General features: G+C 36.3%; 1 protein-coding gene across 1 annotated transcript; it reads left to right on the top strand.

The window, feature by feature from the left end:
- Nucleotides 1-31,430: 31,430 nt before the first annotated feature.
- On the top strand, nucleotides 31,431-130,100 carry LOC145995210 (retinal homeobox protein Rx1-like). The gene is made up of 3 exons (XM_083131774.1): nucleotides 31,431-31,742; nucleotides 74,343-74,641; nucleotides 126,452-130,100. Exons 1-3 carry the CDS (start codon nucleotides 31,517-31,519, stop codon nucleotides 126,869-126,871), a joined length of 945 nt encoding a protein of 314 aa, XP_082987900.1. The 5' UTR covers nucleotides 31,431-31,516; the 3' UTR covers nucleotides 126,872-130,100.
- The last annotated feature ends 14,079 nt before the right edge of the window (nucleotides 130,101-144,179 follow it).

The raw sequence follows: 144,179 nt of genomic DNA, 5'->3' as shown, positions 1-144,179 counted from the left end.
TTGCTTCTGAGGCTAATCGCGACGCTAAGGGTAAATGGCGAGGAAATGTAACGGAGGAGAAACAGTCCCAAAAGTTATGGGCTGCATGTAAGTTAATACCACAGAGATATTACAGTAGGTGTAGGTTCTACCACCAGAACTTTTCTATTATAATAATACTGGTTATGCTGTACTGTTAGCTAAAGATGCTGATATTTGAGAAACTTAAAAGCTTATTTGCAAAATTTTAGATAAATAATAATCTGTTAGACTGTAAACATATTTTATATCCATTCTGCACAAGATCCGATGACAAAATTTAAAAATTGTAATCGCCCAGACAGGGACTCGAACCCTGGACAGATAGGTTAAAAGCCTAACGCTATACCAACTAAGCTATCTGGGCACAAGGTATTCTTTTTTTGAAAAGTTAGTTATGTTAAGAAATATATTGAAACATTTGAGAACACTCTTGGTCTGGTTCGACAGAGAAGGAGACAACATTTCCAAATTTTTACAGACTGGGTGTATTTTTCCACTATAGAGGCCTTCACTATATGTAATTCGAAACGCTAAAGTTCAGCTAGCTTCCAAAACTGAGGTAAAGATTTTGTTTGGCGAGATTAACAAGTTACAATTATATCCAGTTACGGACAAATAAAGCTAAAACTCTTAGATTTACTGTACTAGCCAAGTTTTAGTAATATTTTCTTCACTTTAGTACAAATACCAAAGAAATAGGTATATTTTATTTATAATTTGACAAAATGTACTAGTATTTAATTTACAAAGTTAGGTAAAAAGCAGTATTTTTTAAAAATATTGTTACTGCCTTCAAATTTTATGTTATTTAGCCACTAACAACTGATTTACACTGTTTGGCATCCTTTAAATAGGAAAAGAAGGAATTATTTGTTTATTATTTTTACTTTATATTTATATTTATTTAAGAAAACAATTCTACAGTTTAACTTAATTTAACAAATTGTTACTAATTTATATATCAAAGTTATGTTATTTAGAGTGTATCAAGGCGTATAAAGTTAATATTTGTACTTATCAGTTCAACTAACAATTATATTTTACACACAAAAGATGATGTTTACAGTTAAATTACTTGAATCAGAGAATAATATTTTACAGTAATTGATTCATTCAGCACTAGTCAGTACTTTTATGCTTCAGAAAGTTTTCTTAATTTTCTATTACGCATGCTATTTTGGGCTATTTTTAAAATGTATTTCTAAGGCAAACTGGTTTAATTTTCTGCTTATAATGCAAAGTTGACATAGTTTTCGCACAATGCATTGTACATTTGTTATATTCTCTACTTACAATTCAAATATTATGCTTATTTAATGTATAACTAACTAACTCTCTAGCCTTCTTAAACCCGAAGGTTCATGGCTGCAGCAACACATGCCTTTCATCTGTCCCTGTCCTGAGCAAGATCTATATACTCCTTTCCTTCCCTACCAATTTCCTTTTGGTCCATCTCTACATTATCCCTCCATCTTTGTTTTGGTCTTTCTATTGGTCTTTTACCATCAGGTTTCCCAACAAGAATCCTGTATACTCTTCTTTCCTCTCCATTTGTACCACAGGATCTACACACCTAAGTCTTTTTGATTTAATCATTCTAATAATATCTGGACATGAATACAAATTATGTACTTCCAAATTATGTAACCTTCTCCACTCATCTGTCTCCTCATCTGTTTTAGGTCCAAATATTTTCCTAAGGATTTTATTTTCAAATACTCTCAATTTATGTTCCTCTTTTCAATGTAAGGGACCAAGTTTATTTACTGTATTTAACTTTTATTTTTTTGTAATTAACAAAAATTAAAAGCTTATACTGTAGTTATTATATCTTTTTCTATCAGCTTATTTTGAAATTAATATTATTAGGTATAGTCTTTGATTTATAACTATATTGCTTTTTTTATCAATTTATCTAAGAGTACACGCAGACAAACACATGTGTTCACACTTTTATGTAAATAGATATGCCATTTTTCAATATTTTAGTATGAAGATTGCACTTTAGCTATTTAAGCAAGGGTAGGAAAGGTAGGATTTCTGAGAATTTGTTGCAGGATTTTGTTGTCCAAGTATAGATGAGAACTGAGCTGGGAGACTGTTTGAACCTTTTCATGAGAGTTTGCATGTGAACTGTATGCAAATTGAGCACTATTGACTGTGCATGCTTCTAAGTTTTGCTGTTATTTTACATCAAGTCTGTGAGACTGTAGTCAGTTTTCCCATTTCAAGTAGTTTTTATTGATTGTATTTGTATATGTTGTGGGGACTTAGCAGTTTTATGTTATGAGTCAGTTTGTTGTAGAATATTTTTACGATTGTTTTGAGATATTGAGTGTCTGCTGTTTTACTTGTAATTATTTTAATTCTTGTGTTGTGTATTTGACTATATTTTGTCCAAGTTCGTAGTATTTAGAATAATTGTTATTGACTTGTAGATGTAGGGAGTAATAATCCTTTGCAAGATGCCCTATACTTTAGTCTGAATATTATTCTTAGTGTTCACTTTTGAAGCCTTAGTATTCTGGTAGTATTATTAATGTAGAGGTAAATTAGGCTGAAACGTAGGCATTTTTCTGATAAATTATACTCACTTAGTTGTTTCAGCAGGTAGAAGTTGCATGATGGTTTACTGCCGATGATGTTCATTTGCTCTTCTTATGTACTACGTATGATGTAGCTTATTTGAGTAATTGGAATTTTGTACTGAAAATAAGATTGCTTGTCTATCTTATTCCTATGTTTTTACTCTATCCTATGACTTGGAAGAATCTAGATATATATTGTGCTTGCAGTTTTATGTTTCTCTAAGGTTTCAGCTATGTAGTTTCTTAAACTGTGCTATGGGTGTGACTATTGATTTCTCTTTCTGGATGCCATGTTGGTTTCTGTGTATTCCTCTTGCTGCTTGAATTTGACTTAGGTTGTTTGCTTTTTTCTTAGATCTTTATTTGTTTATTTGTTCAGTATTTTTTATTTTTTAAATATTCTTTTACATAAAAAAATTCAAAGTACATTGTTAAAGTCCAAATGTGTTAAAATTCAATTTTTCAAAGTTAATGTTTTAAAAATACAATTTTATAAAATTAATAGTTATAATAGTATATTTTTGTTAGTAGAAGTTTTTATACTAGGGCAAATTATTTTGTTGTTAATGTAAAATTTGTTAGTTAATGTAAATTAAAGTAATTAAAAATCAATTTTTCAAAGTTAAAGTTTTAAAAATACAATTTTCTAAAATTAAAAGTTATAATAGTACATTTTTGTTAGTAGAAGTTTTTATACTAGATTAAATTCTTTTGTTGTTAAAGTAAAATATGTTAGTTAATGTAAAATTAAAGTAATTAAAATGCAAAAAAATAAAAAATACTGAACAAATAAACAAATAAAGATCTAAGAAAAAAGCAAACAACCTAAGTCAAATTCAAGCAGCAAGAGGAATACACAGAAACCAACATGGCATCCAGAAAGAGAAATCAATAGTCACACCCATAGCACAGTTTAAGAAACTACATAGCTGAAACCTTAGAGAAACATAAAACTGCAAGCACAATATATATCTAGATTCTTCCAAGTCATAGGATAGAGTAAAAACATAGGAATAAGATAGACAAGCAATCTTATTTTCAGTACAAAATTCCAATTACTCAAATAAGCTACATCATACGTAGTACATAAGAAGAGCAAATGAACATCATCGGCAGTAAACCATCATGCAACTTCTACCTGCTGAAACAACTAAGTGAGTATAATTTATCAGAAAAATGCCTACGTTTCAGCCTAATTTACCTCTACATTAATAATACTACCAGAATACTAAGGCTTCAAAAGTGAACACTAAGAATAATATTCAGACTAAAGTATAGGGCATCTTGCAAAGGATTATTACTCCCTACATCTACAAGTCAATAACAATTATTCTAAATACTACGAACTTGGACAAAATATAGTCAAATACACAACACAAGAAGGAAAATAATTACAAGTAAAACAGCAGACGCTCAATATCTCAAAACAATCATGTAAAAATATTCTACAACAAACTGACTCATAACATAAAACTGCTAAGTCCCCACAACATATACAAATACAATCAATAAAAACTACTTGAAATGGGAAAACTGACTACAGTCTCACAGACTTGATGTAAAATAACAGCAAAACTTAGAAGCATGCACAGTCAATAGTGCTCAATTTGCATACAGTTCACATGCAAACTCTCATGAAAAGGTTCAAAACAGTCTCCCAGCTCAGTTCTCATCTATACTTGGACAACAAAATCCTGCAACAAATTCTCAGAAATCCTACCTTTCCTACCCTTGCTTAAATAGCTAAAGTGCAATCTTCATACTAAAATATTGAAAAATGGCATATCTATTTACATAAAAGTGTGAACACATGTGTTTGTCTGCGTGTACTCTTAGATAAATTGATAAAAAAAGCAATATAGTTATAAATCAAAGACTATACCTAATAATATTAATTTCAAAATAAGCTGATAGAAAAAGATATAATAACTACAGTATAAGCTTTTAATTTTTGTTAATTACAAAAAATAAAAGTTAAATACAGTAAATAAACTTGGTCCCTTACATTGAAAAGAGGAACATAAATTGAGAGTATTTGAAAATAAAATCCTTAGGAAAATATTTGGACCTAAAACAGATGAGGAGACAGATGAGTGGAGAAGGTTACATAATTTGGAAGTACATAATTTGTATTCATGTCCAGATATTATTAGAATGATTAAATCAAAAAGACTTAGGTGTGTAGATCCTGTGGTACAAATGGGAGAGGAAAGAAGAGTATACAGGATTCTTGTTGGGAAACCTGATGGTAAAAGACCAATAGAAAGACCAAAACAAAGATGGAGGGATAATGTAGAGATGGACCAAAAGGAAATTGGTAGGGAAGGAAAGGAGTATATAGATCTTGCTCAGGACAGGGACAGATGAAAAGCATGTGTTGCTGCAGCCATGAACCTTCGGGTTTAAGAAGGCTAGAGAGTTAGTTAGTTATACATTAAATAAGCATAATATTTGAATTGTAAGTAGAGAATATAACAAATGTACAATGCATTGTGCGAAAACTATGTCAACTTTGCATTATAAGCAGAAAATTAAACCAGTTTGCCTTAGAAATACATTTTAAAAATAGCCCAAAATAGCATGCGTAATAGAAAATTAAGAAAACTTTCTGAAGCATAAAAGTACTGACTAGTGCTGAATGAATCAATTACTGTAAAATATTATTCTCTGATTCAAGTAATTTAACTGTAAACATCATCTTTTGTGTGTAAAATATAATTGTTAGTTGAACTGATAAGTACAAATATTAACTTTATACGCCTTGATACACTCTAAATAACATAACTTTGATATATAAATTAGTAACAATTTGTTAAATTAAGTTAAACTGTAGAATTGTTTTCTTAAATAAATATAAATATAAAGTAAAAATAATAAACAAATAATTCCTTCTTTTCCTATTTAAAGGATGCCAAACAGTGTAAATCAGTTGTTAGTGGCTAAATAACATAAAATTTGAAGGCAGTAACAATATTTTTAAAAAATACTGCTTTTTACCTAACTTTGTAAATTAAATACTAGTACATTTTGTCAAATTATAAATAAAATATACCTATTTCTTTGGTATTTGTACTAAAGTGAAGAAAATATTACTAAAACTTGGCTAGTACAGTAAATCTAAGAGTTTTAGCTTTATTTGTCCGTAACTGGATATAATTGTAACTTGTTAATCTCGCCAAACAAAATCTTTACCTCAGTTTTGGAAGCTAGCTGAACTTTAGCGTTTCGAATTACATATAGTGAAGGCCTCTATAGTGGAAAAATACACCCAGTCTGTAAAAATTTGGAAATGTTGTCTCCTTCTCTGTCGAACCAGACCAAGAGTGTTCTCAAATGTTTCAATATATTTCTTAACATAACTAACTTTTCAAAAAAAGAATACCTTGTGCCCAGATAGCTTAGTTGGTATAGCGTTAGGCTTTTAACCTATCTGTCCAGGGTTCGAGTCCCTGTCTGGGCGATTACAATTTTTAAATTTTGTCATCGGATCTTGTGCAGAATGGATATAAAATATGTTTACAGTCTAACAGATTATTATTTATCTAAAATTTTGCAAATAAGCTTTTAAGTTTCTCAAATATCAGCATCTTTAGCTAACAGTACAGCATAACCAGTATTATTATAATAGAAAAGTTCTGGTGGTAGAACCTACACCTACTGTAATATCTCTGTGGTATTAACTTACATGCAGCCCATAACTTTTGGGACTGTTTCTCCTCCGTTACATTTCCTCGCCATTTACCCTTAGCGTCGCGATTAGCCTCAGAAGCAAAAACAGCAAAATCTTATATTTGTTCTTTTTATATCTCTGAAACCACCTATACTATAGAAATACATTTAATAAATTTTGCAGTCTTCCTGTTTGATCTGTTAAATAATCCAGTCAATAAAAATATACTTGCATAGAAAAATCTGTTTTTCAGATACTTTAATCGGGTAATCTGCTTTTGCGTACTTCCTCAGAAATATAGTTCTTGCCACATTTATATAAATCGAAGTGTAGTTAGAGTTGACCTGTGTGCTTCTGGTACAAATAGTTACTTGAAAAAGCAAATATTGGGTGTATAAAAGATAGCATTCTTGTGAAACAGTAAAAATCAACCTCATTTCCTCATAGCATTAGTTGCAACTGCTTCTTACAGATTAACAAAGCTCTGGCGTGTGGTCCTACGTCACCTATAATCCTTTGTAAGGTTCATGTTGTCCTATAAATTGTCGCTATACATACTAAGTCCCTAGTTACACCCTAAGCTTTTAGTTTCAATCAGAGGATTTCAGTGTTCAGATAGTGATTGTAGCCTCGTATAATAAACCAAATGGAAATAACCCAAGTGTTGATGCACCCAAAAATCCAGTAATACTTCTAAAATACCTTGAAAAAGGTTATAAGGCTAAATTATTCTTCTAGCATAGAAACAACATTTAGCAAGTGAACCTATGGTCCATATAGTCAGTCGTCTGTGAACTTCGTCTTGTCCTGTGAATTGTCAATATATTGATAAATGGTTATATTTTTTTTAAAAAAAAGGAACAATGTTCGTAAGCGTCCAGTTATGGACCCTTCGGTAAAGGCATTTCAGTCTTTATAGACACACAATAATTTTCGTTACACTAAAAATTAGGCAAATAATCGAAATGTTAAACATTTCGTGTACTTTATCCAGTAAGCCTTAGCTAGAAATACAATAACAGCGTTACAGACATAAAAATTAAGCAAGCTTTGATATTCTAGTAGCACATAATAAGTATAAAATATCCTTTAAAATACTCTGACAAATAGTTGTGGGTTGTCTGAGATCAAAATTTTCAAGTCCTCTCTCCTCTCTCCTGCATAAATAGGCTCTAGAATTCACTAAGCCTCAAAATAATATTGGGTACATAAAATAAAAAGCAGATGGAGAGTGGTGCTGATCGCATCATCTCCAAAATAGCAAAAACAAAAGTATATAGAGCTCTATCTGGTATATTTAGAAAACTTTTACCTAGTATAGCAGTAACAAAATACTCAGCAAACTCTAAAATAAACAAACTTTCCTACGTGGCAGGCGTAACCTGCCCTAAATAAATACATATAGAAATACAGAACCAAAAATAGCATAGTGGAAATCAGTAAACCCTAATAATAATAATAATAATAATATATTCTGTGGCTTACATTTTAGCTAAAAGTACTTTTTTTAGTGTTTTTGAAAAAAATTAAATAAATACTAAACTAAGTTAAAAATTTGTAAATGTATATATGATACAAAACAAAATAAATAAAAATTAATACATACCCTGCAAAAAATCAATAAAAAAGTTGAAAACCTCTCTTTGTGCATCCAAAATATAATAACAAATCCTTCCTGACTGGATTAAATTGTGTTATTTGAGTAATAATAAGCCTAAACTTGTAAAATAAAAGGGTAGAACTTGTCAAAACATACTTTTGCATCCAAAATATAATTCAAAACACATCTAAATTGTGTTATTTGAGTAAACTAGAGAATAATCCTGTAAACTTGGAAAAAATCTCTCTCTCTCTCTCTCTCTCTCTCTCTCTCTGTCTCTCTCTCTCTCTCTCTCTCTCTCGCTCTGTGTGTGTGTGTCTTTGAGAGTCCAAAATGTAATAAAAATGGTGCCTGAATAATATAAATAGTGTCATTTGAGAAAATATTAGGCTAAACTTGTAAAATAAATAAATAAAAGTTGAGAACACACACGTTGTGTGCCGAAAATGTAACTAAAAGTCTTTCCTGAATAGTGTAAATAGTGTTATTTAGGTTAAAAATAGGTATAAACTTGTAAAATAATAAGTTAAAAAGTTGTAAAAATATCTTTCTGAGTCCAAAACTTAATAAAAAAATTATGCCTGAATAGTATAAATAATGTTATTTGAGTAATAATAAGCCTAATAAACAGATAGAAGTTGAGAACACACACTTAGTGTGTCGAAAATATAACTAAAAGTCTTTCCTGAACAGATAGAATTGTGTTATTTGAGTAATAATAAGCCTAAACTTGTGAAATAAACAGATAGAAGTTGAGAACACACACTTTGTGTGCCGAAAATGTAACTAAAAGTCTTTCCTGAATAGTGTAAATAGTGTTATTTAGGTTAAAAATAGGTACAAAATTGTAAATAATAAGTTAAAAAGTTGTAAAAAATGTCTTTGTGAGTCCAAAATTTAATAAAAAATGTTGCCTGAATAGTACAAATAGTGTTATTTTGGTAAAAAAATTAACATAAAATTGTAAAATAATAAGTTAAAAATTGAAAAAATGTTTTTTGTGAGTGCAAAATTTAATAAAAAATGTTGCTTGAATAGTACAAATAGTGTTATTTTGGTAAAAAATTAATATAAAGTTGTAAAATAATAAGTTAAACGTTGAAAAAAATGTATTTGTGAGTCCAAAATTTAATAAAAAATGTTGCCTGATTAGTACAAATAGTGTTATTTTGGTAAAAAATTAATATAAAGTTGTAAAATAATAAGTTAAACGTAGAAAAAAATGTCTTTGTGAGTCGAAAATTTAATAAAAAATGTTGCCTGAATAGTACAAATAGCGTTATTTTGGTAAAAAATAGGCATAAACTTGTAAATAATAAGTTAAAAGTTGAAAAAATGTCTTTGTAAATACAAAATTTAATAAAAAATGTTGGCTGAATAGTACAAATAGTGTTATTTTGGTAAAAAATTAACATAAAATTGTAAAATAATAAGTTAAAAGTTGTAAAAATATCTTTGCGAGTCCAAAATTTAATAAAAAATGTTGCCTGAATAGATAAAATTGTGTTATTTGAATAAAAATAAGGATAAGCTGTGAAAATGTTTGACATAAAGTCAAAGTTTGGTAAAAAATGTTGCCTGAATAGTACAAATAGCGTTATTTTGGTAAAAAATAGGCATAAACTTGTAAATAATAAGTTAAAAGTTGAAAAAATGTCTTTGTAAATACAAAATTTAATAAAAAATGTTGGCTGAATAGTACAAATAGTGTTATTTTGGTAAAAAATTAACATAAAATTGTAAAATAATAAGTTAAAAGTTGTAAAAATATCTTTGCGAGTCCAAAATTTAATAAAAAATGTTGCCTGAATAGATAAAATTGTGTTATTTGAATAAAAATAAGGATAAGCTGTGAAAATGTTTGACATAAAGTCAAAGTTTGGTAAAAAATAAACTCAAAATTAAGTTAAATAGCACACAGTAACATACATTTACTCCCTAAATCAATAATCAAAAGGTCCTAGGTTCGTTACCCCGTAATAAAAGCAAATGGTGAAAACTGTAGGCCCCGTCCCTAATAGCTCTCCCTTCTTCATAGTACAGATAAAAAAAACCTGCGCTAAAGCGTCCTGTGCCTTGAAGGCAAACCTGAACGGAATATTAATTGGCGGCGGAAACCGATTCTACAAGCGACGAATAGCTTCAGAGATTTGACCCTTGCTGCGCATTCTCAGACATCCTTTGTTGTCTGGTTGAATCCCTCCCCTGCCCTACGGCATTGCATACCTTTCTCCTGTTCTTGCGTACTGGTTGACCTTGAAAAAACCGGTTCTGAAAATCTACCGACGCGTTCTCTGATTGGTCAATCGGGTTCCTTCTTTGTTCTGACGTTGTGACGTCATTTGACCTTGACCGCTCTTCCCCAAAATTCCTTTCTCGTCTACCCTCAGCGCGGAGCGTGGAGTTCACCGTCTTCTGTCTAGCGTGTTGCACCACCGTGTTTCATACAATAATAACATACATTATTACATAGTACTAATTAATAACATTACATATCGCGGGTTCAAATACCGGGACCGTCCCAAATCGTAATTGGACCTGTACCTACACCCATTACCACCGTTCATAGCGGTTCATAAACCATAGAAAACTTATTTTCAATATTATAAACATTAATATTAACATTTTATACATTACATACTTTGCAGTAATGAATATAAAAACATATGCATAGCGTTTAGTACCTCTAATTACCTTCTATATACATATTTTTCATAAAATAAATAAATATATATTCATAAAAAGTTATAAACATGCAAATACATAAATGTAAAGTACTCTAAGTACATGCAAATGAATTCTAAGTACATGCGAATTAATTAAAACCAGTGCAAATTAATTAACACCCGTGCAAATAAAGGACCACCCACGAAGAAAAACTGCCACTGGCGCACATCAATACTACTTGCGGGACTTTTCGGACACCCTGTACATTTATGTTCAGTGTTATTGTGCCGTCAGAATTTCATTTGATTTTTGTTATTTAGTGTCGCTTTTCTGCCACTTTTAACCAGGGTGGATAAAAATCATGATTTTTATTTTAAAAATTATTTTTGATGATTTTTTAATTTAAATCGATTTTTTTAAAAAAAAAACACGCTTAAAATTGCTGGTATGGTTTTTCGCATCATACATATAGAAATGTTTTATTTTTTTTTTACAAAAAGGCTTTTTCTAGTAAACGGCTCTGTAAAATATTTGAATTTACATGTGAATATTTTTCTGTTTATGATACTATACGTATATACGTATATGAACCCCCTATGGCAATGTTTCTCGAGTGTGTTGATGACACTATAATACATAATTTCTCACTAACTAACTTTTCTTCCAGTGAAAATAAAACATTCTGGATGTACTCTATAATTGTAATTTAAAATACTTTCTAAAGTCGTTGCCTGAATTCTGGCAATGTTTTAATGAGAGTTTGCAAAATATCAGTGTACCATTTTTAATAACAGGTTAATGATAATTACACTATTTATTGTTTAACATGATTAGTATTTTGTATATTACTCTACACAAAATGTTTGCTATTTTTGTCCATAAAAATTATTGAATTTTAAATCAAGAGAATTTAAGTGTGTTTACAGCTTACATATTACATTTCTTTTCATATGAGCTGCACCTCATCAGTACATATATTTTGTTTCTTTTCCTATCTTAGAGCCTAAAAAACACTATTAAATAATTACGAGATTATTGTACTTTCACCAAAAGTGATTTTGATATCTACAAAATCTTTGTGTATTATTCTGTAAATTATTTATTTAAAGTGATTTAAATCAATCCACCTTGCTTTTAACTAATCGTGATGATAAGGATGAGTGATGATATGATGAAAATAATGAAAGGGTGCTCACAAAGATCACGCATGCCTAGGGCCTGTATTCGAATCCGGGACCCTTGTCGTCGTAGAGCGCTGTGCTAACCACTCCACCACGGAGGTCGGCTGTGTCGTGAGAACGCGGCTTCGTAGCGACTGGAAGAACGCCGCCTGCGTAGAGACTGGAAGAACGCCGCTTGCCTACGGAATTGTATGTACGTAACTCCTAAACTCAAGGGCATAGATTTATTTTAATTAAAATGTTTCACCATTACAAGTAATCACGTACTTTTGTCACAGATGTAAATGTTGTACTCCAACACAATTATCCCTACCTTTTCAGAAAGTTTCCTTAAAAATCGCTTCCTCACATTTCTGTGTGAATTTGTTTTCACATAAGAATCGAACATAAAAATTCTCTGTTCTAAATGTACTTATGACTGGCGGCATTACAACTACATTAATAGCCCTTATCAACATTCTACACTTATGGGTTTACCATTTACGACCATAGCAAACTATGAATATAAATCTTTCTACAGGAGGACTCACCCGTCCGTATAAAAGTAAATGCTCACTTTCACGGCAGACAGAGAGGTACCACGTTCCGACGACATGGATCTGTTCTTGATAACATGTTGTTGATGAAAGTTAACTCGACTACAGTGATCCTCAGCGTGCTTATCGAAGAGAAACTTGACGAAACCTTGGCTTGTAAAGCTACGAAAGCTGTGGGCTTGATGCATGCATATATTCAATTTCGCTGGCAAGCGACGTTAATTTGTCCGCTCTGCGGGCCGTGTTCTGGCGGCACAATAACCAAATGAAGAATGTGTTTCTTTCTTTAGTAGTATGGGAACTTCAGATTGTCGTAGATGTTACACATTATGAGATTAAATTATAAGTTACACATGTAGGGTTCATGTCAAGCATTGAAATTCCAGAAATAACACGTTTCCTTCTATTACTTAAGTTTTTTTTTTTTTTTTTTGCTTTTTTTTGGGGGGGGCTGTTAACATTGGTAGAAATAATAGAGCGTGCAGTGTGTCATAGATATTGCGACGTAACACCTAACATTCAGGACGTCCAATATAGTAAGGTACACTTTCAAGTGAAGCGGGTATTAACATTGCTGCTCTGTCGGGGAGAAATGGGGGTAGGGATGGTTGAAATCTGCAACGACCAAAGATCACTTCTTTCTGCAGATGTAAAAATAATTTCCGTTCCTTTCTCCTTTGTTAATGCAGTCTTTGGTCTGCAAATATATCATATTTGTAATTTTGACAGCTTATAATTTGTCAACTGACATGGGCTAAAGTCGATTGGAGCTTTAAATTTCTGGTGAAATTCTAGTGTCCTTTGATAAGTCACAATGCCTCCTTGTAATTTGATAGCTTACATGGAGGACGTCATGTCTAAGTTGCACTACCTATACCTAGAAGAAACGCCACTCTCTCCTGACTATGATCGTGAGCCAAGATAATCCATAACCACTCAAATTTCGAAAATACAAGACTGTCAGGAAACGTATGATTCATAGCATTATATATATATATATATATCCTATATATATTACACACACACACACAGGCATGCACACAATTTTCATGTATGCACAATGCACGAAATAAAGAGCTAATCATGGAAATAAACTTGCATTCATCTTATCATTCATCCACGGAGTGCTTGAAAGCAATCAATGTTTTAACCTCCTCCTGGTTAATGACAGATAAAATGGTTAGGAGGAATAATATCTTAATACCTTAAATAGCTAATGGTCATATTGGATTAGCATGATAAAAAATGAATGCCGTAATCAGGTAATGGTCATTATTTGGTCATTTCCAAATTACACTGTTGAGAATACAACAACAGCAGACACGAAAATGTAAGATCAAAGGACGAATTGAACACGAGAGCCTCGTAATCAAATCTAATGGGATTAAATACCTCTTGGCATATTGATATTTTCGTACAAATGATTTCACCAACAATGCTGTTGTAGAATCAGACATTTACCTATTGGTAGAGTTCTTCAAAGGTGAAAGAGCATTTTAAAATGCCCGTAAAGAGCAAGCTGAAATTGGAGATCAAAATACATGAAACTAAATTAAATATGGTAAAGGAATGCCTGTTTCAGGTTGTAGCTCATTATACCCCACAGAACATTGTTGAATATACTGTTCGACATTGTCTTTCTAATCACGGTATGTTTCATGGTTACTAATCAATGACTTCTTTCAATGACCAGCCAACCTCCGTGGCGGAGTGGTTAGCAGCACAGCGCGCTACGACGCCAAGAGTCCCGGGTTCGAATCCTGAAATGGGCATGGGTGTTCTTTGTGAGTGTCCGTTTATCAATTTCATAATTACTCATCCTCATCTTCGCGATTAAACAAAAGTGGCAGAAAAGCGAAGTAAAATAAACCGAATCAGACTGTCAAAACACAAAAAACAACTTCTTTCTATCATGTTTTCGGACCTAATTCTTATGTAGGTCTACATGTTATTTCTCCTTTGTTTATATTACCTGACTTTTCTACCGCTCTCATCGTGACGAAGGGGATGAATGGTAAATCAACCTTCCAGGGGAGCGAGGGGGCTATGCAAATGCTATTTTTACCTAGAACAGTAACTTACAGTATGCTGACACTTACTTCGTGGTAGCATTTATCATTATCCTATACGGCAAGGGAACCCAGGTTCCATACCCATAGACACACAGTGGTTCGGATTACACTTTTTCAAACTGTAGGTCCAGTCCCGATTAACCTTCCTGTGAATAAAAGTGTACTGAAAAACAAAGTACGTTGTTCTTACGATGGTCTCAATTTCATAAAAAGAGTTTCAGAATGTAAAAAAAAAATATGTTACGAAAAAAATATTTTCTCTTGTGGCCTCTATAGAAGACCAGACCACTCCTTGGTAGTATTAGAGGTATATTTTCTGATGCTTCTCTGTAAGAAGTTTGTGGTAACATAATTAGAATATCATGTTAAGCTATGGAAAGTATTAAAATTTAATAAAATTTTGCATTATTTTCAGTGCCTATGTTCATGATCTTTCATTTTGAACATTAAAAAGAAAATACAAAATACACTTGTCAACATAAAAAAAAACACTAACCTATGCTTAAACAAGCTAACAATAAAGGTGAAATAATGGTGTAAGCACGTAAGTCACACACGTATGTGAATGCTATGGTTAATGAAATAGAGTTAGACATAATGGAACTTTCTGGATTCCTGACTATGCCAAACAGGGTGGAGTGTGAAAGTTATTGACAATAGTTGACATCACCATGGCATTTTGCTTCCACATTATATACGTTTTTTTTATTGTTCTCTACACGATATAGTATTGTAGTCTCAAAATTTTCACAAGGTATACGCTAAGTTTTATGAAAAGTTAAGTGTGCCCATTGACTTTGAATTATGTCTCCATTAAATATATGGATGAAATCAGTTAACTTAAAATAAAATATATGATGGTAGAATATACTGGTGCTATTGATATGCCCATAATTGGCATAAAAGAGGTATATTCCAATAGAAAAGGCATTTTTAAAATAAGAAAAATTTTGATATTAATTTTGTGTATTATCCATTAGTAGTAGAGAAGTCCTAAATCGTAATTGGACATTTACCTACACCCATTACCACAATTCATACTAGTTGAAAAACCGTAAACTCTTATTTTCAATATTATAAACATGAATTATTATCGGTTTATGCATTACATACTTTACTATAATTAACATAAAACCATATGCATAACATTTAGTAAGTAGTATTGATCCCAGCCAGTGGCAATTAGTGCACGTACTTATAACTAATTTGCATGTAATTATAACTAATTTGCACGTACTTAGAATTTATTTGCAAGTACTTAGAATATTTTACATTTATGTATTTGCATGTTTATAACTTTTTATGAATATATATTTATTTATTTTATGAAAAATATGTATATAGAAGGTAATTAGAGGTACTAAATGCTATGCATATGGTTTTATATTCATTACTGCAAAGTATGTAATGTATGAAACTATAATAATTAATGTTTATAATATTGAAAATAAGAGTTTATGGTTTATGAACCGCTATGAAAGGTGTTAATGATACGAAAGAAGACGGTCCCGGTACTCGAACCCGCGATATGTAACGGTAATAAATATAGTGCACTATGTAATACTGTTATATGGCATATAATATATTGAGCGGAGAAGAACTATGTATAACGTGTGAGCTGAGTCTGATGCCAGACAGACAAGGGTGAACTCCGCGCAGGTAGAGGAGAAAGGAATTTGGGGAGTGTGCGTTCAAGGTCAAATGACGTCACAACGTCAGAACAAAGAAAGAACCCGATTGACCAATCAGAATCGGTTTTTCCAAGGTTAACCAGTACGCAATAACAGGGGAAAGGTATGCAATACTGTAGGGCAGGGGAGGGATTCAACCAGACAACAAAGGATGTCTGGAAATGCACAGCAAGGGTCAAATTTTTTGAAGCTATGCGTCGCTTGTAGAACCGGTTTCCGCCGCCAATTAATATTCCGCTCAGGGTTGCCCCAAGGCACAGGACGCTTTAGCGCGGGTTTGGGGCTAGAACGCTTGCATGTCAGAACAGGTTTTTGTCTAAGTAAGCCAAGTTTGCCCAGAACACAAGAAAAAAGAATTTTTGGATACCGAATTAGATTGGAGCGAGAACTTTAATTTGAACAAGGAGAACGAAGCGTAAGGGTTTATTATCTGTACTAGGAAGAAGGGAGAGCTATCAGGGACTGGGCCTACAGTTTTCACTATTTGCTTTTATCACGGGGTAACAAACCTAGGACCCTTTGATTATTGATTTAGGTAGTAAATTTATGTTACTGTGTGCTATTTAACATAACATTGAGTTTATTTTTTTACCAAACTTTGACTTAATGTCAAATCTTTTACAAGTTTTTATGTATTTTTACCAAAATAACACTATTTATACTATTCAGGCAACATTTTTTATTAAATGTTGGACTCGCAAAGACATTTTTTCAACTTTTAACTTATTATTTTACAATTTTATGTTAATTTTTACCAAAATAACACTATTTATACTATTCAGGCAACATTTTTTCATTAAATTTTGGATTCACAAAGACATTTTTTTCAACTTTTAACTTATTATTTTACAACTTTATGTTAATTTTTTACCAAAATAACACTATTCAATCTGTTCAGGAAACACTTTTAGTTATATTTTCGACACACAAAGTGTGTGTTCTCAACTTCTATCTGTTTATTTTACAATTTTATGTTAATTTTTTACCAAAATAACACTATTTATACTATTCAGGAAAGATTTTTAGTTACATTTTCGACACACAAAGACATTTTTTTACAACTTTTATCTGTTTATTTCACAAATTTATACCTATTTTTACCAAAATAACACTATTTATACTGTTAAGGAAAGACTTTTAGTTATATTTTCGACACACAAAGTGTGTGTTCTCAATTTTTATTTGTTTATTTCACAAGTTTAGCCTAATATTTACTCAAATAACACAATTCAATCTGTTCAGGAAAGACTTTGTTACATTTTCGGCACAGAAAGTTTGTGTTCTCAACTTTTATTTGTTTATTTCTCAAGTTTAGCCTAATATTTACTCAAATAGCACGATTTGATCGTGTCTTTTATTACATTTTGAACATACATACACACACACACACACACACACACACACACACAGAGAGAGAGAGAGAGAGAGAGAGATTTTTTCCAAGTTTACAGGATTATTCTCCACGTTTACTCAAATAACACAATTTAGATGTGTTTTGAATTAAATTTTGTACACATGAAGTGTGTTTTGTCAAGTTTTACCCTTTTATTTTACAAGTTTAGGCTTAATATTACTCAAATAACACAATTTAATCCAGTCAGGAAGGATTTGTTATTATATTTTGGATGCACAAAGAGATGTTTTCAACTTTTTTACTGATTTTTTGCAGGGTATGTATTAATTTTTATTTATTTTGTTTTGTATTATATATACATTTACAAATTTTTAACTTAGAGTTTAGTATTTATTTAAATCTTTTCAAAAACACTAAAGAAAAAGTACTTTTAGCTAAAATGTAAGCCACAGAATATATTATTATTATTATTATTATTATTATTATTATTAGGGTTTACTGATTTCCACTATGCTATTTTTGGTTCTGTATTTCTATATGTATTTATTTAGGTCAGGTTACGATACGCCTGCTACGTAGGAAAGTTTGTTTATTTTAGAGTTTGCTGAGTATTTTGTTACTCTTATACTAGGTAATGTTTTCTAAATATATCAGGTAGGGCTCCATCCATATACTTTTGTTTTTGCTGTTTGGAGATGATGCGATCAGCATCACTCTCCATCTGCTTTTTATTTTATGTACCCAATATTATTTTGAGGCTTAGTGAATTCTAGAGCCTATTTATGCAGGAGAGAGGGCTTGAAAATTTTGATCTCAGATAACCCACAACTATTTGTCAGAGTATTTTAAAGGATATTTTATATTTATTATGTGCCACTAGAATATCAAACCTTGCTTAATTTTTATGTCTGTAACGCTGTTATTGTATTTCTAGCTAAGGCTTACTGGATAAAGTACACGAAATGTTTATCATTTCGACTATTTACCTTTATACGAGGCCAAATTTTTAGTGTAACGAAAATTATTGTGTGTCTATAAAGACTGAAATTCCTTTATCGATGGGTCCATAACTGGACGCTTACCAACATTGTTCCTTTTTTTTTTTTTTTTAAATATAACCATTTATCAATGTATTGACAATTCACAGGACAAGACGAAGTTCAAAGACAACTGACTACTATATAGACCATAGGTCCACTTGCTAAACTTTTTTCTATGCTAGAAGAATAATTTAGCCTTATAGCCTTTTTCAAAGTATTTTTGAAGTATTACTGGTGTTTGAGTGCATCAACACTTGGGTTATTTCCATTTGGTTTATTATACGAGGCTACAATCACTATTTGAACACTGAAATTCTCTGATTGAAACTAAAAGCTTAGGGTGTAACTACGGATTTAGTATGTATAGCGACAATTTATAGGACAACATGAACTTTACAAAGGATTATAGGTGACGTAGGACCACACGCCAGAGCTTTGTTAATCTTCAAGAAGCACTTACAGCTAATGCTGCGAGGAAATGAGCTTGATTTTTACTGTTTCTCAAGAATGCTATCTTTTATACACCCAATATTTGCTTTTTCAAGTAACTACATGTACCAGAAATACTTACAGGTCAACTCTAACTACACTTCGATTTATATAAATGTGGCAAGAACTATATTTCTGAGGAAATACGCAAAAGCAGATTACCCGATTAAAGTATCTGAAAAACAGATTATTCTATGTAAGTATATTTTCATTGACTGGATTATTTAACAGATCAAACAGGAGGACTGCAAAATTCGTTAAATGTAGTTCTATAGTATAGGTGGTTTCAGAGATATAAAAAGAACAAATATAAGATTTTGCTGTTTTTGCTTCTGAGGCTAATCGCGACGCTAAGAGTAAATGGCGAGGAAATGTAACGGAGGAGAAACAGTCCCAAAAGTTATGGGCTGCATGTAAGTTAATACCACAGAGATATTACAGTAGGTGTAGTTTCTACCACCAGAATTTTTCTATCATAATAATACTGGTTATGCTGTACTGTTAGCTAAAGATGCTGATATTTGAGAAACTCAAAAGCTTATTTGCAAAATTTTAAGATAAATAATAATCTGTTAGACTGTAAACATATTTTATATCCATTCTGCACAAGATCCGATGACAAAATTTAAAAATTGTAATCGCCCAGACAGGGACTCGAACCCTGGACAGATAGGTTAAAAGCCTAACGCTATACCAACTAAGCTATCTGGGCACAAGGTATTGTTTTCTTGAAAAGTTAGTTATGTTAAGAAATATATTGAAACATTTGAGAACACTCTTGGTCTGGTTCGACAGAGAAGGAGACAACATTTCCAAATTTTTATTTTTTTATTTTTCCACTATAGAGGCCTTCACTATATGTAATTCGAAACGCTAAAGTTCAGCTAGCTTCCAAAATTGAGGTAAAGATTTTGTTTGGCGAGATTAACAAGTTACAATTATATCCAGTTACGGACAAATAAAGCTAAAACTCTCAGATTTACTGTACTAGCCAAGTTTTAGTAACATTTTCTTCACTTTAGTACAAATACCAAAGAAATAGGTATATTTTATTTATAATTTGACAAAATGTACTAGTATTTAATTCACAAAGTTAGGTAAAAAACAGTATTTTTTAAAAATATTGTTACTGCCTTCAAATGTTATGTTATTTAGCCACTAACAACTGGTTTACACTGTTTGGCATCCTTTAAATAGGAAAAGAAGGAATTATTTGTTTAGTATTTTTATATTTATTTAAGAAAACAATTCTACAGTTTAACTTAATTTTAACAAATTGTTACTAATTTATATATCAAAGTTATGTTATTTAGAGTGTATGAAGGCGTATAAAGTTAATATTTGTACTTATCAGTTCAACTAACAATTATATTTTACACACAAAAGATAATGTTTACAGTTAAATTACTTGAATCAGAGAATAATATTTTACAGTAATTGATTCATTCAGCACTAGTCAGTACTTTTATGCATCAGAAAGTTTTCTTAATTTTCTATTACGCATGCTATTTTGGGCTATTCTTAAAATGTATTTCTAGGGCAAACTGGATTAATTTTCTGCTTATAATGCACAATGCTTTGTACATTTGTTATATTCTCTACTTACAATCCAAATATTATGCTTATTTAATGTATAACTAACTAACTCTCTAGCCTTCTTATACCCGAATGTCCATGGCTGCAGCAACACATGCCTTTCATCTGTCCCTGTCCTGAGCAAGATCTATATACTCCTTTCCTTCCCTACCAATTTCCTTTAGGTCCATCTCTATATTATCCCTCCATCTTTGTTTTGGTCTTCCTATTGGTCTTTTACCGTCAGGTTTCCCAACAAGAATCCTGTATACTCTTCTTTCCTCTCCCATTCGTACCACATGATCTACACACTTAAGTCTTCTTGATTTAATCATTCTAATAATATCTGGGTATGAATACAAATTATGTACTTCCAAATTATGTAACCTTCTCCACTTATCTGTCTCCTCATCTGTTTTAGGCCCAAATATTTTCCTAAGGATTTTATTTTCAAATACTCTCAATTTATGTTCTTTTTTTCAATGTAAGGGACCAAGTTCATTTACTGTATTTAACTTTTATTTTTTGTAATTAACAAAAATTAAAAGCTTATACTGTAGTTATTATATCTTTTTCTATCAGCTTATTTTGAAATTAATATTATTAGGTATAGTCTTTGATTTATAACTATATTGCTTTTTTATCAATTTATCTAAGAGTACACGCAGACAAACACATGTGTACACACTTTTATGTAAATAGATATGCCTTTTTTCAATATTTTAGTATGAAGATTGCACTTTAGCTATTTAAGCAAGGGTAGGAAAGGTAGGATTTCTGAGAATTTGTTGCAGGATTTTGTTGTCCAAGTATAGATGAGAACTGAGCTGGGAGACTGTTTTGAACCTTTTCATGAGAGTTTGCATGTGAACTGTATGCAAATTGAGCACTATTGACTGTGCATGCTTCTAAGTTTTGCTGTTATTTTACATTAAGTCTGTGAGACTGTAGTCAGTTTTCCCATTTCAAGTAGTTTTATTGATTGTATTTGTATCTGTTGTGGGGACTTAGCAGTTTTATGTTATGAGGCAGTTTGTTGAAGAATATTTTTACATGATTGTTTTGAGATATTGAGTGTCTGCTGTTTTACTTGTAATTATTTTCCTTCTTGTGTTGTGTATTTGACTATATTTTGCCCAAGTTCGTAGTATTTAGAATAATTGTTATTGACTTGTAGATGTAGGGAGTAATAATCCTTTGCAAGATGCCCTATACTTTAGTCTGAACATTATTCTTAGTGTTCACTTTTGAAGCCTTAGTATTCTGGTAGTATTATTAATGTAGAAGTAAATTAGGCTGAAACGTAGGCATTTTTTCTGATAAATTATACTCACTTAGTTGTTTCAGCAGGTAGAAGTTGCATGATGGTTTACTGCTGATGATGTTAATTTGCTCTTCTTATGTACTACGTATGATGTAGCTTACTTGAGTAACTGGAAATTTCTACTGAAAAAAGGATTGCTTGTCTATTTTATTCTTCGGTATTTTTTATTTTTTAATATACTTTTTCATAAAAAATTCAAAGTACATTGTTAAAGTCAAAGTGTGTTAAAATTCAATTTTTCAAAGTTATAGTTTTAAAAATACAATTTTCTAAAATTAAAAGTTATAATAGTATATTTTTGTTAGTAGAAGTTTTTATACTAGGGCAAATTATTTTGTTGTTAATGTAAAATTTGTTAGTTAATGTAAAATTAAAGTAATTAAAAATCAATTTTTCAAAGTTAAAGTTAAAAAAATACAATTTTCTAAAATTAAATGTTATAATAGTACATTTTTGTTAAAAGAAGTTTTTATACTAGACTAAATTCTTTTGTTGTTAAAGTAAAATATGTTAGTTAATGTAAAATTAAAGTAATTAAAATTAAAAAAATACCGAAGAAATAAACAAATAAAGATGTAAGAAAAAAGCAAACAACCTAAGTCAAATTCAAGCAGCAAGAGGAATACACAGAAACCAACATGGCATCCAGAAAGAGAAATTAATAGTCACACCCATAGCACAGTTTAAAACTACATAGCTGAAACCTTAGAGAAACATAAACTGCAAACACAATATATCTAGATTCTTCCAAGGCATAGGATAGTGTAAAATCATGGCTTGCTTATGGACAAACTCAACAACATAGGAATAAAATAGACAAGCAATCCTTTTTTCAGTAGAAATTTCCAGTTACTCAAGTAAGCTACATCATACGTAGTACATAAGAAGAGCAAATTAACATCATCAGCAGTAAACCATCATGCAACTTCTACCTGCTGAAACAACTAAGTGAGTATAATTTATCAGAAAAAATGCCTACGTTTCAGCCTAATTTACTTCTACATTAATAATACTACCAGAATACTAAGGCTTCAAAAGTGAACACTAAGAATAGTGTTCAGACTAAAGTATAGGGCATCTTGCAAAGGATTATTACTCCCTACATCTACAAGTCAATAACAATTATTCTAAATACTACGAACTTGGACAAAATATAGTCAAATACACAACACAAGAAGGAAAATAATTACAAGTAAAACAGCAGACACTCAATATCTCAAAACAATCATGTAAAAATATTCTACAACAAACTGCCTCATAACATAAAACTGCTAAGTCCCCACAACAGATACAAATACAATCAATAAAACTACTTGAAATGGGAAAACTGACTACAGTCTCACAGACTTAATGTAAAATAACAGCAAAACTTAGAAGCATGCACAGTCAATAGTGCTCAATTTGCATACAGTTCACATGCAAACTCTCATGAAAAGGTTCAAAACAGTCTCCCAGCTCAGTTCTCATCTATACTTGGACAACAAAATCCTGCAACAAATTCTCAGAAATCCTACCTTTCCTACCCTTGCTTAAATAGCTAAAGTGCAATCTTCATACTAAAATATTGAAAAAAGGCATATCTATTTACATAAAAGTGTGTACACATGTGTTTGTCTGCGTGTACTCTTAGATAAATTGATAAAAAAGCAATATAGTTATAAATCAAAGACTATACCTAATAATATTAATTTCAAAATAAGCTGATAGAAAAAGATATAATAACTACAGTATAAGCTTTTAATTTTTGTTAATTACAAAAAATAAAAGTTAAATACAGTAAATGAACTTGGTCCCTTACATTGAAAAAAAGAACATAAATTGAGAGTATTTGAAAATAAAATCCTTAGGAAAATATTTGGGCCTAAAACAGATGAGGAGACAGATAAGTGGAGAAGGTTACATAATTTGGAAGTACATAATTTGTATTCATACCCAGATATTATTAGAATGATTAAATCAAGAAGACTTAAGTGTGTAGATCATGTGGTACGAATGGGAGAGGAAAGAAGAGTATACAGGATTCTTGTTGGGAAACCTGACGGTAAAAGACCAATAGGAAGACCAAAACAAAGATGGAGGGATAATATAGAGATGGACCTAAAGGAAATTGGTAGGGAAGGAAAGGAGTATATAGATCTTGCTCAGGACAGGGACAGATGAAAGGCATGTGTTGCTGCAGCCATGGACATTCGGGTATAAGAAGGCTAGAGAGTTAGTTAGTTATACATTAAATAAGCATAATATTTGGATTGTAAGTAGAGAATATAACAAATGTACAAAGCATTGTGCATTATAAGCAGAAAATTAATCCAGTTTGCCCTAGAAATACATTTTAAGAATAGCCCAAAATAGCATGCGTAATAGAAAATTAAGAAAACTTTCTGATGCATAAAAGTACTGACTAGTGCTGAATGAATCAATTACTGTAAAATATTATTCTCTGATTCAAGTAATTTAACTGTAAACATTATCTTTTGTGTGTAAAATATAATTGTTAGTTGAACTGATAAGTACAAATATTAACTTTATACGCCTTCATACACTCTAAATAACATAACTTTGATATATAAATTAGTAACAATTTGTTAAAATTAAGTTAAACTGTAGAATTGTTTTCTTAAATAAATATAAAAATACTAAACAAATAATTCCTTCTTTTCCTATTTAAAGGATGCCAAACAGTGTAAACCAGTTGTTAGTGGCTAAATAACATAACATTTGAAGACAGTAACAATATTTTTAAAAAATACTGTTTTTTACCTAACTTTGTGAATTAAATACTAGTACATTTTGTCAAATTATAAATAAAATATACCTATTTCTTTGGTATTTGTACTAAAGTGAAGAAAATGTTACTAAAACTTGGCTAGTACAGTAAATCTGAGAGTTTTAGCTTTATTTGTCCGTAACTGGATATAATTGTAACTTGTTAATCTCGCCAAACAAAATCTTTACCTCAATTTTGGAAGCTAGCTGAACTTTAGCGTTTCGAATTACATATAGTGAAGGCCTCTATAGTGGAAAAATAAAAAAATAAAAATTTGGAAATGTTGTCTCCTTCTCTGTCGAACCAGACCAAGAGTGTTCTCAAATGTTTCAATATATTTCTTAACATAACTAACTTTTCAAGAAAACAATACCTTGTGCCCAGATAGCTTAGTTGGTATAGCGTTAGGCTTTTAACCTATCTGTCCAGGGTTCGAGTCCCTGTCTGGGCGATTACAATTTTTAAATTTTGTCATCGGATCTTGTGCAGAATGGATATAAAATATGTTTACAGTCTAACAGATTATTATTTATCTTAAAATTTTGCAAATAAGCTTTTGAGTTTCTCAAATATCAGCATCTTTAGCTAACAGTACAGCATAACCAGTATTATTATGATAGAAAAATTCTGGTGGTAGAAACTACACCTACTGTAATATCTCTGTGGTATTAACTTACATGCAGCCCATAACTTTTGGGACTGTTTCTCCTCCGTTACATTTCCTCGCCATTTACTCTTAGCGTCGCGATTAGCCTCAGAAGCAAAAACAGCAAAATCTTATATTTGTTCTTTTTATATCTCTGAAACCACCTATACTATAGAACTACATTTAACGAATTTTGCAGTCCTCCTGTTTGATCTGTTAAATAATCCAGTCAATGAAAATATACTTACATAGAATAATCTGTTTTTCAGATACTTTAATCGGGTAATCTGCTTTTGCGTATTTCCTCAGAAATATAGTTCTTGCCACATTTATATAAATCGAAGTGTAGTTAGAGTTGACCTGTAAGTACTTCTGGTACATGTAGTTACTTGAAAAAGCAAATATTGGGTGTATAAAAGATAGCATTCTTGAGAAACAGTAAAAATCAAGCTCATTTCCTCGCAGCATTAGCTGTAAGTGCTTCTTGAAGATTAACAAAGCTCTGGCGTGTGGTCCTACGTCACCTATAATCCTTTGTAAAGTTCATGTTGTCCTATAAATTGTCGCTATACATACTAAATCCGTAGTTACACCCTAAGCTTTTAGTTTCAATCAGAGAATTTCAGTGTTCAAATAGTGATTGTAGCCTCGTATAATAAACCAAATGGAAATAACCCAAGTGTTGATGCACTCAAACACCAGTAATACTTCAAAAATACTTTGAAAAAGGCTATAAGGCTAAATTATTCTTCTAGCATAGAAAAAAGTTTAGCAAGTGGACCTATGGTCTATATAGTAGTCAGTTGTCTTTGAACTTCGTCTTGTCCTGTGAATTGTCAATACATTGATAAATGGTTATATTTAAAAAAAAAAAAAAAAAAGGAACAATGTTGGTAAGCGTCCAGTTATGGACCCATCGATAAAGGAATTTCAGTCTTTATAGACACACAATAATTTTCGTTACACTAAAAATTTGGCCTCGTATAAAGGTAAATAGTCGAAATGATAAACATTTCGTGTACTTTATCCAGTAAGCCTTAGCTAGAAATACAATAACAGCGTTACAGACATAAAAATTAAGCAAGGTTTGATATTCTAGTGGCACATAATAAATATAAAATATCCTTTAAAATACTCTGACAAATAGTTGTGGGTTATCTGAGATCAAAATTTTCAAGCCCTCTCTCCTGCATAAATAGGCTCTAGAATTCACTAAGCCTCAAAATAATATTGGGTACATAAAATAAAAAGCAGATGGAGAGTGATGCTGATCGCATCATCTCCAAACAGCAAAAACAAAAGTATATGGATGGAGCCCTACCTGATATATTTAGAAAACATTACCTAGTATAAGAGTAACAAAATACTCAGCAAACTCTAAAATAAACAAACTTTCCTACGTAGCAGGCGTATCGTAACCTGACCTAAATAAATACATATAGAAATACAGAACCAAAAATAGCATAGTGGAAATCAGTAAACCCTAATAATAATAATAATAATAATAATAATAATAATATATTCTGTGGCTTACATTTTAGCTAAAAGTACTTTTTCTTTAGTGTTTTTGAAAAGATTTAAATAAATACTAAACTCTAAGTTAAAAATTTGTAAATGTATATATAATACAAAACAAAATAAATAAAAATTAATACATACCCTGCAAAAAATCAGTAAAAAAGTTGAAAACATCTCTTTGTGCATCCAAAATATAATAACAAATCCTTCCTGACTGGATTAAATTGTGTTATTTGAGTAATATTAAGCCTAAACTTGTAAAATAAAAGGGTAAAACTTGACAAAACACACTTCATGTGTACAAAATTTAATTCAAAACACATCTAAATTGTGTTATTTGAGTAAACGTGGAGAATAATCCTGTAAACTTGGAAAAAATCTCTCTCTCTCTCTCTCTCTCTCTCTCTCTGTGTGTGTGTGTGTGTGTGTGTGTGTGTGTGTATGTATGTTCAAAATGTAATAAAAGACACGATCAAATCGTGCTATTTGAGTAAATATTAGGCTAAACTTGAGAAATAAACAAATAAAAGTTGAGAACACAAACTTTCTGTGCCGAAAATGTAACAAAGTCTTTCCTGAACAGATTGAATTGTGTTATTTGAGTAAATATTAGGCTAAACTTGTGAAATAAACAAATAAAAATTGAGAACACACACTTTGTGTGTCGAAAATATAACTAAAAGTCTTTCCTTAACAGTATAAATAGTGTTATTTTGGTAAAAATAGGTATAAATTTGTGAAATAAACAGATAAAAGTTGTAAAAAAATGTCTTTGTGTGTCGAAAATGTAACTAAAAATCTTTCCTGAATAGTATAAATAGTGTCATTTTGGTAAAAAATTAACATAAAATTGTAAAATAAACAGATAGAAGTTGAGAACACACACTTTGTGTGTCGAAAATATAACTAAAAGTGTTTCCTGAACAGATTGAATAGTGTTATTTTGGTAAAAAATTAACATAAAGTTGTAAAATAATAAGTTAAAAGTTGAAAAAAATGTCTTTGTGAATCCAAAATTTAATGAAAAAATGTTGCCTGAATAGTATAAATAGTGTTATTTTGGTAAAAATTAACATAAAATTGTAAAATAATAAGTTAAAAGTTGAAAAAATGTCTTTGCGAGTCCAACATTTAATAAAAAATGTTGCCTGAATAGTATAAATAGTGTTATTTTGGTAAAAATACATAAAAACTTGTAAAAGATTTGACATAAAGTCAAAGTTTGGTAAAAAAAATAAACTCAATGTTATGTTAAATAGCACACAGTAACATAAATTTACTACCTAAATCAATAATCAAAGGGTCCTAGGTTTGTTACCCCGTGATAAAAGCAAATAGTGAAAACTGTAGGCCCAGTCCCTGATAGCTCTCCCTTCTTCCTAGTACAGATAATAAACCCTTACGCTTCGTTCTCCTTGTTCAAATTAAAGTTCTCGCTCCAATCTAATTCGGTATCCAAAAATTCTTTTTTCTTGTGTTCTGGGCAAACTTGGCTTACTTAGACAAAAACCTGTTCTGACATGCAAGCGTTCTAGCCCCAAACCCGCGCTAAAGCGTCCTGTGCCTTGGGGCAACCCTGAGCGGAATATTAATTGGCGGCGGAAACCGGTTCTACAAGCGACGCATAGCTTCAAAAAATTTGACCCTTGCTGTGCATTTCCAGACATCCTTTGTTGTCTGGTTGAATCCCTCCCCTGCCCTACAGTATTGCATACCTTTCCCCTGTTATTGCGTACTGGTTAACCTTGGAAAAACCGATTCTGATTGGTCAATCGGGTTCTTTCTTTGTTCTGACGTTGTGACGTCATTTGACCTTGAACGCACACTCCCCAAATTCCTTTCTCCTCTACCTGCGCGGAGTTCACCCTTGTCTGTCTGGCATCAGACTCAGCTCACACGTTATACATAGTTCTTCTCCGCTCAATATATTATATGCCATATAACAGTATTACATAGTGCACTATATTTATTACCGTTACATATCGCGGGTTCGAGTACCGGGACCGTCTTCTTTCGTATCATTAACACCTTTCATAGCGGTTCATAAACCATAAACTCTTATTTTCAATATTATAAACATTAATTATTATAGTTTCATACATTACATACTTTGCAGTAATGAATATAAAACCATATGCATAGCATTTAGTACCTCTAATTACCTTCTATATACATATTTTTCATAAAATAAATAAATATATATTCATAAAAAGTTATAAACATGCAAATACATAAATGTAAAATATTCTAAGTACTTGCAAATAAATTCTAAGTACGTGCAAATTAGTTATAAGTACATGCAAATTAGTTATAAGTACGTGCACTAATTGCCACTGGCTGGGATCAATACTACTTTAGTACAGCTAATTATCTTCTATTTAAATATTTCTCATAAAATTAATATTAATATTTTCATAAAAGTTATAAATATGCAGATACATAGCTAAATGTAAAGTATTCTAATGATATGCAAATTTATTCAAATTATGCAAATTAGTTATTATATGCAAATTAATTAACACCCGTGCACTAATTGCCACTATCGTATTTTGTACAACAATGTTATTAATTTCTTAAAGCAAGAATTATATTTTCTTTTGTTCTTGGAGTGTTAAAAACTGAAATACAACAGACCTCAATTGTCGTATTTAACGAAAAGAGTCTCTATAGTCCGCTACCAATTGTTTCGGAGGAGAAAAAAGAACATTCTTTAAGGAGATTTCACAACGAAGTGGATTATAACCAAACTGGAGTAATTTCCACATTACATAAGTAAGAAAAACTCAAAAGAAGAAAAACTGCCTTGGTCAGCATATTGAGTTTTTCATATCATGGAAACAAGGCTTAATGGTGTTATACATAAATAAATATAAGCGAGACGAGAGTAGAAGGAATACACATAGCAGAAGGTAGGCTACCTAGGTATACCTTAGCGAGTAAGGCTAAGCAGAGGGTATAGGGAGTTCTGACACGATATGCACAAAAACTATACACCATTCGATGGCCATAAACAATTAAACAAGCAGTGCACACAAGCACAACTACAGCTGTCAAAAAAGATAAGTAGAGATGGCAGGAGCTAATACAAGACAACAAAAACTGCGTATGCAACATGCAATGTGATTGTGGATGAACTCACGTTCCGGACACACTCCAAAAAAGAGGATGGATGAACAGAAGAGACACGATAAAAGAGGATAAAGATAATCACAGCATGAAATGGAATCCACAGAATATGGTGCAGGAATGTGACTTTACAATTCAAAGATTCAAACTGGATTCAATGGATAATGAAGGCAGCAGCCTTCATAATATAATCCTTTATTGTGTATACACAACTCAGTAGAGTTCAAGCAAATAGCAATGTAAGAGATGAATGGAGCAAAACTCAGATAATAAGCCGGGAAGGAGACGGGATAGGTACAGTATAGTTAGGTTAGGTTCAAAGTTAGATTTTTCAAGGCAAGTAGCAAGGTATAAACAGTTCACGTAAATAGTGTAAAAGAATTAAAGTATAAAGAGAAGCAATCGATGACGAAATCCAACTTAAAGTGTCAGCATATTTGCGTGATAAAAGTAGTAAAATAAACTTTATAATAATATAGTTTAGGAAGTTGAGAGAAAAGCTTAAATTAATTTAATTCAGCTGGATATTTAAAATCCATTTTTCGTAAACTTGCTAAAGTAATGTTTGGCTAAAGGACAGCAAAGCTTGTTATGAAAACTTGCGGTCATTTCTAGTATCGACAATATTCACGAGCAAAATATTCAGGGAGGAAACGGCAGAATTCAATTATTTATTGAACATTTCACATTTTTCCTAAAGTTTTTATATTTATTAGATTTGTTCGGATGGGCGAAGTAACTTTTGGGACCTTCGCCCACTCCTATCCCGGCATCGTCGCCTTGTAATCAAGGGGTCCCGGGTTCGGATCCCACTTTAAATTATAGATCAAATCCCGATTACCATATCTGTACATAAAGGGGACTTCAAAAAACTGAAAAAAAAGAACCTCTGCTACATAATCTATCCACGTTTAATCTTCATCGCCGCGATGTACCTACAGATGGGGAAAATGCGACGGAAAGTATTATGAAAACAACAGAAGAATGTGTGTTCGAGGTTCGAAATTCCGGCCTAGACATGGGTGTTCTGGAGTGTCCCTTCATCACTCATCTTCATCGTCGCGATTAGCCAAAAAAGGCAGAAAAACAACGCTAAATAACAAGAATCTAATCAAATCTAATCAAAGAATTTGTGTATCTGACTTTCTGGCGACGTTCGTTAATGTGATATAAATGGAAATTGAAAAGGCTACGAGCAACAAACTATCTTGGCTTCCATCTTTCACCCTCTCCCCTCCCTCTCCCTCTTGCTAAGCGATTGTTACCGTGTTGTTGAAAGTTGCTACCGAACTGAACAGTAGCTGCAGAGGGGACTGGAAACGAGGGGGAACGCCGCATGGCTGGAGTATCTGGAGCAGTCGCGCTCGCTTCTAAGGCCGGCTCCGATTGGCTGCCCGAGCTATGACATCACGCCCTCATCAAAGATTTTTCCCGCCCCGCTCCTTAATAAACCATGAGTAGACCAATCGACGGAATAATAGGAATTCTGCAGCGAGCAAACAGCGTGTTTGAAAAGAGCTAATCTTGAGGGTAACTTTGTGGTGTTTTCAGAGGGGCTCGTGCAGCGAGGCAGAGGGTGGGGGCTGTCAGCGGACCCCCCGATAGGGTCGAGAACCTGTTTGTTAGTGTTAGTGGTCTCGGCGGCTCAGACATGGAAGTAGAGTCCCGCTCGACGGCAGATAGCGACACGGAGCTGACATTTCCGGAACAAGCTTCGTTGATGCAGCCGTTGAAACCTTCTCTCGGGCCGCGGCACACGATTGATGCGATTCTGGGACTGAACAGGGCCAGGGAATCTTCAGTGCAGGCGGCGTCCACCGGTAGCGACCCCTACAGTCCGGCGGGAAGCCTCAAAAAGGATTCCGTGGATTCCAGCGGTAAGTCCACTCAATCTTTTCATATTTCTTGACGCGCGACAACCGCAGTAATCCGACAAATTGACAATTACGTAGTCATGTAATCAAGGGATCCGTACCCGACAGAGCCACAACTTAGCTTGGTTCAGATCGCACGGAAAACTGTTTTCAAACCATAAAATTCAAGTAAATGGAACAATAAACAGCGACAAAAGCTTCCCCTGTGAGAGTACCAAATTTCCCACCTCCTGAACCCTACGCACAATACTTGATTCAGCCTCGAAAAAGTCCATAAACATGAGCAATGACAATAACTGAGAGCTGCTATATCTTTCAATCAAAAGTGGGCGGTGTAGATCCCATGTAAAACTTTAAAATGACCTTTATGCACAAACGTGGACTAAAAATCAAATTATAAAATAATATTAATGGCTTGTGAATAAGATTCCGTGATGTAGTCCTAATATAATTTACTGTGAAACCAAGTTTTCCGATTTAGAACCTTCTGTAAGGCGTGTGTGTTTATTTACGTTCCTATTATTCGTATTTGTCGTTCTTATTAACCCGAACGGAGGGGGCAGAAGTAATGTGAAGTTCGAATACTGATCCATGTTTAGTTCGAATACTGATCCATGATCCATCAGTTCATTCGGTTTAACAGTTAGAAGGAGATACAAGAATATGCGCAATTATTTATTCGTTTAGTGTCAGTTTTACAGGACACATCCATACCTTTATGTTATGCTAAAATTGTAAATATCATCACTGCTTTCTCTATGTCGGTTTGTTATATTTTAACCATCGAGTCGATGATTCTAAAACTATTGTATTTAATAATATATTTATGAATGTGCATTGAAAATTGATGTTGTGTGTTCAAAATCTTCATCAATTAATTATATTTCATTACAAATAAAACACCATTTTAAAATTCAGAGGCATGTACGGATTGAACACAAAGTAACAGATTCCCACATTTGCTTTTTTATCACAAGATTCTATGGTGAATCCATAGTGAAGAGGAAGATGAGAAAGAGAAAATACAAACAACAATGCTTTAGTGTGATTTAGACTCAACAGTACTGATTTTCCAGAGCAGTACGTAAATGCTGATTTCCTAGTTTCAACTCTCATGATAAATAAAAATTATCGCCAAATTATGCGTAATCATAATGAGTATTAATTGAGTAACAGTTCTAAAAATGAGGTGTTCCACTTTGTGCACAGATGATAATCGGGAAGAACACTTGTGTAATACTACAACCGGGAATACGTATACAAATGTTTTTAATGCAATGCATTTGCCCCACCTTAAAAATCCTAAAACTTGGACTTTTTTTTTAATTAAACGGTTAAAATTGTGCGTGTAATATTGGAGATGTGTTGGAAAATTTTATGACACAAATTGTACCTTATGTTGTCCGAGAATGAAGGGCATTATTGCCAATGAAAAAATGTTATGTTTCTTTTGCGCTATCTAAGTATTTACGAATACGGGAATGCGAACTCTTCGTTAATTCACATCCCGAGTAATCCATTAACCATTCATTCAAGCTTTTTCGGCACGTTACGATAACTCACTATTTTCTTCGCATTTGTTGTTTTCATGTATTTGAAATCTCTGCTCACTAATTTAAATTATGATGTTTAATGTAGACTAAAGTCTATCAAATTTATAAAATATTCATCATCAACAATTAATAATAATATTGCTAAAAATTAGCCAGAAATTAACAAACAATAAAAACAAAAGAAATATTTATTTACATATTTAATATAAATTACTATGAAATATACCTGAAAAATGAAACGTACAAAAATAATATAAATAATTAAAAATAACATAGATCTAATTGTGAAATTTTCGATATGCTGACTTTTTTGCCAAAATTGCATATCAACTTCTAAAGCATTAAGAATTCTGAAGTGTATGTCAATTTCACCGGAATTTTATTCTTATTCTCTCTGAAATATTCAAGCAATGCGAAGTCACAAGAAAATTCATGCATTTTTGATCTTACGTGAAATACATGTTAGAAACATGGTATGTGATTGTAGGGCATATCACAGTTTCAATCCTGTACGGTTTTATTCGTATACTTTTTGCAATCATTTGTTTGGCCTAAGACAATTACTCATTCAGTCATGAAAATAACCTGCGACAATTTGAATGACAGATTTATGAAAGTTGCCAAGTTAAAATGAAATACAAGGGAAAGTATCTTCTTATTTTAACGGAATATCATAAGGTGCTCCTGCTACCTTCGTTCTTACAAAAGTGTTCCAGGTTCGATTCCTTGCTGTACATGTTCTCCTTGGTGATTATCACGTTATCAACTTCGTCCAGTTAATCGTCATGTTCGAGATTTGTCTAAAATGACAGAAAAAAATAAGGATAAGAAAAATACAAATCACCATAGGATGACAACATTTCCAGTAATGTTGAAATATTCTCTTAAAATTCTATAGCTAGTATGTAATTGGATTTATCAATTTACATGGAACACTGTAAACCAAGAATGTTCCAGTTCTTTCATACATTTTATTTATTATTGTTAGTAGTAATAATTGATGATTAATTTAATCCTTTGTTCGCATTACTTGCACGAGGAAATTTATTGTTAAAATATTGATTGATTTGGTTTATTTTTCTTCGCTTTTGTGCCACTTTTGGCTAATTGCGAAGATGAGAGATGATATGATGAACTTGATGAAACACAAATATCCATGCCCAGGTCGGGATTCTAACTCGAGACCTCTTGTGTCGTAGCGCACTGTGACACCACTCCACTACGAGGGCCCACAAAAATGTTAGTAAGAAAATTGACTTCCAATACAAGAAACAATTAGATTGAATATAACGGAATTGGAAAAGAAACCTTCCTAAAAAATACACAAGAAATCTTCCTAAATAATACACAAGTTACATTGAATATTTTGAGAACTATATCTGTCTAGAATGTCTCAAGTATGAAAACTGTAATATATGTTGCGTTGGCATTGTAAAGACATGGGCAGAATTTTAGTACTTTTATTAGAGAGGAGGTAAAAATGTTTTACAATTTATTTCTGGATTACCATATAAGGAAATATACAGCAATTTCTTATCAATTAGTTTTAATCATTACATCATAAATTTGAAACAACGACAGTTGTTGTACTTGTCCTTCCAAATCAATCCACAGGAGGCAAGTCCTGTAGATTATCAGTGGCCTACAGTAAAGGCTTGTTTAACTACAAAAAGTAACAACAAAAAAGAGTGCTTATTCTTCAAATATATTTATTCTTCGATTTAAAACTAAATCCATATAAACAATGTTCCGAAGAGAAGAAAATAGCTGTATTCTGTTGCAATTTGTTTTAAGTTTACTTTGTGCTCAGATAGGCTAATTGGGACTGGACTTACAGTTGAATGTGGTATCAGAACCACTGTGGCAATGTGCCTGTGCCAGGATCGAACTTGTAGCTCGTTGATAACAAGGCAACAGCATTACCATTACAAATCGGGGAGGCTATGCAATATTTTGTATATCGACACTGCAAAACATGACACACAGACAGAGAGAGAGAGAGAGAGAGAGAGAGAGAGAGAGAGAGAGAGAGAGAGAGAGAGAGAGAGAGAGAGAGAGAGAGAGAGACGACAGAAGAAGAGAAAGTAGAAGAAAGGAAAAGGGTAAGTAGCATATATTTTGCCAGTACTAAAAACTTCAACTCAGGAATGGTTGTTGCAAGAATGAAAACTAGAAAATAGAAAGACGGTGAAAGATATTGGGAAAATTTAATAGAAACAGTTTTGGGAAAGGATAAGTGAAACAAATTTTGAGCACTAAAAGATAGAGAGAGAGAGAGAGAGAGAGAGAGAGAGAGAGAAGAATTATAAACATAGAACAGGAAAATTAATTACGATGAGTGAAAAATGTGAGAGAGAGATAATTTTCAATTAGCACAAAAACATGCTCCTTGTGTTATTTTGTGACATAATTACAGCATTTTAGACAAGAAAGTAATGACAGTTTATTTTTTCCTCGAGGGAAGTACGTATAATCATACCGAGAAGGTTTATGTGCTAAAAAAGATAATTCGCAAAAGAGGGAGCTGAATTTGTTCCACGATGAGCATGAGTGATGATGGGATAAAATTGATGAAGGAACACTCAGATTTAAAAAGCAGAGCTTACATTTAGAACTCTTGAAATTAGCACTGGCAGAAATCGGTTTCTAAATGTATCTTGGCAATCTTATCTATTTATGGGGTTACTAAAGTTTATCGTGTTTCTGTAAGTTATTTGTGCCATTGTTTACTGGCTTTGTAATCATTGTCATCCAATTTGATTATACCTGAATTCCCTTTACAAGTTAGTAGTATGTGTAGAAAATATAAAATTTAAATTTTTTACAATTTTGAAGTAAATTGTATTAATTCGATTAATCTGAAAAAAGTGAAAACTCTTCTAATGAGACACATTCCTCGTCTGGTCTCTTTTAGAAGCGAAGTTTTGTGTCTACATTCTTTCAAATTTTCATGCTGGTAATTTTAGTCCAGAAAGTTACATCTAAATAAGCAAATTATAAAGACGGCACTGCAACATTCCAATATTAAAAAAAATGAGTATTCTGATAGCAATATAAATCATTTTCCGCCTATAACATCAATTTTTTTTGTCAATTTACATTAGTACAAAAATTATTAACCGATAGACATAATTTTCTTCTCAAATCAACAAAGAACCTAAATATAAATGGGGCATTTCATTGTCACGGGTAGGACACCCAGACTACATTTTTGGCATTAAAGTAACTATTCTACCTATAGTTAAGCAACATTTTTCTAACAGTTTCTGTGCAATGAAATATAAAACCTTAAGATACTCCGAGATTTATAGCTATAAGTGAACAATTTTGTTTCACGGATGGGCAGATAAAACACTACCTTAATATACGAAATTATTTAGTTTCTCTAATTTTCAAATTATGAAATATAAATTATTTAAGACGATGAGATAAAGTAATTGACCTTTTAATATTCTAGTGAAGTTGAAGGGGAAATATAAGAGTTAAAGGAGGAATTAATTGTCTTTTGGGTGGGGCACAATACTAAACAAAAGTAAATTAAAAAGTTAAAATAGACGAACAATATGTAAAATACCTTCTAACTTGCATTTTTATCCAAATAACAAGTCTAGATTTTTGACTCACAAGGTAGAATGAAGTTACAGCATTTAATTTAATTTTTTAAAAAAATGAGATTCAGGGGCGCTTTGACATGGAATGCCCCAAATATATATATAAAGGTATAAAATATGTTTTTATTAAGATAACAACCTCATTTATATTGGTTAAAGTGTTTGAAAATATTAAATTACTGGTCATACTTTCCGTCTGTAAAAGTGAGACTTTATCCTGATACGGCATTTAAGTTTGATCAACATTATATTCCCCCTACATCGCTAAAATATGCCATCAATGACATGACCTTAATTAAAATATGAATTTCAGAAAAGCTACAAGTGTCAATGTCGACGCAATGTGATAAGTTTTCTACTTGATTTCCTCTTCTTTCCCCTCCTGTCTCTAATATTTCCTTCTCCTTTGGGATGAAACTTTAGATACTACCACGGAGAATCCAAAAATGTAATACATTTCACATGCAAGAACACTATACCCTTGTTAGTTTACTGGATTCGACTGTTTTCTCTCATTTAACATTCTTTCATTTTTTTACAATATAAAGTACATAACGAGTTTTACGATTAAATATGTTTTCATAGTTTAAGTGAATTTTATAGGCACAAATTGCAGAAATACTTGAGAACATTGTTTTGAATTTTGAGCATTCTGTGTTCTTTTGTCTTTTCCTTTGACTATCTGTTAAGGTTGAAGTATTCTGCAAATAACTGAGGCGTCAGGATCAAAGTAGAGTGTAAGGCATTCAGCACAAATAAAGACAACACACTATTTATAAATACTAAAACAATAGTAACAACCTGCACAAGAATTAAAATATACATATTAAATTTACTATACCTGTAGCATGTTTGTAAAAGCAAAATTATAATATAAGCGAGAGAGGGAGGAAGATATAGATTAGATTAGATACATAGAGATTAGAGAGAGAGAGAGAGAGAGAATTTATATTTGCAGTTTTCTCGTCGATTATAGCCTATTTAATCATCTGTGTTTCAAACACTTCCATTTCTAAGTGATACCTATTTGTGTTAGTTACAACACAACTTTCATCGTTACATAATTCCGGTTTATTACACAGTTCATTACATAGTGTACCACAACAGCTACTTACAATGGAAAGACAATGTTGACCAGTTTTGATGGATTTTTTCTGGAATATACAGCATCGTAGTTTGAAAAATAAGCCACGTCTTTGCCACCACAATACTGGAATCTTAGCAGTCATCTTACTGGAACATCATTGTGCAGAAATAATCTGCATTAGCCTCCATAGTTTGAATTACTTAAACGCCAATCACATTACAATACATCAAACGTCCTGTTGACAGTCGGTGCAAAAAGTAATTTCAGTTCAACAACAGAAAAATACGACTCATATTTGCAGTTTCAATCATTGTTATAAGGTCACAAGATGATATATCATTACATAATATACGCTGTGGTATGTTAGCAGTATTGTTTGTGTCTTCTACCTGTAAAAGTGTGATTCACAAATACTTTTTATGCCAATAATTTAAAAACCCAATTTTACATTAGCATCAGGGCCACGTAACTACTATTTTTGAAGATTAAAAATCGCATTCATCACTGCCAGAAAAGAGGAACAAGTTTTCCAAAGTTTGCGAGAAAAAAATGCATGTAAATCTCTGTATTTCCAGTAAGTTCTAATCTGACAACAATGTGCATCGAACAAATCATTAATATGTTAAGCGTATAATGACTATATCACAAGCCATAAATAAATATAATGTATTCCATACAATGTTTATTCGTTTTAATTACGATTTCTACGATAAGATTTTAACAATCGTTGGTACAGAGTGAACGAATTAAGTAATACGATGTGTTCTATACAGTGTACATTAGTACACATATTTTTCACTCTGTACACAAGTTTTTTCATCTTCATTAATAAGAGTGAATAATATATTGCCGAAAGTGTTGAAATTTTAACTTTAAACGCAATTCAATCACGTAGGTTGACTTGTCTCCTTTTGCAAATAAAGAAACATATTGTCAGAGTACTAATTGGGGCGAGTGTACTCAAATATGTTCTGTAATACTAAAAATAATTTGCATTTTCGTGATAAGGCTTTGACAGTAACATCTTTATATTGTTACAGCTTTTTGTTTCCTTCAATTTTTACTTCATCTAGTTGTTTTATTCACCTCATTTTTATGGTACCTTACATATTGAGAATTAAAGTAAACTAAAAGTGATCAATACATTGAGTTTCATAGTAATTGATAGGGTAAATATGATTGTGCACGAGCACAGTGTGGTATAAATGTTAATGTACATGTACTAACAATTTAAAACGGAAAGATTTGGGGATAATTAGTAATGTGCTCAAGTCACACCCTCAAGATTTTTCACAACGATTGAGAGAAAAATGTTAATTTCATCTGTAATTTTGACCTTGCCTAGTTCTTTTACTATCGTATAGTTTCTTAACTGAATTGCCAAAATTACTGTTGTGATATGGTGCTGGCTTCTTTTAGAGGATTGGATAGTTGATTTTATGGCGGTGCCGTCTGAATGCCAATATATTCTTGTGGATTCCAACAACAGATCTTGAGTTCGCTCAAGAAAATATACTCAAAATCAAAGATTTTTTTTTGTGCCAGGTCTATTTTACGAGGCTAGTCGATTTCATATTAGTGGGATCTCAATCACTACGCAATATAACTATACAGGAAATCGTACCCGGACCCCTTCGTTTATCCGAGATGAATTTAAGTTATGCACTGAACATACGCTGTATTTAACACACACTGTATTTAAATTTATGTTAATATTGTTATATTTAATCTGGTAGTATGAGATAAATGGATCTATACGACAGTGAATAAACAAGTTTATAGCAACGTTTCACACACATTGATATTGTTACAGCACAAATATGTGATCATGTGTGTCATCAAGTTACAGTAAATTCTGTGCTGCTCCCATAATATTTAGTGAAACAACATAAAGTTTGTCAACATAAAATCGTCCTGATACATTTTCTAGCACAATATTTGAGTTCAGTGCTTGAATCAAGCACGACAGTCCTAGAAATCATAAATAGAGTAAATATTACAACATAAAAATTTTACACAATGGCAATGGCTTTCATGAAGAAAAAGAAGACACAATACGGTGGAATTTGAGCTCTGTTCCACGTTTTATATATGGAACCAGAGGTGGAGAAAACGAATGTACAGTCACGAACACTTCTGGGTTGAAACATTCCCATGACTCCTAGTTACAGATTGGATCCGCCGATGCTCAAATGCAATGTCAGATCGGTCATTCAACATATCTCAATGTTATGCGAGTGTCATATAAAAAAAACTCTTAGCTGCAGTTTATATGCATATCGTGGTCACAATATTGGTGCCATGTTTCTATTTTGACCCCTGTCAATCCTATAATACGCACCACATTACAATTTTTTTTTAATAAAACAAATTAAAATGGAAATGCAGTAAAAGAGTACCATTCTCGACCACCACTCCCATTCTGTGTGTTATATTTTAAAAGTGTTATTGCACAATCATAGCAGAATATTCTTTTTTAAATTACTGTGAATTTAAGTCCATACTCCGAAAATATATTCGAGACAGAGTTGTAGAAGAAAATTGTAGAGCACGGTATATCATACATAACTTATTTGTTTCTCGTCCGCCATCTTTAAACGGATCGTCTAACTTTGCTCAAATGCATAGGTGTTTCCTTCTTCCTTTGTTTCCACAACCTTCAATGTATTTAGTTGCAGAAGCAATTTTATACAAATTACTCCAAATTCTTGTCAACTTTCGTGATCACAAAATTGATGACTTGTTAATTTCTACCTCTCCCCTAAATCACGTACTAAATTTCCAAGATTTTGTTGCCGATTTGTAGCCCAAGTTATGACGCAACATTCCTGAGAATTCCGTTACATGTGCTAACGAATGTAAAATGTAACGTACACAGAGTTCTAAAAGTGTCAAAAATGGCTACAATATATATATCATTGCTGAGACCATTTTGAACGGCATGTACAGTCACGGACGCTTCTGTGTTATAACGATTTCATGAGGAGTCATTGAATGTTTCAACCCAGAAGTGTCCGTGACTGTACATTCGTTTTCTCCACCTCGAGTTCCATATATAAAACGTGGCACAGAGCTCAAATTCCACCATATCGTGTCTTTCCTTTTCATGACTACATTGAAAGCCATTGTGTAATATTTTTTGTTGTAATATTTACTTCTATTTATGGTTTCTAGGACTGTCAAGCTTGCACTTCAAGCATTGAACTCAAATGCTTATGGCTTAATTTTAGTTTTCTATCCTCACATTTAAGTAGACTTGACTAATATTAATATTTCAAGCTCTGGATCAACGATAGAACATATTCTGAAGTAATGAAGTTAGTTTCCTTCTTAGTTTTGAACATTGAACCTAAGTAAAAAGTACAAAAAGAAGAACGTATAGCCTGAAACCCATTGCATTTTAGTAGAACTCTAGGGCCTTTTGGAAAAAGCACTTAACACAAACTGCGATTTTCTATTGCTTTCATTTGTCACACTGAATAAATTAAAGTAAATATTTTAAGCATAATTTGATATTGGGCATGTGTAAACATTCTGAACAGTGATGATCCAACATGTATATTATGTCTGTAGTGCTTGCTATTAAAATAATAAACATAGTTATATAACTGCCCGCCTTAAAATTAGCATTTTTTTGACTTACGTGCTTTTCCCCGAAGAGCCTAGAACTATATCCAGGAAGCAAACAAATTCCTATTCCCGCATTTTACATATCTGTCATATTGGATGATGGAAACAAATTAGTGAATACGAAATATATCCCTTTGTCACATCTTAGAGATGGTAAGCTATTGATTTCCTCAATTTAGCGTACTTGTTACAAGCAATTTCATATGCATTTCTAAGTATTGTGTTATGACGTTACTTAATCAATTGAATTACATTCCCATTTCTTCCTTTCATCGCTAATTACACCATGAAATTGTTTATAGAGCATTTTCATTTTCCCCTTTTCATGATAGCTTGGCATCAAAAGACTTTCAGGGTGATGCGAAGGGTTTTATCAGGCATCGCGAACATATAATGCCATACAATTTCCTACGAACAGTTCTCGTCTCACTGCTTATTAATGCTGTTATTCACAGGTGATAAAGATCCATAGATGTCTTCGTACTTTGCTTGTAATTCGTCCCTAAGAACGTGCCAGGAGCATATGAATTAATGAAAGATCGATATTTCCCAATTAATATGTAATGAATGTGGATGGAATTATTGTTCATTTTATGGACGCATTATATGGGCTTTTGTTAAGATAAGCAGCCTGTAATCAGTGCAACAGAATAGGCATTACATGATGTTTGTCAGCCACAAATGTGCTCTGGGCCGTCGGTAATTGACCCATTCATTCTCGGAGATGTTGTTTGGAGATACCGCCAAACGATAAAAGCAATTCTGGAGAAGCCTAATAATGCAAATTGAAGAGCATTAATCGACTGCTTTGAGATATTTGGTAGTCAACATGTACTAGTATATGAAGTGAAGGACTTATTCCGTTATTGAAGTCACGCTGCAATTTGCTAATGCTGTTTTTTAATATCTCAGGAACGAAAATTGAGAATTGTTGTTTCTAGTACTGAACAAATACATTGTATTACTTTACTTCCTTAATTTATAACATTTTGTTATCTAGTGTCCGTGTTTACGCAAAGCTTCAATCCAGTGTACAAACTTGTTTCTATACTTCAACTGGAATTTCTTCTCTGTGCCATAGAGTTGTTCCAATACATTCACGGAGTGACCCTTTCTCAAGACACCCGAATGTCAACCTCACGTCCACGTATACCCTGGACTGCCTTTGTCAGATTAACAAGACACTGGCGTATGGACCAATGGCCAGTATTATCTTCTATTGGACTTGTGTGCTGTACATTTGTGTTTGTGATTGTCCATTCATCTATTTCATCTTATCATCATTCATTCTCATCATAGCAATTAGCGAAAATTGGTGAGATGCGACGTAAAATAAATAAAATCAATCAATTAATCAAACCAATCGGTTAAAACCACTTTCCTTGTTTCCTTTTAAACAACTTACTATTTTTACTAAGGTTCTATAGATTAATATTCTTTCCTTCAGTGCATTTACTTTAATTGTATAAGTATTGATTGATTGCTGTGACAAACATCGTCCGCCTCTCCTTCAGTGTACTGCATTTGATTCACTGCATCAATAAAAGCTAAAATTGCTCTACAGTGTACATCGCGCTACGACACCAGGGGTTGAATCCTGGCTTGGGCATGGATGTTTGTGTCCATTCATCAATTTCATCATATCATCACTCATCCCCATCTTCGCAAATTAGCCAAAGTGGCACAAATAGCCAAAGTGGCACAAAAGGCGAAGTAGAATAAAGCAAATCAATCAATGCTCTACAGTGTGTCTATTTCTTATCACTTCTGGAAAATGGGAGGGTAAGTTATCGATCTTGAGGCCACAGTCCGATATGTTCTCAACCAAAGAAAATATTAAAGGTGTTAATTGAAACTCATTTCGTACGGACAATTGAAATTTCGTTGTGGAGTTTGTAGAGACACTGCTAATGCATGGAATTTTGTTATATCATTACGTCATTATACCTTTTTGTCAACATATTTAGAATATTTTAGAGCTACCAGCTAATACTACCAGGGAACAAGACATAGTAATGCTAAAATATTATTGTTGCTCTAGAAATATATCAAAACGGAACAAACTTTTCAAAATCTAACACAGCAAGGCAATTCTTATGTTCATGTTATTAAGTAGTACGCAATACATTGCAAATAATACGTACTTATTAAATGCAATTTGTGTATTATCTTATTATTTCGTACCATATTTGTGTGAACGTATCGAATGGTTGTATAGGACAGCTGAATAATCATAGTAGAAATTACATTCAGTACAATATCTGAGAAAAAATGTACATAAGATATGGAATTTAGATTTAGTATGTACATGATTTCCACGACCTAGTGGCATGTGAGAAAGTTTTAAAAGCAGCTTTAAAAAATTGTGAGTCAAATAGGAGGTTGAAGAACGTTTTTTTTTATATTAATTGAATATTTCTTGAAAGTTTTGGGCATCAAGGGAAAGTGGACACTTCTGTAATCTGAATTGTTTTAAGTTTAACCCCAAGCTTATCTTGCGTACTAAATATCTTTCTGACTCCTCAATACGGATGTTTTTATTGAATTTTAGGCTATGAGTGAATGTGATATCTGCGAGTTAAGTGCATGGAGTAATGGTTACAAATGTCTAGGAAACTGAATTGGATGTATGTTTCGAATTAAACTTTTTTCATAATTGTTCGAAAAAGTTGTACAAGTTCAGGCAATTCCAGTTAGCACTTTTGAGAAATAACTCGGCAACAGATACTTTCTAAGAGTAACTAAAGATAGTTAACAGGTTGTGTTTGTGTTTTAACATTTATTAGAAGATTTGCACACATCTTATAATGATAATAATAAGTAGGTCTATGTCGCACAAATACCATACATGAGGTTTGCTTCAAGGACAAACACACAAGAGTAAATGCTGCGCGAGCTGAATTTAGTTACGTAGCCGCGATATGCCTCATGGATACAACACATCACCTGCTTTAATGGTTGTAGATTTGTAACAAATTGGTAATGAGGATGATTTATATCACAATTAATCTTATCGGCATACCATCATAATCTTATGGGCATTTTACCAACAAAATACGTATAGTACCATTTTTATTAGTTACGAATAGGTCTATTTTTGTCAATTGTGACTCCCATTGTTGGACAGACGGACAGATCGATGGAGATAATAAATATCCTATTATAGCAGCACCTATGTATTAATTCAGTTCACGAAATGATACCTTTTGTATCAGTTTCCCAGCATTCAACAGATATCAAATGGTTCGATTGTTGACAAGAACAGACAAATCTGTTAACAATCTTGAAAATCTACTAGAAATAAGTTGATACTTTATCTATTTATCTACAAATACTATATGTATATACATATATATTGGTGCACTAAATTACATATTTATCAGGTTTTAGTGCTGAGATATCGATTGTTGACATTCAATTGTTTTACAATGAAAAACAGATCGAAATTACTTATTCCACGTTAGGTTAGTATTAGGTAGATTCTATCCACTGAATTTGATACTTTATCTTTAGTATTCTCTGAGAAATTGAAAATACTGAAGATATAAACATTGCATTTACTGGAGAAACTGTTTGGATTATTGACCAGAACCTCCATGGCGGAGTGGTTAGCACGTCGGGGGTCCTGGGTTCGAATCCCGTCCTGGGTATGGGTGTTCTTTGTTAATGTTCCTCCATCATATCATCACTCATCCTCATCTTCGCAAATTATCCAAAAGTGGTAGATAAGAGAAGTAAAATAAAGCAAATAAACCAATATAAGCATTAAAAGTGTATCGATAACTGACTCAATTGTTTCATCCCATGCTGATAGACAGACGTAAAAATGAAACTAATTTATGTCACGATCAGCTAAAATGTATGTAGAAATGTATGTACAAATGAACTCCCAGCAGTTACTATATCTTAGATCACAAAATTTTGATTTTCTAGATCTTGTAGGATCTGCGATATAGTTAGTTGTCACGAATCAACAGACGGACAGGATCGAAATTACTTGAGAACATGTAACAGATTACCTGTGCTAAGACTGAATACTTAAAAAAAATATATTTTTTTTCGATAGTTTTCTTCACTTCGTGGAAATGCTGCGACGGCAAGTTTCCTCTCTTTACATAATTCTTCCCCATTGTGATTGCAATGAGGATGATAAGTCGATAAAAAAAGCAATTGTTTATTACTGCACAAGCCAACTTGCTGTATTGTTCTGACAAGCGTCCCCTGCCCTCTAAAAAGTATGACTATAGTTATCACCACAATTGGTATAACAGAACACCTACAATCTGTCTCGGTAATACGATTAGCAACGCATAACGGCAGAGAAAGGGTGAAAGCAAGTGGGTGGAGCATGCGCGCTGCTGTAAACTGCTGGTAGCTGCATCCGCGTTTTCCCCTCCATGCACGCACTTCCCCCTCACGCGTTCGGTGATCAAGCCCTCTTGAGTCCCTACTTGTGCAGAGGACTTGATTTCATTCTCTTTCTCCAGGCATGCCCGGTACAGGGTGCTATAGAATGTTGAAGACACCAGTACTTGGTGCTGTTCCACATCAGTGGTGTGAGAAATCACCAAAAAGCTGCCCACTGAAAATAATGTTTTATTACACCAAGTGTGAATATTTGTAAGATCACAATTGCTGTAAATATGCAATACTTCGTGTACGAATAAACAGCAACTTAAGTCGATTTGTGGCGAGGCACTGCGATAGGTGCCCAGTATTTCAAAATACTGCTTCCACCCCATCAGACAGAGCTTTGTTGGAATGATGAGTTGTTTTGCGATACGCAGATTTCATTGGTCCAACCAGACCGTGACATGCTCAGTTGAATTAATGACTGTTTGCTAAGGTACTCGGCTAATACTAATTAATGGCATGTGACTGCAGGTTCGATTGCCTGATTGCGTGCACCCGTTGCCATGTGCGTCGATGCGTGTCTGTTATGGCGTGGTGTTCCTGTTGTCAGATACATAAGTGTTGCAGGTGGTCCGAGCAGGGGAGATTAGACGACTGAATTAAAAATGTTTGCGGGAAAGGCAGGGAGGGCTACGCCGCATAATGCTTCGTGACAAAATTTATTTACGCCTTTATGTTTCACATTTTGAGAAGTGTTACGCTCATTATCCTCTTAAGGGAGCGGAATTTAAAAGTATAATTCGCGGCGATAAACACGAAAACGGCTTCTTTTTTGCTCTCTGAATCGATGTGGGCTTTCAACTTAACATCCGTTTTTCTACGCGTCGACTAATGGAATTATTAACCACATGTTTAAGTGGGCAGGCCCAAAAGCACTTCGCAACAAGAACAAAAAAGGCTGTTTTTATTTGTTCAGTGAAGTTTTTCCATGAAAGATTACCAAGTTATAACTTAAAGAGTCCTTACGAAGGAAATGTATTACCTGTTACTTAGCCAGTAATATTACAATACATTTTAAATGTAACATTCGATTATGTGTATCCCCACTTGAGGTTAGTTGAAAGGTGATTATGTTACAACAATTTGGTATTGTGCAACCTTAACATCGCTTAACACGACAAGAAGTGTTTAGTTGTGACACAGAACTCTGTACACTTCCGTTTCACTCCGTGTAAAAATGCATTTAAAATATATTCCTTATCCCAGCGTCCAGTAGGATTGGATTTTGATGTGAACATACTAGTGTAGGAATGCTGCCAGAATGTGATTTAGGTTATTAGTGACGTTGAGGATGGCAATTAGATAAAATCACTGGCGTACGCAGGGTGGGGGGGGGGGTAATGAGGCTACGACCCCTCAAAAAATGTTGAAAAAAATAAAAATTTTCAAATGAAAGCAGTAAAGAACTCGGGGGATATCCAAAGCGTATAGTTTATGTAAAGCCCTTTTAAAACGAGTCCCGATTACTATTTTTGCCTTTGAAAATAAATCATGCGTGCGCTAGCGGATGAAATGACAGAAGAAACCCAATAAAAACCTAAACTTCAGGCGGGAATTGAACCTAACATCTTTAGTCTCGAGCTTGTACATAGAGAGGACACCAAACACAATTGCAGCGTTCCAATAGTGAGAATTAGTGACTACCCAGGTGCTGAGGACCAGATGATTTTGTTAAACCCGTACGATTGATAAAGTTTTTGTAACTCTGTACCCTTCCCCATCTGGCACTGTAGATATCTCTGATCCCTACTATTCCGGGGCGAACGACAATGGCTTTCTACAATCCCCGAACACTACATCAAATTAATAGTGGTCTCAGCCGCCCTAACAAGCCTGATCGCTGGAAACCCTACAAAAAGGATTACGCTCTCCGACAATCAGCTTACGCGGAAAGAATATGAAGGAGGATTTAAGTGTTCGGAGCAGTCCCCTGCCATTTCGCTGGCCTCCTGTCAATTAATCATGTCACTCAACTCCTCTGAATTACATGCTCGAATACGCAGGTTTATGAATAGACCGTCTCATCTAAAATAACGGATTGATTCGTGTTTGAATTGGTAAAACTTTAGCATCACGTTTTTCTTTCACTTCGTAGGATTGCGTAATTCCATGTCTTTGACAGTGAAAATGTGGTGATGGCGAGCATGACAGATGAAAAAGGAACACAAATTTTATCAGTAAATTAAACTAGAAGCGTGTGGTTTCTCATGATTATTAAATGTCAATCAAATTTAAATATTCAAAACTCCTGATGGTTTACCAAAACCTGGAATGGAACTCATTCTCCATGTACTCTGTGCAAGCTCTTGTACCTAATACCTATCAGCCACTGGCAAGAGACAATAAAGTTTACATAAACAATTTTGCTCTCCCAGAATGACCAATTATAGTTCCTTTCATTTAAAATTTGTAATGGTTTTAACTAAGCACTGGAAACGTAAATGTTGATGAATGTATATATTTAAGCCCAGTGGAATCAATGTTCTAACTAAAGCGAACAGTTCTTAGTTTCATATAAAGGATAATTACTTACAAACTAACAGGTCGTTAATATAATAGATTCAATACATAATTTTATTATTGGGGGATATAATGCTCTTTCATAAAATAACTGGTCGGGCATCAACCAAATCAGGTTAATAAAATAACGTCGCTAGGATAACTAAGAATAATATTGCAATTAACATATTTGAAATAATATAATAATAATGTAGTATTTTAGATTACTTCTCTCCGTAAATAAACAAAACTTCCTCCTTTCAAATTATCCATACTTTAAAATCTATAACCCTCCTTCCTTCTTCCATCCCACTCATTTAATATTTCCGTGTTTGTTTCCAAACTTTCATTTCTTTATCATACCTCATAACATCGGTGGTTCAGATTGGTGACAAATCACAAAAATCTCATGTTAACTCAAATTTATTATTTGATTATATTAACATACTAAATTATTCTGCTATCCAGTATATCCAAAAGCTTAATTATGCACTTGTTATCTTATCTATGGTGTATGAATGTTAAACCTGGTATCAACAATAGAAAAAAAAGTTTTTCAAAAGAAAGTGCTTGAAGAATATTTTGGGGTACTTCTATACAAGTTAATATTATGGTGTTAAAAATTTAATACAAGTGTGGACCTGCAACAAACAAATAAAGAAACACTATTCTGTCAGTTTTACATGAAAGTTAATCGTAAATAAACTCGCAATTGCATTCCAGATCCCAAGTATTGAAAGACCTGAACAAAGGAGGAACTCTTGTTTCCTTAATTTCAAAGAAGAAACTTAACTTCAAGCTATGTTGGCGAGGATCTTCTGGATTATTTGTTCATTAGAATATGTAATATATATATATTTGTACTAACCTATGTTGAGCAGTCGTGAATAATCGAAGATTTTCACATGAATTAACTGAAAAGTTCATGACGTACCGAGAATTTGAACTGAGACTCCACTGTTTAGCTCCACCCTTGTGGCAGTGGTGAGTGTTGACTCACGATTTTCCCACCAAAGGTTCAGGGCTAAGTCCCAGTATGTATTTGAGCGTTCCTGTGTGTGGGTGTCACGTTCTCATTTACATCTTCAACGTTGAGATTAACTTCGAGAGACATAAAAGTGACGTCAGATAACAAAACTATCAACAAAAATACATATCCTACAAAATAAATCCGTCGCGTTGCAACTTGCCACTCATTGGCTAGACCATGTTGTTACCTGACAACAGTAATTAATGTAACACATTAATCTTCAAGATTTGCAACGTTCGTTAACTCAGATTCATTCGTATCGTACGCATTCAGCTTTAGTGATTTTAATGTCATGGCCAGGACTTTTTGTTAAAGCAATATGGTTTCACAACAATTAATGGAGCTTCAGAAGATTTACAGAGGAAGCAGCGTTGCATGACGGGGCAGCAATGAAGGAACAAAACATGAAAAACGGCAATTAGTGGCCGCTATTACTCACATACCTGTCAGCAGACAATGATCCATGAATGCACTCCCAGATCGTCTCTTTGACACATAAAGATCCTAATCCAACTAATGTTGCTGGGTATGACTAGTTGTTTTACACGCACGAGAGGGGAGACCTGTAACGAAAAGTTATGAAGTGATAGCAAGTGTACTTTTAATGGATATTAATATCCTATTGTTGCTTAAATTCTATTGTAAGTGAACTGCGAATAGTCTGTTTTATATTGTGTCTGGCATCTTCAATTGAAATTGAAACATCTTGAAAAATAAAATTTACAGAGCTGATTAATAACAACAGCAAATGAAAGTGTACTCATTTTCAATTTCTTATTTATGGAACACCACAACATCCTCTGGCTCTAAGTCCGCAGCTAATATTGTCGGCCTGAAGATTTTCTGATTCAAATTTGCTGCCAAACATGTAGGGGAAGACCTTCCTTTCTGTTCTACTAGGAATACCTTCAGTAGATTGTTCGTTTGGTTTCATTTGAATATAATTGGATACAGAAGAAAATATCATTAATTTGGTCATCTAACATGACCTTAACCTTCCAGAATCATCCTGTCTGTGTCACCTGTCAAGTCTTTATAAAAAACTTTCTTTTCATTTGATATCATTGTTGTTGTTATTTATTAACAGCATGTACAGAATATCAATTCCTCATGTATTTTAAGAACATGCTGACGTGCTACAATCCACATATACGTATATTTAGAAAGAAACAATACCTATTCCTAAATTACTTTGAATTTAAGGTTAAGTTCAGGCGCGTCGCGTGATAATGTTCGCATGAGCACGTGAACACTCATGTATATGTTCTAAATTACGTACATATTAAATGCACACAACTATATTTCTTCGAAATAATACTTTTTTGATGTTCGAGTATACACACACAATTTAGTCTGATACGACGTCTTTCAAGTCTGATAACTTTTTTAGATAGTTGGTAACACTGACTCCCATTGTTTGTGTTCCACGGTTGCGATGAACACAATGGCTGTGTTGTGTTTTGTGAACTGGCAGCTAAGGGGCTGTTGGCCACTATACCCCGAAAGTGTTCACTGCCCTGTGCGAACATTGTGGTGCGAACCCTGATCCAAGCGGCAATACTTCTTACATTCGGCACCAGGGCGCAGCATATATAGGCACGTCTAGGAGGACTCGAAAAGATCGGCGCTACATAGTTGCAATCTTTAGTGAGAAATCTCTAAACCTGGCGGATTTTAAATTCCAGTGGGCGCTAAAATTCACGGAATAGTGACGAGCGACTTTTCTTTAGAAACTAGTCTGCAGGAGTTATAAACTTTGAAAGATATTATGTATGATTTGCGCATGTGCGTCTAAGGGCAATTCAGACTGTGCAACTTCCTTTAGTAATCGACGTTTTTCATGCCAAGGAAATAACTCTCACCAACTTAAATTGCAAATGAAAGTGCCGACTACATTTACATCAATTCAACGCGCATTTTTCTGGTAACTATACTCAGAATAGTATGGGGTCGTATGGCCTAAATAGTTGTTACCGAAAAAAGTTATCAATTGATATTAGTAAATCATTTTTACTATTCTCTACGTTATTAGAATATGCTTATTGTAAAGAACAAAATATAACTTTCAGAAAACTAGAGCTGTATTTTTGCTACACATACATTTTCTTTTTTGAAGTTAGAAAGTTGAAATAATATATGCATTTAAATTATCACAATTGAAATTAAATGCATTTTTAATGTTTATATAAACGCACATACATTCAATAAACCTGGTGTAGGTTGATCCGCACAGCATCTTTTAAAAATACATTTTGTATTTTTCACCAGCAAATTTGATTCAGCGATTTTTAATTAGCGCGTGTTGAAGATTTAGAAACTTCTGCGTTTCAATTGTTGGCAACACTGCTGCTGTGGAAGAACTTCAAGGGGGAACGTTTGTTTTGGAAAGATCAAGTACCGTTAGTTTTCCGGGGCAACAAAAAAGCCTATGCTCTTTGGCGGCAACGGGTAAAGGGCGGTTAGTGTCGATGTCGAGAGCAAGATGTCTATTGACAAGCGGTTGGGTGAATTTATTTGCACTGGCTTTCAGACGTGCGTGTGTGTTGTGCCGTGTGTGTGTAGTGTAGTGTAGTGTTGTGTTGTGTTTTGTTTTGTACACTATGAATACTGTTAGGAGTTTGAAAGAAAAGTAATTTTCGCGATTGAGCGAAGCAGAACGAACTCAAGTAAAAAGGATGGGCCCTCACCAGCCGACCTCTACATTGTACCGTGCGTCCATTTCGATCTGCAGCCGAGAGATCAGGAGAAGCGTGGCGGGCGGCACTGACGGAGATGCCGACATTTGCGGCCTGAAATGCCCGCTTATTTTTATGGACATATGCAGACATTTATATAAATATTGCAAAACGAGCACTAACCTGTGTTATAAGAGTATGGTTTTAATTTTAGTAGCTTAGTGACTGTGTGTGCCGATGATTTTGACACGCCCACCTCTTGTGAAACACGGCGTAGAGGTTTGTTTGGAGAACGTTCTAACGCTGCACCAATACCATCGAGTTTTGCTCCGGTTAGAATCCGTCGTTTTTGCTTAGGTGTTTTAAAATTTAACGATACAGTTTCTCGTAATTTAAGGACAAGATGTCTAACCGTATCTCTGTGTGGAGTTGAAACGCATGGGAATTTCTGTACAAATTACCTACACACGTCTCGACACGAGTTTGTTTTCACGTAGGTACGTGTCATACATAAAAAAATCTTTGTTCTAACGTGAATCTTGCGGCTGGCATTCCAATCGTCTCACTGACACGTCACACATACACACTACAATAACACAAACAAGTAACTGCAAGTAACCAAGAATAACACTCTTGCGCACAGTACGAAATTAACACGCTCTTGGTTTACATTGCTCGCCACTATATTTACAACTCTGTCTTCATCTAGTCGCGAAGGAACAAAAAACTCGAGCTCGGAGATTTCGGATTGCAAGGAAACTCACGAACACTATTGACTTTTAACGGTTTCTTCTACAGCGTAATCTTGATACAGTGTTGCACATTCAAAACCTCCAAACGATCCCCATCGGCACAAAACTCTTTCAAGGATATAAACTTAAGCAGGACGTTACTGGTCAAAACTATGATTAAAATGTTTTATTATCTGTGGCTCTTAACATCGTTTCTAAAGCGTATTTTTTGTGTATATAAGAGCAGAACTTGGATGAATTACAGAAGAACTTTTGCGTGTTATAACACAGGTTAGTGATCGTTTTGCAATATTTATATAAATGTCTGCATATGTCTATAAAAATAAGCGGGCATTACAGGCCGCAAATGTCGGCATCTCCGTCAGCGCCGCCCGCCACGCTTCTCCCGATCTCTCGGCTGCAGATCGAAATGAACGCACGGTACAAGAGGTAAGTACTCCCAAATGCGTTATTAAAAGAACATTAAAAAAGTACTGGTACACGAAGTACAATTGGTTATGTGGGTGCAACGTTGTAAACGCGCAATTTTGTTTTCCTTGTTTATTGTTTGGAGGCGGCAATTCATGGACAAACACAGGACACTTCCTGAGCGTTTGTTACCATTTGCACATGCGACTCGCTTAAAAAGAGACTGCATCTGGATTGGAACGATTCGTTTCGTGCAATGTATAAGATCAAAGATGGTAAATATGTTTGATTGATTGATTTGGTGCTTTAAGTCCACTTTATGCACAGTAAGGCTAATCGGAACTGGACCTACAGTTTTAAGTGGGATCCGAACCACTGTGTGTCTCCACCGGGTTTCGAACCGGAACCCCTCGCTTACAAGGCGACGACGAGTAAATATGTTAATGACAACGACGAACAGATGTTACTATACGCTTTAAATCGGTGGTTCCCAATGTGTGTGCCGCGGCGCCCTGGGGCACCGTGATTAGCTTACAGGGGCGCAATGAAATGTTCCGATATTTTCACTGAATCGTTAGTCAATGCTATGAATGTTTCAAATATCTGCTTATTTAGTACTTTTTTTTTACATATAAAATGTTTCTGAATTTGAAATACGTGTTTAATTTTTAACTTAAGACAAGCAATCTTACAAGTAACTGAGCGTTGCAAGTGTTAGAGAGGGATACATTCTGGGCGCCGCGGTAAAGTCTTGAAAAAACTAAGGGAGCCGTGAAGCAAAGAAGTTTGGGAATCCTTTCTTTAAATGGTCGAAAATCAATCTCTCTCTGAACCATGGCTAGGAGGAAAAATACGAAACACTAGGAAAGAAGGAATACAAGCAATGTCACATTGATTGATACTTCAATCACAAGCATCACAATCGAGTTATTGTGGGCGGGGCGAGGGGACATTCTGTACAATACCCAAATATCTTATACTATATACAAATTTATTTTTCTGGACTGGACGCGTCCTCCTCTCTGTCCCGCTAACGATGCACATGCTTTCAATGATGAATAAATGTCGTTGGTTAACATATGGTCGCTGTAATAGAAAGTAGATTGCGAAGTATGATAATCTGTGTTGTACATACCTGAGATTGCATGTTATACTAATTAGTTTGCACTAGCCATCACTAATTGTAAATAACGTAATTAAAGGGTGTTAATTGAATAAAATAGTGTTGTATTACTTCAGATATAGCGTGATTTTGGGGGGAAATTGTTGAAAATAAGTTGAACTGTTATTCTTACTTGTTCAATATTGAAGATAAAGTTACAAGGGAGAGTAGTAAATCTCCAATCAGTATAAAAATTTTATTGTGAACACCCGTATGTGAACAGCACGCGACGCCACTGGTTAAGTTACAATCAAATTTCTCACCGTTTTAGACTCGTTCTCCGTTTAATAAATCCCCAATGCAGCAACATTTCAATCTCGGGTATTGCTTGCAAATCCTAAAATTCCCATTCTCTTGATGAAGGGATGTAAGCGGTAGATAGTAAAAATGCTACTAAAATGCCATCTCCACAAAGCATGACAGGTGGCATGCATAGACATAGGAAAGCTTTCTTCTACGGAGAGGCAAACAAGCAAGACACCTTTTTTTAAAAAAGGAAAAAGTGTTACCTTTAAAATAACTACTTCAATTTGAAAGCCGGCGTTTCTGAGACACCTTGAACCAGTTTCACTTAAAAATTTAAATAGCTTATAGTAACTAACGCATATTACTGTTAATAAAATGAAATGACATGTGTGAAATATAAAATTTTAGGATTACATTGATTTTCCTCATGTCCCCCCCCCCTCCCGCCCGCGCCCATGTATGATTGAATCACAACATGTACTGATCAGAAATTGCAATCGAGTGCGATGGAAGAAACCAATAATTACACTCAAAGTTGTATCAATTCGATATGTTAAAATGCATGATGCATTTACTTTATCCGACAATATGCGAAGAAATATACAATGATTTCCGTGTTTCGATAGTCTATAACATTCAGCTGTTATTGTTTAATTCACAAAGACAGGGGACAACTAAATACTAATTTAAACTTGCTTTTGCATTCCAATCAAAGTTCCTTATTTTTCCATTTCCCCGTTCCTTGAAGGGCAATTTCTATGGTAATTGTTACAATTTTTTCAATCAAACAATCGCGTCATGCGTATCTCCACTTTCCTAATTACTGTTAGTTGAATAAAAGATGAAAATCCCCTTTTAATTTGAACTCTCTCGCACCTCCAAAAGGTACGTTTCAAATTATGTATTCAAGCCGTTCATTGTCTGGATGCTTTGAATAAAATCGATTTGCGGAGCACGCCGCCAAATCACCCTCCCCACGCGCTTTGTAGAGATCAGCTCAAACACATGTACCATATGCCGAACACTTCATGCAAGATATCAGAGTGAATCAACCCCTCGAGAAGGGGTGTTTGCGGGCAACAACGCGTGGGAAGAGAGCAAGTGAGTGATACGACGGCATAATCCTCCATAAGCGCAGGTGCACTGGGGGGAGGAGGAGGGAGGCCGTTAGAAGTGGCAGGAGTCGAATCCACGACGCAGGGTGTAATTTTCGAGCTGGGCTTTTGGGATTGCGACAGGCACAATAAAACCATTTTCCAGCCTATTAAACACTTTCAAGAAAACGGAAGCCTGCGTATTCTGAAAACTAAGTGAATCAGAAGAGGAAGAAGAAGCCCTAGTCACAACGCACTGTATATACTGCACGCACACACATACCCTTACACACAGAGTTAGTATGTATGTGTGTCTACTATATGTGCCTCTTATAGCTATATAAAATTGCTAAAACCAGCTGAGAATCCAAATTAAAGCCCCATGTTCATTTCAATCAAGCATAATAAGAGAAAAAGTGGTTTTTGTCTGCAGAACATCACAACGACTTAAACCACAAAATTACTAATACACTTATTTAAAATGAAACGAAAGTGCCAATTTATTATTGATTGACATACAGGGTGGCCAGAAAGTGTTCCCAACATTACGAAAATGTTATTACAAAGAAACTATTGCAGTTAAAGCTGCATGTCTTGTGGTAAAAGAAAGAGAAACTCACAATGTTTTCCCCCTTTTTTTCTAGGTAGAGGCTGAGTTGGTATAGGAGTTCAGTTTCAGCGATTGCAGCGCCTCCTATACCAACTCAGCTTCTACATAGAACAAAGGGAAGAAATCATCAAAGTCACTACAAAGTTTCTTCTAAGATCCACAGCCAGACTCAAAACTTTTCTAGAAATTCAAGAAATACAAGGATTATAATTAATATTATTAAAATAACAGTTTCATTATTGTATAAAGATAGCAAAGACCAAAGGCACTTGTTTAATACGAATGAAACTTTTTTTTAAAAAAAAAAAATTCGGTGTATATAGATTGCAGACAGTGTCACATCACAACATACGAGTACATTTATCTGTGCTGTGGCCTCGCATCTCATTCATTTATCTGTGCTGTGAACTCACCTCTCATCCATTATCTGTGCTGTGAACTCACCTCTCATCCATTATCTGTGCTGTTAATTCGCCTCTCATCCATTATCTGTGCTGTAACTTTGCCTCTCATACATCCTGTGCTGTGAAGACGCCACTCATCCATTTATCTGCACTGTAACCTCGCCTCTCATCCATTATCTGTGCTGTAAACACGCCACTCATCCATTTATCTGTAATGAGAACTCACCTCTTATCAATTAATCTTGACTGTGAACTCACCTCCAATCCATTTATATGTACTGAACTCACCCATCATCCATTAATGAAATATTCTCACAACTTGTGATGAAGAGCTGTGTTTTCCCCATGCTGCTCTCTCTTCTGAACACATCATACGAACAAACAATTCCAAGTCTTCTGTTAACCTGTTTACGGGTACATAGGAGAACACGCACTTCATATGGGTTATGAAAGTATTCTGCACCTACCTTTCCCTGGTAGTGCCCTTGGTCATCCTTCGTCTGGATTGTCACCTTCTCTTGCTTTCTTCGTCATCCATTTTCAAACGACCAACAATGTCGTGAGATTGTCCTCACCAATTTACGCGTTGCTGGCTTCTGATGCCAAGTGAGGCAGAGCAGATCTGACACCAGCCACTCCCGAATGAACTTACAAAAACGGTCCTTTCTAGGACAATTATCACACTACGGTTTTCGGTGTTTATATATGGATGAAACGTGGCAAAGAGAAGACGTGATAGCTGTAAGGAGAACACAAAACATTCACAGTGCAACTTATCTTCTTACTTACCTAATCCTGGCTATGGGAAAACTGGACCGTTGTGATTTCTTTTACGATGTAAAATTTGCCTCTGCGAGAGCACCAGCAGCAATGCAGGGTAGTCCAGGGTGACACAGATGTCTAATGCAGGCATGTTCATCATCAGGAGGTGTGGGACCTGTGGAATATAATAGACAGTTTAAAATATCACAAATGATACACTGGTAGTTAGTTTGTTTTTAGGATACAACACGAGCAAGATATGTTGGCTATTGTGACAGTCGCACCGGTTTGTAGAAGTTTCATACTGAGCCCGGTAAACTTGGAGCAACACGTACACAAATATTAGGCTATCTTCAATTTTGTTAGCCTTTTATCAGACTGGCTAATGCAGAATATCTCTGCGGCGGAGACAGATAAGAACTGCTCGTTTAATGAACAATAAGAATTTGAATTTAACCTGAAATTTGTAATCAAATTAATTTAAGTATTTTGTGTTCTACCCTATCTTATGGTATTCCCAAGTCGCAGAACTCCTCACTCATCAAGTACAGATATAAACTATGACAGTAAGAAATACAGGGTTGGGCATGAAAAACCTGCCTGCCTCATCTTTTCAGACATTCTCAAAACTATTATTTCTTCTACATTCGCAAATGTCTCTACTCACCTCATCTGGCCACGTCACGTTACCCCTCTTGCCATATCTGCGCTTGTTTTTGAAGCATATTAATTTAGGAGAAAGTTTCGTTTCAGACCAAGTGTCCAACCCTGCACAATCTACCTCTATCCATCTGGCTGCCTCAATTACGAATCCTTTGGTAATAGAATGCAGTCGTAATTTTTACGTTTATAACTGAGTTTATTTTCCTTAGCCAGACAAATGGATTGAATAGTTGTTTGTACTTTCAGAAGTTATATAGAAAATTCGGATATGTTCGAATTAACAAAACACATCTCATTAAGATTTTTGATAACTATAAACAAAACGTTTGATGGCCTTAAAACAAATTTGGTAAATTTAACATTTTTTTGTAACTATAAGGAAATGTGCATGTTTACTAAAAGAATTTGGATCCAGTGAACGAACTTTTGTACGTCGCCTATTTAAAAAATATTTGGTTACGCGAAACAATTTTTTGGTTATTCGAAACATATCAACAGAAACGAATCGAATGTGAGTCAGGCCCGTAGCCAGGCAGGGGCCAGGGGGGCTCAGTCCCCATGGCATCATAGTCGGCCCCCCGGCATCGTAGTCAGACTCCTTGCATTGTCGTTAGCAGCCGGTAAAACTATTGTATAATTTGTTTATAGTGACAAGTGAAAATGTAGACAGCGGATATTATGTGCTCATAACTTGATGAAAGGACAAATTCACAGAACGAAGATCAGCTATGATATTCCTTCATCTTGTTTATGAACTGAAGTCTAAGTAGCGGAAAGTACAGGGTGTCTAGAAATGATTGAAAGCTGTTTGATGATGTTACTGTACATGTAATATTGAACGTATCACGAAGTAACTTTGCAGTTTTGTAGAGAAACTCAATAAGTTTTATGACACGTTACAAGTTATGGGAGTTTTCTGTTCGCCGTGGCGCCGTTGAGCATATTCGTGACTTTCCGGAACTCAATGCTTTTTGTTCCGTCTCAAAAGTTAGAATTTACGGCCCCTTCTTCTCCAGCAAACAACCATTACAGAATACGGGTATCTTGACATGTTAGAAAATTAGGTCATGCCACAGTTCGAGACAGACAGTGAGAACTTTATCCACCAGTTGGATGGTGCTCCGCCCCAGTTTCATCATAATGTCCCCAAAATCTTAACCACCAGAGTATCAAACCGATGGGTTGGTCGTTGTGGAAATGATGATCAACAACTGCTGCCATTGCCTCACGGTGACTTTTTTGTATGTGTGGTTATGTGAAGGATCTAGTGTTTGTGCCTCCATTACCGAGTGATCTAGCTGAACTGCGGGCTCGTATCGTCAGTGCTTTTGATCGAATTAATAGGTACATGATTCATCGCGTTTGGGAATAACTTGATTATAAAGTTTATGTCTGCAGAATCACGAAGAGGGGGCATATCGAACACTTGTAATGTGTCACAGAATGTGTTGAATTTCTCTACAAAACTGTAAAGTTACTTCACAATATGTTCAAAAATACACGTGCAGTAACTCGTGAAACTGCTTTAATCATTTGTGGACACCCTGTATTTAATAGGTTGTATAAAGTTTAGAAAGTTCTTGCATAGCAGGACCGTAGTCAGGCTGAGCTCCCCCTTGACATTAGGTAAAACTATTTTGTATAATTTGTTTGCAGTGAAGAGTGAAAATGTAGACTGCAGATATTATTTTGCTCACAGCTTGGTGAAGGATAAATTCACAGAACATAAATTTCATCTTGTTTGTGAGCTGAAGTCGAAGTAGCGGCAAGTATTTAGAAGATTCTCTAAACTGTAAAATGTCCTTTCACAGAGGAGCTTCTATATCCGTAACTTTGCTGCCCTTGTTGCGGTCTCCCATTTAGACAGAAATCTGTGACTTTGACGTCATCATCCACATTCCTTCTATGTCTGCATCAAAGGTCAACAGTTCCTAAGTTTTGGGAACGAAGGAAAGTTTTATTCCTTCAGCTGGGGGTACGGTAGGCACCATAAGCGTAGCTAGAACTTTATATTTGGGTGTGCACAAAGAAAAAAAATGAGGTCTTGTACCTTTTTAATAGCATATTTTTCAACACAATCACTTGGCTCTTTAACTGCACTGATGTTTGTAAAGGAATATAAATTCACTAAATGACAGTGTTGAAAATTTCTGAATATATGTAGTAAAAAAAAAATTAAATTGCATAGAAATTACACACACACAAAATATTCATAAATGTTACAAACAAATACATCAAAATACCCGTCATCTATAACAAGAGACGTCTGTCAAAAGATACAATGTACTTAAACTCATCAATAACTTCATTTACATCAATAAATAAGCTTTTTCCTGTTCCACAAATAACAAGAGCAGGGCTTCTAATCTATCCTACATCTGAGTTGCTCTTAATTTAGTTTTAACTTGTGTAAGCTTGGAGAAAGCTCTCTCACACGTGCAGCTTGTGACAGGTATAGAAGAAAAGCGCTGCAGTACAGAGTAGAATGCAGTAAATATCTTCTTTCTCCAATGACATAAAGAAATCGAAAATCTATAGACACCCGTTTCATCAGCGATAATGCACACGTTTGTACCAAGTAATGACATTTTCAACTTCTTACAAACTGCCGCATATTTTCTCTCGTATTGAAATATCTGTCTTTAATTCTCTTTGATAAAGCAGCCCTTTAGGGTGTGCTTAGGCACACCCGGCACACCCCGTAGCTACGCCTATGGTAGGCACTATGATTGAATATTGTGCATTTCTTTGTATGATATAAATATCTGTATCATCAAAAGTAGTGTGTAGTTTGTAATAAGGGATGATGTCAATAGCTATTTACACTTCAAGAGATGTTTTAGAAGATACCTATAGAAAAATGTACTATTTGTGTAATATTTCTAAATTTTATATTAGTTTAATGCCCCCCCCCCCCACACACACAAATAATTTACCTTCATTTAACACTGTTAAACGTGTGAAAATGGACTTGGTTTACAAAGCCCCCCCTGATAATCCGTGAGCCCCCCCCCCTGGAAATCAATTCTAGCTACGGGCCTGATGGGAGTGTAAGAGGCAAGTTCTCATTAAATGACGTAAAGCATATGCTGGAAATTTTGAATTTGACAAAATGCGAACAGTATACTTTTGTTAGAAAATAACGTGTATAATCATATAAGAAACCGTCGTTCAGCGACAAAAGTTAACAAGTAATCAAGCTATCAACAATCATATTTCAGCAATTCAACTGCATTCAATGACATGCATTACAAAATTGCCAATTGAGCAGCAAATATGTAACAAATCTTGCTCATATGATTCTAAAGGAAGACACTGATATTCAGCCAACTTTTGCCAAGATTTGTTTCTAACCTCTGTTCATGTTGCAAGCTTTAAACTACAATTAATTTAAGAGATTTCTCACCTCCAATTTCACAATGGATACATGAAAACTCCCTTACTTTTTTTTTAAATTTATATTTGAAATTACTGTTTGTTTTGCAATTATTAATGCAATGAAGCTTTCTGTAGACATGTGTCAAGACAAAAGAACAAACTGATCCCAAAGTTATAGCATTGTTTTTAACTAATGTTGTAAATACAGAATAAAGGTTAGTTCGACAATCAATAAATGCTCATACTTGAATTTCAACATATATATCTCTCCTCCACGGTGGAATGTTAAAACAAGATAAAACGTTTAAAGCAATTTTTGGTATGTAAACCCAATTCCAAATAACCAAATGTACCTTACATAAGCTGCAAAGGTTTGTCGATTCTAATGCCTGATTTAGTGTTAAATTAAACTAAACCAAGTTTGTATGTTAATTGGGGCCGTTGACCCACTGTATCCCCTCGATAATTATGTTGATTTTTTTAATCGACAGATTTAATGTTTTAAGTAATATAAAATTGGTTCCAGCATGCGGAAATCACAAATAACGGTCCAAAAGTATGACCCTCGTAAGTAAAAATCTGCCATCTAGGAGTACTTTCGCCATTTTTTATTTGTAAAAACCGGTTGTATGCACACTCAACTAGCTAAAGAATACGTACGCGCAAAAGATCACATCATCAAACTTATCACTTCTAAGTGAACAAGAACGTCCAAAATTGCTACCAAACCTAACAATTCTAACCTAACGATGTAAAATTATAAACACCAATAACACCATCTCGTAACAATAATAAACCATATGTTTGATCCGAAAATATCGCCCGCGTAAAGAAAAGAAACCCCTATTTCGGACTACTTTCACTTCTTTTTTCCGTAAAAATTCCCAAGCAACAGGAAACCTACCACTTCTAGCGTAACAACAACGGCAAATTACTATCGCCAACGAACCTAACCCAGCAACTATTTCAAATACGAACAAAAATATTGAGAAAGTGCTTGCCCTATAAAGTGTATTTTCTCCTACGTGCACAAGCACAGAACCCACTACAGGCGCACGACCTGCGAGCACCGTCCAAACACAAATCAAGTACCACGTGACACGCACTGAAACATCTGCAGTAAATCTCGCGCCCCCCTGACGTTGCACCAGGATTGTCAACTTTTAATCTCCGATACTTCTAATACCGTACAAGATATAAACCAAAATATAACGTAACAACATGTCAACTTCCTTTCATATCCATTTGCCATGACTTTCAGAACAAATACATTTTAATACAAAAATCACAGAAGCAAGGTATAATACATAATTCCACAGATTTAGTTCATACAACAGAGAGTTGGTGACGATGAAAATGACGTAAAAATAGTACAACCAAAGAACTCTCATTACTCCACCATAATAAATCTCTGCGAGCTAAAAACATGAGAAATCGTTCGCATAAAACATAATCTTCATAAATGACCCAACAATATTCACTTTCTTTCTGGGTTACGGAGGGTTAAAGGTACTTCAGTAGGTTACAAAGCACTAATAGGTTGACCTTGTACATACGAAAGAATCGTCTTTGAACGTAATTATGTAATAACAAGCGAGTTAGATAATAGTTCGACCGATAGCGTTTTCAAAATTATGAGAAAGTTGATGATTGCACGGCAGCTAGTAAAATCCCCCTTTCACTGTTCTCAAATGTTTATCAACGTGATTTTTCACACACAAAAATACAATTTATTCAATCTGCTCGATACGTTGGACACTGCCGAACACAATTGAATCTGCTACTATATTACTAAGTTCAGAACTATATTCGCCAACCACAATTCGGCCATAAACTCCAAGCGTTTCTGTAAAGTTCAGAATAACTATGGTATCAACATACCTGTGGTCCATCGAGATGCTCCCCGTCTGGTTGAATCGGGTCTCAAACAAGGTTGTGCAGCTCGGTGCTGTTTGTCTGAACTGCAACGGAAGATGACGTAAGTGAGTAGGTCGGCTGCAAAGAGCAGGAAGATTTTCGGTTGCGAATGTCGAGGCCAAGCTGTAGTACACATCGAGTGCAGGCAGAATGACGACAATACAGAACGAAATCGGTGAACTGAAAGTGTTGTGGCAGACGGTCGAGGTTGGGAACTGGCTGCCTGTCGGAAATATAGAGCAAGACCAGTAGCGCCAACTTTTGAGAAACATTGGCTGGGCTTAACTCGGAGATCTGTTTACAATTTTATGCAATAGTATATCTAGGGTGTTCTGGAAAAGTGACATTTTCTGTGATTTGATCTTGCTTTCATCTAAGTCCCACTCAATCAATTAAAGAAAATGTTATCAGTATAATTTTAGATTTGGCATAAGTAATGATTCTTAACACTGATGAATGATCCAACATTAATGTTTGCGATTAGAAGAATATAAACAAAAATAAACCTCTGTTAAACTGCCTTTTTGACTTGAGTGATTTTTCTCGAATAGTCTAGATATGTCATAAGTATGAGCCTTCCCGATGACGTAACAGTAGTTCGGATTGCACTTTAAATTGTAGGTCTAATCCCAATTAGCATTTCTGTGTATAAAGTAGACTTAAAATAAACTGAAAGAAACATTGTCATAAAGAGGCTGAGGGTTGGGCCTGAAATGCCTTTTTCGTTCCTTGGCCAGAAAATATAGGCCTTTATTGTGAGAGGAATACATGAATTAGTGAATGTTTTGCCTGTTTTAGTCAAGTGCCTATTTCGAAGACAACTGCATTTCAGTACCTAATCCGGGAAAATGATTACAAGTCTGTCGATTTTCGCCACATTTAATGCTCTTTTTTTGTCTCCCTCTTTTGAGACGTTTTAGTGCCTATCGATTCTCATCCTGGTTGAAATCTCTTAAGCTTCCTTATTTCCTAATATCCATGTGATCATGGATAATGCAAATATAGGAAAACTGAAGAGTATCATATTGGAGATGAAACAAATTATTATGAATTATTTTTGTAACACTCAGTCAGTAATTAAGATGTGAGAATTCCGTAAATGAATTATGAAGAAATATTTTCTTTTGATAAGCGCGGGGACTTGTAACAACAAGCAAATAATTGGGTGGCTCGAGCTCCACAGGCCCACATAAGTTGACGCCATTGAACAAGATAAATCTTAAAAAAGATATAGATAAATTAAGACATGTTTGTTTATTTGGAACCATTCCCTTCTTTAACTTCTCTTAGCATAAAGTTCACATTTGTCTTTGTGCTACGACTTATTGTTTTTCTAAAACGTTGATTGACTCACAAGACCACATGAGCGATATAACTATGCAGTCGTGATATGTGGATTTTGGGTATGATAAACCTTTGTCATACATTGAGAACATGTTCAGTTTAGTACAGAAACTTCATGTGGAGGGCACATAGGTTGTATTTCCGTGCAATATTAACACTAAATTCTTATCTGGAATCAAAGCCAATACGACTTATTAACAATGGAATTCATGTAACTTTTCATGGAAAAGATGCACCCTGTATAGGTACAGTCACCGGCAATAAAAATGGGACACCTAGATCCTGAAATACTCGCTTCCCTGAAAGGCGTTATGTGTGTTGCCTAACTCTACGGCGAGGGTAGAAGCTGTCATTGAAAATTTGCTATTAAAATCCACTTATCACCTTAGACTTAGGCGCGCTTTAGACGAAAGCATTTTCCTTAGCACTTTTCTTAACATTTGTGCCATGACTAAAAAGTTACCGTGTAAAGAGAAATGTTATGGCATTTCAGATGCCATGGCATATTTCATGGCGTTTCTCAAGGATAGGCTCGGTCAGTATCATTTTTCGTAGCGTAACCAATCAGAAGCGACCTCTAGGTCACGAGCGCAGTTTTAATGGCGGCCGCGTGAGATGTAAACAACGTATCACTTCACATTTTTAAAAAACGATAATTATTCAACCGAGAGGAATTACGCTTCGTATTAAATGGTTTTAGGTAGAGAAGCATGGCACTGATTAAATATATATTTTACAACGTTTACTGTACACGTATGGAAGAATATTTTAGTTTTTTCAATTGTAAACACCGTGCACTTGCCTTTTACGGTGGAACTCGATGTGCCTATCGTGCTGTATGTATCATACAATGTAATCTCAACAGCTAACCGAAATGTTCCATGAAATGCTTTCGTCTAAATCCGGCTTTAAGCAACACACATACCGTCGTGCAGGGAAGCGAGTATTTCAGGATCCCGAGTGTCCCATTTTTATTACTGGTGACTGTACATAAAAGTGTGTGTCGTTTGAGCAACCGCTTATAACAACATGAGGGACCTTCTTCTTCATTCTTTTCAAAATTTTCACATGCAAAATGAATGATACGCAGCTGTGAATTTCCGACTTTTCTTTCTACCTTTGCATTTGCTTTGTGACACTTGACAAAGAAATTGCGTCACGTGTTTTGTATTGTGTTGGCAGTGAAGGTAGCGTTGCATCTCTCACCCCCTCCCTAACCCTCGGCAATCACGAGGCTTTCACGCTTCGGTTATTTTCAAATGAAAAGAAATATTGATGCTATCAAATCCCCTATTTTGGCCCCCAGACGAAAATCGATTTCACGCACGCAGTGTACCAAAAGTGTTTTTGCATTAACACGCGTGAGCGTATGTGTTGGTAGCTTCAAACCCTTACCTTCCAACGAAGTAGTCTCGATTAACCTTTCTGTGCATAAAGTGGATTTAAATAAAACAACGAACCTTTTTTGAGATGAACTACTTCTTCATCGATTTTGTTTTTATGTCAACCTAATTCAAAACATCTGACAAGCCACCTTGCTGGCCGATCTTATCGCCAAATATTCCAGGTTCGATTCCCGGCCTGTCCATAGATACCTATTTCAAGTGTATTGATCTATGAAAATAATATACTTTGTTTATACAGTGATGACATAACCAAGTGCAATATGCTTTAGGATGTAAAATGTGTATATTGCATTAAATTGCATTTGTATAGGGTAAACTGTCCAGATTACTTATACATACTTAGTTTACAGCTTACCAACCTATATTTGTAGTTTTTTAAATAAACGTTTCTCCAGTGAGTTTTGCATATTGAGAATCCCTAAGAAATAGACCAAAAAACTTCTTCTATTAAAACGAAAATGTTCCGTAGTGTTTTAAACCTTATTACTAGGGCTCGGAAGTTGAGGAAAAACCCTTTTTTTTCCTAGTGTCCGAAGACGAGGCCCAACATAATATATGTTCATTTTGGGTCATTGTAGGCCAGAAAAAGGTGGGTTTTATTTGTCCTTTTTTTTTGCCTTTTTGGGCTTTTTTTGGCTTATGGGTCCTTTTTTTTAGCCTTTTTTAGGTCTTACCGGCTTTTTTTGGCAACTTCACCTTCTTTCGACTACGTTTTTACTGCCCATTCTCAATTCGAATCATCATCAGTTCGTCACCTCTTAAACATCCTTTCTGTAGCAAAGAAATAAAAAAAAGGAATAAATAAATAAATATATTTGAACCATACCTGAAACGAGAGAAAAACATTTTTGGACGATTCAAGCAGATACGGTACAAGGTCCTTTAACCGTAACTTGTCTGGAAGGTCGCGCTGTAAGTGGCAACTTTCTTTTGTTTTGAAGCTTTCGGTTTTTTAGCACTGTGTGTTCCATACCACCAGAATTTTGTATTTTTTTATTCATTAAATATGTAATTAAAACTGAAGTTATTAATTAATTTGGATCACACTTATACGTCTTTTTTCCGTTTTTAGGTTCTTTTTTTGACATTTTTAGGTCTTTTTATAGGTCTTTTTGTTGGCAATTTATAGGTCTTCAACTTCCGAGCCCTCAATCAAAAGCTTCAAGTCACTATATCGCCAGTGATGGAATAAGAATCATGCTTCATTTAAGATTGCTCTTTCATCAATTTAATCTAACCAGCATTCATTCAGATTGTCGCAATTAGACTCAAGGAACATAAAAGCGACGCAAAATGGGAATAATGCAGATCCAGATTAATTGAAAGTTCATGGTTGCACAGTTCGTGGGGCTGTTTACTGCAGCTTCAACAGTAAAGGAAAAAACAACTTCTATTAATTCTGTTTCTACCACATTGGTGGCAAGTCGTTTTGTCCCAAGTATTAAAACATTACATTAAGATCTGATAATGTCTTGTTTTAAAACGTATTGTAGTTTATCAAAATAAAGACAATACCTTTCTATCTTCAAACTACTCAAATTATAATGAAAGTATACGATTCTAAAAATATAAGTTCCTCAGACGAAATAGTGATTGGATAGATAATAGCGAATTTTGTTTCTTTTGTTAACCTGCAGAACATTATTAATACATGAAACAGTTTTCTATGAAGTTATCCATGAAGTTATGTTAGCTTTGGTTTGGTTTGATTTGGTGTTTTAAGTCCACTTTATGCACAGTAAGGCTAATCGGGACTGGACCTACAGTTTAAAGTGGGATCCGAACCACTTGTGCCTCCACCGGGTATCGAACCCGGGAAGTTATGTTAGCGTTGAAAGGTTTACCATCATAGAGATTGGTGTTGGGACCCTGTTAATGAATTGGAGAGTTTGCAGTGGTGAATGGAGAAGTAATTGAAAGGAGTTTCTGGTAGACATATGATCTATTTCTATGTATTTTCCCTGTCTTAACGACTTGGTTAATGCTTGTCACTCGCAATTGATTTTCCCTTTCGCAGATGATACAGTTGTTCGCTGGTGAAAGGGTTGCGATCTTTGCTATTCTCCGAAGCGCCAACAGCCACAGATTGATGGCCGTGACCATTAAGCGAGTTTGAGTAGCGAGGGTGTTGTTGACTGCATCGCCCTCCAAGCCTACCCGCGTCGTCGCCGACTGCTCTCTCTACCTGACCGTGCTCAACCATCAGAGAAGAAATAAATTGCCCCCGTCAACCCCTGCGCGAGGTTGCGTGAGAAGCCTCAGTGAGTCAGCAAGGGTTAGGGGAGGTAAGCAAACACTTTGCTCTCACAGAAGGTAATAACAGGCAGTCTTCAAAGGAGATACAACTTATAGCCAGGCGCTTATCTTCCAAGGGGGAGGAAGATTCCTTTTATTGCAGCGAGCACTTGAAAAATACACCTGAGAGACATAACATCTTAATTGCATTAATTATAATTCCGTATTGTTTTTTTGTTCCTCACAAAAGATACGTCATTCTTTTCAGTATCCTTCCTTTTATCTAGCTGTTATTAGCTCGTGACATGACACACAATGACGCCCATTCTCCCCGTTCGATAAAGGGAAGGGGCCTTCGGAGTGGATAGACCCGCTATTAGACACCTCGTTAGGAACTGTACAGACTAAATTAATCATTTCCTCTCTTAATTACCGATTGTTAGGACTAATTGCCCCTGGTGTCGCTCTGGTCCTGCTCGGTTGTAGCATCCAGTGAGCCAGAAGCAAGAGAATTCCCACTCACTCCAAAGTCACTTGCCATTTAATCATCTATCAACCATCTTGAGTGTTGCTTCTTAATTCTTCTTGTCTCGTCTCTCGCTTTTTGCTGCTCCTTGGACGAAACTCTTATCCCTTCCTCATCCTGCCCACTCACTCGGACGCCAATCTTCTTATCAGCCTTAATTTCTACGCGTGCCTTAAGGCTGACTTCAATCACGTCCATTCTCCACCTTGATGTTATCTGGTCGCAGCCAGCCTGGTGCTCTTTCTGTCTGTACTAACAAGTAATTAGCCGACAGAACTACCTACTGCGAAACACTCTCTCTCTCTCTCTCTCTGTCCCTTCAAACTCCCCGACAGAGAGCGCCACGGGCGAATCCCCTGTCTATAGCGGACCATTGTTGCAGCACTTCGGGGAGAACGGCAACTGACAAGCGAAGGTAAAATATTATGATTCGTGACGGCTATGATGTGTTTAACTCCGGACCGTCTAAAAGCCTTTGTCGCTCTGCACCCATTTCAAGAGATCTTAAAAGCTGCTGTCCCTCCATCGGACAATCTGTACCAGTCGAGAATGACATGCCTCAATTAGCTTTAACGAGAGAGGCGGGAAGGATGCGCCGGGGGAAGAGGGGGTTGGGGGACAACACGATTTTCTCCGACGCTGGCAACTTTTAGTGACAGTCAGTCATTTATTTGTGTGTGATGTTCTCACTTTTAGCCACTGCCTAAAACAGCACAATCTTGGTAGCAGAATGTAATTGTAAAGTCACACATCTTAGTTGCAATGACTTCACTGAAAGTGAATGGGTTTGTTACAGCCCAGAAGTGTCCTTGACTGTACGTACAAAACAGCCACTTTCAAATTATCCAGCATTATGTTCGTTCAGTTGATTTACACAGTGTAAAGTAAATATAAAGCTCCACGGTGTTGTAAGTTTTCTGCTGTGTAGAGACACAAATATTTAAAGGGGATAAATATATTCTACTAAAATTGTAGTGTACATGGAAATTCTCAATCTCTCTTCCACGTAGTACACCCTGGTCCGCATTTTGCATACTAACGAGTCTCTGGCGTCTTGACTCATAGCCAAAACTTCCTTCCAAAAGGGATGGGAGCTACAAACACCCACTCAGTCCTTCATAATTCAAGCATATAATTATTTGTGTATGTGTTTGATTAATTAATTGATTAGATTTATTTTACTTTGCTTCTTGTGCCACTTTTGGCTAATTTGCGAAGATGCGGATGAGTGATGATATGGTGAATGGACACTCACAAACATCCATACCCAGGCCATATGTATGTATGTATGTATGCATATACGTATGTGGAAGCACATAGTGGTTCGGATTCCACTTTAAACTGTAGGTCCAGTCTCGATTAGCCTTTCTGTGCATAAAGTGGACTTAAAACACCAAATCAATCAATCAATATACGTATGTACAATGACAGCTGACCATTCACCCCCTAGGTATAGTGGTAGCGCTAAGCACCCCGAGATATGTAGTGTTCGCCACTGCCTCTGTGGAACTTGCGTCTTGTCCACGTGTGTTTGAGACGGTTCCTTCAATCAATGTCATCGTACCACCATTCGTTCTTATTGTCGCGATTAGCCAAAAGTGGCAGAATAGCGACATAAAATAAACTAATCAAATCAAACGTGAAACTTCTCACTAGTACTAGAACATATTATGGAATGCTTCACCAATTTGTGGTTTCTTAGTATTACTCTTGTTTTCGTAAGCTAAAGATATACTATCTGACCTCGAATGTATTCATTGTGCTCCAACTATTCACATAATAGCAGACCGTCCTTTTAGACACATAAAAGATTAATCAACCATTTTATCCGCAAGTAACTCAGACAAAATCAGTAAAAAACATCTACATTACCTGCTACACTCACGGTTTCATGTTTGGGAAAATCCTAGATGTGTGTGATTTTTATCAATATTCTGGCAGAAAGAGCACAGTTAAATCAAATGTATAATATTAAGCTCTTATGTATATCCACAAACGCAATTTATGGAAGCAATTTGAGTATTAGTTAAAGATATTGACATCCATTAACGTAAAATCATGGAACGTTGCGTATTGCCATATAGTTGCAATGTCACGTAGATCACCGTGCCTTTCTGAAGTTATGCAGTAACCAATTAATTACCTCCGTATTTTTGGAACACAACGGCTCATTATACCCTACACAGAATTAGATTCATCCATTACCAAATCGAATGTAATTAGCAATTACACAAACCAATTTCCTTATTCGACGCAGCATGCACCACAAAGCTTTCGCCTGCAGTGGCGGTCCCCATTGGTTGCTGCCTTCCTGCCCAGATATGCGTATGATGCTCGTTTGTGTACAGAGTCAGCTGTCAGAACCAAAATGTAAGCTGCTTGTACGTGTTCAATGTGATATTCCTTGCACATTAAAATTTTATTTACAATAATAATTTCCAGGTTAATGCGTACAAAATAAATAGGCCTTCGTAGCGAAGTGGTTAGCACAGAGCGCTACTACCCCAGGGGTCCCGGTTCGAATCCCGGCCTAGGCATGGGTGCTCTTTGTTTATTTATTGATTCGCCTTATTTTTCTTCGCTTTTTTGTACCACTTTTGGCTAATTTGCGAAGATGAAATTGATGAATGGACATTGACAAACATCCATGCCCACGCTAGGATTCGGACCCGAGACCCCTAGTGTCTTAGCGCGATGTGCTAACTCTTCTGCCCCGGGGCCCAGCTAGGGTGTTCTTTATGAGTGTCCCTTCATCAATTGCATCATATCATCACTCATCCTCATCGTCGCGATTAGCCAAAAGTGCCTGAAAAGCGACGCTAAATAACAAAAATCGGTCCAAGCAAAGAAAAAAATCAGCAAAACCTTTGTATTATTACATGATACTAGTAAATTATGTTTTACAAAAAAAAAGTATTCTATTTGCGCTGTGAAGATATTCTGTGTAAATTAATATTATTGAAGGGTGTTCCATCACATCTTTTATTAACTAGATGAAAGGATTCGAATGAAAATTAGGATGGCCACAAAGGCTGCTTGCTGTGTTTGGCATGTTCACTTACCTCGAACGTCGCTAAATTTATACTTTTTTGCCATTATTTTCTACACACGGTCTCGGGAATCTGTGGATCAAGATCGCGCAAAACGATAGAGAAGGGGAGAAAGCGAGTGCATGAAACAAAGTAGTGCGCACTGCTGCTGCTGCAAACGTCTGTTAGCCGCGTTTGCCCCTCCATGCACTCACTTCCCCTCTCACTACTTGCGCAGAGAATTGCTCCAGAGATTCCCGAGAGAGGTAGAGTATCTAAGTGGGCATGCACCCGATACTCTATTCGTACACGCTTGCGTTCCTTGGTCAGTTACTGTTGACTGAGCAATTGACAGATGTGATATAACTACGTAACCACTCCGATGAATTGGAAGCTTTTCGATAGTATTCTTGTTGGTTGTCATACTGTGGCTTCTCTTATCACAACCCTATTTCATCATGATCTCTTGTCTCCGAGTGTAGCTATCATGTTGACAAATCTCATCCTGTGAACTTTCTTCTGCTTGGATCGGTGGAAACAGTATGTTAGTTTTAGACATGAAACAGCTCGAACTGGTAAAGTTCAAAAATGCAATATACTTTTTAGAGGAAAGAGTATTGTTATATAATGCGTATGAGAAATAACTATATTTCTGCCTAACCAGCACTTGCATGTACACTTGCCATGAAGAAGGAATTGCATTTGTCAATTTCAACCGGAACATTCCAAAGTGTGAAAGAAGTCCTCCATGGGTACTAACCTAGCTTTTTCATATCAGCCGGTTATTAACTTTAGTTGTCTTATGATCTTATCGACATTTTAGCCAGGTCATGTATTTCTACTTTCATTTGTTCTACAAGTACCTGGTATTTCTTTCAATCCAAGAAATGATATCCTTGTATCTCTAGTTATCACTGAGAAATTAACGGATTTAGAATGGATCTATTGTCACATTGAGAGCAAAGAGACGAACCAATCTGGAATATTCTTTCAAAATTAAGTTTGTATTTTACATGTCTTTCGAAACACTTCATTTACTTCTGAGATTTCGAAGATTATACATGATTGGTTGTTCACTTATGACTCACATTAAGATCTCTGATATCATGGTATTAAATTGAAGTTTCATAAATCGAATTTCAGTAGCTTCTGATGAATCAATATGTATCGATTGTTTTCGATTGTCGATTACAACAGATTAGTACCATAAAAACTGGTTTCACGAACTTTACGAAATCAGTCAAGGACGTATTTAAGAGGGTCAACGAGGTCCAAACGCTCCCCCCGAAAGATTTACCTGTACTATTAGATTGGGATCACACGGCTTTGAATGGCAGTATCAAATAAAGATTTGTACATACTGTTAATTAATATGCATAAAATATTTTAACATGCTTTTTTGTTTTTTAATAAATATTCAATTCCTTATCTTTTTTGTCAATAATTTTCTTGACAAACAGTTGTTTGTATACAAATGTTAACGATACTAACTACACATAAGATAGATAATGAATACATGCTATTATATCTCTATTTTATAACATTCCTTTACTTATTCATGCAATAATAGCAATGCTTCATTAATTAATTTGCATATTATATTATTATAGACCTGTAAATTATATTAGCGTATTAATTTAAACAATATATTATTATTATATCTGAGACATTTGGTTCGGACACCTCCGGAATATTTCCTTAGATACCTGCCTGGGTATAGGCGTAAATTGGGGATGGCAAGAGTAGTACTTGCCCCTCCAAAATTTTCAGTTTTTTTCTTCTTTCTTGAAATACAAGTAGGCTATATCAATAAAAAGTGAATTCGCAAATGTAACAATTACTTTGCAAATAATTGTGAACGCTTTTTTACAAGATGGAAGACCTTTCGATTCTGTTCCCCTTCCCCATGTCAAGTTCTGCCCCTCTCCAACTTAGATCCAAGGTAATGCACATGTGCCCGAGGCCAGTTAATTCTATAGAAGCATGGGCTACAACGCTACCATAACAGCATGGTTACTGAAGCAGACTTGTTGCATACTCCTCTACGTACGTCAATTCTGAAACGAGCATCGATCGATTACTATCAGTATTGATAAAGAAGTCAGTGATACTCAACAGATGCTTTTCTGTGAGTGTACACGCAGTCTAACACCCAACCTTGTCTTCCAGGGGAGAACAGCAACTCGAACGATGGGATGTCTGACGTCAGATGCCTGGACAAGAGCAGCGAGGACGAGCGGAGTCAGACGGCGAGCCCCAGCGCCAGCCCCACGGCCACAGGGGGGCCCGGGGGCAACCCTGGCGTCGACAGCGGGGAACCCAAGAAGAAGCACCGGCGGAATCGAACGACGTTCACGACCTACCAGCTCCACGAACTAGAAAGAGCTTTCGAGAAATCCCATTACCCCGACGTGTATAGCCGCGAAGAACTAGCCATGAAAGTTAATCTACCGGAGGTTCGAGTGCAGGTAAGGCATTTCTAATATCTGCATGTTAAAGTGGGCTGTTGATAAGCTAATCAATCATTTCAATTTTTTTATGGTTACATCGTGTCCCTACAGTCACAATGTATTTCAGTCTAAACGTTGTCATCTAACTAAGAAGTCCATTTTTGGCATGTACTACTACCTGCTTTTTACTCAAGCTTTGGCCAAATTGTGTGGCTTCTTTAGGAGTTAAGACAAGAATAGTCAAAGTTTAAAACATGGGAAGGTAAGTTGAGTTAAAAAGGTAAAACTTGAAGGTAAACGATAATGCAGAGCGCCCTGCCACTGCTTCCTACTCCACCTCAGGCTGGCAACTGACTGTCTTTTTCAATATGGCTGCCTGGCTGACAGGAAGTAAAGATGGCAGCACTTCCTGTTGGCCATTTGTTTATTGTGAAATGACTTTCATTTGTTTTTTTCTGGATTTGACACAGAAATACTGCATTTTTTGTTAGTAGTTCATTCCGATAATTATTACCATCCTGCATCTAATGGTCTTGCACGTTCATTTAATTTTTATGATTTTTTAAAGATTGGCTTCTAATATTATATTAGTGAATATAATATTTTCCCCGAACAATGAATTGGTAAGAGTCCCTAAGAATGACAAGCCTCAATCACCCGACCTAAACAAACCCCTTTCAACTTCCTTTCAAGAGGATTAATCAAACCCAACGTTTACAAACGTAAGAGAATGACTTCATGGAGTTCCGTAATCGTATCAGGTCAACCGCAACGATGGGCTGTGTTTTGACGCGAAGGTAATTTGGATTTACATTTGGGAGGTTGGAACGAGTACAAGCGAGGGAAAGTGGTCGCGTGCAGAACTCTAATACGCATAATTATTTAGTCTTACTCACACATACACAAGCAAATAAAATATATAAATATTCATATCTTTCTGTTGCACGGTACCATGTCTGGTTAGTAAAACTTGTATATCTAACTATTTAATAAGTGTCATTTTACCTCTTTTTAACATGACTACAAAGAAGTGAAAATTTGTTGTAAGAAACAGCAAACAAAATAGTACTTTGACAAGCTGATCGACTAATTGTAAAAAGGGAAAATTGAGAAATAGTGTAACTTAACACTAGTTGTTATTAGTGGCGAATTGACGAATTTCTATGATGGGATTTCTTTTAGCTCTCACCAATTATGTTCACAGAAGATTTACTTAGTTTCAGACATATCTGGGGGTAAACATTGGTAATTTAAATTTGATACCGTAAGTTACATCCTACCAGACTTTTTCACTGGATTAGAGCTTTTGTGTTGTTTAATTCTGAAGAAATTGCTTTCCATTAATTTTCTTTCGAGATCATTATAACTTACTGTATTTCTACATATTATTTTATTGTATGCACTAAAGAGTGCCGTTAAAGTAACTATGTTTTACCACATCATGCTATTTATATCATTTTCTATTTTTAACTTCAATCCTTGGTAATTTGTTGAATCGCGCATTAGCTATTTACTCTTATTAGATTTATTATTTGTTTTAGGTTTCACATTAACAAATAGTTCCTCTTCCTCCTTATATTTGGCCTTGAATGTATAGTAGGATTCATAAATATTACATGCAAAATTGTCTGTGCTCGTGATTATTATTTTTGTTTTACAAAAGACGAAGTTCATACATTGAAACGAAACATCAAGAGAGAAGTTTATAGTTTATGCATAAGCATTGGTACAATTTCATTTCTAAAAATTTGTTAGATGTAAGGGAGTAATGAAAGAAAATGGCGACAGACAATTGACAACACTATTGACGTTCAACCAATCACAAGTATGAAAAGCCTGCCACACAGTAGCTTGCTCTGGGTATTTGAAAGACTATGATATTTTTTGTTGGTCATAGCTATGTTTTGCGCCTTTTCGCGTAACCAATCCTGTTTTCTCTTTCGATAATAACATAACACGACCCCAACCAACTTTCTCCTGAGCACGCCACTACTCCTACGTATAATTAGGTGAAGTGCTACACTATCTAGAATTACATATGAGATCGATAACTTGTTTTCACAGGGTACATTTATGATAAATATAGCCACAGACATAACGAAGCTATACTGATGCAGGCCATGTATAGGTAATGCAAAACCACGTTTAATTTGCAGCACTCAGTTCTCCGCATATTTGCTGATAAAAGGACGTTCTTGTGTAGCATGAAAACACGGAGCGTTCGATATGTGGGGCGAGGGCCGACGGTTTACGTGGTCGCACTGATTTGAATGTGACAGTCACACGAAAGGACACGTGCGCTATCAGATGCAAGGGGGAAACATCTGTAATTTAAATTTGATGCTGTAACTTCCACTCCACATCCAAACAGAGACTTTTGCACAGGATTACAACTTCCGTGTTGTTTAATTTTGCAGAAATTCATTTCCATTCATTTTCTTTCGAGCTTTAGTGTATGTTTGTACATAATGTTATTTATATCTTTTTCTATTTTTAACTTCACATCATACTAATTTGTTGAATTGGAGGTTTTGTGAAGTTTTGTCATATTTATAAAACAAAAAATGGTGCAAAATATGTTCACATGTAAAGAAGACTTATCAACGCGTAAGGAAATTATCCTACATGAGAATGTGGAAAAAATATAACTCATAAAATATTACTTTCCTTCAATTAGATTACCCTAATGTACTAAATGTATATAGCCTTATTGAAAAATGCTTAGTGTCAACTGTGTTATTATGATAAATCCTGGGTTGTATTGTTAATTCTTGAATACACTTATTGGTTTATCAATTTTTTTTAATGCGTGTTGATTGTCGCGGCCAATCTACATCAATATACAAGTGACATAAAATAACAAAAGCAGATTAAAAATAAAATCAAATACGAAAGTTTAAAAATCGGAAATTTTCTGCGGGAATAAAAAATTATTGAGATCGCTGAGGTAGAACATAATCATATTCAGGGTTTGTAAATCTCTGCAAATTTTGGTAAAGTATCTTAAAATAGAAACTAATATTGAAAAAGTATTTGGAAAAGTTAATAAAAATGCTATGCTCGCAATTGTTGAACCAAGACAATTCACTGTCGAAAGAGGAAAACACAGAAATGCTATCGATTTTCATGTAGCTTGTATGAAAATTAACAATGTATAAAGCAATTTCAGAGATGAATCCATGCATTTACACCATTTAAACGAAATATTATTGTATATTTTTCATACTTTGTTCACTTTTCTACGCCTCTAGTCTTTAGTCTCAATTAATTGCCTTCTGTGCTGTAATCCTGAGTGTAGTACTAAAATAATTTGGTCACTGCGGCAGCGAAATTATATCATATTGTGTAGTAACGTAATAGTAACTGTTAATCTCGTTGAAAGTTACTGTGAGAATGCAACAGTTAGTCACAGTTTCTCGTCACAAAAAGTCATTGCATTGCAATTGGTAGAAACAAAAAGTGCTACCTATTAGTAGTACCTACTACTACAAGTAAAGTGTATTTCCATTTCCTTTTTAAAACATATTATTGCAAGTTATGTGATCTATTGTTATACTAACAAACACTGGGAAAAGTAAATTAATAAGAGGATTATAAGAAAACATTATTCACCCTCCATCACACCCAATACAAAACTCCTTTCCTTGAAGTCAAGAAAAACATTAGGCCTATCTTCTTCCTTGAGAGAGGAACATGCCATCACTATTCCGTTTCTGTGGTTGTCCCCTGGAATGGATCAATGTCTGGTGATCGTCTTTTGTTTCCTCACTCCCGGCATTGACATGGAGGAAATAGAACTCTGAAGAGATTAAACTGCACTTCTGACGGTTTCCGGACCCACCAACTCTCTTCCACAGAGAAAATCAAGTTTTCCTGGATCTCTATATGGAAGTAAACGATTTCCAGAGGGAGGATGGAGGGTGAATTTGGAAAAAAGATAGAATCATTCGTGTAACTAAACAAAATGAAAGGGAAAACTTTTCTTTCCTCTTGCGTTTTTCGACAGTGCGGGTGGAAACTCGCTTCTTTCTAACTGTGGCTCTTGGATAATTGTGGTGGTTTATGAATTTGCCTTCATACAGAAATGGTAGATTATTCCTTCATCGTTATCAAAGTTAGGTACTCATTGATTAAATAAGTTTATATTTGCAAAGTAACGAAAATGGACAATGATTGACTTAAGACATTTTATTTACTGATAAATCAGAGTAAATTTACTTTAACATATTTATAACCAGATCATTTATCTTATTATACTTAATCTAATTTCAAAATTAAAGATGTAGCGGTTAGCTTTGCTGCATCAAGAGTATGATTTCCTGTGGCTATTTAAAATCTGACTTTAAACTCTCGATTCAACTCCTATTAACCTATCTCTGAATATAGTAAATTTCAAAGAATCATTGTCAAACTTCTTATTTTCTGAAAAATGATCGAAAGGTATATTAAATTAAAAATGGAAACAAATGGATTCGTAAGTATATGACCTGAAGTCTAATAGAGTGCGTTCATTTTAAAATTGTACCCATCGATTCCGTTAGGTATTCGTATTCTAATACACATAAGTAGCAGTAGCGGATATTGGGTTCCGAAACTAGGGGGCAAGGTGCCAAAACTGGGGGGAGGGGGGCAAGGACAGTTTACTTTCCCTTGGTAGATAAGGTTTAGCATAGGGCGGGGGCAAAAGTGGCAAAATGTGGTGGGGGCAACTGCCCCAGTAATCGTCCCCACTGATAAGTAGTGTACTCTTTCTCGTGTTAGAGCGTCGTTGAGGTCGTACAGTCGGCGTAAAATAAACTTTTATGGTTCATGAATAGAAAATGAGCACAATCTCTTTCTGCACACCTTTTACGGTTACACAAATTGCGTAGGATTTCATATTATCTGAATACGTAATGACAACTATAGCTGAAACAATGGTTGGAAAGACAATTGTGAGTTCCAGTTGCTGCAACAACGTTTTGCGTCGATTGTACAACAGAAATATTCGTTCCTTGTTTTGTAAAACGATGGTGCTGAGACAAATACGAAGCATGAAGGTCTGCCAGACTATAGTCAGCGTACTGACGCAATGTTAGTGGCTAAGTAAGCAATTTAGGGATGCAATTCTCAGAGCTCGTGCATGATTTCACATTCATTTTTAATTGATTTAATATCATATTTACGATTTAGCAAACTTTAGTATTCATGTTTTGATTTTCAAAATTTTATCTCCATCTTCATAATAAATGCTTAGTAGATGTGTGGGAATAGAAAATGAAAGACGAGAGAACATTACGGAAGGAGATACAAGAAAGTACCAATTACTAGGATACAGTTAAATGAAATGCTGCAACTTCACTCTATCTTGTGAATCAACAATCCAAAATTGTATCCGGCTCCCGTGGCGAAGGGGGTTAGCACATTGCGCTATGACGTCAGGGGTCCCGGGTTCGAATCCTGGCCTGGGCATGGATGTTTGCGAGTGTCCATTCATTAATTTCAGCACTCATCCCCATCTTCGCAAATTAGCCAAAAGTGGCAAAAAAAGCGAGGTAAAATAATGCAAATCAATCAATCAATCAAAAACAAAATTGCAATTTGGATAAAAATTCAAGTATTATACATAATTAAGTTAGAAGGTAAATGATATTTTACATATTGTTCGTCAATTTTAACTTTTTGGTTTACTTTTGTTTTGCGTTCTGTCCCACCCATCACAAAAAACAACATTAATTTATCCTATAACTAGTTTATTTAAAGTAGAGTCTTAAATAATTTATTTTTCATAATTTGAAAATTCACGGAACTAAAATACATTTATTATTACATATATTTACATATATTTTATGACATAAAATTGTTCATTTGTAGCTAAAAATATAGGAAAGTATTTTAAGGGTAGTGATGTTTAATCAACAGTCTTTAGTTTCATAATTCATTGAAGGAAAAATGTAAGAATAATGTTGCTTAACTGTCAGTAGTAATGCCAAAATTGTAGTCTATGTGCTCCTCCCGTACAATGAAATGCCCCTCATCAATATTTTGAACATATAATTGTTATAATTTTCAAGCATCGGTATCCGTGGGAATTGGTAAGAGAATGGGTATCGTGAAATTGGCTCATCTCTGTAGTTAATTTCTATTTGTCACTGTAACAATAGATTTTTGAATATTCTATCACCTTTTCTTACATGATTGGGTCGGGTACCCTATTCTACACCCTAGAATTTTCAAATATTTTTTTCTTTATGAAGATTATGTGATCCTAATTGTGAATTTTAAAAAAAATGGAGCTCGGAAAGAAGTATTTACGACTGTACAGCCGTTTAAAGTTGAGATTTTGTCGTTTGAAATTGTTGAGTCCAAATTTCCCACAGATTCCGGGCTCCGCCCCTGGGCTAATTGACTTACCGCCCCCTACCGCTACCGCGGCCTCGCTTCCGCTTCGGCTACCCGCCTTTATCTATAGAGTCCCTTTTAAAGGCATATTAGAAATTGGCCGGAGTCACCTGCCCCAACACTATTTCTCACTGTTTCCCGCATTGACACATGAAGATACCTAAAACGAAGGCTAAAATTAAACCTAAGAAGGTAACTTACCTCTTTTTACCAAGGCCAGGCACTGAATTGCGGGTCGAAGTTAAATTTGTAAGTCCAAAAATGAAACAAATCCTACGTTGAAAGTCCTTGTTGTCCTTTTCCACAGAATACCACCCTCCACTCCATTCCCATCATAAAAATAAGAAGTCGCAAATTATCCCATCCCACAAGTCATTTAGAAAAAGCAACCCTCTCCTTTACGGCCTGCAGTTGCCAAAAAGAAATAATTAATTCCAATTTCTGAAGTCGCATAAATGAAATCCAATGTCTGAAATGTCCAATCCGCCAATATATCACACAAATAACATATCGCAATCGCAAATGTTTCAATTGCACAAGTCAATCGTAAGAAGAAAAATAAAAAAATCAGACGTGCGCCTGTGACATGAATCCATGATCCGAAATCTTCAGACTTGCGCCTGTGACATGAATTCATCATCCGCCATCATAGAAGTTCTGAAAAACCTTTTTGACGTTACGCAAGGAATTTTAATTTTATAAAAAACGTAAGTTTCGTAGAACGTAGATCTAAAAAATTAACTTTCGCACTATTTGCAAAGACTGTTTGTTGAACTAAATATTTTCACGAAAATATTTGAAATGTGCCTGAAATCGAGGGTGTACATAGAAAGGGGTACCGGAGCCATATGATTTTTAAAAAGAAAATCATATTTTGTTACCAATGCAGAAATTCTGAAGTGATTTCAAAGTATAGAAAATGTTTCCAAATGCAACTTTGTAGCATTGTCATTTCATACGTGTTTGCGTGTCTCTGAGAACTGAAGAGAGCAATCTTAAAAAAGAAATATTGTACCAAACACGATCTTGAATGAAAGAACTGCAAATCAGCCGTGCAAAATGGAGCAAATTCGGTGGAAACGCGAAATGCTTCTCGAAAATGGTGGTTCACCAGAGAGAGAGAGAGAGAGAGATCTGGGCATTTCCCTCTTCTCCTCTCCCGTTGGCATTCCAGCATCCCTCCTCATCTCTTCCCCCTCCGTCTCTTCACTCCATCGCATCAGCGACAGTTACGACAGACAGGCTACGGGAAGAGCAGATCCTTGGGGAATAGGCCTAATCGGATTTTCTCATTAGTTGTTCGAGGATTTGTTATCCACGTTACTTAGTTAGACCAAACTTTGTCACACACGAATTTTGCCGAAAGGAAAATTTTCTACCGCTTCCTCGCTGCTCAAACGTCTACTTTTTTCTCTCTTAAGCCATGTCATTCATTCTTTTATTCCAAAGTTTAAAGGAACAAAGACGGAAAACAAATTTCATATTAAAAAAAAATGGTCGAAGTGAAAAAATCGTACATATTGTAACTGTCACGTGACGCGTCCCTTCATTCGTAAATTTCGAGCTGCTGTCAGAGAAATATACATAAACAGATTTCAACTCTGGTTGGAGTTGGAGGCGTTCAATTCTCTGCAGGTTGAAAGGACCGGATTACAAAATCGCATATATCACGGCGAGTCAGCATGCGTGCGTCAAACGTTTTTCCTCCTAATACGTCAATGGCATGGCGAAGCAGGAAGGGGAGTCGAAAGTGTTTGGATAAAATAGCACTTGGTTTGAGCTTGTTAAAGTCGATTCAAAAGTTAAAATTAAATTTGTAAACGAATTTCCATCGTAGAGGCGCGGGACTCGCCCAGGGGATCACGGGATAAGTTGTCGAAAACAACATGGCGAATCTCGAAGTCAATTTCTATCCTGGACGCGGAGCCAAGGGAAGAAACGATTTTGTACTCACCCCTCTCTCTCTCTCTCTTTATCGTTCTTCACATTTTCCTCACCCGTGACAAGGTTTGTTTTGAATACAGAATCAAATTTCTTTCGTTTTCTGAAAGGAAACGGAAATATAAATTTCATGCGCAACGGAAAAATCTATTACAAAACAAATGAATGTGCACATATATTTCTTTATAAATTCGCCTCTTGGAACAGCTTTGAAATAACAGTATAGGACCATAGAATCAGTTATGAGATTACTCGTTATTTCATTGCATTTAATATAAATGTAAATTTAATAAAAGTAACATGAATTGGACTTCATTTTCGTCAGAAAATTCTAAACTTTTATTATTATCTATTCCTATGTGTATAAATGTGACACTATATGAATCAAAAAATATGCATGTAATGTACAATTTACAATAATATTACCATAAAGCTATTATATGCAACTCCGATTGCAGCGAGAGTATTAATCAGAACATTATCATATCCTCGGTTAACGGGTCATTTGTTTTTATCGAACAGCTAATTAGAATAAGTTATATCAGAATTAATTAAAGTTCCAATCTAACTTCGTTCCACAAATTAAAATCATCTTTAAATGTGATGACATAAAATATTATATCTATTAATGTTGGTAAACAATTTGTAATGCAGATGATCAGCCAGGGCAGATATGGGTTTTTTGTACAACGTTTTGAGATCTGTTCTTCATCTCATCTTCAGTGAATATCATACACACCAACATGCATACAGGGTGTTCGGGAAAATAGTGTACATTTTTCAAAACATTTATTCTCAGCCCCATTATATGTTATGAGCATGCTTTTTACAACAAAAATAAGATAATCTCTCCAGCCGACCTACGTGGCAGAGCGGTTATTTTTGCATGTTCGCACTGAAGACCGAGCAAAGTGCTTTGAAACCAATGATAGCAAACTCCAGTCATGAAAGCCAGAAAACAGTGGCAACGCGATGCACTGGGCTGACGCTTGTCAGCTTTTAAAAACGTCTTGGCACACTTGACACACACACACACACGCACGCACCGTCATCCAAACACACACACATTAAGGAACGCATGATAAAGAGACAAAAACCCGCAATATGAATAAAACTTGCAGGCAAGGACAGCCTAAAATCGAGGGTCTGGCTTTAGCGACAAGTGAATAATGAGCAAAGAAATCCTTCATACGATTTACATTTTAGTCCGAGCAGTTTCCCCAAAAGAAAGAAGGACGTGACGTCATAACTTGAGGCTCATTTCCGGTTCCCCTGTATCGCAGAATGCTTTAATGCTTGCGAGCGAAGGGGGGAAGCGAGCGCTGGCCAATAAGCGCTATAAAACGAGAAAGTTGATAAAATAATACGCTGTGTAATCTGTTCTGCACGCAAGCTCGGCGCTGACTGTTGCTATCGGCCGGCTAGATATCGGATTTAAATCCCCCCACCCCAGTCCCAGAAACCCCCGCCGGGGGGTCTCATATGATTCGTGCCCAGGAACGGCGCGTCTATTTATCTTGCCATAAAATTAATTTATCATTCCCCTCTACCAGCTCACGGGGGCGCTGCGTGCGACTGCACACTATTAATTTAATTATCTTCCATATAATTGGACAGATATGTCACCGCGATAGCATACTCGAAGCGAGCTGCGATCATGCAACGCGCTGGCCGAAGGAGCATAAGACAGAGGAGGCGTTGCTAAGGAATATTTACCGAGGCACAGGTTGCCTTTGTAACGCTCACGTTTCCCGCACGGGTTACATAAAGCAAGGGGCTGGAGGAATGGAAAATGTGGGTTCTTTAATCGACATTAACTGCGTTCTTTTTTAATACAGATTTTGCATGTCGAGTTGCCCGTCGGTCTCATTTAAAAGAGTGATTGATTGGAGGGAAAAAATGTTCGTGCCTGAAGTAAGGGCCAGATTGAAATGCGACGTGTTTTACCCTTTGTCGTGTACCGAACGAACGCTCTTTCGAAGTCTCAATACATGGAAAGGTTATGAAGTAGATAGAGCCTGGAGGATAGCGTAGTGGCTAATGATGTCGCCTTGTAATCCAGGTTTCCGATTCCCGGTGCAAATTGCTCGGTAGTTCGTACCGAACTTAGTACTTCTTGTCAGCCTATCTGATCATAAAGTGGAGTTGTAGAACTTTTGACGGTGTTTTTAAACATACTGGTATTCTAATTTTAATTTAAAATATGAGGTGGGTTTTGTTGTCATCTTGTGACCGTTACATTTCCATTGACTGCAAAATGCAGGGTTTGTGTAAATATGTCAACTCAGAAGTTACTTCAACCCTTGAATTGAATTTTTCAAATGACGGGGTCGCTTATTTACACCGTTTGTTTGTTTGAATTTTTGTTTTTAGTCCACTTTATGCGCCAATAGGTTGCTTGCTTGATTGATTTGATGATTTAAAAAATCCATTTTATGCACAGATAGGCTAATCGGGACTGGACCTGCAGTTTAAAGTGGGAATTGAACTACTGTGTAATGAACCTCCACCGGGTAAATCCGGGACCTCTTGATTACAAGGGGAGAACGTTACCGTTTATTTTCACCGTTTTCTAGGATGATCATGAAGAGGAAGTGGACAATTGAAGAAAATTATCAAAATGGTAAAATAAGCGTCATCAGTGATCTACGTTGTCTGGAGTGAATGAGAAAAGACCAAATAAAATCTGTATAGTCGACAGGAATAACTAATACCTCATTTATGGACAATGATGTTTCTTCATCACATACATGCTATTAGACTTATTTTTAAAATGTTGTAGCAGTATTTACTATATTATCGGGAAATACTCCATTTCATTTATTTCAAGAAATTTATCAGTGTGAAGTAAATTATAATTTATTATAATAATTATAAAAATATATATTATATACATGTATTATATAATATTATATATTATAAATTATAAAGTATAATTTATTACACATACGAAATATGCTATAACTAATATTCATAATATATTTATTTTTATATTTATAGTTATTTCTGGGATCACAATACTGGAAATTATGTTTTTGTCAATTGATTAAACCTCATGGGCACAGAAAGAGATGGAACGAGGTAATAAAGGTTTTATTATACAAGAACTTTGTACTCTGTGCCTTATGTTCACGATTTTTTTCTCTTTTATTGGCTACCGAATACTCAACATTAATCGATAGGTCGAACAAACAAACATACAGGTCCATCGACAACATTTTGATGAATGATATTAGTATTTTGTGTGTCTTTCATAACATTTTATGTTTTCAGCTTTATATAATTCCCAGATATATTAATTATATTCACTAAATTTTGCCGCCGACATCCATGAAGGAGTGGTTAAAAAAGAACGCTACGATGTCAGAGCATGGGCGTTCTTTATGTGTTCCTTGCTCATGTCATCACTCAACCTCATCTTCGCGATTAGCCACAAGTGGCAGAAAAGCGAAGTAAAATAAACAAAATCAATGAACGAAATTTTGCCTTTCAAGCCTGTAGTAATTATTGAAATTCATATTGTTGACACAGACGGATGGACATGGCTTGCACTTTTGTTAAAAAAAAGACCGAACTTTTTTAATAACCCGCCAACGGTTGCAGATGGCGTGATCCGACTACCGTGCGAACCTAGCGGCATATCTTGGTAAGAGATAGCCTTTTACTGGGTTCCAATCTATGCATTAGTTGTCGAGTAGCAGCCGATTGAGTGAGGTCGTGCACAAGCGGCTCGTCGGATTAGTGACAAAGCAACAATGAAAGAGTTGGAGGAACAACGCGTGTGTGTGAAATTTTGCGTAAAACTTGGGAAAACTTTTACGGAAACATTCCAAATGCTTAACCAAGCATACTGGGATGACTGCATGAGCCGAACGAAGTGCTATGATTGGTTTAAGCGCTTTAAGGAGGGCAGGAGTTCGATTCCCAAGATCCAAGGGCTGGACGACCTTACTCGTCAACAGACGACCAAAATGTTGAGATTGTTCGCGCTGTGATTCGTGAAAATCGTCGTTGAACTGTCCGTGAGGTTCCTGAAGAAGTTGACATAAGTGTAGGATCCTGCCATAAAATCCTGACTGATTATTACCTTCAAAGGGATTTGAAGTGGCTTTGAAATTTGTGACTTTACTCAGATAAAATGTCAATTCTCGGTTAAACCCTAACTTCAAGGAGATATATGTAGCATATTTGTTACATGTCTCACATTGCTCGTTACTCTCTTTTCCCCTTTAATTTGTTTATTGAGAAATATAACCCATCAGAAATTGAATTGTGATATAACCTCTCTAGACCATATATGTATATTTTTAGTGAAACCATGTGTCGTAAACGTAGCTCCAACATGCTTGAAGATTGCAGTAGCCCTAGTTCTTGAGTGAACAATTTATTCTCTAATATTTCTTACGAGCAATAATTGTCTTTATGCATTTGATTTTTCTTTCTCCGGGCGATTTTTTAATTTAAAAATTAGTGCCTTATTCTGGATAAAGCTCGGAAATCCTCCACCGCGTTACGGAGTTTAAACAACAGCGTTTCATTGGTTGGATTTTATCGCTCGGAAAAACAAATCCCATTTCTCTTTCCGTGTGTTTTCGCGCGTTGTCAAATGGCGCTATAACCTCGTCCTCTTCCCATTAGATGCCATTAGTCGATGTCATGGGGCTGTCGGCCGGGGATCAGGGTCTTAGCAGGGGTGGGCGAGGATCCCGGTTTTTCGGACGAGCGTCTGGCGCGTTCCCACAGTTATTGTGGCGGCCCTGTCTTTTCTATTACATGGTTATGCCTGACGGAGCCCCGGAAACACCGCTAACCGCTTAGTCCAGCGGCGAAATTATCTCCTCGGATCCAAAGCTTTCCGTTACAAATTGAGCAACCGTCAGTGTTGCCAGGTTTCCTCCATTTCATTAAAAACTTGATTTTAGTGTAGAGAAACTGTTCGAAATTATTCAAGAACGATGTGCTAAAAGAAGAAAAGTCCGCATGAATTTTAGTAATCGCGTGAACATGTTAAACGCTTGTGCAAGTCATCAAATTTCCATTGCTGGCCTTGAACCAGTTCGCTATTTCAGTTATCTTGCAGACCTATGCCATCTGGTGAGAGCTTTTCGAAACTGCTCTTGTTGGGTTAGTTTGCCCCATATACAAGGAACGTAGACAAACATAGGAATAGTACGTACGGAGTTAAGTGTAGCTATACTTCCACAGAAGTTTGGTGCCAGCCACCAGTCGAGCCCTTCAATCTTCTTTCCAGGGACACAAGCCGAAGAGGAAAAGATTAATAAGATGGGGAAAAATTATATATATTTCAAAGGAAATCCTATATAAAGTACGAAATTATAATATACAGGGTGATTCATATTTCCCAAATCGAACGCAGTTTTCTTCAGAGTGTCATGCCGCTACGATGTGAAATGTTGCTGTTGATTGACTTGTTCTCAAGCGACATAGATCGCATGTCGCTTGCTGCATCGGTCTGAAATCTCCCTTACGGTCACTTTCGTATGGATGTGCGAAGTGAAGATGTTCATCCTTGAACTAACCATGACAACGTTGAAGTAGTTTTCTCCAAAACGTCAGTTCTTTCCGCCATCCTTGTAGACATAACCGTACCATACCACTCATTCAGTGATCTAGTCTTCCAATGTAAAGCATATGGTGAAAAGTGACTAAAAAAAGCAATACGAAGTAACACTTAGAAATGCTGACTTGGTCTCACTTACAGCACCATGACGACACACATTATATCATTAATTAGACGTCTGCGAGGAGGAAGATGAGTTATCACCATTTATCTTCAACATTATCCAAATAGTCTGCACAAACATAGGCCAGAAGAAAGATTCCGTTCCCAATCTTTATTAACACTGGTGATGATTTCAATATGCTGGCAAATATGACCTGATGGAGCTTGCAAATTTTACAAAGGATTTGCAACATTAACGCAACAAAAATACAAAAACAGATTTGAGAGACTTTTTAGCTTCAATTGTCTGAGGGAAAAATCTAATTCGAAAACAAATTAGAAGTTGATTCCAAATATGTTATGCTAGACTCACCATTTTTTTTCCTAAATTAGGAGGTTCTTCTTCCTAAGCACAAAGATATTTACAAGATAATTATGAAAACATTTTGATTAATAATCGAATTATACTTCCATCGTTGCGTTTTTTAATTTTGAAATTTTCATCCTAATGACAAAAATATTTGGAATCAGATTTTGGTATCCTTTCTTTTCTTTGTATCTCTCTTGTTTATGCCTTCTCCCTCCCCCCTCTCTCTCTCTCATTTCTTGTGCCCAAACTACTTTTCCTTTTCCCTTTCCCTGTGTTATTAGGTACATTCGATTTTAGGTCTTCAACTTAATGAAAAAAAAGGTAAAGTGCTCCCCTGTGCATAGCACCACGCCATGAAGGCGTATAGGGGGTGTGGGGGTAACGCCCCACACTTTCTTGATCCGGTCGCGAGTGGGGGTGATGTGATCAGCATGACGCCCCTGACAGCCTTTACCCCCCAGGGTTTCCCCCCAGGTACCCATGTTATTCGACGCTGGGTGGGCGCCGGGGCCGCTTCCATCGTTAGAAAAGTTCCCGGATTTGAACCGGCCGGGGATCGAACCCGGGACCTATAGCATGGTAGTCAGACGCATTACCACCGCGGCCACTTCAACTTAATGACAGAATACAATCCAACGATCGCTACATTTAAAATCAAGGAAAATGTTTAAATTCAACATTATTTGAGTACCTTTCTTGATTGATTGATTGATTTGCTTTATTTTACTTCGCCTCTTGTGCCACTTTTGGCTAATTTGCGAACATGGGGATGAGTGATGATATGATGAAATTGATGAATTGACACGCACAAACATCCATGCCCAAGCCGGCATTCCAAAACGAGATCCCTGGTGTCGTAAGGCGATGTGCTAACCACTCCGCCACGGGGGCCGGCTTGAGCACCCTTCGTTATCAATATTACATAAAGTGCACTAAAAATTAACTTTATTAACCTATTATATCTGTAAACAGTTGAGATATACCGTGGAATTGTTTGCTTGAACGAGTTGACTTTCCGATGAGAATGCGTGTGTGTACTGATCTGTAAATATGACATCAGCTAAACTTAAATATATCTTTCTGTTGATGATACTTCGATCTTTCCCACCCCCCGGAAAATTGTCCGTCAACGTCCATACTTTAACAGTATGTATCATTTACTTAGACATATAAATACATGGCCTATGTTTGCTTTCTTAAAATATAATGGAAGGAGCTTGAACCTCATTCTTCTGAGATCAGAAGTAGCTGCTTGTCATCATGAAAGCTTTTCGCAGTGACTGGCAACCCTGCTTCCCATTCTTCCACTTTTTCTTCCCGTGCTCTTTTTTGCCTCTCGCAAGACCGCTCTCGTGGAAACGCATCATCTGGTCTAAATGGGCGAGTTTTGTTGTCGGTAACGTTCATTGGTTGTTTTTCGTCTCACCCCCCCCCTCCCCCCAAGTAACGCTTCGGAATGAGCATTTAGCGTTAAATTTCATTTAGCGCGTTGAGTCGTTTATCGACGTTCACTCTGGAGGGAGAGGGGTCAGCGGAGAAGGAGGGGCAGAGAAGAAACGGCAATCAGCCCGTGGTCGATCGTTACAAACAGTTCGGGAAATGGCTCGTTAAGTGAAGAAAGGGTTACGGGAAGACGCTGCGCAAATCTCATCACGGCCGAATCCACGATTTTCTCCCCTGCGTTTCGCTGCCTCCGTCCGCTGGGCGGAAGGAACATATTTCACTGCCAGTGACACTTTTCACGCCCAGCTCCAAACTTCTTACGTTCTGACGCTTTCCGACTCCACCAGATGTTATCTTATTAACACGTTTGTTGTGGCTGGTTTACAATGACGCACTGCATTAAAGTTAGGAAGTCATCGTCAAAAATGTAGGGTGTTCGGGACGGATAGTTTTTCGTCCGGTTGAGAAATTTTACCAATTTCGACTTTCAGGACGTGAAATTTTCGCAATTTTCCCAAAAAGATTTGGCTCATTTCACTTCGCCTCTTTGCCACTTTTGGCTAATCGCGAAGATGAGGATGAGTGAAATTCATGTTGGGGAAACTCACATGCATGCCCAGGTCATGATTCGAACCCTTGACCGCTGCCGTCGTAGCGCGCTGTGATAACCTCTTCGCCACGGAAGTCGGCACAGATTCCCAAGGAAGTTTTTGTTTTCGGGACAAGAACGCTCAAAATGTCTCGATAGTGTAAAATCTCGAATTCTACACACTATCTATTTCTTGTTAAATTGATTATTTTTGCGTTTCTAGAATGAGGTCAGCCATTTCAAATAAATTTCGGACACTTAAAGTGCAGAAAATTTCGCGAATTAAAAACTTATAATATTACAACTAGTCAAAATTCGGCGATCTTAAAATCGAAAAGGCATGTCCAGAAATCGGGATCGGGGATGGAAATATTTTCCCGATCGGAGTAGGCTACTGATATTTCGGGATACCGAATCTCCCTTCCACTCAAATTCAAAAATTCAAAATGATCTGTACGCGTTTCAATTTATGTAACATTCACTTCACTCCCATAAATCATAGCTTCATTTGACGTATGGGGGTGTGCGCTATTTGAATAAAAATCGCACTGCTTTATATGTGAGGAACTGATGGTCCTTTTTATCTGTGCGAGGAAGAATCTTTCAGCAGTAACACGCTCAACGCTTGGTTTACATTTTGAAAAAAAAAAAACACAAACAATATCAAATGGCACTTATCTTTACTTACATAGTTATATGATCCCCCATAAAATTAAAAAAACGTTCAGTAGACTGTCCAATTGGGTCATTACCTTAGTGCAGATGCTATTATAAGGATAAGATCTACATCTTACATCTCTTTCAATGAGAACGTTGGCACTATATTCTTTGTTCGTGACTACATGAACAACATCTAGAAATACATTCTGTCACTTGAATATCTGGAGCAGAATGAAAGAAAACAAGTATCTGCGCAAGTAGTGACTCAAGAGGGCTCGACCTATGAACGCGTGAGAGGGGGAAAAAATGCGGCTGCAGCTACCAGCAGTTTGCAGCTGCGCGCGCTGCTTTGCTCCGCCCACTCTCTTCCTAACCTTCTCTACCGACACGCACGGTCTTGATCCACATATTCAGATAGAGTGTACGTATACTTTGTTTTTAAGATACCCTGTATATGAACGGCAAAATGATACCGGTTTAATTCTTTTCACTGAGGTTATGTCCGACCAAGTCACTGGCGTACGCAGAGGGGGCTGACTAGGCAACAGCCCCTCCAGAAATTTTGAGAAAACCATTTTTTTTTCAAATGAAAGCAGTAAAGAACTCGGATAAAAACAAGCTAGTAACTAAACCCGAATACAATTCTTTTGTCTTTGAACAACCTTTAAGACAAAGGTTAAAAATGGTAACTATGATATATTGCATAGTGTATCCCTTCACCCCTCCCTCCGAAAAAAAATCCTGCGTACGCCAGTGGACCAAATAGTGACTGTACAGTAGAATCTTTAAATATATTGGAGATTTAATACGATTGACAATTGAATGGTCACATCATATCGTATAGAACCCCAACGGGTTGTTAGGGATCTTAATCTAGGCTGTGCCAGCCTTAAGCAACTCGCCTCTACGAGAGGTACCTATTATATGTAAGGGGACTCACCCCTGTGAAATAAGAAGAACACGAACGACATTCAATATGTAACACTTCTATTTACTGGACACGGGGGTCATGATAACAATAGAAAGAATGTTCGTTTACCTGTAGATTTCTGTAGAGATGATCGTCCTCTGCGGATTTGGTAGATAAGACCCAGTCATGAAATGACACTTCATTAGGGAGAGCAACTCCCCGCTTATAACTCTAGCGTAGCACCGATATTCAATCTATCACTTGGAGATAACCATTGTTTACTGTAAAACATTCGGACTACAACTGGGGGTGATATCTGTTATCGCGATCTATTTAAAGGGGATTCAAATTTCCGATCGTTAAAACCGTTGAGCCAGTTCCATCCTGTCGTTAACCGTGTTTTTTTTGGCCAAAGGCTGACGGTACGTTATTTCAAATGATTTCCTGTCGATTCCCGTGTTAGCGGAGTTTAAAACTTCACTGAAGGTCTCCGGCGCTTCAGCCGGACCCCTTGGCGAATTGATTAGTCTATCGAGCTATAACGCCAGGAGTCCCGGGTTCGAATCACGTCTTTGGCATGATACGATATTTATCGTATACCTGTATCAGGTGGCACACAAAATTGATTGCAGCAACCGCACAATACTGAACTCAACCGGCGCTTCAACCAGAGAACTCCATTACCTTAAATACTAAGCTATTGGCAAGGCCCTCGGACAAATGTATTGCATGAAATTTTAAAACATTTCCCCATTTTCTGGTCAAGCATCAATATTTCATTGGACGCAATTAGTCCTTTCGCTGTTTATTGGTGCACACCTAATAATTTGCATCTAGAGTAATTAATCCTTTCCCGCGCGAAGTAAACCTACGAGGAGAAACGTCCAATCTACTTCGGCGACCGCTATCTGCGCCAGAGGCTTTCAATTAGGCCCATTATTGACACCAGCTTCATTATACGGCACAGGACCTGGGGGAAATCAACAAACAATTACTGAGGCAAATGAATACCCTTGATTCTGTCGTGCCACGCAGAAATTAAAAACAGGTAGGTACAATCCGAATCAGTGAAAGGACAAACAACTTGCATTGGAAGTCCCTCCTCGGAAAATTGGTGCTTTTAACATTCATGATACCATTACATGCACATATCCATGGCCTATTGCAATTTATCGTGATCGTATGCAGAACGGGTTTCTTTGAATGGAAATTACAATCAAAATGAGAAGGAAAACAGGTGTCGTTTTTTCTTCACCGATGGAAATATGACACCTGCAGGATACAGAAATAAAGTACATGGTGTTCTGAACTAATTGCCCCCCAGGGACGCCGTGTTATTATCGCTCTTTACTAGTTTGTTTGTAAATAATTATGCCTTCTCGCATATCGCACATGTAGGGAGCTTGAGTTTTCGGTGTTTTTTCTTTCTAACATTGGTGTTATTTTTCTTACTATTCGGTGTTATTTTCCCCAAAATTCGCGTTTCGATTTATCACATTTTGCTGCCAAATATACCTAAAATTGTATATTCATCGTGCTTTAAAATGAGTATTTTTAGTTGTGACAGTTTTGAGGAAGTTTTTTCCATTCTTTCTTGCGTCATAATTACCTGTCTGATGGTAGTACACACTAGATCTTCGCCAAAACCGCACCACTTCACTCAGTAAGCACAAAACGTTTCTCGCGCGACAAACACCGATGTTACGGATATATTATGACGGTAGATGCGCACTCGGTCTCCGCCAAAACTGCTCCACTTTGCTCGGTGAGGCAAAAAATGACGATAGAGGGGTAAAAAATCGTGTAAAATATCCATTCACACGTGGTTCATGTAGCTACCGGAATTATTCCATGTATAACAAGTACCACAGTTATCTTTAGAATAAAAGTTCGGAAAAGTTACACGTTATACATTAGTAAATATGGTACATATAATTTGTTGAGCCTAAAACACAAGAAGGTTGGGTTTTATCGGCGTTTCTTGTTTTCTAAACACATGTTTAATTTACCCAGAAAGAGAACTCCAAATTCGGCTTATTTCACTAATATATTTTGCAGCAATTTAACATTTGTCAGTGTTATCGCGGTTGCGGATCTCTAGGAATATGGAATGGTTAGAAGGGGAATTCAGAAACCTGTATTTTTCTTTTGAATCATTTCAATTCTTAATGTGCATGATAAACAAATTGATATGACCTTTCCACAACGAAAATGTCTAACACTGTACTCTTATACGTAAGAAATTATTTAGCTGCAATTAGATATTTCGGGGTAAGGGGGGGGGGCAGAAAATGATTTAAAACACTGGGTTAGTTGGGTTTATTATGTCCTATGACTTAATAGATATCAATAAATACGATTGAATCCAATTTTAGGAAATGCGAGTTTCAGAACAGTGCCAATTTCTATAAGAGGTCGGCTATATTAGTAATAAAACATGACTTTATATCAGCAGCAAAATTGTTCTTTGCTGGGCAATACTATCACGTCTTAACAACCGAGGTTGAATTAGCGCATATCATCACTAAATTATATGGAACACATCAAAGATTCACCTTGTTATATCTCTATATTACATTATCTGATTTGGTAGTTACGTGTGTAAGAAATGTGACTTTTTCAAAATTGAACTTTTAATATTTTCCAAACACAATTTGTTTTGTCGTGTCCAAGGTAGAACATTTCCTGAGAATAACTGGTGCGATTGAATCGTATTTTTTTAAATGGTGAATGCTCTGTAATGCTATGGAATGTCATGCAAGTAATACCTTAAAAAGCTAACTATGAACTTCATACTGGACATTTTTTCTGAATATTAGTTTATAGATGGCCACCGCAACACTTTTATTTTATCTACTTGATCGTAAAACTTTTATATTTTCTTGTTTTCTACAAATCAGTTCAATATGATACACGACTTTTTAAAAATATGCGAATTCAATTATGGTGCACATACCATAGATATTATATCAACTGCCAGAAAATCCAGTGAAACTAACTATCTAGATCTACATGCTTCTTCAACATTGTCTATCTGAGGACGGATAGAATACATTGGCCCAAATACGAGAGTGTAAGAAGACTGCAAACTTGAAGAGTAGTTTTTTTTTTAACTGTTCGTAATTTTAAAATACCGTATTTGTAGCTGAATTAAACGAACTTCAGTTTTTCTTATTTTATGCTTTTACCGTAGGTAATTATACAATAATATTGATTTGTTACACTTTTATATTTGAAGCGACACGTGTCTAGGAGTAGGAAATTTAGTTTTAGACACGTCTTTCTTGTACTTCACAATAAAAGAAGCTTTTTTCTTTGCATACCTGCATGCGTTTCTTACTGATCCTTTCTGAGATGTTAACATTTTCTGTTTAATGAAGTTAACATGTGCAATATACGTAGTTTGTTGAAAGGGGATTTACAGGCACTTTAAAATAAAAGAGGCAGCTAAACAGGCACTTAAAGGCTCTATAAAATAAAATAGGCACAAAACAGGCAGTGAACACTAAATTGTTATTAATCTTCTTTGTAAATTGCACACTTATAAATTTGATTTTTTATATTTATTATGTGGGACTTTTTTTGCGTCACTTTTCTGTTGCTTTTGGTTAATCGCAACGTTGACGATGGAAGGCGATTAGACTAATTTATGAAGGGTTACTCACAAGGAAATTTCCGGACAAAGGCTTGAATCCGGTTCCTTCCGTAGAGAGATCAGGGTCTTCCACTAAACATACTCTGTCTGCGAGAAATATTATAGGTTTCAAGAATCACAATCAATCACTAGGAATTTTTCTAAAATTTGTAATAAACGGAGTTGTAGTGTCCATCAGAATATTCTTGTATTGTGAAGAATTTTCTTCTACTTCATAGGAAGTTCATAGACAAAGCCATAGGCATAAATATTATTACTAGAGAACGGATTTTTATGAAATTTCATATTCTCTATTTTTTACCGGACAGCAAAAAAACATGAGATCTATACGTTCCGATAGACATACACTCCATTGCTCATGAAAAAAAAAATCGTATTTCATAATATTTTGACAAAAGCTTCATATTTTACCAAATTCTTCATATTTTCTTTATATTTTAACGTTTTATGCCGAAGTTGTCTTAATTATATTAAAAAAATCTTCATGGAAACGCCAACAATATGTTTACGGTATATAATGTTACGGTATATTTTAAAAAAGTTCCACAAACTCTGGAGAAACTGGAAGGAAGTCGTCTACCGCTGCAGCCATCTTTGCAGTATGTGGAAGAATTGAAACATCACCTCGATACAGTTCCTGGAAATGTGGGAAGAAGGGCTTTAGATAAAATGGAAAAGGTTCTTCAAAATAACACATCATATTCGATCTTACTCCAAGTAAGGGATGTACTAGAAGGTAAGCGCACACCTATTCCAGCAGATATTAATGTAGAGAATGTAGTACGATACAAGTATGCTCCTATCACTTCATCTGATGTGGAGCGAAGCATCTCATGACGCAAAACTATCTTGACAGACAGAAGATTTAAACTGCTTCCGGACAGCATGGAGAAACTTGTCGTTATTTACTGCAATAAATTGGAGTTCTGCGTATGGTGTGCAGTATATACTGAGGAAGTAATTTTGTGACCAAAGTCGTTTATTCCATTTATATTTGAAACATGTCGAAATGCTTCGAAATACATTTTCATAATTCTTCATATTTTGGTATTTTCAATTTCATATTTTCCTAAAATTTTCTTTATAAAAATCCGTTCTTTATTTATTAGTAACTGGTTCAAGTTAACTGATTCTTATGTGCAAATAAGAAAAATATATAGGTAGCAAGGATAAAAGTCTAATCCGGGACGCTTGGTGTCGTAGCGCGCTGTGATAACCACTCTGTCCCGGAGGTCAGCGCCAAGGATTACACATTAGGCATTTATAGTTATTTGGCAATCGGTTGTCCCGCACCGTGGTCGTGCAGTTTAGTGTCATGCTTTTAGTTCCGGCTACGGAACGCGCGCACGTTCAAGTCTCCGTGGAAAGCGTAAAAACTATTCTCCTGAGATTTCGGCTCGTGTATGGGACGTAGGGAATTTCGTGAGGAAATTGGGGAGCTACGAATGAGTAGCGTAACCCGGTCATGGAAACCTACAACGACGACTGGGGGTTCGTCGTGCTGACCACACGTCATCCGTAACTGGTTGGATGTGTGTGAATGAGGCCGTCAGTCGGTAGGCAGCAGTGGCGTATGCTGGTTCTAACGAGTGGGTAATCTCCGACCCTTGATCCTCAAACTCCAAAAGTTTCCGTGCAATTTATGTCAGGATCCATATTGGATTTAGGAATATTGTGTCGGAATGTTTGTCTTATTGCTATGACCACAATCAATTAATTCTCGTTATTGCAGTTTAATATACGTGTAGAATTTCAAATAATAAAAAAAGACAGTATTATAAAGCTATAAAAAACAACCTGTAAAATATAAAATGAAAGACGTGCACTAGTGAATTAAAAACCCGCAATATTAATTTAAGTGAAAAATTCAACTTACTCCAGGACCCGATTACTTGTGCTGTACCACATCCAAAGCACGCTGTTTGTCCAGTTGCACGTCAATACGTGTCTGTGCGAAAGATTGCAGCTTAACAAAGGAAGTTATGTGACTTTTGGATTTTTCATGTTTGGCACAAGCGGTGCAAAGATTACACTATACGCCACGCGTCCATACATTCTTTTCATCCCCGAAAAGTAAGCACGGCCAACAAAAAAGCAAAGCTTATTAACACTTATACTTCCTGTCAACCATGGTGTTTTGTCATAATTTGCTTGCGAAAATGCCTCACATATTCCCGATTTTTGTCTTTGGTGTAGAAATAAGTTCAAGCAATGACACTGGCCTACCTGTATTTACAATTTGCAACTTCTCCTGAAAAGATCTTGTTCCAAAAGGTTTCACCAGCAAATCTTGTATCACATCCATTACCCTTTAATACAGCACTATCACGACAAACACTAACACCTAAATAAATAATAAACACGAAGCACAGCACGAAGCGAACGACTACACGCATTCAGTTTCACGCGCCAAACTTCTGTTGTGTTCCTGGCTCAGAATGAAATTCCCTATGAATGATAAAAAAAATCCCTTTCCGAGCTCGAAATCACAGGTTTTCAAACTTCGAATCATTGCAGACCAAAGCCAGAATTTTATTTCGGGATGGGGATCATCCCTTATTAGCAGCCGCCATATAAAGTTGAAACAGTGGGGTTAGAAGTCCTGAAGATGAATCTCAGATTATTACAACGTATTATGCAAGGTGTTTAATCCTGCTAATGAAGTAAAATTAATTACCACTATACACTTTTTAAATGAGATATTTGTAGGATTTCGGGGAGGGGGAATTCAGCCCCCCCCCCGAGTCCTCCACCTGGCTACGTGCCTGATGTGTTTTTTTCGTTTTATGTTTAATTCATTCATCTTCATCACTATTAATCTAAAGAGGCGTAATATAGCAACTTAAATTAACTAATATATATATAATTTATTTATTTATTTTTGATATCTTTCCCTTTAAAAAATATTCAGTTCCGTGAAAGAAGTATTATCGCTGCTTTTGAAGATTAGAGAGGAGAAACAATCACTATTTTTGTAAATACAAGGATGGGGGGAGTCAGCATATAGGTGCTTTAATTGTTTAAGCTTTGAATTTTAATTTAGTTTGCTTCATCTTCAATATTTAAGCTTTTTCCTTTTGATAAATTTATGTTCAAGTAACAGAAATCAGCAAGACAGAAGCAAATGTAAAGTGTAAATTAGCGTAGAATTGGGTTTGCCCATGTTATTCAATTTTCCTGTTCTTCGCACTCTACCAGGTATGTTTTCCCTATTCAGCGGAGGGAACGGTAAAGGCTCTGAAGGTTGGGAGTGCGACCGGTGGACTCTCACAAGAAGGAGCTTACCCTGGGCACGGAATCACCGCGCCTGAAAAGCAGTGTTTCCTCCCCCTCTTTCCTCTCTCCTCCCTCCTCGCCAAGGGTTGCAAGGGAAACGGGAGGAATGACGTCAGGGTGAGATTCCCTGACGTCATTCCACCGGCTGGAGAAAGGTTCCCGGACATTCAGCGGCAAACGGTTGGAAGCATTCGCGCGCTGGAAGCAAAGAAATGCATGCATCGAAATTGGTTTGGAAGAATATTGCGAAGAAATGTATGTATATATATATATATATATATACACATTAATATATATATATATTAAAAAAAGAAATACAGCCGGGTCATCTGCGATTACCTAGATGACCCAGAGTATACGCCGCTGGTAGGCAGGCCCTGACCCTTACGGGCTGTTCCGTCATGGGTTATTTGTTTATTTTATATGTTTACAATCGGTTATGGTACATCTGTAACTAAGAAAAAGTGTGCTTATCTGGGATGGGACCGATTAATCGGTACTCTATCTGTATCGGCCGATATAGGCATATCGGTGTATTGGTTTATCGGTAAAATTGCCGATTATTTTACCGATCCGATATGTCGATAAATATCTGATAATTTAGTGGAAAATTCTGCCATTTTGTTGTAATTTTTATGGATAATCTCTATGTCCTACTTTCTAAAAAAGTAAATGTCTAAATATGCAACTTTTTTGCATTGCAGTCACCTTGAAACACACATTTATTAAGGAGGTCAATGAACCTTCCAAGTTCTTCAAAGACCATTTCTAATTTTACATCGGATCGGTAGAATATCGGTTACCGGTATCGGTAAATTTTATATCGGTACTTTATCTGTATCGGCCAAAATTTTATATCGGCCCATCCCTACTATTTATAAGTGTAATGTTGGAATTATTAAACAAGACATTCTTCCTGGCATGACATGAATGCATCGTTAAGCAATCCCAACGAAAGTGAGACATCTTCCTGATCATTTTGAAGGAAAAGGTGCCACAATAGGAACTGAAGGAAAGGTACAATCGAGTTTTCACTCGCTGCAGCTTTCCCTTCATCCACGAAGCATATACTTCCCGCACAACATAGAATTCCTTACGCGAGATGAATGGCTGGTGATGTCGGAAGGCTGCTTGCCCTCTGCGCAACAACAGCTCGATTGCTAGTTTTCCACTTCGAGCCACTAATCGACCCCCTCCCTCCCAGCCCCTCAACCTATCCACTATCCTTCCCACCCCCGACGACCCCTCATTTACCGCGTATTTAGCTCCCAAACGAAGAACATTCCTCTAGCATTAATTGAATTTGCCAGGGACCTGAACTGCTTTTCCGCTCTTAAATGCAAATTTTAACTTTGTTAGCCTCGGCGCACGAGTTCAGATTATCAATGGTTAATTAAGCTGCAATTTATTCACTTTGTGTAATGAATTTAACACTCAATTTAGCGGTTATTAATCAAACTTTTAATTAAGGTTATTATGAGGCACTAATCACGGTTAAAGTTGTTTCGTCTGAAATTAAATGGTAAGGCGAGGGAACCATTAGCGGGGTAGATGAAAGCTTACGTGCTGCCTACAGCTACAGACTTGCCCATATTTGCGCATGAGGGGCGTGTAAGGGGCTTTTGCCGAACGACGTGAAAGGATTTTTGGTATAAGTGTCCTTTCTGAGCCGCCACAAAAGCCATGCAGCTTTATGGACCTACCCCCTCCTCCGCACAAAGACATAACTCACTTTAAACTTTCCTTACCTGTGACCAGATGGCATTGTCAAAATGTACGCAGACGATTCAAATTAATTTCTGGCCCTTCTGTTCTCTTTGAAAGCTCGTGTAATAGAATATTACCTTTTGGCTTTATTCTGGTGCCTAACTTTAATAATGCAGTGGGAGCTCTCTAAAGCTTCTTATACCTCATAGTGTAAGCGAACTTATCGTCAACTAAACAATTACCTTTCGTACTCGTTGAAGAAGGTTAGTTTTCTTTTGGAAATTGTCAAAACAGAATCTAGGACAACTGAGATGGAGGACGATGAAGCAAAAATCACGGACAATTGCGATGATTTCGACGGTGATGGTCATTTTACAAAGGTAGGACAGAATCAGGATGACTAAACCACAGGTGGAACTAACCTAACCTAACCTAACCTGCCTCCCCGATGGCGTAGTGGTAGCTTTGTCGCCTTGTAATCAAGGGATCCCGGGTTCGATACCCGGCGGAGGCGCGTATTGGTTCGGATCCCACTCTAAACTGTAGGTCCAGTCCCGATTAGCCTTACTGTGCATGGACTTAAAACACCAACTCAACAACTGAACCAAACCTAACTTAACTTAAAAGTGGTTGTAATGCAAGTACGTTTACCCCAGTCTCAAGTCTGTAGGAATCCGTGTTCTATTCAAAAATATCAATAATTCACATAATTCTCTTGTAAGAGGTATTGTGTTAAGTTACCCTTCAATTTGATAGGAGATTTAAAATGTCATCGTAATTGTCCACCCGCCCTTTCACTTCAAATGTGTTCATCACAATTGACCTTCATCGCAATTGTCGGGCTACCGTCAAAACAATTAGGCAATATATTTTGTACATTTTGTTTGGGGTGACGCTAGAATATTTTTATGGCATAATGGCAGATGGGGAGTACATGAGATGAACTTGTGAGATTTATCCAATAACATGTCTATGTAGATATACATACATACATACATACATATATATAACTTTCTCGTTTTCACTCTCTTGCTGAATATACGGCTGAGTCGATACCACTTTGAGCAGATACCGATACCAATGCCGATACTCTTACCGATTCCAACCGATAACGATGTCAATCCTTGAAATTTGTAACAATTGAAAGTCGTTCAGAGTATTTATAAATTTTAATATGTGTTTTCCATTTACACTTCCAATTCCTCGCTGTATTTTGTACAAGTTCTCATTGTTGATTAAAGGCTACTGCAACAGCTCCGTAACCACAATGAGAAATTAAAAGAAAACGAACCCTCACCATTGCAGGAGAGTGAAGAAGAGAAAGTTCTATGGACACAATTGAAAATTTTCCATGTATATTTGTGAGAAGATAAAGTAGGTTGTAATTTATGGCGTAGGCCTATCCTATAGGATATAGGATGCCATAAATATTTTTATTTCTATTCTCACTCGGGAATAACTTAAAATAGATTTTGCTCAGTGAATATGCCCTTCTGTCATTACTTTGCGCTCAAGTTATTCCCAAACAACTCTGGGAGTAACTTAAAGCTCAATAATATTAGTATGAAAACTTTGATACTCAAACAAACATTTCCTTTAAGTGATATTACACATAGGCCTAACATTTTTATAAAAAAGAACTTTTTATCTGCAATTACTTGAAAGGTTTTCCCGTTATCCTGTTTTCATTGTTGCCTGAAACACTAAAAAAGCATACCAATATGTGAATGTAAAGCATATTTACAGAACGCATAAATATATCTGCTTATTATTCATGTCCATTCACCAATTTAATAAAGCTATGTGTGCTTTGCTGTACTTCATCTCCCACCCTTGCGATCGATAATGTTTTCAAACATCTCCGTGAGCAATTTTGAGCCTTTAGTGATATCTAAACAGAACTTTTGATATTCATGTAATTAAGTCATTTATATCATATATCATATGATTCATTTTTGCTACAGAAAGTAATGATTTTTTCGCCCCGTCCGTCCAAATATGATTTGGAATTTTCTATCTCAATAGAAACATTCTTTGTTAAGAATGTTATGTCACGTTTTGCCGATAACTCGTGTACAAGAAAGAACAGATAAGGAAATAATATCTTACGTCAAATCTAATAATTTAACTTTCGACATTTTGATGATATCAAAGCAATCAAAAACTTCAAAATAGTATTATGCTTTAGATTTTATCCCGCTAATGTAGAATTTGCCAGAATGTAAAGTTTTTTTTTTTTTTTTTTTTGCCACTTTCTTACTTCGACTCATGGCACTGGCTATGTCACAATCCCGGTGTCCGAAGCTATCAAATTGTTCGATTCTTTTGCCCGGAAGTATTACCTCAATTTTTCCGGCAAACCATTATCTTCATCTTCTTCACATTTTCCTACATCTTTCACTACTACACACAAACCCACACATAAATATGTATGCTCACATATTAGATATGTATGTTTGCGTGTGTGTGTCCCGACCTCAATGAAAGAAAACATGTATATGCACATACATATGGACTATCCTCAAATTTAGAAATTTCCAGTTTCACGTTTTCATTTTTTCCAGATTTATAACAGTGAAATGTGGTTAGTCTGAATAACGAATAAAGGTAAAAAAGGTAAAGTGCTCCCCTGTGCTTAGCACCACGCCATGAAGGCGTATAGGGGGTGTGGGGGTAACGCCCCACACTTTCTTGATCCGGTCATGAGTGGGGGGTGATGTGATCATCATCACGCCACTGACCGCCTTTACCCCCCAGGGTTTCCCCCAGGTACCCATGTTATTCGACGCTGGGTGGGCGCCGGGACCGCTTCCAACGTTAGAAAAGTTCCCGGATTTGAACCGGCCGGGGATCGAACCCGGGACCTTGAGCATGGTAGTCAGACACAGTCAGACACGTTACCGACTGAGCCACCGCGGCCACTGAATAACGAATAAGAAATTAAATAAATTTCTTCTTCGTATTGGCACAGCAAAATATTTTAATATCTATTTTATTTGAATTTATTCTATGCTTGTCAAATAAATTGGTTCAGAGAAAATAATGTGCAAGTGGAATAAAACTTAAATATAAATACTCTTCATATTACACATTTGCCCCTGTTTTGCATATTTACAAAATATTTCGTCATACGTATATATTTTGCTAAAAAAAATATTGAATTCACACATTATTACTGGCGAAAATGTTCATATTTTTTCATCAGCAACTTCCTGCTATTACCATGGGCATTTTCAACGTAAACCAAGATCGCCAAGCTCCGTGGCGGAGTGGTTAGCACAGCGCGCTTTGGCGCCAGGAATCCCGTGGCATGGGTGTCCCTTCATCAATTTCTTCGTATCATCACTCATCCTCATCTTCGCGATTAGTCAAATGTGGCAGAAAAGTGAAGAAAAATAAACGAAGTCATTTGATCAATAAAGAATGATGCTTGAACAAGTACACAGAAACAGGCGACAGAAATGTACTCTGGGATCGAAAACATCAGTTCAGCATACACGTTAACCCCCACCAAAAACCAAAACTACTGCATAAAAGCACAAACACTGACATTTTGAATCAGTGTCTGAGCACATAATTAGACATACTATTTGGAGGCGAAAATAACAGAACGTGCATTTGTCGCCTTGCTACCCTCCGACGCTTGTGAATGAGCCGCATATATCAAGGAGAAAATTGCACCTACTCTTCCACCGTTACCGACAAACCCTATTATCAAAGATTGTATTACGGGTCGAAGTTTGGAACGCTGCGGCTGACAGCTGAGTCGCTAGTCTGCCCTGTAATTTGTCCGTGTGAGAGCTCAAAGACCTCTCCTCTGCACGAATGCTTTGTGAGCAGCCGCCTGCGAGCGAGGGATGCGAAGGTTGCTTGCACCGGACGTAAGGAACAAAACCCTCTTCAAGAGAATCAACTTCCGGAATATATGCCGAGGGAAAGGGGAATTAGGATAGACAAATGTAAACAAACAGGTGGCAACCGTGAGCGAAGGTCACTGTCTGCAAGTAGGAGAGGGATATTGATTCTTGACGAAGATGAAAGAAGGTATCTTTGCAGTGAGCGAATTATACTCTTTGATTTCGTTGGTGGGGAGCCATGGAATGTTGATTGCGGTGACTGAGTGATTGTGTTTATATCTAAAGCATGGAACGATTCATTAACAAGTCTACATTATAAAATCGTGACTTCACATTGTTTTTGGGAAAGAATAAAATAATTTCTGACAGAAATTTGCCCCTAAGGCAATCCATTCTTACTACTGATAGCTAAGAAACATATATCTTACAGTTTGTGTGCAATGTGTGCAATGAAATATGATACTTAACACTGTTGATTAAACATAACTATCCTTAAAAAACTTTCCCAGATTCATAGCTATGAGGGTACAGTTTTGTGTCACGATGAAAAATAACTTACAAAGAAGGTAATTAACTTTTGCATATTCTAGTGGAGTTGAGTGGGAAATGTAACAGTTAAAGGAGAAATTAATTGTTTTTTTTTTTCACGGGTGGGACACAATAAAAAAACAAAAGTGAATCAAAATGTTAAAATAAACGAACAATATATAAAAAACCTTCTACCTTATAACTTAATTATGTATCATACTGGAATTTTTATGCAAATTACAATTTTAGATTGCTCACTCACAAGATAGGTAAAAGTTACAGCATTGCATTTTTTTAAAAAAAATTGAGGTTCAGGGCACTTTGACATGGAAACGTAATTAGTAGGGGCATGCATATTTCGTTTTTGACTAAAAAACGAAATTTGAAAAAACACATTGTAGTGTTAATTTTTCATGTTTTCGAAAGGTGTGAGATGCATTTTGTGACCATGTTTTGTCACGAAATAATGCGAAATGAACTGCAAAAAGCGAAATTAACTCTTAAACACGAAATTCAGGGTTTATTCACCGACGCGACACCTTCCGAGGTCTGAATTATCCTTTGAGTTATGCAATTCCCGAAAAATTGACTAATTCTGCTGTTAATATTGGAGAAGCAAAAATGGACTCCTTTACACAGAAATAAACTTAATACTCTGATAACTACATAAATGTGCTATTAGAAGTGAAATGTTAATTCTGTGGAATAAGTGTAGTTTTTAAATCAAATTTAGGATTATATTCACAATTTTAAAACAAAAATGTCTTTTTATATACACTTTTCATCCGATTTTTCACCGCTATAACACCGATATTTTATTTTATTTACCGCTTTTGAACCCGTAATTGACTCCGTTTTTGTACCGAAATTTTGCTTTTTTATTTACCAAAAATATGTGCCTCTAGTAATTAGCAATCGCTCTGCCAATTTTGACCTTTAAAACTAACTATAAACACCATTCAGGAGCCTAAAACGGTCACTATGATATTTAAATAGTCAATCTTTCTCCTTTGACGTCTACAAAGATTATTACTAACCGTGATGTCTAAAATTAAGCATTCACCCTCGGAAACAACTTCTAAAGCTAACGATAAACTTCAATGAACCTTGCATGTGGTAATCTGCCCTACGATTGAAGGTTATTAATCTGCCACTGGGTAAAAGTAATACCTTGAATGTCGGTTAAGCATGTGTGTTGAAAAAATCAATGTATATGAGAAACTTTATTAATATTCATATCGATTTTTCTAGTATTTATATTTATTTTGCTACTGAAAATCCTGGAAATGTTCCTCTGTCGCTCCGAAACCACTAGAGAACAGTTGGACGACCACGTTGCCTTATTGCTCGCTCTCGAAGAGCACGTAGCATGCATTATTTGGGGGCTACAGTTTGCAGACGAAGGGGAGCCTGTAATTTTGGGAGGCCGGATAATTGGGGTGAGTGTTTTGCCCGAAGGTGGATTCTGGCGGTCGCGTGGCACTCGCGTCACCTCCTGTCGCTCGTATTCAACGTCCGCAACACGCGAGAATAATGGCAGACGCCGTAGCTTCTGGATGCGAGGGAAAACTTCTGGTGGGGGAATCATCTCGATAGAGGACTCCTGTTCGTGTTTGAATCAATACTTACATCATGCTTCATGGCTCGGTATCGGCGGATACCACTGGTATCGGTTAAAATTTATGTGCCTATACCGGCCGATATTTTTCCGGCAATGTGGTCTCCGCAAAACGATAATTTCGGGGAGTCTCGTTATCCTGGAAATTATGCAAAATTCTAAGCTTATTTTTGTTTTGCACCGGTTTTGGGTGAAGAAACTGAATTTTCTGATAACATAGCATGTCTTTTAATATTCAGATATAACTCTTGAATATTTTTAAGCAAAAATCTTGGTAAATTGATGCATATAGTTAGAGTGGAAAGCATACACAGCGCTTAAATACTATTGTTAACCAATGTTTGGAAAGTCACAGTTTACACAATCTTTGGAGATTTAGTTTCAACTTTTAACACCAGCAGAAATGCGGCGTTAAATAATCCAAATCAATTCAATCAAACCGACTTGAAAGAATTAACGAGGACATCACTATGCAGAGAATGCGATTTAAATTGTGAATATCGTTGGGCCGGATTGAGGATCAGTCAATACTGTGGTGTTGGATTGTAGAGTAGTGAATTCATCGTTGAATTCTGGAACGTCAGAGAGTACATCGCGCATGTATTATTGAACTCTGGATCGTTCGTTGATTAATTCTTTTGCTATATTTTACTTCGCTTTTCTGCCACCTTTGGCTAATCACGAAGATGATGAATGGTTTATATCATGAAATGGATGAAAGGACAATCACAAACACACAAGGACAGAATGCAACACGAGCTCCACAGAGGATTACACTGACCGTGAGTCAGGTCCATGGAAGTGAGGTTGACATTTTGGTACTTTACACCCTTCAGGAGAGTTGGATTGTGAACTAATGTTTCGGTTAATTCAGGAGAGAATTTGAACCGACCAACAAACCTTCAGTTTCACGAGCTTCAGCATGGCTCACTGTACGAACGCCAGCCAACCTTTCTTTTGGCCTTCCTCTAGATCCTCCATTTCCTCGCTGGGGCGGCGCGATTCACAGAGCTCATTGAAAGAAGAGCCAGCTGAGGAGGGACTGAATAGGTTCTCCAACCATATCAAGGTGACAGCGCATTATGGTCACGGAGAGGAGATCGAGTTAATTTTACACCCGGCATATCGAGTTACGTCGACGCGGTCCGATTCGCTTTTGTTAGATTCTCTGAAGTAGAGCACCCCTAATTGAGTAGATCAACGCAACACACCGCCCCTCCGCTCCCCATCCTTTGCTCTCCATTAAACCGTAGCTTCCCTAGCAAAATGTGTATTATACAAGAAGGATGAAACGCCGCTGAGAAAGTGTTGCTAACCGCAGAGAAATGTCTCTATTTCCAGCTACTGAAAATACATAGCTACCACTATGTAGATTTTCACAATCCTGTTGAAAGTATAATCATTTTCTCACTCTTTTCAGAAATTAGAAGAGGAACATTTCAGTTTTTATGCTTTGTACGTACTGAAGGAATTCCAAATGTAGCATACAGTTCATTGATTTAAACATTCGGTTCAGATTAGCGCAATTCCATCTTAAAATTCCCCGATGGCGCAGTGGTTGCGTCGTCGCCTTGTAATCATGGGGCCTTGGGTTCTATATCCGGTGGAGGCACAAGTGTATCGGATCCCACTTTTAAACTGTAGGTCCAGTCCCGATTAGTTTTACTGTGCATAATGTGGACTTAAAACACCAAATCAATCAATCAATCCATCTTAAAATTCCACGTGGAATCCGAGGACATTAATGCAGGACATTAAACTCGGGTAACGTTAATTAAAAAGAGTTGTCTTAAATCACTTGAGAATTGGGGAAAACAAGGTAGTGTTCAAAAGTCATCTAAAATTTTGTGACAATGGCTGTCTTCATTATTGCACTAAATTTTGAGTGAACACCTCATGGAGTCTTATGGGTGACTTTCTTTAAGCACTCATATGTCAACCTCCCTTCCATGTACGGACTGGATTTTTGCAGACTAGCGAGGCTCTGGCGCCTGAATTCAGCCAGTATAATTCTCCGTGAGGCTTGTGTTGTGTCGTCCACTTGTGACTGTCCCTTCATCCATCTCATCTATCACCATTCATCCTTAACTTCGCGATTAGCCACAATAGAAAGAAAAGCGAAGTAAAATTTATCAAATCAGTACGTCATCCTTCTTCTTCAGCCATCTCAAATACTTGTCCTTTTCTTCTATTTTACCCTAAAATTCCAATCTTGCATTTTCATATTTCTGATCCAGGGCGAATCTACATTGTCCTAATTTGAAATTCCACCTCGGGGTAAAATTTTTTTCTCAGATATGTTGTAATGATATCAATGAAGGTAAGCGCTTAGTGATTTTTATCTTACGCTTATTTCACCATAAAAGTGATGAATGTTCAAGGCAACGTTATAAATCGTCGTATATCTCCAAGTATTCTTTAAATAAACTATTCTGCAGAACTCAATTTGGAGTCAGGTTGTCATATGTGGAGTCACGTATCGCAAATTTACTGACTCTTGTGAAAAGGGTTGAGGTGTTATGCAACATTACCTCAAGTAATGTAAATTTCATTTTGGATGCATATCCCACCAATGGGATATGCATTAACATTAACATCTTGTTGATTGCTGTAGCGGCATATGGATAAAAAATATTGACCTGCAGTGGCATTGTGTGTCTGTAAGTTTGCACCACTGCACCGTGACACAAACAGAAGATGAAAAAGGGAAAGAAGCTCTGTTGGTTTATTCTGGGATCGAATAAAAATGCACCTTTGTAGTTGTGAATGACCGTTACACTTTATAAAAGGACTTATCAAATGTCATCAGTTTGCCAGCCACTCGAGCCGAACGAGGGCCGAGTTGTAATGCAATGAGGATTCAAAGGGAGCAAATAAAGGAGTTAACACAATTTGTCTTATCAGCGGAGTTAATCTCTTCTTTCTGTAAGGCAAGGAACACGTGCAAAGGGAACCAGTTGTTCCACATTAGCTTGGGTGGAGAGTTTCAAGAGGGTTACAAGAGTGCCTGGCACAATTAAATTGCACTTACTTTGCAATTGGGAGACGCTTGTTGTGGCGATCGAGGAAAGAAGTATTGCCTGATTTATATAGAGCCGATCTCCATGGTGGAGTGGTTAGCATAGCGTGCTACGACGCCAGAGGTCCCGCGATCCAATCCTCGCCTGGGCATGGTTGTTCTTTGTGAGCCTCTCTTAATCAATTTCATCATTATCACTATAAGAGACCAGATTTTAAAGGCAAGTCCTTTTTTATTTTTCAACACGGATCATGAAATAAATACCAACAATGTTGATAATTATCTTCCACCAACAAGATTACATGGTTTTTGACTTTCCTTTTTCAGCCCACATTCCCTTTTTAAAACTTTCTTCTTTCTTCTCCCTTTATTGACTAGTATTTCAGCCTACATTCCTTTTCTCCCCCATTAAAAAACATCTTCCTTGGTCCCTATATTGACAAGATATCAAATATTTTGTACGACAGCTTTTACCATGAACAAAACATTCAACAGATGTCTATTTGGTACAGTTTAGAGGAAAGAAAGGACAAGCACCTTCTACCTCACTTTCTATCCATGAGTGTTGGGAGTACGTTGCAGCTATTGTTGAAACAATGCGATCTGGGCTTACGTAGCAACAAACGCATTGTAAGCGGCACGCCTGTTGGGTTGAAAGTGTACTTATAATAAGTAGAGTGCAAGAAAACTATAGTCCTTTTTTCGGCAATTATTTTCCCTTTTTTGTCCTTTTTAGAGAAAGATTTTCCCTTTAAAATCCGGTCTCTAGTTATTAGTAATCTTTATCCTCGCAAAAAGTGGCAGAAAAGCGAAGTAAAATAAATAAATAAATCAATCCATGATTTACATAGACGCATGGGAAAGTAAAACATTAATCCTTCACAAGGCATTACCACAGACAAGTTAACTTGTCTGTAGAATTACTTAGCAAAATGTCATATTACAAGTTGAAGCTTCATTATAGTACTTTATTAACTTTATAATGCTACTTTATTACTACAACAAAATTCAGAACAAAAAATATCAAGATAAAATCTCTGAATACGAGGGCTGCTGGAAAAGTTTCGGCAATCAATATGAAAAAAGACATGTGAATGGCTTTATTGTTTTTCAAAGTATTCACCCTTAAGATCGATACACTTTTGCATACCTCAAACCAATTTTGAAAGCATTTTTTCCACTCTGAAGCTGATACCTCAGAAACCGCTGTTCGGAATGCGTCCACAGCTGCTACAGGCGACACAAATCGCTCACCACGCATCTTATTTTTCATGTGTGGAAACAAAAGGAAGTCATTAGGTGATAACAGTTGAGTACGGACAATGAGTCATTAATTCGTCATTTTTACTGGACAAAAAGTCAACAGTTTGGTGTGCTGAGTGGGAACTGGCGTTGTCGTGGTGAAGAATAATGTGACGATTTGGGTTTGTTTTACGCAATTCATTGATGACCACTGGCAAACATATTGTATACATATCACAGGTGCGTGTACAGCCAAGGACAAAGATAATAATAAATTGTCCATCGCTATTTTTAGTCTCTTATATTCTATAATTTGTGTTAGTTTAAGGAATAGAATTCTGTTGATGCGAAGCATATATTGTCCTATTTTTATTGACGTTTTAATTTTCATTCATGATCATCACATTTTGGAAAACAGACTGAATACAAATGATGATGTACGTACCATTGAATCTTGAGATTTCTTGGTGCACCTTTAAACGTACTGGATCTTCTTTTTTATCCACCGTTCTGCATACGCATTTTCAAATATAAGATATTGTATTGCATGTTGGGTTAAAATTTGAGAGCTGTTTCCATTTGCGATATAATTTCTATCACTTACGGAGTTGCAGGCAATATGTGATAACGTGATTTTGTTACTACCTCCTTTTTCTGCCTTGAAGAGATCCCTCACAGTGCACAGAAAGACACATGGCTTCTGAAACACGATAAAGAAGTATCACAACTGAGATCTTGTAGAGACCTGCTGTAGATTTGAATAAACTCCAAGTCAAATAATAGTGTCAACTGATTAACTTATCGCTTTAAAATGTTTTGATTTCTCTCGTGGCATCAATCAGACGACATATTTTTTTATCAACAAAGAGTTCTCTTTTCGAGAACATGAATACTAACTCCGTGCCCCCATCTACCTCATTGCCTCCTTCATATAACGTAGCTGCAAAAATGTTTATTTTTATCTATTTCTTATATTTTTCAATTATATACATTTGTAATATTCCATTCAATGTATACTTATAAACAAATAGCATAACTGCATATTAATTCATGTAGGGCAAAAAGCTGTTTTTGTAGTTAAGAATTCATGTAAAGAAAATTGTAAGCTTAATTGTAACCCTACTTTAATAATAATAATTGATTTGCAACATAATATGTATTTGACTCAGATATGTCCCCCGATTTTCATATTTCTTATTAGAAATTTCCGTCTCGTCGTCAAGAGTGGTTCGACTACTCCTCAATTGTAGGGCGAGTGGAGTATGCTACTCATATTGTTTCAGAACTCCTCCGCAACACTTTAATTCATTTTTCTAGAGCCTATGTCGGCTCTGAGAATTGAAGCCAAAAGATTGTCAAAGTTTCCTTTACGTCCCCTTTATGCTCAGGTAATCGAAACTGTACCTACACCAAAACGTTAAATTAAAATTCGAACCACTTCGCATTGTGGTGATCGGACCCAAAACCCTTGCATACAAAGCTATAGCGTTACCACTATGCCATCGGGGAGATCGAGAAGAATTCAATTCATTTTACACGTTGAACATGGTACGACCAGTAAGAATCTCATTTTTGAAAATCAGTTCAATGTTTGTTTGTCTATATTTACACCAATAGGAAAACTATACCTACATTATGAATGCAGATGAATTAAACTGTGACTTCGAGTAATTGTAGGGGAGTTACATAAATAAAAATAATCTTAACATTCACCTCCTTAACCATTATGCGTACCACATTTTTATAAGCCCTCTTAAAACCCCCCTTTGAAGGAGTTTTATTCCAGCAATAAGTAATCTAAAAATTACTTGAAATATATTATGGTTTTAATGTGATATGTATCGGAGATTTTTCATTCTTACACTTGAATTTGTATTGTAGCGGCATTGATTGATTGATTTCTTTTATTTTACTACGTTTCTCAGCCACTTTAAGTAATAGCAAAGATGAGGATGAATGGTGATAGCATGAGTTGGATGAAGGGACAATAAAAAACATACATGGATAACACAACATAAGCCCAACAAAGAATTATACCACAGATAAAAGTATTATAATACATTTATCTGTGATTATACTGACAGAGCCTCGTTATCCTGTAAGAATGCAGTACAGGGTGTTCTACGTTGAAGTAACAATTAAGTGACTTCTGTAAAGCCACTCCTTACCAATCGTACCGGTATTTTATGAACAGATATTATTCGAATAAATCATAATTAGTAGACCCTTCCATACGTAGGAGATATATAAGAATTTGGTGTACAATACATTTATACACCTGTGTATAAATAACACACGTCCGTCACCGTGCTCGTGTGGTAGGCGTCAGGCTTTGGGGTCGGGACGCGCACTGATTCGGGTCTCCTGAGGGAAGGGTTACAACTTTTCTCCTGAGATTTAAGCCTGTGTATGGCATCGGTGGCCATCGTGAGGAAATTGGGGAGCTACGAATGACTAGCGTAACCCGGTCATGGAAAACCTACAGCAACGACTGGGGGGTTCGTCGTGCTGACCACACGTCACCCCGTAACTGGTTGGATGATCGCCCACCTCTGTTGAGGAATGTGTGAGGTTGGCAGTAGAACAGCCCTTGAGGCCCATGTTATGTTACATATAATTATCAAATATAATGTTTGGACTTTTTCTAATAGCTCATTTTAGAAATATTCTTGTACTATCAACAGCTCACAATGTCACCGGAAAAGCGTAGAGTGAAATTCTTCCTCAGAACGAGGCCCTTGTCTTCTTTCTCCGTTGGCGGTTTCGGCGAAATTGGATATGAATTGCCACACGCTTATCGCAACCCACTTTTCTTGAATTAACAGCTTTCATTAAGGGAGGAGAAAGCACTGCATCGGCTGCCTCTCATTAAGGGCTTCGAGAGTCATTACCAGAAATTAACACGTTCCCTCCTGGAGGTGACGTGATTAAACAGCCAAATTGCCCTTGGTTCAGGGCGAAGAAAATTTCCCCGGTTATGAAAACACACATCCAGTATCCACCAGAAGTAGATGTGACCGTTAATTGCAATGTTCCTTGCTAATTTTGATAAGAAGCCATGTTCGAATGAATGACTAGAATCAAAATTATCCACTGTAAATACATATAAAACAATGTTTAAATTTCCTACTGTGATAGTGATATTTTATTTTTATAACTGACACGAATAGTATTGGCTGAAACAAATAGAAATAGACTGTGCTGGATGTGTGCCTCCTCCAAGGTTTTTTTTGTCGAATTCTTAATTCATTAGCTATTTTTTGTTCTAGAAAAACTTAACTATTTTGTAGAACCAACATTTAAATAAAATTATCCTTTGTATATTTTTATTCAGCAAATCGCGAGTTACTGTGAGATGTATCTTTATGTATGAATTAACAGAAATACCTCATAACTCTGTCTTCTTGTGATAGAATTGAATGTGAGAATGACGTAATAACAAGCTCTGCGATGAAGTAGATTATCTCGTTTATAAACTTCTTGCCTTAATTATAACTTTTTTTCTCAGCCAACTGCAACAAACACTTGAGGTATTATGGGCTCGATAATAATCGGGGTACATATCTAGCGAGTTTCAGAGTAGTTAGTTGTGGTGTAGGCGGTTCATACTGATTACATTTGAATTTGGGGCTGTAAGGGCGAATTTAAAGCCCACATAACCAAGAATTGGGCCCTTTTGAAAAACTTCAGGGGTGTTGAGAAAATTTGAGGGGGAGGGGATTGTGAGGTGTTGGGTATATCACTGCTTGGCACGGATGAAGGTTTTCCTCTTTTGTCAAGGATCCGTACACCATGTATATTAGGATACAATCGAGAAAACATTAATAATTATAATTTTAATATTTTTCTAACTTGGTATGCATGAAGCCTGAATCTTCATAAATACGCTAATAGTAATAGTATAATTATGGAAAATTACGCAAGAGTTAGTCCGTGTTTTTTTCTTGAATTCTCTGCCTTTCTTACTTTTACCAACAAATAGCATAGGAATATTTGAAATTAAAACAATACAACAAGACTAATATCACATAATGAGACAAATTGAAGCAAAATTTCTCTTAAAATTCCTTTTCTAAGTCAATTTCCACAAATGATAATAACGTCTACCTTGAAGTAGAGAAGAAAGAGTTTGGAGCGGGCTGGAAACCATCAGATTTAATTTATCTTCTCTTGAAGTCATTCTCCGACTTGGAAAGAAGTTGAAATTTGTTTCTCGAAGTCTTTGAGGCCGTTCCTTCAGAGACCTTTCTTTCGTTCCTCTCGCAAAATTGTCATCGGTAGTAATCTCGACCTTGTCTTTAACGTTCCCTTGCCTTGTAATATTAGATAAATAATCCTTGCGATTTTGTTTCCCAAGCAATCATCGAGCCGCGTACAGAACCGGTAATGAGACAGATAACAAGACGATACTCGGTCCTGATTTTTCCTTGCATCTTTATAACTGAATTTTAAAAAGAAATTTCCATAGACGTTATTACATTTTGTCAATCCTCATATGAAACTCATTTTCGAGCAAGTTTTTCTATCGTTTTTTTTCTTTTAATAAAAAAAAAGCGGGGCAAAGGAAATATACTGCAGGCCTCGTAGAAGAAGATTGAAATGAGTCTGAAATTTATTTTTATTTTAGAAAATGTAGAAAGAAGGTTCTCTCTCTCTCTCTTGCAGGTAGGGTGGAGTTTGGGAGGGGGGATTTAATATTGGTAACCTCTTTACATGTCTTTGTTTGAAGTCGCGAGAAGGGAAGATCTACAGAAAAAAAGGGCGGGGAAAAGATGGCGCCCATTGCCAGGGGCAAGAGTTTTTTATAGCGTATTTATTGGTGTTGGCGTATTCCATTTGGCGGGACTCGCCTAGGCCTTTTTTCCGCCGAGCAACCTTTAGGAAAGTTTATATTAGATTTTCCCAATTTGAGACAGCTTCAGCAAGCCATTACTCTTGTGAAGAATAGCGCTAAATTGTCAATTAATGTATCAGTTCAAAACCAATTTGTTTCCAGCAGGGGGAGTTCGGCGCACTTGGGGAACATCAAAACTTCATTGGTGCAAGGCCGGGAGGCATGCGGGTCGACGGGGGGCCCCGGGGGCTCGCGGGCGCCGACGGCTCTCATGCGATTAGGCCCCGTAATAGTCATCAAAAATGAGATATTATTTCCATATAACGCCCATTACCGGGCCATGCTCGCCTTTTCTTCCCGCCGCGACCAAATCCCATCCCCGACGAGAATAAAAGTTAAACTCTGTTGTTTTTGTCCCCCCCCCCCCCCAAGACCACCAACCGGACTGGCCGTAATGCGTTTCGCGTAATACGCAATCCCAGAAGTACCAAACCACAAAGAAAATGGGCAGCGACGTAAAACACGCTTAATCAAATTTCTCTTCAAAGGGAACACAAATGTCCGACAGGAAAGAGGAATGCGAAGGAAAACACAACACAAAGCACACACAATGACAACATATTAAGTTTCCTCGTCACATCGAAAAAAAACTTGCAAATAATAAGCGAAAATAAATGTGACCTCTCCACGTGAATGGAACTTCAAAAGGAAACAAGGCAAATAAATTAACGGAAGAATAAACATTCCTAATTGCAATAATATTAGTTCCATTAACATTTTTATATCGAATTTCGCTTGCAGAAATATGACACAGAAGAGAAAGATGAGCCAGGCCGTTCTTGTAATCCCTCTCGACACAATCTGTCTCCGATAATTAACAGGGTGTTGGAGTAATTGTTTCATAATGTCGACACGGGCGATAAGAAGCAAAATGAACAATGATTGATGGTTTGGAAAATTAAATAAACACCCTAGAAGTGGTACATAGACCTTAAAGATGATGTACACTTTCTCCATGCCGACCATCTCTACGATTAGCTTCGTTCTATCAAAGTTGAAAGAAGAAATAAACATCCAATCATGGATATTCGTGTTTTTGAATCGTTGTAATCCGGCCGTTATAACAAATTACACTAGGAAGATAAAATTTAGTTTACTGAATAACAAGGCAAATGCTATAATAATGCGACATGGTCATCGTGAGACGTCATAAAAACTTATTTCGAAACATAAATTCCTATAATTCTGAAGTAAAAGTCTAACAGAAATTAATATTAAATGTAAACACGGTATTGTTGGAATTAATGTACGTAAAGCTGATATCTATATTCTTAATTTTTCTACCAAAAATGTTATTATGCATTAGCTAACCTATCCTAACCCAAACTAAATCTAATCCACGACTTTTGCGACACCGTCGTATGCGACACTGGCATTTCTGCCGTCATATGCGACACTGTATGGAAAATATATTCCATGACAGTTGCGACACCGTCATCTGCGACACAAAGTGTAAATAGCTTCCCGTCACATTTTATCCAGGCTTAGGACTGGCAGCATCATGGAAGCTGGTGTGTTTTTGAAAACCTTTATTAGTTTTCCTTCACACTGGCATCATGGAAGCTGGGTGTTTAAATGCTGGATGTATTTATCCTTTGTCAATGACGGATTTTTTAGATCCCTTGTCAGTATAGGAGCAGACTGCAATCCCTTGTCAATGTAGAAATGTAGAATGCGTCGTTTCTCTTGTAGTTGAACCAACATCTTACTATTTTCATTCTAATTTCTGAACAAAAAGCGCTTAAGATCTCTATGCATTTCATAGTCGGCAAACGCTATTTGTAATCTCTCATCTAATGTAATGTACTGACATCGTCAAGTTTCCCTTTAAGATTCACATAAGTAGTTGTTGTACACAGCTTCTAATCTTAAAGTCTTCACTAATTGGTACACATTAGGACTTGTTTTCTCTCAATACATAACTGTATGGTTCCATCCCTCAACTGCATTGTTAGTTCTGTGCCGCTGTTGGGAGCAGTTGCACATAGAAATGTGGAAAACAGAGTTGTTCATCCACTGTTTAACGAAATAATCCAAAAATTTTCCCAATATGTCGTGGTTTGGCGCTTCTTCCATCACACACAGCCATCCATCATCGACGTCAGCCACAGGAAGGTAAGCCAGAGCCGAACACATTCTTATACACAACCGCACGTCTGGATCTGTTTTATAATAGTTTGTCAGTCCCAACTCCTGCGCCTTTCGCCACAAACATTGGTTAAAGTGATAATTTCAACCACTGATCTGAGCCTCGGGAAATACTACTTTCTTCAGAGACGCTATTGCTGCTGCACGTACGCAAATGTCGCTAATTCTGGTAAACAAATTAGAAATCGTAGGGGAAAATCCAAGCAGTGCCGCTTATGACGGGAAAAAACCAGTTTTTGCCTTAGTGTCGCAAATGACGGTGTCGGAAATGTCGGAACTCCAACTAAATCTAACACAACTCCCGACTTCACTGGCATCCCATTTTCAATTTTTGAACAGTTATGAGTAATAGTGTACACATGGCGCATAAATTTTTGAAGAAAAAATATGAGAAAATGGTTACTCAAGTTTCTTCCTTGACATAGGCATGTGATGATAAAGAGATCTTCAAGACTTTTCAAACGGCGTCTAAATCACTTCTATCGGTGATTGTTGAAATCATGCAACTTAAAATTAACAAGATGGTGAAAAAATTGGTCGAAATCGCACATTTTGCACCCCTGTTATTTCGGAATTACAAAAGATACGGATATGCAACTTTGCATAGCTTCCTAGTTCCTATCTCAGGTGGCTCTTTCAGCATGCCAAATTTCATATGAATCAACATGTGAGGTTGAAAATTGCCTCTTCATTGGTTTATTTCTCATGGTTGACAGTATTATTGTAGTCAAAGTCAAACTTTCTGCTCCATTTGTAAACTTACTGGTGTAATAAACTTAAAGAATGATAATTGAGCTTTCATTTGCTTAGAACCTTCACATTATGCCCTGCTCCTATAACTGGTGCAAGACTGTAGTGAAGTACATTCAAGAAGAAACCGGTGCTCGAAGTGAAAATTTCTAAGTGGGGCGATTCTTGGTGCAATTGGCAGATAAGTGGGGGTTTGCTTGTAGGGTTCAACATGGAAACAATGATAAATGGGGGGATGCTTACGCAATTTTTTCTAGCTGGAGGATGCTTTATACAATTATTTTTCTTAAAGTGGCGAATAGCTTGTCCCATCTCTAGTCCCGTCGTAGTGTAACAACAGAATGCTGCGTCCTGTAGGATGTTTTGTAAACAACAGCTGATGTTTCATTTTAATCTCTGTCCTACTGTTAAGACTTCCATTTGAATTTTGAATATTAATTCCGCCAGACAAATTGTTATGAAACAATTCTGATTCTAAAGCATTCATACCGTGCTTCCTTGGCGTGTTCTTTAGCGTAACACGAAGAGAAACCACTGACCCTGTGAGATAAGCGACGGAGAGGAGTTTCGGGGAAGGGGTACCTGGTCGACAGTCCAAGCAAAACGACAAAGACTAGATTAGCCAAATGCCTTTTTAGTCCAGACATACACTTTCCGTTTAACCCTTTCTATACATTACGATTAAACCCAGAGAGATGTAAAACAATGCAGATGCATTTCCAAAATTTTAAATCTCCACAATGATATTTTTTGAAGGCTGTAGCTAATTCAAATTTACTCCTAGACATGGCTGTATGTAAGGGGCGGGTTTTGCGGGTACAAACCCTTCCCCGCTGGTTTAAGAAACATTTTGCACTAAGTGTATAATCAAAGAAACAATATCTCAAAATTGATCTTTATACTACATTGATTGAAAAGGTTATGGAAGTTATGTAAATACACAGACACGCTTGTGAGGTTTTAAAAATATCCAACAAAGAATATCTAAAGATAATATTGTTATGGTTAATATAATTAATAAAGTTCAAAAGTTTAGAGTGAATTTTGTTTTTCTTAAGTTCACGTCATCCACAGATAGACTACTATGGACTGGAGCCATGTTTTAAAGTGGGATCCGAACCTAGTTGACTGCACCGGGTATTGAAGCCGGAACCCTTTGATTACAATGAGACAGTGTTACCACTTCTCCATCAGAAAAGCCCTAATATAAATAATGTGCATCAAGCCAATATTAAATCCAAATTGTCTAGAGATAATTTTTTTGGGCTATATTTCAAAAGTATTTGTTGATAATAAATAAATAGTAAAAATTAAATTATAACAATTAAAATTATACTATCCTTGAAGTGATAAGTTCAAGTCCACCCATTATTTCTCTCAATATATAAACATGACCACATGGATCTGTTTGTAAAATTCGAGCGTTGAATATTCTAGTTTATGTCGGGAATGTATTGACAACGAACTATCTTATTTCCTCAGTCTTTCATTGAAAATTGAGTCAATATAATTTGCCATCAAGGTTCAAGGTTTGAAGGCTGTTTTATATTGAGGTCTGTGTAACGTTTTCATTCGTTCTCTATAATTCTTGACATGCTTTACAGAATAGGACATTATGCTTGCTATAGCACTTCGACCCAGACCTTCTAATGCATTATTTCGACATCATTTCGTTCTAAATTGAATGCCATTTCCACTAACGACAAGCACCAACAACGGATAGCCATCTGGCCTGAATTGGACAATTTACGTGGAACGACAACGAAATGAAGAGAACAGGGGAAGTACTTCGTGAAGTTGAATGTCGAATTTTTAAACGTAAAAAGGAAAGAAAATAAGCTTTGTGGTAGAATTGTATGTAACAACCAATTTTTCGTCAGAATGGTATGTATTCTGTGGCGAATAAATATGAAATGAAGTCAATATAAAATCGTACTCTTTTATTTGAAGAGTTTTTACGTTTGGAATGTGTATATAGATATCGTTTGGTACGTAGTGTAAAGAGAGTTTGCACTGTTACGGCAATATGATATGACTTTCTTTTATTTCCCGGTTCTATTTCCCTTCTGTCGATAGGTGCTTTTTCTTTTTCTGTGCAAAGGGAACAAGGAAGTTAAACCGAAACATTTTATTCGCTACGCAGTAACACATCTAATAGACAAAATATTCTTATTCTCATTTCAATACAAGCTACTTAAATTGCGACTTTTATAATTATGTAAATAAAACTGACAGGTGATTCTTATTTATATCAGTTCAGTCAGTGCTTGTGAATTTCTGTATTCTAGTTGCTTTTATTTACTTTTAAATTGTAATTAGTTTTAAAAAACGAAGCTTTGCTGAAATATCCGACACTTCACGAAGAAAGAATTTCATGATGTACTGATTTATTTTAATGTTGAAATTATTGGGGTACATGACAACAATAACGTAATTTGCAACCAGCATTTAACATTGGAAGAATCGTCTTAGCAAGAAAGAGACATTTGGCAGGTTTTTGGAAATAAAAATCGTTTTTATCTTTATCTACAGTCAAATCGCAGACGTCACTTGCGAGAAACTAACAATAAACGGTATTTATTTTGCAGCATTAAACTTTTTTCATGTATATGATAAAAGCTGAAAGTAGTATCATTATTGCAGGAATTTCGATTTTTAATGTGGATCTGGGCGAATACATCAATAACCTCTTTTTGTTTCATTATTATTTTTGGTGATATTGACCCTAATAGTTGCTTTTGGAGATAAATCGACTTTTATTCTTGCTAATTCTTTTCGTTAAGGGATACTATGAATTTAATTCCTGGCACTCCGAAAATTTATTGAGGATGTAGTTTTGAAGAATATTGTGGTTTTGTAGTGTTTGGACATCTTACTACTAGAACAGGCACATACACTCTGTCTAGGAAATCTATCGATCAAGGTCGCGCATAACAGTAGAGAAGGGGACTAAGCGAGTGGGCGGAGGAAAGCCGTGCGCACTGCTGCCAACGGCTGGTATCTGCAGCCACATTTTCCCCTCCATTCACTCACTTCCCCTATCACACCTTCATTGGTCGAACCCTCTAGATTCATTTATTGATTCATTTGGTTTATTTTACTTCGCTTTTTTTGAGTAACGATGAGATTAATCACGTCTAGGTCGGGATTCAAACCCAGAACCCCAGGCGTTGTATCGGAGCCCTCTCGAATCGCTACTTGCACAGTGACTTGTTTTACTTTGCTTGCTCCAGAGATTACCGAGACAGAGTTTAGTGAAAATCTATTTCTATTCCGTCATCTCGAAATTCGTCAGGTTTAGATGTAATTAAATATTTCCTGCTTTTCTTGATACCTAGCTGCAGAAACATTTCTTTCTAAATAAATCTAAAATTAAGGCAACCATGTTCACAAAATTGACAACTTACTGGCTTTTTGCCCTAAATCACGCACTGTATTTCAAAGATTTTATTGTCGAATTGCTGTCCACGATGTAGTATAACTTGCCTCTACTTTTTTTTTTTTTGCTCCCATCTTATGATGCTACTACGTTCCCTACAGCATCCTTGATGCATCGGCATGTAATCTTCTAACCTTTTTCTGCGCATGTGAGTTAAAAAAAAAACTCTCTGTAAAAGAACATTCCGGCACATTCAAGAGAGCAGTTTTAAATTTATTCTTTGCTTGTGGTAGAGAGGGTTTGTTATATCCATTTCAATCCTCTCACACCTTCTGCAAGAAAAACATATTTGAAGGCTCATATAAGGTGAAACCTGAATAAATCATACCGAAACGTGGTACAGGAAAGGAGGTATGCAACCAAAATGGCGGTGATCTTGAAATCCGCCATCTTTAATTGAATTTCAGATTTTCAATTGGAAAGGTGGGCATGTGACATGTGAAAATGAGCTAGAATTTCAAGAGAAACACGATCGTATGCTTCTCTCTCATGTAACTTTAACCTTAAAGCTTTTTAAAACCGAGCATTGCACTTCAAAATCTCTAGTGTCAAAGTTCGGATTTAAAAAGCTTTAGGATTAAAGTTATTAACATCTGATCACACACGTACATTTATTACGCATATTATGTGTAAAATAATGTAAACATGTAGAACACCGTACCCCATCATCGTCTATACTTGAACACAGTACCAAACAAGGAAAATTTTGCTGAAGAAGGAATATTATGCTTCATTTATCTTATTACTCCTGTATTTTTATTATTACTCGTGTATTCTCTTTATTCTCTCACTTTCTTATTGGCAACAAAAAGGCTGAATCACGATTGCTTGAATAAAAAACATTATTATTATTATTATTATTATTATTATTATTATTAGATTTCACTAGACTTCTATCCTTTGACACAAACGTATGCAAAGTGTGCCGTAAGATTGAGATAATAAATGTATTCATTTTTATTACAATACTGCAATACTATGCACGATTCAATTTGTAAAGGTGTACCTGACAATTTAGTTTCCTGCCATAGGTTTACTACACAATCGTGCATACCAATTGCAGTTCCTTGGCGAAGGAAGTTGTTGTGAAAGATCTGCCGTGGTCTCTTAGCATGGAAGTGGGTTCTTGTATCGATTTCCTGCCAAGCGCCAGATCGAAACCAAATTGCCTGCTCTGCGAATGCTTCCCGTGATTCTTATCTGTGTACGATCACCCCTGTTGCTAATTAAAGGTGTTCTTCCCCGTCGCTGGCAAAGGGAGCATTTTTATTGTTTACAACAATGAAAGAAAGTTAGACACACATTACTGTTATCGTGCTTCAATGTTTCTGGTAGTAATGACTACACTATCAATCAATTTGACCACGTTTACAGTTGTAACGAAAAAGCTTGCACAACCCCTTTTCATCGAGGGGCACACTTCCGTTCTGATAATGTGTTCACGAGTCCTAATAGCTGGTTGTAGTACTTATTTCCAAACGAATTTGGAAAAAGGCTAGAGCAATGAGATCGAAAAAGTAAAGGACATGTAACGTGCATGTTACAATCCTATGTAAGCAAGAGATAATGTCGTCCCATTCGTAACTTTTGCATTAATCAGTGATATGATGGACTTCACTCAGTGGTATTTTAAAAATCAATATCACTTTCGATGTTTCGCGTTTAGTTTGTCACTTATGTTCTCACAAATAGTAAGTATTGCATTATCACTTATACAAACTCACTGACACCATCCCTTTGATACCAATGGGTTACCAAGGGGGACATTAGAATAGAAAGGAATCGACAAAATGCGACAGAGGTATGTTTATTTATTATTATCCTGACCAAAATTTATTGATTGCCTTGGTTTATTTTACTTCCCTTTTCTGCCACTTTTGGCTTATCGCAACGATGAGGATAATTGATGACATGATGAAATTTATGTAGGGACGCCCACAAAGAACATTCATACCCAGGTCAGGATTCGAACCCGGGACCCCTGGTGTCGTAGCGCGCTGTGCTATCCATTCACACCACGAAGGTCGGTTCCTGGCTAAGAAATGCTTCCTCTTGGCTTACTTAAAAATAACTAATGGCATAACATATTCTGCATTCTTAACTGCATCCCTACAAACTCATTATTTCTCGAACAAAATAGTTGATTAAAATCAAGGCATTACTGACTGTGACCATCTAACTTCTCCCCAAGCGGAGACACATTTTTCAGATTGTTGAACATGATAATGGAGAAGCTGGTATCACTTCATATAATCTATCCATTATATTAATGTAGTTTATCCGTGTTGCACGGATTCACCCAATATAAATGCACTATTATTATCATTATTACATTCACTGCGTCCGTTGCCAAAATTATTAACATGGAAACTCTCTTTTTCTTGGTAGCAGCAATGATGCGTTACTCTGTTGTTTTTCTCGTTTTGTTGGAAATGTCCGTCGGTTCCATTTTCACGTGAGAAAGGCAAGGCTTTGAGTCGCGTGGAAATTAAAAAATACCATCACATTATGAACGTCCTTAATTTGTAAAAGAGTTTAATTAAAACTACGTTAAACACAATCTCGGCTTTGACCGTTTTTTTAATAGAAGTAATTGCAGGAGGATTGCCTTCAGCATGTTTGAAGAAGTTTAATTATATAAGCACACTGCAAAAACGTAATAATCTTTTCTCAGAAGATGTCATCATTAAATAATAGAAGAGAATGAGGACCAATATAGAAGTCAACGGTGTTTGAAAAACATTAAGGTTATGTTCGCCTTCTCGTTGCCATTTTAACAAAGGATGTAAAGCATAAATAATTAGAGAAATTTTATTACATTATCTCAAGTTCACAAAAGTGTGTGTGTGTTTAGGACAAAATATGAAATAAAAGCATGATAGCATGTAAATGTTTTGTGAACTTTTGAACTGTACAAATTATTACAATAAGTATTAATTATTATTCCTAAAAAAGTAAAGGATCAATATGGTCTTAAAATTAATAAAATGAAAACAGTTACTGCAATGTGAAGAAATTATAAACGTTGTAGGTAGGAGGGGAAATCATGAAAGAAGTGAATAAATGTAAACATTAGGTAATAGAAAATTCGAGATATGAAAAGCTATTGGAAACATTAATAATTTATATTTCTGCGTTTCGCCCATAGATGGAGTAAATTTCATGTTCGGGGGATACCATTGCATGAATGGGCTGTAATGCAATGTACAAGCACATGTACAGTCACAGGCAATAAATATGGGACACCTAGATCCTGAAATACTCGCTTCCCTGCAATGTGTGTTGTCTAACTCTTAAGGCGATGAGTAGATTTTAATAACCTTAGAGTTAGGCAACACACATAACGCCTTGTAGGGAAACGAATATTTCAGGATATAGATGTTCCATTTTATTGCCGGTTTATTGAATTGGGTTACACAATTTAGAACTAGTGCATCCATTGTCAGCCAAAGGCCCTCTGGTCTCCATTCCTTCCGATGTAAAAATGTCGTCGAAAAGCACGTACAGTAGCGGAGTCATTGTTTCTAAAGAACGTTCCACAGCAAACGTTACGAGGCCATCTATACAAGGATGTCGGTATGGTGCCAAATTTAAATTGTTTAATTGTTTCTGCCCCACCCTGTATATAAAATTTATAATACCCTGCATATACAATATAGAAGAATGGATTCAAAACCACTGAAGACTCCAAAATGACCAACTATTTTCCTCTTTCCAGGTGTGGTTCCAGAACAGGCGGGCCAAGTGGAGGAGACAAGAGAAGATGGAAGCTGCGAGACTCGGCCTGAACGAATACTCGGTGGGTTCCCTCACTCGATCCACAGGATCCAGCCTCACGTTGCCCATGGACCCTTGGCTGGCCCCTCCGCTCCTCAACTCCACGTTGTCGCACGCCCTTCCCGGATTCCTTTCGCACCCCCAGACCGGCTACCCCTCCTACCTCACCTCGCCAGCCTCCGCACCCGTCGCCAACGCTCTCGTCACCTCGTCCCTAACGTCCCTCTCCCCCGCGGTCACCATGGCGGAGGCCAAGATGAACTTGGATGGCTCCGACCCGCGGAGCTCCAGCATAGCCTCCCTCCGGCTTAAAGCCAAAGAACACGTCGAGTCCATCACCAAAGGCCTTCAGATGGTGTAAAGTTCGAACCGTGTGCGACAAAAAGTGTTTCGTCTCGTTATTCGGAAGAATGCCCTCTCCCTGTGATCAAGATACTAAATTCGTTCCATTGCAATATCATTTTGTGGTACATGCACGTCTAGACTAGAAAATACTGTTTTCAAATTCTGTTTCCAATTCGGTTTCAAATTTTAATATTCAGATTTCATGTAAAGAAACTTTAATTCATTGAAGAACGTCTTTCCGTATATCCGATACTCTAACCCGGGGATCTCTGGAGCAAAGCCGAGGCATAACGGTATAGAAGGGGAGAAAGCGAGTGGGTGGAGCCAAGCAGTATACGTTAATGCAAGCAGCAGGTAACTGCAGTCGCTTTTTCTCTTCCACGCAATCCCGCTCCCTCTCACGTGTTCATTGGTCGAGGCCTCTCGAGTTACTACTTGCGCAGAGACTTGCTTTCGTTCGTTCGCTAGACATTCCTAGAACAGACTATAAGAGATTATTTTGTGTACAGTCACGAGTACAAGTTATTTGCAGCATGTATGTGAAGAATTTCCTTAACAGTAGACACCAGGATCTTTTGAATTAATAAGAACTGTGACAAATAATTCCAGAAACTCCGAGAAAAATACTTTGACAAGGAACATCCTCTCTATGTCGTTTCTCTAGTGTTAAATATGAGATTCTAGTCAAAATAAAGTCACATTTCCTTGGCTCTATGATATTACTCTAAATTTTTGAAAGCTACGGTGTGTATCAGTCTTGTATTTTGATGACACAAAGTTCAAGTTAAGCTGTCTGTATTGATTTAAGCCCGAACTCCAACTAACTTACTTCGTGGGTTTACAACCACATTAATGATTTCTCCATGTAATTCATGCTGCTTTCATTGAAGAGAAAATAAGGCTGCATGTGTATCAAAACATCCACTATCAATATAATATTACATATTTTAAGTAATTGCAAAATAAATGTACTTTTTGGATAACACTGATACATTTTTCACCAGCTCATTTACACAACATACAGTCTGCTATCTCCTTGTCAATCTCTTAATAAAATATTTTTTTACAGTCGTTTAAAAATATCTTACAAATAAATATAATTAAAATTACAAAGTTTTAGATGTCACTGAAATACTATCGTTATTGCAAGAAATACTGTAGAAGAAATAGATAGTTTCCGGAACCAAAACTTCTAAAGCATCTAATGAGCTTAAGTGAATTTGACATCATTAATACCATTGTGAACTTCGACGTTTTCTTACACATTCAAATCACAAGCATTTTGATGTTTAAATTGCATACAGACGACAAAGTATATTGCTACCCTGAAAACAGATTGCAAACAAAATTTGCAGTGTCTTCTTGTCTAGCCTAAATAAAAGAAAGTACGGGAACAATGTATAAATTAAGAGTTCAGGTTAGTCTACCATTATTTCACAATCTACCATTTAATTACCCTTTAAGGAAAAAAGGAATTTATTGACATGAGATTTAATTCATTGAAAATGGTTGAATAGAAGCTTCTTTTCGACAAATGAATAAACAATGCTTTACAGCAAAATTTGTGAATGTATGTATCGATGAAATTCAAGCAACTTGTATGTATTATTACACAAGAAGTCGCAATAAACGCAGAATGTGACAACATCTCTTAAAGTTGTTAATATCTGCTTCTTTGTAATTCATTTGGAAGAAATTATTATCTCCATCTTTCTGTGCTACAAAATTGTCATTGTCTTGTTAGCCTATTCTTATCTAATGTTATGCTTTTATCTTGCGTTCAAAAATATAATAAATTGTGTTTGACGTAGCAAAATTTAAATCGTATTTTAAGAAAAAAAAATAGAAATTCTCTGAAATAAAACCATGGGGTATTTGAATGAATCTGAATGGCTTGGTGTTAATAAAACAATGTTGCACTTAAAACTTTCATTTTCACTTGGAAAAATCTCCGTTCAATAAATGCTGCGATTTGATCTTCATTAGAGTGAAGTAAACAGGGTACTTACTGTGAGCAGGACACATTAACTTTTGTATTTATATAAGAGTGAAGTGAAAAGTATTACAAGCTACTAACTTGTGTTGTTGGTATTAGAAAAATATATAAAATATGGAAACAATTTGACTAAGTGTCTCTAAAGTATATTTTAGTGCGTCGTAATATCAGTTCCATTTAAAGCACAAAATCTTAGTTTCGGAAAGAAATAGAACTTTTTGAAGAAATATGTTTTGAAATTGAAAAAGCTTATATTCTGGAACAAAAATTTGAACAGATCCTATTTGTTTGAGTCACCTCCATTGACATGTTGAGAGCTCAAATGTATTCAGCTTACCTGACACACTCGATTGTTATCACCGTGCAGTGACTATGATTCTGATACTGATAACTTAACTAATTATAATCATCCAACTATCTCTTGATGGAAAAATTGCAAAAGAAGTGCTTCAAGATTGGCATTAAATATGTATATCACAATGTAGCAATTTCGTAAAACAATTCAAGTCTTTTAATAGCATCTGTACAAAACGTTTCTGAGTTTATATCAAAATCCACTTTCAAATTATGTGTTTTAGCAATTGGTGCTCTATCTTAAATATAAATTATAATCGAAACATAAATATGTGGTTTCAAATATACTACTACATATATCATGGTTGGAAAATTAACGTAATATATAAGGTTCATTCTGTTAAGAAATATTAGCTATGTTAATATTTTACATAAGCTCCTAATGTATCCAAAAATCTGTCTTAGTTTTAGACCAAGTATTCTAATTGAATGGTGCTGTTCTGGACATTGATATGCAAGAATGCATACTGTTAAATACTTGTGTAGAAAATGAGAAAGGGAGAGAGGCAAAAAACTTCACAAATAGCAAATGAGAAATCATCGTTTGTGCTTGGTGTCATATTTGTTTAACTTATAAAGTGATATGTACATAAGACGACAAAATGTTTGATATGTGAGTGTTAGAATATTCTTTGTGACCTGAAGACAAACTTGGCCTCAAGAGAGTATTAACCAGATCTTCAAAGACATCATTTCTGTAACTGTAAAAAAAAAATGCTGTTCGGGAAGCAGAATTGTTTCCTGACAAACATTTTTAAAAACTGGTGTTGTAACCCTTCTTTTGTCACACACACATTGTCAAATATTCGAAGTATCTGTCTTTATATGCACAAAAGGACTGACGATGTAAATTGTATAAACAAAAGAACTCTGTAAAACACACTGTAAATTAAAATTTCACGTAAAGAAACGTATTTCTTATTGCGTACTATTTTCTCATGTTTTTAAGTGTCTTAGTATGCTAAAATGTCATGTCCCTAGCATGAATGGGGGCAGAGGGGTATCAGACACCCAAGGAATTGGTCTCTTCCTCTGTGAAAAAAATGTCTAGCTGTTCCCAGCTTCCTTGTTTGTTGCAGGTTTTTTCATTGTATAAACAAGTGAGTTCGCCTGCAGTACTGTCTGGTATACGGACTGTTTCTGTCACTCGCCGGCCCCGTGACGGAGTGGTTAGCACATCACGCTACGCCGCCATGGATCCTGGCCTGGGCATGAATGTTTGTGAGTGTCCATTCATCAATTTCATCATATCATCACTCAACAGCATCTTCGCAAATTAGCTAAAAGTGGCACAAGAAGAGAAGTAAAATAAAGCAAATAAATCAATCAATGTTTCTGTCACTCACCGGAAGGCAGCTCAAAAAAGAGAATCTATGCTTTATGGATTCTTCAATCTATCGAATTTACATTTAGTAGTCTCTTATATACGTATGTGAGGATATAATGAAAACAATAGTTGTCTGTGAGCAGTGAACAAAGTTAAGTTTTAGTCCCTGGATGGCAGAAGGATGCTATTTTGGTGTGGTCAATATAAACCTATAATAAGTATACAAACAAACAAAAATATTCAGGAGATGTCAGATATTAAAATGTCATCTAAATGAATTTGTTTGAAGAATATCTATTGTACTTTCAAAGCATTTGGTCGATTTTTAATAAAATGTTCACTGATCTACAATGCAATAATTCTTACTTTATGTTTCCTGTTTTGTTTAACCAGAAAACAGTATACAAGAATATAACGTGCTCTTGACATAGGTAGGGATGCGTGTGTGTAATGGGGAAGGGGGTTCCTGAGTTCTACTGTAGCTACTAGGTGGAAGCTACTGGGAAAAGGTAAAGTTCCCCGTACATGTAGCACCGTGCCATGAAGGCACGTTTTAGGGGATGTGGGGGTAGGGCCCCACATATTCTCGATCTCAGCCATTTTGTATGTGATATCATCAGCACCACGCTCCTGCCGCCTTTAACCCTCAGGTACCCATTGATTTGAGCCTGGGTGAGCCCCGGAGCCGCTTTATGCGGGAACAAGGCCGAAAAAAACTCCGAGCTTAGATCATCCACTCCGAGAATCGAACCCGGGTCTCTCTACCAACTAGACCACCGCGGAAGCTACTGGGCCTAAAAAGAAAATACTCCCCTCCTCCCACTTGTCGCATATAAGTCATTGAGCACTAAAATTGTTAGAATTAGCCCTTAGTTTTCTGTGTGTATTTTACACTGCAAGTTCAGTCTCGATTCATCTCTCTGTGCATAAAGTTGACTTAGGAACAAGCATAAACAAACAGAACCTTCGGTGGCACGTCTGTGCGTCGAACACTTAACGCACTTGACAACCGAGGCAGCTAAAGAAGGGATGAAACACGTAGATAATAACAGAAAACTAGAGTCATAGGACCACTATTTATATTTTGAGCCTTGGCAACACTGATTGAAGTTAGGCGCGATTTGACGTTTGTACGGAATCGTCTGGCATTATTGACCATAACGTACTTCAAATGTTTTGTCAATAGCTTCATTTGTGTTGTTTATGTTGCCTTGGAGATTGCGCGAACAATAAAATGGAATTAACTCGTGAACATTTTCGTGCGATGATTTTTTACGATTTTCGACGTGGATTATCAAGACAAGAGTGCATCGATCAACTTACTTCCACATTTGGCGATGAAGCCCCATCCTTTGTCACTGCGAAACGCTAGTATAACGAATTTAATCGTTGCCGCCATTCGCTCACCGACGAGATTCGCGAAGGTCGTCCAAAATCAGTTGTTGTTCAAGAAAACATTGATGCTGTGCAAAACCTAATACTGCAAGATCGTTATGTGACATACTGTGAGATTGAGGCAACCATAGGCATTAGTTCCACCAGCATACATAAAATATTACATGATCATTTAGCTGTGAGAAAGGTATGTTCTCGTTGGATCCCACACAATTTGACAAAAACTCAAAAAGACGCTCGTGTCAATTGGTGCAAACAAGTGCTCAATAAATACAATCGTGGTGCTTCAAAAGACGTATATAAGATTGTAACAGGTGACGAATCATGGATATATGCATATGAGCCGGAACGTAAACAGCAGTCGACTGTATGGGTGTTTCAAGATGTACCCAATCCAACAAAAGTTGTTCGCGCTCGAAGCACATCGAAAGAAATGGACGCCTGTTTTTTTTCGGGAAAACTGGTCATGTGGCAACTGTGCCTTTAGAGGAACGTAGAACGGTCAACTCTAAATGGTACACAACAATTTGTTTGCCAGAGGTCTTCGGTCAAATACGGAAAACAAACAAACGCCGTCGGATCATTCTTCATCAAGAAAATGCCAGCTGTCACACATCTCGTCTAACAACCGACTTTATGAACAGTCAAAAAATCGAATTGATGGGTCATCCGCCGTACAGTCCTGATTTGGCACCCAATGACTTCTTCTTGTTCCCGAATGCCAAGAATAAATTGCGTGGACAACAATTTTCGTCGGCGGAAGACGCCGTTGATGCGTTCAAAAACCATATTATGGAGGTGTGTCAAGAAGATTGGAAAACAGCTTTGACAAATGGTTCGAACGAATGCAAAAGTGTATTGACCATAAAGGAGAATACTTCGAAAAACAATAAAGCAGTTTTCAATGTCAAATTCCTGTTTTTTTCATTGTTAGGCTCAAAATATAAATAGTGACCCTCGTAGCTATCGGTTCATTTTATTCTCCTCCCTTTACCACTACTCCACCCTCCGATTCGTAGTATTTAAAGAAGGTCTCGAAGTAACTCAATTCCACACACTGAAAATGTAGCACCTTTTACATCTTAGCATGCAAACATCCAGTAGCAAAGTAATGTGTGGAAATATAAAAATTAAGCATTCTGGTTATTTCGTAGTTTTTATCAATTGGAACTTATATTCATAATATTCATTAACAATTCCAAAGTTGACTAATGAATAACTTAATTGTTCTGCTACTTTCAGTTATTCATCACATTGGCAAAATGTAGTTGGTTGCATGAGCTTTCTTTGTGTTACCCTTCTGAATCAATCATGTTAAGATTAGAATGTGGTATAGAAACAAGAAAATATACTTATTGTTAGTACTCGGAACTATGACATCATGCTTCGCAGCATATTAGCCTAACTTGTTTGCAAAGGAAACTGTTTTTGTTACATGCGAAGTTATGTAAAATATAATTTACTGTGCTTTCTCTCTGCAATAGATAGAATATAATGTTTCCCATAAGCTTATATTCACGTTCAAGTAATCTTAAATATTGTTACAAAATATTAAATGTGATATTACCCGAAATTTATTCACTCATTTAGGAACACAATCAAATGTGAGATATTCTTTATCACACATTTCCGATATTAAAGCTATATATACACTCCTCACAAAAAGTTTGGAATATTGTTATACTAGTCATTAGGTGATAGGGACACACTTGGAAGACAACAACACATAGTATCTGTCTGTCTGCTGGATTTTCTTGTGTTTTCGCCGACATATGAAACCGTTCTTATCACCTATTGCCTAATATAACAATATTCCAAACTTATTTGCCTAATATAACAACATTCCAAATTTTTTCTGAGCTGTGCATAATCTGAACAACGAAATTTAAAAATTGGCCAGACTGTAAATCGAACCAAGAATATTCATCTTGATTAACTTTCTGAGGTAGAAAATCAATCCAAAATAGAAATAGAACTCAGAAATTACGAGGGCTAGATTGTGAGTCACCGAGACGGAAAAACACAAAAGGATGTGCAGAAATGCTAATGCTTCTTTGGAGATGTTCTATTGAGATCTAAAGATCAAGTTAGCATCAAAATAAACGTTTTGTTATCTGCAGTATGTAATGTGAAACGAACGATCAAGAGTGCAAAAACGTAATCAAGGGGTCCCGGGTTCGATACAGGGGGAGGCACATAGTGGTTCGGATCCCACTTTAAACTACAGGTCCAGTCTCAATTAGCCTTACTGTGCATGAAGTGGACTTAAACACCAAAGCAATCAATAAAGAGTGCGAAGAAGCCAGGAATGGTCATCTTAACTCCCTACGAAGCCCGAGGATCCAGGTTCGGAATCTGGTTAGGCTTGGATGTATCATTGTGTATGTACACTCCTGTTCAGATAAAGTAACACATACTTCAACTGTCCAACCTTACAAAATGTGCCACCATGTGAGCACCATACCGCTACCCATCACCTTCATCGTTGTGATTTTCACAAGGAGTTAAAATTCGACCAAAAATAAACAAAATAGAAATATCGAAAAAATAGGAGCAAAAGCTTGGGGTCGATCTGAATATTACCTGAATATGCAGAAGCAATACACTGACCACGAGCCAATATTGATGCCGCTGAAAAATCACTGCCATACAAACTACAACTCTTCGAGTTATCACAACCTCGCAATCAGAAATAGGACATGAAGAAAAAGGACACAAAGACTCCGAGATTAACACCCAGACGCCCCTGGACACACCAAAAACGAGAGTCCCATCAGAGGGAGATCAGCAAACTTCCCATTTGATATAAACAGAGGAACACATTTCTTCATGGCCAGCTGAGGTCGAGCGTGAGGAAAATTCGAACAGCCACTACCAGCGATAAGACAGCCCTCCAACTTGAAAGTGAAAGGATCAAGACAGACGTCGAGCGCTACTGGCCTGACCCATTATTGAATGCAGCGACCTTAAAAACAGAAGGAAAAGGTAGTGAACTTGACCAACCTTAACATGTTACCTCCTTCCTTTTATTCCACAACCAACTTCGGGAATGTATCATCAGCTGACTCCAAAACTGACCAGAAATTCCTGAATGTCATGGAAAAAGCTCACGTAAATAGAAAAAAAAGGGTACCAGTTCACACCTTAAAAAAAAAAAAACAATGGACATTTCCACTTTGACATGAAAAACGTTTTAAATCCATTCATTTTATAGATAATGACACAAACATGAGATGTGCAAAATATCTCGGCGATATTTGTTTTGGTTCTCGAGAAACACGTCTTCAAACACCGCTGAAATTCACCTCCTACGTCACGGATTTGAAAACGTCCTTTCCACAGACAGGAGGTCCTCTGACGTCATCACTTAGAAATGCGTGCATGCATGTCTTCTGCTCGTCCCGTCAACTTAGCATGAGCCGCGGAAGCGACATCAAGGTCACTTGTTACTGTGTAAAACAAGTATCTTGTAACTTCCAGTGCAAAAATCTGTTCTCCATTTCTTGGAGATGAATTATGCCCAGCAGTATAGCAGTATTTACTATAATTCAGCCATTCGGCAGAGGGTTTTCCCATTAGGGTGACAAAGCAAAACTTGTAACAGTCAATGGCTGAACACGTGAACAGCCTTGTTCATTGCGAATACAGGTTGGTTCTGACTGGCAAGAACTTAATGTTATAGGAATGCCTTTTCTGAAATTACAATTATTTTCGTCATAAGATTTTCTTCGCAAATTTTAAGATAATACTTTAGAATATTCTGGTTTACACGCCAATTTCTGCAATATAAGAGGTGCTACGGTATAAAAGGGTACGGGGAGTTTTTAATTTACTGCAGTAAATGACAGTTTTCTCCAGTTAATATGTGTATTGCAAATTTTTGAATTTAGCCTACTTTTACGTCGCTTTCCCGTCACCTTGTTTAACCCAACGATGAGAACGCATAGTTAATTTAGTATGTATCTTCTCTAACATTACATTTCTTCCCACTTTTGGCTAATCGCTACAATGAAGATGAATGACTACAAGCAGTATCCGAAGTCGGAGTGCAGGAGGACCCCCCCACACACACACACTCACACTACCACCACCAACAAGCACAATCTAAGTATCACCCAACCTGCCACGATACGAGACGAACTTTTTCTTCTGTCCCATCTCATTTCGAAAACATTCACTAGTTCTTGTCCCATCTCCTTTTATGAGACGAGACGGAAAATGTCTCGTCTCGTGAGCAACACTAACATTAACAATAGAAGCATTACCCTAGGTGTTCCCAAAGTTTCGAGCAAACATCCGCCCATGTAACAATTTCCAGTTCAATGAAATGTCACTCACAAGGGAACAGTCATGCCCAGGTCGAAAGTCAAACCCGGGACATGTGACTTCATCAGATACATCATGAATTTTGTGTATAATAATTACAACGCCAGTTCATTCCTGGAAATTCTGAATCTGTGGTTTGGTTTGCATATATAAGCAAGATAGTATTGAGTTTTCGAGGGCTCGTACCATTAAAACTAGGAGTCAAAAAAAAAATATACAGGGTGTCATTTTAATGGCGCCCACGGACCACGGAAACGTATAGAGGACATCAAAACAAACAACTTTTCTCAGTAACATTTTTCTCGTTGGTGCGTCGTTTCGGCGCTACAGTAGTTCAAAAAAGCCCGTTTTGCCGTCTGAATGCTGGCAACCACACACAACATTTGATTGCATTTGTGACGTCATATCCCGTCGTGAAGCGATGCCTTCCAGGGTTGCCAAAAACACACATACTCTGTGAAAAATGACATCGCTTAAATCAGCCACATTATGTACCGTAAAACAAAACGAGAAAACAATTTCTGTACCCTAACAGGAAGTAAACAAACGATACGAAAAATAGTAGAAAGAAAATAGAATTGAAGTGGAAGTGGTCATATCGAATTTTGTCTCAGCTTACATGTCAAATATTTGCAAATCTAGTTACCAAGTTGGCATCTACAATTTAGTCTATCCACTTCGTCCTTCTGATACTAGTTGTCTGTGACACACTGAACAGATGACAAAAGAGAAATGAAAGAATTCAAAATTCCGAAGGTAAGCAACAGATAATATAATGTATATTCAGAGCATTATGAGGCAAGTGGCAAAAATGATTGAAAATGCAGGGATATAAGTAGTAGTAATACAAGCTCTAAGACGACTATGTGTTTATCTATGCACCGGATACACATGTAATAGTTTGCAAATGTGAACAGGGCAGTACATTCGGTACTGATTCATCATTAGATTGTTACTGTGGTTGTACTTGTTTTAGCCGTAATGTAACAACGTGAACCTCGGATATTTCCGTTATCAGCACAAAAGTACCGCATGCCATTGCCATCTGGACACAAACATGTAGATATCAACCTTGCAACGAGATTTGCAAATATTTGACATGAAGTTGGGCGTAAACAGCCACGTGTAAGCTGTAAGTCCAATAAAATTTATTGTTGTTGATATTTTAGATGTAGGCTGAGACAAAATCCGACATTGACATTTCATTTTGAATACGTTGTTTACCATTTCTCATATCGTTGGTTCACATCCCCCTTCCCCTGAGATAACTGCTGATCTTCTGGCTGGTAGGCTATGATGTTCGGTCTGCTGGACGCGTTTCTCGCTTCGTTTTACAGCTAATAACGTGGTTGGTAGATTGTCATTTTTCACAAAATTTGTGTGTTCCTTGCAACCCTGCCGTGCGCTGTTTCGCCACAGGATATGACGTCACAGGTACGATCAAATGTTGTGTTGGGTTGCCAGCATACATGCGGCAAAACGGTCTATTTTGAACGGCTGTAGCGTCGAATCGTCGCACCAACGATAAAAATGTTACTGGGAAAAGTTGTTTGTTTTGATGTCCTCTATACGAATCTGTGGTGGTGGTGGTGAGTTGGTGTTTTGAGTCCACTTTATGCACAGTAAGGCTAATTGGGACTGGACCTACAGTTTAAAGTGGGATCCGAACCACTATGCGCCTCCACCGGGTATCGAACCCGGGACCCCTTGATTACAAGGCGACGACGCTACCACTGCGCCATCGGAGAGACACTCGAATCTGTGGTCCGTGGGCGCCATTAAAATGACACCCTGTATATATTAAGAAAGGTTTTCTTCTTTATTTTTATAATGATAAGGCTTTGCATACATTGTTAATTCTATATTTTTCGAGACTTGAGACGAGAACGAGAATTGCCCTCCCAAACCGAGACGGTTGTTTATAAATCGAGACGAGACTGCCAATGAGACATTTACAAATAAACACGAGACAGACATTTACAATTCTCAACGAGAACGAGACCAAGGCTGCCATGTCTCGTCTCCATAGGATCCTTAGTGGTGAAGTTGTGAACCAACCAATTAATGCGTTCGGGCTAACGAGATGAGGCGGCTCAAAATATATCGTACCATTTCAGTATGGGATATTGTTATGCACATGGGCGTATATATAGTTCACGTGGGGGGGGGGGGGTACGGATGGATCAACTTTTGGTATGATTAGAGTTGCTTTATTTCGTAAGTGAAAGTCCAGGACACTGCTGGCCGGAAGCTTGTTGGGGAGCAGGAGGTGCTGGACCCGACAAAGTTGTGTGTATGTAGTCACAAAGTCACGCTAATATTATTATTTTCTGTTCATCTTGTGTCACTGCGTTTTTAAAAACCAAATATCTTTCAGATGACTCGAGGGGGAAAAAATAACTGATTTGACAGTCTCAATGCAGTTTCTTATCGCAGAAATTCCGAAACTATCAGAAAATTGCAGACATTTGGTCTGCAGTTTCCCATCTGGTGTGTGGAATTACTTAATTTCCTTCCCATCCGTATCCCGTCTTACGTCTCTAATTTAAGAGAATAAAATAAGTCCGAAGAAATTTTTATGAACAAACGGATGAAGAGGTAACTCTGGCAATTTTACTGAACCAAAGGGGGGTGGACCCGTCGAACCCCCCCTCCGTTAAATACGCCCTTGGTTATACACATTATTTCCTTGTAATAATTATACATAAACTGAGTATTAATATGTACTGTGCAACTGATGTAATCTTCTCAGTGTATTTTCTCTTAATTGCCCAAAAATATTTGATCATAACTTGTGCAACAGAAATGAAACACAAACAATAGGCTTTATAAATAAAGTGAAGAATATGAAAATTCTTATTTTGCACTACATAGGTTACGGTAAATTTCGATAAATATAAGTTTAAAATATATATATTTTTGAAAGTTTGGTCAGCAACCAATTTTACAAGCAATATTTTTCGCATGACCTGAAAACACGCACGGAGCAGAACCCTTTCATTTATCTTGCACGTGAGCAGCAGGGATATTTCATGGAAGAATGATCATTACAAAGCATAGCTTTCCTTTCCACTATCGCTCCTTCTTCCATTATTTGAATCTGTACAGATTTGTAAAACTGCTGCACATGTTCACTCACCGCGGGCTACCGCGGGCTACCCGCAGTAAACTGGACGCTCGAAGCAGACGACAAACGTGCTCTCTCTAAGGCGTGACGTATTAATACGGCGGCGGCGTGTTTTCAGCGCAAGGCTAGCCTCGCAACTTTGGAAGTCTCATTTCTGCCTTAAACTGGACGCAGAGAAACGCGAGAACTTGCAGGGGTCATTTTTCCAGGGTGTAGTTTTTAAAATTGTTGTAAAAAAATTTAGTGGAAATGTCCATTGGGCATTTTCTTACCTTATCTGATGCTGCATTAAATCAGCCGTCCCATTCTGTCCAGCAAGAAGATTTAGCAAAGTGTAAATTACATGTTGATTCATGCTTCGCTCCCCTTGATAGAACGTAGGGGCACCAGGGTGTAAAGTTATCGGGCGGGCGGCAAGGGAGAAATTAGGGGGGCAATATTCCACCTCTCCTCTGTGAAAATTTTATCTTGAGCCGCCCCTGCGTGTTTTGGAATTATGATATTGATCATTCATCACATGGTTTGGTGAAGGTGGTCTCTTTTTAAAACAATTCAACACGTTGGAAATGCATTGCAGAAAGCTGTTATAATACAATTCTGATACAGAAACCCGCGACGTAATTTAAGCGTGTTCATTGGTACGAATTATCTTTTACGAATTCCACCTGCTCGTTGCTGTCTTGTTCCATATTGCAGCGCCACATAGTGGTGAGCCTGGTGACAGGTAGCGCCCTCTTTGGATAGCATGGTTCGTGTAAGTTTCGTGTGGTGTTTGTGCCGGTTACTGTTTGTTCCAAGAAAAATGATATTTTTTCTGTGTACTGTAAGAATCTAGAATGTGACGTTTTTACTGAAGAACTTCACGTTTACGAAAACAACATGCAGGTTTTTATGCAGGAAAGAGTTACAGATGAAGCAGGATATTACGAGTCTACAGTCGTCTCCTCCGGTAAGTGCATGTGTAATGGCTGTACTCTTGACCCTCTGTCTGAAGCACCTGTGAAAAATTGTGATGTTTATGAACGTTTTCTGTTGTTGTTTTTTTTTTTTTTTAGCTCGAGGAGATGTTTTATCGTGAAGTAATGTGTGGTTTTATGTGATACAATTGGGATTATTATCGGTTATTTTGTGGTTTCAACACCATGAAACAAAATTTGTTACATAAAATATCGAAATATACATATTTAAAAATTCGACGTAGTTCTGTAGGAGGTAGTCTATCAAGAGTCCCGTGTAATGTAGCTAATTTTCGCCAAAAAAATACGTCATGTCGTTTGGTGTGTTTCGTGGTTTAAGAAATGAGTGTACAAAGTTGTTGTTCATTTGATGTTCGTGCACATCGGGTTTTTGGTTGTTTTTTTAAAGTTGTATTCCGCACAGTCAAATAATATTACAAAGCAAAATACAAGACATTGTTATTGTCGTGTATTCACACGCAGAGGTTAATTGATTCGCACACGTAGGTACTTCACAGTATAAAGATAAAAACGAGGATACAAAATAACGATTTAATATTGAACTTACAATAACCATTTCTAAGATGGCTGAACTCCCAATTTTATCACTAACAACTTTACAAACAATTGAATATCGATTCAGATATTATGCACACTTAACATTCCCCCTCTTCCTTATTTGACTTAGTTATATTTCAGTCTATCAGGCGGTTTTCTCTGTCTAGAGGACCTCCTACACTGATGCTGCTGTTGTCGCATTTGTGGGCTGCAGGAATCATCCAAGTACGATGTTGACGGTTTGTCATCTGGCGTAGAAGCTTCTGGCCCAACAGAACCACTGCCATCACTTCCACTTTTTCCTGTAATGAATAAGTCTTCATCGCAGAAAACTGATCCGCCGTCTTGACCTGTATCTGGTCCATGAATTCGTTCATCATTATCCTCCTCCTTCTTCTGACTTCCAAAATGATATCTATCTTTCTTGTCTTGCATCCATTTTAACTGATCTTCATGCACGACCCGGTTTCTACCTTCAACATTCACCAGCCATGTAACTTTGCTTTTCCGTGCTATAATTTTTCCCTTGACATACCTCATAGCATTCCTCTTGTCCTTAAATGGTAGCATAACCCATACAAAATCGCCTCTTTGGTTCACCTTTTCATCTGCTTCTGCTTTATCCCTTTCGCAGTTTTGATCTATTATTTCTTCCATTTGGGCATCAAATTTATCCCTGAGAATGTAGGAAAATATCATTTGCTGTGGCGTTTTGTCACCTGATGCGTTATATTCGCTTCTCAAAGCAACCAATACTCTCTGCAACAATTCTTCAACGTTGACATGCGTATTCTTATTCAATTGCTCCTGTACAGCACAGTCTAGCTTTGTTTTCACTGTCTCCACGCAGCACTCGACCTGACCATTGCTTTCAGGATAATACGCAGGAGAATGGTACAAATTGACGTGACGTTCATCACAGAATGTTTTAAATTCTGAAGATGAGAATGGGGAACTATTATCTACCACAATACACTTTGGTAGCCCAAAAATAGCAAAATGTTTAATTAGATAACACTTTACTTCTTTAAATGAAGTAGACGAAACTCTATCACAATCTACCCATTTGCTGTAGAAATCTACTATTATAATATAAGTAATACTTCTATACACAAAAAAATCCATATGCATCCTTTCCAAGGGATGTCTGCATTCAGTCCATGCACTATAGTTCTTAGCACTTGTATTTGGCTTGACTGCCGCACAAACTTCACATTTATTTACATATTCTTCAATAGCCTTATCTATTCCTGGCCACCAATATCTCTCTCTGAGCATTACTTTCATTTTTACAATACCACAATGATCTTCATGGGCTCTCTGAATAATGTAATTTCGCACTCCTTTGGGAACAACCAGTATCCGACCCCAATACAGTAACTCATCCGTAATGCTTAATTCTGCCTGTCTTCTCTTGTACGCCAACAGTTCCTTCAATTCATCTCCTTTGAACCCTTTCACATCTTGTGGCCATCCATTCTTGCAATAAGATTTCGTTAACTTAAGAATTTCATCTCGTTTCAAATACGTCAAAATCGCCTGTTTTGCATTCGGCGTAAGCGTAACCTGGTACACAAATTGATAACCTTGATAACATGTCTGCAAGTTCAACCTTTTTAGTACATATTAATTTAAACGTGAAAGAAGCCAAAAATAAGCACCATCTTTGAATGCGTGGCGACGCCATAATAGGAATTGGTTTTTCCATAGCTAACAATTGCTTAGCTGGCATTGAATCTGTCCATATTTCAAACGATCTCCCTTGTACGTATTTTTGGAATTTCCTCACTGCATATACGATACATAAAACTTCCTTTTCATGCACAGGATACTTAACCTCATGCTTATTTAACGTACATGAAATACATTCAATCGTACGCAATTCCCCTTTTACGTTATGGCATAATTGCGAACCTAATCCATTTTGAGATGCGTCACACTGTATAATAACTTCTTTATTCTGGTCGTATGGAACAAGGACCTTGGTATTTTGCAAAGCCAGTTTAGCTGCCTCAAATTGCCGCTGACAATCATTTGCCCATTGCCACTGCACATTTTTCTTCAATAAATTGTAAAGATCCGACAAGATAACTGACAGATTAGGCACACATCTTCTGTAAAAATTAATACCTCCAAGGAAAGCCTTTAATTGTTTGGTGTTGCAAGGCTTTGGACATTGCATCAATGCATGCAGCTTCTTTTCAGAAGGATGTATTCCTTCTTTACTTAAAGTATATCCTAAGTAATCAATTTTGTTTTTGAAGAATGAACACTTGCTCCAATTAACCTTAACATTGTACTCATTCAAACGGTTTAAAACTTCAAGTGTTCTGGTAACTGCTTGTTCTAAACCCTTGCTAACAATAAGTAAGTCATCTTGGTATGGAATGACAAAATCTAATCCCTGAAGTATGCCTTCAATCGTTCTTTGAAAGATTTGTGATGCGATCCGTACACCAAATGGCAATCTAGTATGTTGTACCAATCCCCATTGGTTATTCATTACTAGTAACTTGATCATCAAGTTTTATTTGAAGGTAAGCACTTCTCAGATCCAAGGTAAAAAAATACATCACATCCATTAACTTTTGGAAACACTTCGTCTATCCTGGGCAATGGATAAGTTACGTTTTCAACATATTTATTCCCAGTGTTCTTGAAATCGCAGCAAAGCCTCAAATTACCATCATTCTTACACACAACGACCATAGGACTCGCCCAATCACTTGAGTCAATCTTCTCTAGAATGTATTGCTCAATCAATTTGTCTAATTCAGACTTAACTTTGTCACGTAAACCATACGGAACATTATAAAATTTCTTAAAAATTGGTGTAATGCCTTGTTTCATTGGAATCGTGGCGGCAAAATGTTTAATTGGCTGCGACAAATCATTATCGAATAACACTTTATATTCGTGCCTAATAAATTTTATTAATCCTTGTACATCACAAGTTGCAATCAGATTTTCACACTTAACCATCTGTGATTTAATCAAGTTTCGCCCATGCACAAGTTTCAACTTGTCAGCTGTTAACACAGACGAAGCATTAGTCGTATCCTTCGACTTAACCAAAGTTTGCCCTTGAACAAATTTCAACTTGTCAGATGTTAACATAGACGAAACACGAGTCTTGTCTTCATACACTTCCAATGATGTTCTAAGTTGAGATAGATTAATGTGACAATCAGGCAATAAATGCTTAATCCATTATCTTCCCATGAGTGGATATTTTAAATCACATGCAACTACATATAAGTCTAGTGTTTTATCTACATGTTCATA

This window comes from Lepisma saccharinum, chromosome 11 (assembly GCF_977018435.1).
Source record: "Lepisma saccharinum chromosome 11, izLepSacc3.1, whole genome shotgun sequence".
NCBI classification, from domain to species: domain Eukaryota; kingdom Metazoa; phylum Arthropoda; class Insecta; order Zygentoma; family Lepismatidae; genus Lepisma; species Lepisma saccharinum.
The sequence above is the reverse complement of the archived record's forward strand: the minus strand, read 5'-3'. Positions and strand labels throughout refer to the sequence as shown.

What these genes read in the sequence shown, in the direction of transcription:
- LOC145995210 (XM_083131774.1), top strand. Translation starts at nt 31,517, where the DNA reads ATGGAAGTAGAGTCCCGCTCGACGGCAGATAGCGACACGGAGCTGACA. An exon ending in GGATTCCGTGGATTCCAGCG is followed by an intron (nt 31,743 to 74,342) that starts GTAAGTCCACTC and finishes CTTGTCTTCCAG; the next exon opens with GGGAGAACAGCAACTCGAAC. An exon ending in TACCGGAGGTTCGAGTGCAG is followed by an intron (nt 74,642 to 126,451) that starts GTAAGGCATTTC and finishes TCCTCTTTCCAG; the next exon opens with GTGTGGTTCCAGAACAGGCG.